The following is a 144179-nucleotide window of genomic DNA, read 5'->3' on the forward strand; positions in this document are numbered from 1 at the left end:
CACCCCCTCGCCAGGCCTGAAGCTGGAGCCAGGTAATGGTAAGAGATGCCCGGAGAACCCAGTAAGGTGACCAGATGTCCCATTTTATAGGGACAATCCCGATGTTTGAGTCTTTTTCTTATATAGGCTCCTATTACCCCTACCCCAGTCCCAATTTTTCACATTTGCTGACTGGTCACCTTAGAACCCGGTGAAATTCACTCCTATGCAAAGGACCTGCACAAGGCCTATGTGCCTCTTAAGTCCAAATTTCAGGGGTAAGAGGAAGTATGGGCCTGTGGCTTGAGCACTGGCCTGGGTTCAAGTCCCTGCTCTACTACAGATTCCCTTGAAGACGTCACCCCGTCTTTCTGTGCCTTGGTTCCCCATTTGCAAGATGGAGATGAGAGCACTGTCCTACTACCTCACAAGGGTGTTGTGAGAATAAATCCATTAGAGATTGAGAGATGCTATGGTAATGGGATAAGAACATCTGTACAGGAGTGACTTTCATATGGAATAGCAATGGGTCTATTTCAGTGCGTTCAGGTAACACTGGCTTCTAGATAAGGTTGAGTTTGAACTTCCGGGGTGCCACCACTGTTCCAGTTGTTCATAGCTCTTCCAATCAAATCCCTTTTGGGGTGAAATTCTCCATGCTTTGTCTCAGCCCCAAGGTGAATTGCTCTGGGAAGTTTGAGCAAACTCAGTTCAGTTATTGTTGAGTTATTCCAGTGTGTGGGTGATGGAAAATCCTCTAGAGTATGTTCTGATTAGGGATTTTAACCCAAGAATGGCCGAACCTAATAAGTTTGGGTAAAATAGTGACTTGGACTGCACACCCATCCATAGGTGCCGACTTCCCCGCTTTCTTGTGGATGCTCGACACCCGCCTCTGCCCCCGGCCCTGCTCCCACTCCACACCTTCCATGACACCCCGCCCCCTCCCTGCCCCCATTCCAACCCCTTTCCCAAATCCCTACTCCGGCCCTGTCTCTTCCCCGCCTCCTTCCCTGAGTGTGCCACATTCCGCTCCTCCCCCTCCCTACTGGAGCCTGCTAACGCCACCAAACAGCTGTTTGGCGGCGGCCGGGCAGGACACTCTGGGAGGTAGGCAGAGAAGCAGGGATGCGGCGCACTCAGGGGCGGAGGAGGAGGTGGGGCAGGAGGTATGGGGAGCTTGGCTGCCAGAAAAACACTAATTTTTCCCTGTGGGTGCTCCATGCACCCATCCAGGGGCATGAGACGAAGTAAGACTCCCTCATACTTTGCTGAGTGAGCTCCCTGGATCTTGGATCTGGCAAGTGGCATGTGGGTGACTCATACCCATGACTCCTCCCCCAGAGCAAGTGGACAGGCCGTAGGTGGAGCCAAGGCTCCCCTTCTCTGGTGTACCGCCTAGTGTGGCTTCTTAGCAGCACTGCGCACTCCGAGCAAGCAGAAAGCAGGGAAGGAGAGGTGCCTGTGTCACCTCAATCTTCCCAGGTATTGGAGTGCAATGGCCACATACTGTGGACCCCACAAGGAGTTGCAGGATCAAAGCATGGGAAGTGCTTTGAGATCCTGGCATGTGAAGTGTGAAACAGTGTTGCAAGTCACCCAGAAAATACGGCAGAGCCCCAGTAGGGGAAGCAAATCTGTAGCTAATGCAGAGAGTAGCTGTCACACAGCTAGCGAAGGGAATTTATATATATATTATCTGCCTGTGTCACCTCCCAATAGCTGAGTGCCTGTCCGATACAGCCGAGGCGTCTGTGGAACGGGAATCACTGACAGAGGCCGTAAGGGCTCTGCCATCCCCGGAGAGGCTGGATGGTGGGAGGTTCTAGCAGGAGTCCTACAAAGCAAAGACACTCGCTGGTAACTATAATTCCCTGGGAACAAATCAGGTGAGGGAGATGTGCGATTTCATTCATTCTAAATACAGAGCATCCAGTGGAGAGCTGTAAAGGCATATGAAGCTGGTGTGTCACCTCTCAAATACTCGGAAACCTCAGGGCCTGCCCACGTCTCCACTGGAGTCTGGGGGACTTTTGCTGTTGGGAGCAGGATGAAGCCCTTAGAGAGCTTTGTGAGTTGGATTCAGGATTGCTACAAAGGCCCCCAGCAGAGCCAATTTAGAGATGAACCTAGAGAGGTTCCCTCCCAATGCCAGCAGAGGCAGACTAGGCACAGTTCTCCACTGACCCCTGCACCAAACGAATGCAAAGTGAGTGGCTGGGTTGCTTTCCATACCCACTTGGCACTGCAGTGACTGCAGGAGGGGAAGGCAGCGGAGAACCAGGATTCACTGCGTGAGTCTCGGGAGCAATGTACTTAGTTCCCAGGGACAGCGTGGCCTATGTGGCAATAGTGAGTAAGAGGGGGTGGTGTGAACTGTACTCATTTCTTTACCTTACAGGCTGGCTAGCTGCCTGGTGCTTGAAAAGGCTGAATCTGGGGATCTGTGAATGTTCTGGTTGGGAGTAAAAACTGGTGGTAGCCAAGTATTTCTTGGATGCAACCTTGTGTAGTTACAAAGAATGTACAAAGTCCTGTGTCTCTGACCACAGAAGGAACCAACTTACCAGCTCCATAAACCCATTTAGTCAACACCAGACTTGAAAGCTCTCTCTAGTTTTTTCCAGAGTCACGCAGGGTGTGTCTACACTGCACTAAAACTCCCCTGGCTGGTCTGTGTCAACTGACACAGGCTCCCAGGGATCAGACTGTGGGGCTATAAAACTGCAGTGTAGATATCCGGGCTCCCTCGCGGGGTCCTAGAGCCTGGGCTCCAGCCTGAGCCCGGATGTCCACACTGCAGTTGGATAGCCCTTCAGCCTAAGCCCCGAAAGCCCTCATCAGCTGACGTGGGCCAGCCACTGCAGCGTAGACACAGGGCAGGTCAACACTGCAAATGCTGCATCCGCACAGCTGCACCAATGCAACTGCACCAATATAGTGCTCTGATGAAGTAGCTATATCGGCAGGAGAAGCTCTCCCTCTCTCTACACAAGGAGTTAAGGTCGGTATAACTGCGTTGCTCAGGGGTGTGGATTTTTCCCACCTCTGAGCGACGTAGTTATACTAAAGTAAGTGTGTAGTGTAGACCCGACCAAGCTCTTTATGGTAACAGGCTCCTGCGTGGCTTTTTCTTACCTCTTTTCCACTGCCTCTGTCTGTTCTCGTCTGTCACCTCAGTATGTGGGTTTGCTCACGCTCCCACACCCAAAACATGGCAGTACTCAGCCCAGAACCTCCTGGGCCAGTTCACACACACACCTTTTGTTTTAGGTGGGGCTTATGTTTGCAGGAATGTTAACTGAAGGGCGAGTTCTCACCTCTGAATCTAATGGGGTTTTAACCCAGCCCATAAAACCACTCCCTCACCTCAGACCATCCAGAGGAGGCCTGAAAATGGGGACACTCAGTAACCCATCCCCCATAGAAATAACTTTACAACTGCCCAGATGTCTTCACATCACCAACGCAAGATGGTGGCGCCCAGGTGGTGTGCAGCATCACTGTGGCCCCACTGTGGGCAGCATGATGCGGGCAGCAGGGGTCCGGGGAGGCCGTGGTGGGAGCAGGCAGCTGCAGAAGCTGTGGCTGGTGGGGCAGGAGTTCGTGCAGGCGGCTGGGAGCCACCCTCCTCCTCCCCTGGGGGGCCGGGAGCCCAGCCCACAGGGGCCGGGGCAGGAAGAGTCACCGTCAGCTGAGGAAGGAAAAGTGCAGGCTCAAGTGGAGCTGCTACTGCTGCCTCCACCACTAGGAGCTGGGCAAGGCAGGCCTAGCTGGAGTGAGTAGCCAGAGGGCCCGGATAGGGGCCCAGGGAGATGCCCCTGCTCTGCTGCGGTTCTGGCCTCATCGCCCCCTGGAGACCAGCACTGGCAGCTCCCCCAGGAGACAGCTAAGCGACTCCTCCAGCAGGGACCCGGCGCCTCTGCCGCGGCCTCTGTACAGAAACAGGCCTTGCTGGTGGCCAACGTGGAGAAGGGGATCCGGCAGCTGGAGCGGCGTCTGGCGCTCAGCAAGCGCAGGAAGAGGAGGGCATCTCCTCCGTGCTGCAGAGCTTCACCCAGAATGGGCTGGGCTATATGCTGGAAGCCCTGGGGCCTGAGACCACCCTCTCCAGCTTCTATGAGGAGAGCAGCAAGGAGGATCTGGATCCAAAGAGGAAAGGATGCAGATGAGGGGAACCTTGAGCTGAATGAGGGGAAGAAGAGGATAAGGAGGATATTGATATGGAGTCACTAGATGAGGAGGAGGAGGGAGAGCTGGATGTGGAGGAGGAAGATGAGGAGGGGGACTTAGACAGGGATGAGGAGGTGAGGCTAGAAGACACTTTAGAAACCTCAGAGGAGGCAGATGTGGAAAGGAACTGGGAGCATGAGAGGAAAGGAAGCAGAAATCTTTCCATGTCTCCAGAGGTTGGTGGCACATATAAACCCAACAAAGCCAAGACCTCCAAGGAGGAAACAAGCTTTTGCCATAGGGCTCCGGAGTATGTTCCCCCACCAGTGAGAACAGCTGATGAGACAGTGGATGAAAAGAAGAAGGAAGAACTGGGAAGACTGAAGAAAACAGTGAAAGGTCTAATTAGCAGGTTGAGTGAACCAAATTTGGCCTCTATAAGTGGACCGTTGGAAGAGATATACATGACTAACAGTAGCAAGGACAGGAATAAATGCTAACAGATGTTTTTACGAAGGCTTGTGTTACTGCAGTCAAGATGCCTGCTAGCTAGATGGATGATGGCGCGTGTCATTTGGGACAACATTCTTCATCATCCCGTGGGAACTGGGGCTGGTGCTCACTTTTTGGAAGCGGTGGTAAGGAAATCTGATGAATTCTATCAAAGTGATGCTGAAAGGAAAGAGCAGGATAACCCGTTTGCCTTGATTGGCCGTCTGTATAAGTTTCACGTAGTGCGTTTGCTGCTGATCTCTAATATTCTGAAGACGCTCGTTAGCAGTTTTACAGAACAGGGCTTTGAACTGATTCTGCTCCTCCTGGAAACGTGAGTTTTTCCTTGAGAAAAGATAATGCGTTGGCCCTGAAGGAGCTGGCCCAGAACAAAGCACATGCTGTGGGGAAGAAATTTCAGGACCAGTCCAGGGTTCACTTTATACTACTATGCTGGCACTAAAAAACAATGATATGCAGAAAATCCCAGGTTACGACTCTGAGCCAGTTGAGAAGCCGGGCAAGCTGCAGAGAACACGGGTCCACCATAGTGTCATTGGAATCTCCCCTCAATGCTGACTGGGTTGGCCGTTAGTGGATCGTAGGGTCATCCTAGGAGTACCGATGGCTGGTAGTACCAACAGCAAGACTCAGCACACACTGCTTGTAGGAAAGATGAGTTCAAAGATACTGGAGCTTGCTCGTAAGCAGAGAATGAACACGGACATCAGGAGAAATATTTTTTGTGTCTTCATGAGTAGTGAGGACTTCTTGGATGCATTTGAAAAACTTTTGAAGCTTGGACTTAAAGATCAGCCAGAGAGAGAGAGAGAGATGGTTCATGTTCTCATAGACTGCTGCCTACAGGAGAAGACATATAACCCCTTTTATGCATATTAGGCTAACAAGTCTTGTGAATATGATAGAAGATTTCAGATGACATTCCAGTTCAATATGTGGGACAAAATCCAAAATTTGGGAAACCTGTTGGCTACCAATTTCTTTAACCTGGTTTCTCTCTTGGCCCACTTGCTAAAGACAAAATTATTCTCCCGATCGGTCTTCAAGGTCCTGGGTGCTAATGCACCGAACCCAATTGTAGTTGAATTCAGTGAACTAGATAAATCCAAAGTCCGCTTCTTGCAGCAAGTGTTGTATATGCTATTAATAAAAACAGACTTGGAAGAGCTTACTATCATTTTTGGAAGGTTAACTGGCAACCCAAAATTAGGAATGTAGTGTGAAGGTTTGAAGCTTTTCCTTTCCCACTTTTTCCTGAAGAATGTAAAGCATACAAAAGCACTGAACAAGCCAGCTTACTAAAAGAAGAATTGAACTAGTGAGCAGGACTTTGCAAGACAAAGAATACAGATTAAAACTAGCGTTTTAGTCTTCAAATAAACTTGCATGGAAAATAAGGACTTTACGAACGCACAAAAGCTGATCTTGACAATATTTTTCACAGACCAAAGACTTGAGATGCTGAGCAGGACTGTAATGCTGCAAAGGATCCCATGTTTTGAGATTATGTAGCATTGTATACACCCAAAACACGGTTACAAGTTTGGGAGAAAATAGAAACACAGAAAAATAGAACACGGAAGAAGGAAAAAAGTACAGATCTTTATACATTAGTGTTCATTGTTTTAAAAAGTATTGTCTTCCCCATCGACCTTCACTCTGTATACCTCATGTTGCCATTTATCATCAGGGGAGATAGTTGAGTTTCCTTTAAAGTTTAGTTAATTCTACTTATCAGTGAGCAAGCGGTAGATTTCAGCAACCCCAAGCTTCTAGCTGTCCTAATTCCCGCAAGCTCCTGGGTTAAGACTACAAAAAGAACAGGAGTACTTGTGGCACCTTAGAGACTAACAAATTTATTAGAGCATAAGCTTTCGTGGACTACAGCCCACTTCTTCGGATGCATAAGTGGGCTGTAGTCCACGAAAGCTTATGCTCTAATAAATTTGTTAGTCTCTAAGGTGCCACAAGTACTCCTGTTCTTTTTGCGGATACAGACTAACACGGCTGCTACTCTGAAACCTGGGTTAAGACTGAGGTTGATACTCAGAGCTGTTCACTTTTTTACAGGTATTATTTTAAACAAAACACAATTGTGTTTCTCTGCTGTACTCTGACCTATAATAGTCTATGATTTTAACTGGAAAGCTTTTTAATAGCATGAGCGTATTGTTAGCTGTAAAACAGACCACTAGATGGTGCAGTCACTGATAAGGTTTGTAACTATTCCCCAGTTTTAAATAAAATTCAACTGATTGGCTTAGAAAAAAAGCCCAACCCAAAATCATTTTATTCCCTCCCAATTTTCTTTGAGGCTTGTCTCTGCCGTTTCCTTTTATCTGCAAGAGAAGGGCCCCTTTCAGACAGCCCCTGAGGAATGCCTATTGTTTCTGTGGCATTAGCTGGCTGAGCCAGACACTGCCCATTCTGTTCAAATGGGGGCGGGGGAAGAAGGGCTCATTGCTGTCACAACTTTCTCAGCCTCAGCTAGGGTGACCAGATGTCCTGATTTTGTAAGGACAGTCCCAATTTTGGGTCTTTTTCTTATATAGGCTTCTATTACCCCCCATCCCCATCCTGATTTTTCACATTTGCTGTCTGATCAACCTAGCTGCAACATCCACACTTACAGTCTCAGCTTTGGGGGGCAGCCAGGCTGCAATCCCATCCCCTTGATATTGTCTTAGAAGGTCTGTCAAATAACTCAGGGTTTAGTCCTGTACACCACTTCGTTTAGTCGAGTCACTGCTGAGTAGCGTCCCTCCCAAGGTATATACAACTTAGGGCTCCTTCCCTCCTAGGACTGTGGAACCAGACCAGGTCCCCTCTTTTAAACATTTCCTCTCCTGACTGTAGGTCATAGAGCAGGGGTGGCCAAACTGCAGCTTGTGAGCGGCAGGTAGCTCTTTTACAGAGAAAGTGCGGCTTGCAGAGCTCCCCCACCTTGACCACTTACCAGACTTGTGGGGGGAGCTCTGGGTTTCTGCCCTGCCACAGGAGGGTGGGACTGGGGGTATCTGCCAGAGACAACTGGTGCCTGCTGAGAGTGGGGGGGGCACAATTTAAAGGTCCCTCCCCCCCAACAGCTTGAGTCCTGCCCCCTCAGGCACACCTCCTTTACCCTCAGCAGCCCTTTCCTGCAGCTCCCAGGAATTAATGTAACACTGGCAGACAGTGGGTGGGATCGAACCTGGGACCTCTGGAGCTTAGTGCATGAGCCGTTAGCTAAGGCTATAGAGCAGACTCATTTAACTCTCTCTAAGTGGTCTCAGTGCCACTAGCTGGGACAGAACACCACACCCAGGGCCGGCTCCAGGCACCAGCCCACCAAGCATGTGCTTGGGGCGGCGCCTGGAGGGGGGCGGCGCGGCGGGGCGCTCCGGCCCGAGAACGGGGCCGCGACTGGGCTCGCCGCCCTCCCCGCCGCACTCCTGCCGCCGGGGGCTCTCCGCCTTCCCCCCAGCGCTCTGGCCGCCGGGGAGAGCGGAGAGCCCCGGCCGGGCTCCCCGCCCTCCTCCCGGCGCTCTGGCCGCCGGGGAGAGCAGAGCCGTGGCGGGCTCGCCGCCCTCCCCACAGCGCTCTGGCCGGTGGGGGATTGCTCGGCACCCTCCCCTGCCGCGCTGGCGGGGGGGGGAGGGGGGGCAGCAGGTGGCTTTTTTGCCTAGGGTGGTAAAAAAGCCAGAGCCGGCCCTGACCGCACCCAGGAGGTGTGTGGGTTACATTAGCTCTGCATAGAGATGCAGCTGCAAACAGCTGGGAGCTGCAGGGAGGGGCTGCTGCGTTAGCCCCTCCATTATTCGTGGTAATGGACAATAATCATTGAGGTGCCTTCATTCAATGTTCTATAGTTCCCACAGAACCTGAAGCTGCCGTCCCTTCTCTTGGCCAGAGCTCTGGGTGAGAATCAAGGGCTGGTTGAAGGCTGAGTTACGCCTTCCTGATACATTTCCTCAATGGCCGATAGTGCCTCTTCCCGGTTTGCTACTGGCAATTGGTGAGGCGGCTGTTAAATGGGTTGGCTTGCCCCAGGATCAGCCGACTGCTGGACCAGTGCAGTACAGCCTAGGACTCTGTTAGATCAGGAAAACAACCTCTGATTGCTAACCAGAAAGTGTGTCAGGCTGGTCTGCTGTTCCCCATTTAAGAGTACAGCATTGCACCAGAAGACCAATAGAAACTCTGGGAGCTCATCTTCCTCCCGCTCAATCTTTCCTCTTGTAGTTTTCTTCTAGACTGATATTTAACTGATCCGCTAATTCACATCTTGCAACAGCAGCCCTCCCCACACACACCCTGTTTTTGGTCAGAAAGGTTCTGCAAATGAACAGCGATCAGTTCTCCTTTCATATCCACAAGAGTGCTAGCAACTAAGATTCCCCTGAGTGCCTGAGTCTCGGCCTAGTTTCAACCACTCCCTAGCTGTCCCTTGCTGGAAAGCTACCACAGCATAATGGTTATAATGGTTTCTACCCGCAGGGGCAGGACAATTTCCTCACTGCAAACCAAGTGCCTACAAACCATTCATCTTGCTTGGGCCATGTCTTTAAAGGGAATTTCCACAGACTGATTTTGTCAGACATTTTTCCTGACATCGATTGCACAGTTATTGGCCCTCATGAAATCCAAGGCAATTATTCGTTCAGCCACTGTTTCAGCCACCCAGATGTCTTGCTCACATTTCAGAGGTGCAATCTTGAAACTCAGTTGTCCCAGTCTTTGGACAGACGCCCTTCCCCTAGTCACTATTTTCATTTGAGTCAATGAGGTGGCTCAGTTTTGGATTCACTATTCCTTAGCTTTTTAGCATGTCCAGTCTAATAACTGTCACGTTTGAGCCCATGTCACATAACACAGATCCTGATACACACTCAATAGCCAGACTCCTAGTATGGTTGTGTAATCACCCAGATCTAAACAAAACTGTGGGACTGACACTTGTACATCCAATTTTTTTCCTGCTCAGCTTGGGGTTCCCCCGCCCCATTTTCTGAACTGGGAGAGAAGCTTTTGCTAGGTGCTTGCAACAGTATCTCTTGGCCTGCCTTAAATTTATAACAATCATCCAATTTTTTCATAGTACCAGCAGAAAAGGAACTGGGGGTTCTAGTGGATCACACATCAACAGTATAACACCGTTGCAAAAAGACCCCAAACATCCTTTTAAGATGTATTAGCAGGAGTGTTGTAAGCAAAACACAAAACATAATTCTTCCACTCTACTCATCGCTGATAAGGCCTCAACTTGAGTATGGTGTCCAGTTCTGGGCGCTACACTTCTGGAAAGATGTGGACAAATTGAAGACAGTCCAGAGAAGAGCGACGGACATGATTAAAGATCTAGAAAACATGACCTATGAGGGAGGATTGAAAAAATTGGGTTTGTTTAGTGTGGAGAACAGAAGGCTGAGGGGTAACTTGACAACAGTCTTCAAGTATGTAAAAGGTTGTTATAAAAAGGAGGGTGATAAATTGTTCTCCTTATTCACTGAGAACATTACAAGAAGCAATGGGCTTAAATTGCAATAAGGGAGATTTAGATTAGACATTAGGAAAAACTTGCTAACTGTAAAGGCCGTTAAGCACTGGAACAAATGCCGTAGGGAGGTTGTGGAATTTCCATCACTGGAGGTTTTAGGAATAGGTTAGACAAACACCTGTCAAGGATGGTCTAGATAATACTTCGTCCTGCCTCAGTGCAGGGGACTGGACTAGATGACCTCTCGAGGTCCCTTCCAGTCCTATATCGCTATGATTTAATTGAACTTTTTCCTTTAATTTTTGCGTTATTGCCAATTTCCCTTGCTGTACAAACCACATTTATCACTGGTGCCAATCGTTCAGTACAGTCACGGACCAGATTAGAATCCATTCTTTCATCACACATATTGGACATGGAGCTGTACTTACAAGACTCGTAGTGATCAGCTTCCACCTTCCTCACTCGCAGCTGCTTCCTCTTCTGGTGCACTGCTGCAAGAAAGGATTCAAGTTCTACACCTACAGCAGTGGGAGGAGTTCTCCTGTCAGTGTAGGTAACCTGCCCCGTTGCTGTTGGGTGTGTCTTCATTTAAGTGCTACAGCAGGGCAGCTGTGCCACTGTAGTGTTTTAAGTGTAGACATACCCTTAGCGGGTTACAATTTTGAACTGAGACAAAGGGAGTTTTTCTCTCAATGCTTTTATATTATTTGAGTTGGGACAGCCCGACCTCTTCCCTCTGGGCCCCTAGAAAACTGTTGTAAGTGTCCCGTCTTACCCAAGTATCAGAGGGGTAGCCGTGTTAGTCTGAATCTGTAAAAAGCAACAGAGGGTCCTGTGGCACCTTTGAGACTAACAGAAGTATTGGGAGCATAAGCTTTCGTGGGTAAGAACCTCACTTCTTCAGATGCAAGTCGTCTTACCCAAGTCCTCTGTCTCTCTCTCAATTCCTTATCCACATGGCTGCTTTCCACCGTGGGCAGTGACCCTTTGATTTCCTTCTGTAGCTGAGGTTTTAGCTCAGGGGTCGGCAACCTTTCAGAAGTGGTGTGCCGAGTCTTCATTTATTCACTCTAATTTAAGGTTTCACGTGCCAGTAATACATTTTAACGTTTTTAGAAGGTCTCTTTCTATAGGTCTATAATATACACCTCTACCTCGATATAATGCTACCCAGTATAACACGAATTCGGATATAACGCGGTAAAGCAGTGCTCCGGGAGGGGGGGCTGCGCACTCCGGTGGATCAAAGCAAGTTCAATATAATGTGGTTTCACCTATAACGCGGTAAGATTTTTTGGCTCCCGAGGACAGCGTTATATTGAGGTAGAGGTGTATAACTAAACTATTGTTGTATGCAAAGTAAATAAGGTTTTTAAAATGTTTAAGAAGTTTCATTTAAAATTAAATTAAAATGCAGAGCCCCCAGACCGGTGGCCAGGACCCGGGCAGTGTGAGTGCCACTAAAAATCAGCACGCATGCCGAAGACATGCCATAGGTTGCCTACCCCTGTTTTAGCTTCATAAGTCCTTGCTGCATCTCGTTGCAGTTGGCAAGTTCCAGATTGGCTAAAATTTGTTTGAACTGCATTATTTGGTGAAAAAATCTCTGGTGTATGGCAGTCTGATTGCTGGTCACCTCATCAGTCCATTTTACCCTTCCAGTCTAGCTGTGCTGCAGTGGGGTTTCCCAGTCTTTCCAGGCACTTTGTAGTTGCTGCTCCAACGGGGATCACATCTCACCCTGGAAGTCCCTGAGGCCTTTCTGGGAAACCTCCAGCTCTTGTTCTAGGTTTGGCTTAAATCCTTTTGCAAAGTCGCCGGCTCCTGCTTTAAAGCCTGCTGGCTACTTTGGGTTTCTTTAGGCACCTCCACTGTTTGTTCCATTTTGGTCCACCAGGAATCCTCACTCACATGCCCTCTCCTTGGAAACTAAATCCCACAGCAAGCGCCAATGATACCCCTATTTGACCTAAGTGGCTAGTCAGCGTTTGGGGCTGTGTGGGTGTCCGAGTTGGGGGTAGAAATTGGTCAGAGCCAGGTATTTCTTTCATACAGTTTTGTTTCCTTTGCAAAGTCCTGTGTTTCTGAAGCAGAAGGAACCAAGAACAAAAAGGAGCAGCCACTCAATTCCTTTTAGCCAACAACAGATCTAAAAGCTCTCTAGGTTTTTCTTCCAGGGTCAGTCACACTGTGGTTACCGGCTCCTGTTTGGCTTTGCTTGCCTTTTTTCGGGCAGGTCTACACTTAAAACCAGGGGCGCCGGAACACTTTTTATAGCGGGGGAGCTACAGCCCCCCTTATTCCTGTCCGCTTCCCTGTTGTCCCCTAGAGCGGGGGCAGGAGCAGGGCCGTGGGTCCGTGGTGGGAGGGGATGTGGACAGGGGTAAGGAGGCTGAGGCTGGGGCCACAGCTGGGGCAGAGCCCCGGGTGCAAGGCCAGAAGTGAAGCGTGGGCGTGGGGCAGGCAGCCAGGACCCCAGGTGCGGGGCCAGGAGCAGGGCCCCATGTAAAACCTGGGGGCGCTGCAGCCCCCCCCCCCCGCACCTCTGGCTCCCACGCCTATGCTTAAAACCCTGCACCGATGCAGCTGCGCTGCTGTAGCGCTCCAGTGAAGACGCTACTATGCCAGTGGGAGAGCTTCTCCCGTTGGTGTAGGTAATCCACCTCCACGAGAGGCAGTCGCTAAGTTGATGGGAGAAGCTGTCCCGTTGACCTAGCACTGTCTACACTGGAGGTTAGATCGGTGTAACTGTGTGGCTCAGGAAGGAGGATTTTTCCCACCCCTGAATGACGTAGTTAGATCAATGTAAGTTTATAGTGTAGACCTGGCCTTCCTCTTTCTCTCTCTCTGTTCTTTCAATGACCTTGGTATCTGTGTGTTCTCTCACAGTCCCACCCAAAACAATACTCAGCTTGAACCCAACCCATTACAGGTTTCATTCAGCTCATATCAATATTTAATAGCTTGTCTAGTTAATGACTCCAGCAAGGGGGCTTCCATCAGATACCTTGTGAAAATGAGACGAAAGCGGTATGGGAAAATAATTTCAGCCCGTCTATGTTATAGGATAGAGAGGGATGGGGGGCAGGGCGAGATGCTGTGATTTAGGCTTTGGAAATTTTAAAAAAAAGAGTGGCCAGTCTGATTCCAGACCAAGAAGGATCGTAAGGGCGGGAGCAGTAAAAGGTTAGAACACAGAGCAGGGAGTTAGGAGTTCTGTGTCCCATGACTGCCACTGACTAGCTGTATGGCCTTGGGCAAGTCACTTATCCCCTCCATGCCACAGTTTCCCCATCGACAGAGGGATAATAAATTGTCATCACAATCCAAAATACAAGGTTGCCGAATGTTCCACGACTGTACTATGCAGGGTCATGTCCTTGGTATAATATCACTGAGCTCAATGGGGTTAGTTACCAGCTGGATTTCATCCATTTAGTTTAGGGCAGGACCATAGTGTCTCTTGCTGAGTTCTTTTATCTCAATCCTCTTCAGCTTCCGTCTGATACTTTATCAGTGGTGTGCGGGTTGCTGAACAGCCTCTCAGACTGGATTGCCTTGTGCTTAAATGTCAATATGCTCCTCCTCTCACAAACCACGTCTAATACAGCAATAAATCTGGGGAGCTGGGGGCCCTCCACCAGGAATGGCCCTTGCCCCCAAAGAGCGGGGAGACCTTCTTGCTTTTAAAGGAACAGATCAAAGAAAACAGAACATCTCCACCACATTTTCATGGCTGCATTCCCCACAATAGCCAGGTTTCAGGGCATATATGGCTTTCTGAATTAACGCCAATCCTCTGAATTACAATCATCAGAGCAGTCTGGAGCACAAGCGTAGCAGGTTCACTCAGGGCTGCCTTGTCCTGGGTGGGAGGGGTCTCCATGGGGAGCCCTAACTAGAGGACAATACAATGATCCTGCATTGAGGTGACCAAAGGAGAGTGTAGTAAGGAGGTCATGTGACACGCACAAGTGCTTCTAAGAGACTGACCTCGGTGTCCTGGCCCCAGTCTCCTGATATGGGTCAGGGTTGTGCCCTGGTGACTTGGTAGGCGTCAGCATTCCAGAGAGGCCACGTCTGTTAGTCTATAAGGTGCCACAGGACTCTGTCACTTCTCCCTTCTGTGTTTAGCCAGGAGAAGGCGTGTTCTTAGCCAGCGTTGCTACCTGGGTTTGCAGGGCCAGAAAGAGGCCCAAACCATGCTCCTAGACAGCAAACTCCTTTGACGAAAGGTTGGCACATGCTCCTCTGAAGGGAGCTGAAAGAATTCGTCATGGCCTCCACCGGCATCATCTCTGTCTCGGCTGATGAAGCTCCAGCCAGCTTGCCTTCATCCATGCCCCATTTAAAAGCCATTAAAGTCAGTGGAAAGATTCCCTGGGTTTTGCCTCATGCCCTGGGCGAGAGGGGGGAAAGGTACCATCTGGATCCGATGAAAACTGGGGTCAGCTGTAGAGCTGAGTGAAATTTTTCAACTGCAAATTTTTCCTGTTAGAAATTCAGATTTGGGACGATTGAACTGTTTCACAAATTCATGTCACTTCTGGCCAAGTGTTTAGGTCCGTAAAAACCAAAACCAAATTCAATGTTTGAAACGATTTCAATGTTTCGTTTTGACATTTTCTAAATAAAACATTTCAAGTTTTCCATTCAAAATGACTCTTGAGTTCGATACTGATTTTATTTAAAAAAACTTGGATAACTTAAATGACTCAAAATCAGATGTTTCGTTTGACCAGAAATGAATCCCCCCTTCCTCCTCCTGCCCCCCCGCCCCAATTTTTCAGCATTGCCAGTGAACTGAAAAAATCAATTCTTTGCCCAGCTCTTGTCAATAGAGGTGGGTTTCTGGGTTTGAAGCCTCAATGAAGCTGGTTGGGTTGAAGTGTCCAGAAAAATACGGAACTACACAGCCCTAGATATACAATAGTCTCGGCATTCAGCCCCATTCATAGCAATAACACCCACAGAAGTACCACAAACTAAGGGCCCCAGTGCTGCTATGATCTCTGTGTGGACACACTCTTGTACCAGCACAACACTGTTGACTTCCATAGAGTTCCAGGAGGGGACACAGACTCTGCCCATACAAAGCTGATTGCAATATCAGGGCCTAATTGTACAATTAGGAAAGCTCACGTGACGAATGCAAATCCTCACATGCCCCATCGATAGGGAGAGACCGGGCAGCAGGAATTACCACCTTCTGCACCTTCCATCCCCAACTGCTTTCCTGTCTCTCAGTCTAATCCTTCCCTCATCTCTGAAATGCAGCCAGCTCTGGCATGGAACATAACTGTTATTTAAGCACGCACGTCAGCTGCACCACAGTCTCAAACAGAAAGTGAACTGGAAAACAGTGCAATAACCGAGATGAATACACAGGGGGAATTTTAGTTAGGCAGGATGTATAATCATTTGCACTGGAATCTGGCCAGAGGTAAATCCTCTCTCATGTTCAGTTTACCCAGTACATAGCTCATTCCCCCTCTGGCTGGCCAGAGGGCACTTACTTGTGAGCCATTATGTAGAATCCTGAAGGCACCAAGCCGAAAAATTTCAAGACTTGATTCTTCTCTCATTGATACACCTATCTGACACCCTTGAGCGGAGTTACGTTCGAATTGCATCAGTGTGCATTAGAGGGGGAGCAGGCACTATCTGCACCCGGGCACTGCTTTTCATATAGCCTGGTGAGTCTTTGCACGAGGGGGGGGGGAAGAGCACTAATGAGCTGGTCACTGTTCTAACATTAGCTCGGGGCGTGCGGTGCAGTGGTGCTACCAGCCCCTGATTACTATAAGTGTAACAAACCAGCTAGATTTGTCATTCAGCTGCTCTCGGCAGGAAACCACTAACAGCAGTCAACTGACAGAGCCAAGAAGAATTGGGGTTTCTCTCGGTGTGTGTTTTAAGAATTAAACCTTCTCAAGACGGGCTTATGTTCCTCAACGCACACCCTGCAAAGGACTTTTTCACGCTGGAGGATGACTAGAAGTTAAAGAGCGATGCTGTAGTCCAGTCAAGAGACACACCAAGGTAAGTGCCTGCTTTTCCATTGACCCACTTTTCCATTAGCCCCACTCATTGAATGAGTGCTGTTTATCATGAGGATGATTCTTTCATTGGTTGCATAGTACCCTGACTACCTGCCTTATTGAAAAAATATTATATGGATTAAACAACCTCTTGAGACCTCTTCCAGCTCTATGTTTCTGTGATTCTGTGCTTTTTTTGGGGGGGGGGGGGGGGGTCAGATCCTCCACCTATGTAAACTGGCATATCTCCATTGACTTCAATGGAAGGATGCTAATTCACACCACTTGAGGATCTGGCCCGTTAATATTCATTGCCGAGGGGCCAGGTGGTTAAGGTATTTAGGTGCCTGAAGATGCAGATAGGCCCCTAGTGACACTTTCCAAAGTGCCCAAGGGAGTTAGACACTGAACTCCCATTGATTTGAGCAAGGTTGCTCCTTAATTAATGTTGAGTTGGAAATTTGCTGGGTAGCTAACGGCAATCCGATTTATTTATTGTGGTACTATTGCAATTAACTGTCAAAATCCGTTCTGGCAACTTCCTTCTTGGGCATTGGTCACCTTCTTTTTCTTGAAAGAATTACATACATTGAAACATCAACGTACCATTAGCTGCTTCTCCAGGTGTTTTTTGTGAAAGCAGGGCCCAATCCTGAAGTTAATGGGAGTTGCAGGACCGGGTGCTTAATAGATAAATGATGCTTGTTGTATTGACCTCCTGAAGGGACTGTGTGTGGTTTAAACCAAAGCCTTAACCCTCCATCATGGCATGATGGGCAGAGAAGACACTGTAAGAAGAGGGCACCTTCCTCCGCTTTGCCCCACAGTGGGTTATGTGATTCAGTGATGTTTCTCTCCTCTTGGGAAATATTTTCCACTCTCTCTTTTTTTTTTTAATTTTCCACTTTTTTCCCCCCACTTTCTCTTTTTTTATTTATTTAAACCCTGACCTTTGTAGCTCGTTACTTAACCTGGGTAAGGCAAACAAAGGGTTCCATTTAATTGTGGTTGGAGCTTCTGGGATGCTGATGATCTCAAACAGAGTGAGCTGGGGTGTAATGGCTTCACTCCCAGAAGACTTCATCACCCACACACTTGGAATCTTCTGCCTAAACCTCTCTAGCTTTCAGTTGTCTGTACCCCAAATCTTCAAATTCTCTAAAGAAGAGCTCTAACTTGCAGCCCTGTCACCTTACTGGTGTGTTTGATTTCAGTCGGTGTTCTGTGCATTGAGTGCATTGCGTGGTTGCAGTACTGAGCCCTTGTTTGTATCTCAACCATTCATGTCATGGGCGTTGGCCCAGATCCTCAAAGATATTGAGGTTCCTAACTCCCACTGAAATCAACATACCCCTGTCCAAAATACAGAGCAGCTCGGAGAGTTTGGCACTTCAATATCTTTGAGGAGCTGGCTTTGTGCCGTAACACTTACAAACAAAGGGCAAATTTTTCCTATCCAATCTGCACGGGGAGTCAGGACTCCTGGATTCTTTTACATCCATCTCTGCCACTGACTCTCTGTGCCACCTTGAGCAAGCTGCTTAATCTCTGTGCCTCACCTGTGAAGTGGGACTGTTTATAGCTACCTCCCAGGGTTGCTGTGAGGGTTAATAAATTAAAAATCATAAAGAGCTTTGAGTTCTTCAGCTCAGAGATGCCGTATACGTGAAAAGTGTTATCCTTATCTGCATGGATTCCTAGCACATACTCAACACTCATTGTGTGCACTGACCTCTCATAGCCACTGTGTACGTTGGACAGGAGTACATTGCAATAAATCAGCAAGAAAAATGGACAGTTGCACAGAAGTAAAGGCACCCTGGTTAATACTGGATCCACATTTGCAAATGCTGTGATACCAGCTGAAATAGTTGCGTCAGAGTATTAAATGACTTTATCAGAAGGTTTTGCAGGGCTGCAGACCCCAGCTGGAGGGTTTGTGATTGTAGCAATCCCATATTTTTAGCAGGATCCTGATGTGATTATTTCATTGCCATGACACAGTTTTCAAAAGGGCTTGTTAATGGTGTCAGTTCTAGTTTTATTCTGCAAAAACAAGACTTTGCTGTGCATGGGTTAAGGAAGCTCAAAATCTGACCTCTGAATAGCCTCGAGACTCTAGGGGGCCAAAAAATTGAAAATATTTGGACCAAAATTCTCAACTTGAGACATCCGTAGTCCTTTTCTTTTTATTTGCAGCTCCCATTGTGTTCTGCTGGTGTCGGGGGCTGCTCGCCATCTCTGAAAATCAAGCCCACGATGTCGCCAACTGAGCACCCAAAATTACCGGCAGCTTTTTGAAAACTTGAGACATACTGTCCATTTCAGACAGGGATCTGGGCTCCCTTTTTTATTACCGTGGAGCTCTTTCTTAACCCATGAGGTTTTTTTTAAGTCCCCCACGGTGCCCACAAAAATCTTCCTGTTCGTAGGTTCACGGAATTCCTGGGTTTGTGTTTAATAAAGGCTAGTGTAAGAAAGGAGGTTGCCTCCCCAAGCCCGGTACCTCATGACGGCTTTTGAAAGGTGTAGAACTACTGTTAAAAATCACCATGGAGTTAAAAGAAGCCCCGATAGTGTAGTGATGAGCAAAGTAGGAATGCATGGACCCTATACTGCCGCACCATTCTTTGCAACTTGTTTAACAAAACTTCCTCGTCTTTTTCTCGTTCCATTTCTCTCTCAAAATTAAAGGACGCTTCAGAAGAACACTTTCCCTTTCCTTTTTTACATCTCATGAGACAGAAGAAAGGCACATTTATTGCTCAAGGATCACTTAGGTCATGATCCTGCAGTTTACTCGGGAGTGAATCCTATTCCCCACTGACACCAATAAGGCTCCGGGCAGCTATCGGTGTCTACTTGCTGGTATAAATGTGCCAGATCCGGGTCCTAGAGCTAAATCCTGCTCCAGTTGATGTCAGTGTCTAAACTCCCATTCATTGACATCAGTGCTGGGTGATCAGCTCTTTACTGAATGCTCCCAGCATTTCTCGTCAATGTCTCAAATCTGTGTAGGAGCAGTAAAAATTAGAGCTAGTTAGAGTGAGATGAAATTAGCATCTAAAGCAGTGGTGGGCAACCTGCAGGCCACATGCAACCCTTCAGGGTAATCCGCTGGCGGGCCGCGAGACAGTTTGTTTGCATTGACTGTCCGCCAGCACAGCCGCCCGCAGCTCCCAGGGGCCAAGGTTCACCATTCCCGGCCAATGGAAGCTGTGGGAAGTGGCATGGGCCTCAGGTTGCCCACCACTAATCTAAAGAGATATATAGGTAACTCCCGCTGCCCTTGACAAAAGATTACAGTCTCTGATTATCATTATTAAGTGTGGTGGAGATAGCGACCATCCCTCGACGTGCAGCTCTGAGCCATGGATTAATGAATGTTTGATGGGATATTAGTGGGCCACACAATCATTTTTTTTTTTTAAATGAGCAGTAACATCTAACCCCCATAAACAGGAATACCCGCCCAATCCTGTACATTTCATTCTCTGCACACAGAGGTGCTGTGCTGGAAACATAGCGCTCAACCTTCCAGCTGGCCCACTGCATTGAACGTAAGATGCAGGAGAGCTGACCAAAGAACAAAAAGCAATGGTTTGGGAATGATTTCTGTGCCGACTGATGTGGGGGAAAAGAACAGTGAATAATAGATTTGTCCAACATGACCACATCATCTATATGGCTGGTCGACGAATTAAAAGCTTTATTAATGAATAATGTATTTGCTAATTGATTAGGAAGGTTCATGGACTAATCTGTTTGTATCCTTCATCCCGCTGCACTATTCCAGTTAATAGTCCCTGCGGCTCTCCCACTACCATGTTATTGCAGTTTTCTGAGCACATGGTTACGGGCCACTCAGCACACGAAAGGTAGCCCTGCAACTTGAGAAAATACCTCTCCAACTGTTGAGACCCAAACTGGGGTAATGGGCAAAATGAGGGACAACAAAATTGTTCTTGCAGGAAAGTTCAAATGCAGTGGGATTCCTTCCACCAGCGCATACAGCGCTCTCTCCAACAATGATTATGGGTGTCTGGTGCAAATAATTTTCAACACTAAAAGTAAGGGACACCTGATTTGTGTGGAAATTTGGAGGTAATCTTGGGAATGATATCCCTCAAAATGGGGTACTCAGGAGGGGGAATGCTTAAGAAATGGGCCATAGTAAAAGCTAGATGGGAAAATCAAAGACATATGAGATATGTATGAATAGAAGGATTGAGAATAAAGCCATGCTAGATTAACAAAGAAACTCGAGTAAAAGATACATCTTGGTTTCTGTCTCGTCTCTTCTCTTTTTTCTATCATATATTTCACTCTCAGTGAATGAGAAGTATTGAAAGAGAAATGTCCGTCTTCCAATGGGACAACATAATGCAAATAAAACTCATTGGGAAATTGTTTTTTCTTGTGAAACATTTTGAAAAAAAAACAACACTATTTTTGACAAATACTGTTTTCCATTTTTGAGGATATTTTTAGTTTACATTTTTTGGAGTTATCATTGAAAAATAATTTTAGTTTTTGGTAAACACTGAAAAAAAATTTTTTTTTTTAAATTGCAAACCAGGGGGAAAAAATCTGTGGAAATGGACATTTTTCACAAAAAGTTTACTTGTAAAAAAAAATTTTTTTATAGATTTTTTTTTTTTAGTAGCTCTAAATAGTAGATGAGAACTGTACTAGCCAGAGTGTCTTGCATTTACAAGATGGGTTTAAGTGAGGCAGAGCTAGAGGCTGGAAATTCTGGGCCTGATCTGAACTGTGCGTTACTCCAGTTTTATGCCCATGTAAATCCATTGATACTGCACCACTGAAGTTAATGGAAGGTTTAACATTGACCTCAAAGGGAGAAGGATCCAGACCTAAGAGATGTTTCCATGGTAAATAAGATAAATTTACACTACCATAAAACTGGAATAGCCCCGTGGTGAATCAGGCTTATAGTCTGCATTACTATGCTGTAAATAAGTGAATTTCTATAACACACAACCTTGGCCCTGGTCTCATCCCTTGTACACCCAGACTCCACACTGATTTCAGTAGGGTGTTGCTGGTGTCAAGATTGCAGGGTCTGCCCTTAATTTGGTTCAGTGTCTTTCATGTAAACGGGATCCTGACTAGAGAAATAATGAAATGACATGTAGATGAGGAATAATAGCAGAGGGAGAGAGAAACAAAGAGCTGTGGGCAAGGGAGATACATATGTAGTGGGGAAGGACAGCTCAGTGGTTTGAGCATTGGCCTGTCAAACTCAGGCTTGTGAGATCAATTCTTGAGGGGGCCACTTAGGTGTCTGGGCAAAAATCAGTACTTGGTCCTGCTAGTGAAGGCAGGGGGCTGGACTCAGGGTCCCTTCCAGTTTTATGAGATATAGGTATATCTCCTTATATTTATTTTATGTTCAGGTGAGAATTAGAAAGGTAGTGACTTGCGGGAACAGACAGAGAAAAGCATTCCAAGGACCTTAGAAATTCCCTTACTCAGATCCTTCCAACTCACTGATCCTAGTTGGGAGGGAAATGTTAATATAATCGAGACTGTGATATATTTCTTGACCCCATTAAAACCGTTCAGGAACCAATTTATTTTTTGGAAGTGGGATCCGATTCCATTTAAATGATCATCTCTTGTGTGGGACTAATAGTGAAATGGAGACTTGAAGAGGAAAAACAAATTCTTGATTGGTCTTTTCATATGTGCATAATTGCCTGACTCAGTCAGCCCTGTCTCAGCTGCCTTTCCCACAGGTATAGCAAAAATACTACCGCTGTAAGGCCACATCCTTGGCTGGCCTAAATCAGCATAGCTCCATTAGCTTCAGTGGAACTGAGTTGATCTATACCAGCTCAGCATCTGGCCTCCTCTGTATTCACGCTTACCTTCAGCTGATGGGAACTACAGATGAGCCTAGCCCCAAACCCCGGAACTGAACACAACAAAACTTTGGGGAAGTTTGGATTCAGTTCTGAGTTTCACAAGTCAGGCTCTTCCCTAGATACAGCCCAGCATGACCTGATAAACTTGCATGGTCCTCCTAGAGCGGTGGGAGGGAAAACCGCAATGCTTGTGAGGGAAAAATCATTAGTCAACTCCTCAGCTGGGTCTAAATGGCCCAGCTCACGTAAGGTGGCATCGTTTGGCTGATTACGCCAATTTACATCAGCTGAAAATCTAGCTGCAGTTTTTGTGCAGCCAGAAAAAAGGTGATTTGGGAGGTGGGGGTAAAAAACCCCTCTCACGTCATTTTCACAGAAAAAAATGAAATGTGATCGTCTCCACAGAAAGCATCCCCTCTCCCCTCCCCCGCCCCGTATTTGAGCAAAATTTCCATATACGGTTTCCAAAATGCGCTATACCTCCCATATACCCAAAACTCCCTCCCAGTTCCCATTGGCCAGCCACTGTCCTCTCTTCAGTCAACCCCCTCCTCAGAGCTCCTTTCTTCTGCGACGTCCACGAGAAGTGAGTCGATAATAAGTCATCATCATAAGTCATTAAAAAAAATACTTTGCTGGGCCATCTAGACGTGCGCCTGCCCGAACGGAACAACCCTGTAACCGTGTTTCTATAGACCTGCAGATGATGACATGAAGAGGTGGATGGGTAAATAATGACGAGAACAGGACACTCAGTATTGCAATATGGATAGTTTGGTAATCACAGAATCATAGAATGTCAGGGTTGGAAGGGACCTCAGGAGGTCATCTAGTCCAACCCCCTGCTCAAAGCAGGACCAATCCCCAATTAAATCATCCCAGCCAGGGCTTTGTCAAGCTTGACCTTAAAAACCTCTAAGGAAGGAGATTCCACCACCTCCCTAGGTAACCCATTCCAGTGCTTCACCACCCTCCTAGTGAAATAGTTTTTCCTAATATCCAACCTAGACCTCCCCCACTGCAACTTGAGACCATTAGTCCTTGTTCTGTCATCTGCTACCATTGAGAACAGTCTAGATCCATCCTCTTGGGAACCCCCCTTCAGGTAGTTGAAGGCTGCTATCAAAACCCCCCTCACTCTTCTCTTCTGCAGACTAAGTTGGCAAGCTGGGTCCATTCAAACAAAATGAGTTTTAGTACACTCAGTAAGACATGTAGGAACAAAGAACACTGGGCTAAGCCTCCAGAATGGAGGACAGTATCCTGGAAAGCGCTGACTGTGAAAAGGAGTTAGGGGTCATAGTGGGCAAACAGTTGAGCATGAGCTGTCAGTGCAGTGCCGTGACAAAGAGGGATCCTGGGATGTATAAGCAGAGGAGTAGCGAGTAGAGCTGATTTTTTTGGTTTGCTGGCAATACCAGGAAGAAAAAAAAATTTGGTTTGGCACGACGTGAACCTGAAATTTTTCTGAATTTTCAGCACATCAGAAAAGTCAACAAACATTTCCTTTTGGATCAACAGAAACGTGGCAGCGCCTTGAAATGAAACGTTTCATTGAATTTTCTGTGCAGCTTTTTTTTAAATAAAAGCAAAGGAAATGGCGGGCTAGATTCAAGCAGCTGGAAGGGGAGGTGGTGCCATGGTTGTCCCCTTTTTCAGGCAAGGGCCCTGTGGTTAGGGCAGTCATCTGGCATGAACCCAGGGTTCCCTCTCGAGTGCCCTCACAACAGGCTATAGCTAGATTTGGCAGAATTCCATTTTTATTCTTTCCTAATTTCGATGGATGTTGATGTTTATTTTTAAGCATTTTTTCTGCTTTGATCTATTTAAATGTTCACAGTCGTAAGAAATTATGGGAGGTAGACAATGGTGGGGTGTCAGACCGTCATTATTCACTGATAACAGATACTGAGGTTCAAAAAGTTGCAACTTTATAGCCATGAAAACACAAATTGTCAACATCACACGTCAACATCTACAAAATCAACGTCCTTTGAGCGATCTCTAACAAAAGTCCTCAAGCAGCGTTTTCCTTATTTTGCCTATCTGCACATTTTGGTGATCGACTGGAAATACTTCTGCATCCGTTGGGGTGTGTGTGATGAGATCAACATTTACCGACATCGACTGATAAAAATCTCATCCTTCCAAGCCTCGCTATCCGGTATTGGGTGTGGGACTCTTTCAATTTCTCCTATTGACGCTGTTTCACTTTGTATAAAATACACGAATAGTCACCGGGCCAGAGATGTGAGAGTCCCAAGTCCATGCTCCAACGGTTATTTAATTATTTATGGGACCAGGTAACTAGGTGAAACTTAATGGCTTGTGATACACAAGAGGTCACATTGGATGATCTAATTGGCTCTTCTGACCTTAAATTCTGCTCATCATCTTCCTACACCCCTACCCTCTCCCTCCACATTGCATGGAGTCTGCAGTTGAATTGTCGACCCATCACAGCAGGCCAGGAGGTTGCAACCTTTTCTTTCCAACACAGTCTTCATTGCTATGATTCATGCCTGTGTCACTACCAAAGATGATTGCTACGTGCTCTGCTTCGGGCTACGTCCCTACAGCCATTCGGAAGCTGAAGTTGGGGCAGAATGAGACAGCCTGCTTTTAAATGGGATCTCTTGCCGTGAGCTGGGTGCTTCATGACTGCGCTGCCTGCCTGCAGGACTCCAGGTGGCGTTTAAGGGGTTGGTACCAAGTACCAATCCTTAAACCCCTAAATAACGTGGGCCATAACAAGAGAGACTGCCTCTCTCTTTTAGAGTTCTCCCCATACATGAGACCAGTGGAGGCACCCAAGCTGGAGTTCTCCTGGTTATAAGAGAGGGAGCTGCAGGTGGTCATTCTCTGTGAGGGCACTGGAATTCCCTCCTGCCTGTCCTGAAATAGCCTCAGTCTAGCTTGCTGGGTTTCTTGGGAGGAGGTGTTCCCTGAGGAGCAAGATTTACTATTATTAATATGACAGCAGCCCCAGAGGCCACAACCGAGATCAGGGCCCCATTATGCTCTGCCATGTACAGACATCAGAAGCGGCACTCCCTACTCTAAACAGACCAAGCGTGGGCGGCAAGACAGAGGCATTGAAACTATGTGACTTGTCCAAGATCACCCGGGGACAGTTAGGCAGAGGACCCAGCTCTTCTGACTCTGACGTGAGTGGTCTTGCCACTAGACCACGCTGCATTCCTGCCTGCTGTTCTCTAGCCCCCCATGTTCTCACAGCCTTCTAGCAGTGGGAGCGCTTAAAATATTTCTGCTCGCTTGAGAGGTTTTTGCCGCTTCCACTGGGCTTTCTCATTTTAAGTATAGAGAGCTTGTCTCAAAACGGAAGAAAGCTTTTGAGTGGACTCTTGACTCATTTCCCAGACCTACTGAGAGGACTTGGGTTGATACTAGACTATTTATACCTCTCATCTGTATCTAGTCACAGCGACTCCGTCCTACCTAAGCAGTGGAGAATAAGTTCTGAACAAGCAACTTCCCTTTTCATAGGAGTAGGAAGTGAAGCTGTGGTGAGAGCAAAGAACTCAGGTGCTTTCTCTGGCTGTGGAGGAGACCCCCCACCCCGGGTGAATCTTGTCTGTGTTCAAGTGAGGCACCTTTTGTTGGTTTATCCTGAAACTGCATCCCCGGCTTCAGCTAAGTGGAACCGATAAAATGAAAGTTCAGGAGGGAGAAGTTCAGCAAATGCCTACCCGCAGGGCTTCCTCATTTAGCTGTTTCCTGGGCATGCAAACATAATGGTGTAAATGTTTAACCATGAGGGTAATTAACCACTGGGACAATTTACCAAGGGTCGTGGTGGCAGGGCCGGCTCTAGCATTTTTGCCGCCCCAAGCAGCAAAGCAACAAAAAAAAAAGAAGCCGCGATTGCCGGCAGCTCTACCGCCGCTTCATTCTACGGCGGCATTTCGGCGGCAGGTCCTTCCCTCCGAGAGGGAGTCATGGCCCTGCCGTTGAATTGCCACCAAACGGACGGACGTGCCGCCCCCCCTCTTCATTGGCTGCCCCAGGCACCTGCTTGCTATGCTGGTGCCTGGAGCCGGCCCTGCGTGGTGGTCTCCTCTGTTGGAATCCTGTGGCCTGTGCTATACAGGAGGTCAGACTAGATTACTACAATGGTCCCTTCTGGCCATGGGATCTATGACACACAGGGCTTGAGACTGCAAGTGGCTTTGCTTAGGGAGACCCGCCCTACGCCGGGGTCAATGAGGCTCCGCGCAGCCCCCAGGCATCTGCCCACACGTGGTCAGTTGCAGAAACAGGGCCATACCTTCCCTGAATGTTAGTAAAAGTAGCACATGCGTGGGGGGATTAGCCCACCTAAGCCCCATCCTGCAACTGCATCCGGAGAGCAGACCTTTGTGCCCATGCAGAGCCACATTGACTTCAGCGGGTTTTCCCACAGGAAGGGGTCCACCCACGCAGGGCTCGTTGCAGAATCAGTGCCTCAGTGACTTGCATAGATTGAATCTTCATGAAGGGCCTGATGAAAACTGACACCTCCTTCCTTTTATACTGTCTCATAATCCCGGGACCAGGGTCGCTCAGTTAAAAGGAAACAGTTCTTTATGCAGCCTATAGGCAAAGCCCCAGCAGGTTTTATTGAATAATCCTCACAGCTGCCTCTTCCAGAGTGCTTTTCATCACTGCACCTCAAAGTGGTAAATTTCATTGTCAAATTTAACAGAAGGGTAAACCGAGGCACAGAGAGGGGAAAATGACTTAGCCGAGGTCACCCAGCTAGCCAATGGCAGAGCCAGGAATAGAACCGAAGTCTTTATCAGCACCACCCCCGTGTGTTATCCCCTAGGATATACTGCCTCCCTGAATACTGTAGCTGAATTAATGTATGGCCAATTAGAGCTGGTTGACATTTTTGGAACCAATTTTCATTGAAAATGGCCTTGTGGCAGGGCTGGGGTATAAACCCCTTAGATGCCCTGGTAGCTTCTCCCCGGCTTCCCGGTAGAACGGCCAAGTGCAGGGGCCCAGACACTCAGCAAAGAGCTCAGTTGCAGGCTCTAAGGATGGCAGGCTCAGAGGAATCACCTGAGTTGAGTGGAGCCAGCTGTGCTGGGGGTTGGGAGGAGATATAAATCCAGGCTCACTGGGGGGGAAAGGCGAGCCTGGGGGAAGACAGAGGGACTGCAGCTCTGCCTCTACCGGCTGCAGAAAGCCTCAGGGGCCGGTTGACCCAGAGAAGGGTCAGAGTGGGGATTGGTGTTGTGTGAATCGGGACTCTGTATTAAGCACTGTAAATAAAAAGACACTGGTGAATCACCTGAAGGAGACGCTGGGACCCTTTCTTTGACCAGCCCGTGCACAGGGACGAGAGGGCAGTGACCTGTGCAGACCCTGTGACCGGCCTTTTGATTAAAAAGTGAGAATTATTGCAAAACAATGGGGTAAAAATCTGTCTGGGGATTGGTCCTGCTTTGAGCAGGGGGTTGGACTAGATGACTTCCTGAGGTCCCTTCCAACCCTGATATTCTATGATCTAATTTTTTGTTCCCCAAATGGTTTGTTTTTCAACTTTTTTCTATGGAAAGTTTTGACGAAAAATATTAGCCCGTTTATTTTACTTCCAAATATATTTTCATTGAGTTGTTTGTGGGTTTTCATGTAATGGAAACGCAGTCACTCAACTCTCCACGACAAAGAGGAAGAGTATCTAAAATAGGTATGGTAAGCGTCTGATGCTCTAAAAAAAGGTGCAACAACCAATCTGAAGTCTCCGTTGACTTCACTGAATCTTTGAGCTTAGTAAGGCCTTCAAGGGTTGGATCAATGGGTGGAGCAGCAGGAAGGGAGCCAGGGTTGTCTGCTCTGCAAATCCACCCTCCATGGCTGCCCTCGGGGGACAAGGTGGGAGGATAGAGGTCGGAGCACAGCAGTCTTTAACCCCCATCGATTCACCCCTTCCCCCAACCTGCAAAATCCCTCTGCACCAAGCCCGGCCACTAGGGCTTGGTGCATGATTTTGCCAAGGTCTTTAATCCCTGGATAACTGGGCACTTGGTTTTTATTAACCCAGCAGACAGCAAAATCTGAGAAGGGGCAACAGTTTGCGAAGCTGCCTCTCAAACCCTCTTCTCTCCCCTCCTGCTGGATGTACACAGAAGAGGGGGCTGCCGGAAGGGCGTTCTTGGCATTCACGTCCTTCCCCAGGTTTGAGATAACGCAGGCCTTCAGGGCAGGCATCAGGCCCAGCTATTTGATTTGTTTGAGGGAAGATGGAGAATATATAGCACCTGTCAGGGAATGGTGGCTGGGTGGGTCTGGTTGTGTTGTCAGAGTCGCTGTTTGGGACTGATGCTGTTGCACAGGATTTGTCAACGCACTTAGGGCCCAGGATGGGGGATTTCTGCTCACACGACAGGACCAGAAACTTCACTGATGTAAACTGGTGTAGCTCCATGGATGGTGATTTACGCCAGCTGAGAGTCTGGCCCCAAGTGGCCTGGCAGGACATGGCTCTTTGCCAGCTTTGAATTTCTAGGTTCTTTCAAGCCAGTCCTTTTATTGCCACTCTGGGGAGGTGGCGAACGGCGTCTGCAGTCCCTTATCTCCTTATGCCCGGTAGGCACTTTCCACTCCTAAAGAGAACTCCTCCTTGGGACTGGGGAGGCGGGTATCACACAGTCTGGGGTAAATTGTGGCTGTCCCGTGAGTGGACGTGCCAGGGTGGACGGGTACTCTTCCCCATCCCAACACCGCCGTAAAAGAGGCAGCCAGAGACTCACTGCACCCCTGAGCCAGCCGCTACACCTGGGAGTCATCCTCGTCCAAAAGGGGTGTGGCCAGACAATAGGGGGCGTGGCCAAGGCACGTGACCACATAGCCCACCTGCTGGCTTGCAAAGACAGGCATGGACAAGAGCACACACTGTTGATTACCTGAAGCAATGCAAATACTGCCCCCTGGGGCATTCTGCTTGTATCTCCCTCTTTGCTGGGGCACTTCACACCCCCCCCCACCTCCCAGCCGCGTAGAGCAGGGCAAAGGCGCAATCTAGCCCTTTGTTTGGAACGCACAGAGTAAATTCCCAGTAAGGAATGAATTGATTATGTTAATTAGTAATAAATAGATGATAAAAAATAAACCCAACATCCCTGGAGGCTCAATCTAGAGTAAATAACGCTCCAAGGACCAGCTGAGCGTGCCTGTGAAAAGCCTTTTACTGCTCAGCAAAGCAGGATTCAGCCGGTTGCCGTTCTCGGTGAAATCTGCATTTTTTTCTGCAGACAGGGATTTTGATCAGCAAACCACCATGCCGACATCATATGGAGATTTTCTGCTTCTGGAGAGAGAGAGAGTTTATTTTTTCCCTCCCTTCTCATAAAGCTTTTGCATCTGCTCAGACTGGAGCCCTTAACCCCCCCCCCCCAAACACCATGCGGTCTATTATCCCAGCCGGCTTCCTGCTAGAAGGCACCATCTTTTGGAATAGGCTTGAATGAACCAGTGAATCTGTTTTTTTTCCGGCTGGATTCACCTGCTGGAGCAAGAAAGCTGGAAGACTGTGAGAGACAGGTGATTCCGAACCAGCCGTTGTTTGGATGGAAGTAACGAGCCAGCCTGATGTGATTCGAGAGATCCCAAATTAACCCATATCGTAGTTACTCCGTTCATGCACTTGGAGCACAGGTTAAGGTGGCTTTGAAGCATTATTTTTCTCCCTGGGTTATGGATCCATGCAGGAGCCTGTCCAGCCCCACGTGTAAATCAGAGAAGCCTCTGGGCTGCTCTGACTGACCCACTACTTCTAGCCCTAGTGTGGTACATTCAGCCACACCTCTGATCTGCCCCAGAGTTGGGAACAAGGGCACCATAGAGCTCTCCTTATGCCAGCTCTACCTTCTGCTCAGTAGGGATTCTCAGGAGGGGGTCAGTTCTACCCTCTGGGGGTATATCTACAGAGTCAAGCCAAAGGTCCCCCCATTCAATGGCTCACTGACGCAGTTAAGGCACATCAGCTTTATATGGTGCACAAGGGAGCAAAGGTGCACAACGGTGTGATGTGGTCAGATCACGTCTGCCCGTCCTTGACTGCCTGAACCCAGTACCCATTCTGCAGCTGGGGGAACCAGAGCCAGCCTTTCAGTGTGAGATCGTGCCAGACTCAAACCCACGCCCTTTAGGATTGTGATCAAGCATCTCAACGACTCAGCCACCAAGAGGCAGTATAGCTACACTGTAATGTAAACCCAGGTGTGGGAGACCTGGGCTTGTGGACTCGGTGTTTCCAAGCCTACACACTGCACTGCAAAGCTGGGTTTACAACTGCTGGTTCTGCATCTCACAGCCGTGCTAGCGCGTCTGTACCGCACCACACAGACCTTCTGACTCAGGTCTGCAGTTCGACCTGCAGGATCCACACTGCAAAATGACAGGGCTTGAATCAGAGTCACAGCAGGAGTCAGGGTCTGACCCACCCACCTCACCGTCAGAGGATCCGGATCCTCATAGACTCATAGACTTTAAGGTCAGAAGGGACCATTATGATCATCTAGTCTGACCTCCTGCATGATGCAGGCCACAAAGCCGTCCCAACCCTTTCCCTTGACTCTGCTGTTGAAGTCCCCAAATCCTTTTGTTTAGAGACTTCAAGTAGCAGAGAATCCTCCAGCTAGCGACCCCCGCCCCATGCTGCGGAGGAAGGCGAAAAACCTCCAGGGCCTCTGCCAATCTATCCTGGAGGAAAATTCCTTCCCGACCCCAAATATGGCGATCAGTAAAACCCTGAGCATGTAGGCAAGATTCTCCAGCCAGACCCTCATTGGCCATTGATACTATTGACCAGCGATGGCACGCTGTTTATTTGACTAAAATCACGTTATCCCATTAAACCATTCCCTCCATAAACTTATCTAGCTTAATCTTAAAGCCAGACAGGTCCTTCGCCCCCACCGTTTCCCTCGGAAGGCTGTTCCAATATTTCACCCCTCTGACGGTTAGAAACCTTCGTCTAATTTCAAGCCTAAACTTCCCCACGGCCAGTTTATATCCATTCGTTCTCGTGTCCACATTAGTACTGAGCTGAAATAATTCCTCTCCCTCCCTGGTATTATTCCTCTGATATATTTAAAGAGAGCAATCATATCCCCCCTCAGCCTTCTTTTGGTTAGACTAAACAAACCGAGCTCCTCGAGTCTCCTTTCATACGACAGGTTTTCCATTCCTCGGATCATCCTAGTGGCCCTTCTCTGTACCCGTTCCAGTTCTTGAGAGCTCACTGACCCGCGTCAGACTGATTTGTGTGTGGATGAAAAGGGGGCTTGGGCCCAAAGCTGGTCAGAGCCCGGGCTTAATATGAAATATAGCCACACACTTTACGAGCCCTTGCACTGCCAGAATGACGTAAAGGGGCCTACATGAAACTGCAAATCAGGCCCAATATCTTTGTGTGGCAAAGGGGAGACTGGCTAAGATCAGAGCATCGCTAATAGGATAAGGGCCAGTTCCCAAGCTGGCTAACATGTATGCTCGCATCTGCAGCACATGCTAACTGGGGCCCCACCCTGCTCCTTTGGACCAGGACCAAGCAGTCCTGCTTGTAGGAGGCAGGTATCTGCTCTGGGCTATCCTGCACCAGCAGGACAGCGCCACTCCATTTGCCCCACACCCAGACTGGCTCCTACCAGTCGGGGCAGCGATTGGCTTGAGGAGCCGCCATTAATGGTGAAGAACCGGCGGCTTTTTTGGAGACAACCAACAGAGCCGGAGCCCTGTTTAGAACTAATTCCCCATTCCCAAACACCCTAAGGGCTCTTGTAAAACCAGGGATGGATTTCCCCAGGCTACCCTCTCCCCCCCCCCCCCCCCCCCCGAGCATTTGCTGGCCAATATCGCAGCATTAGGAAAGAAATGCCAGATGCCAATGCCTGTGAGGTGGGAAAGTTTAAATTAGGCCCTGACCACATGAGCCACTGCATCCTGCTACAGGAAGATAGTCACACACTCCACCTTCTGTGCCTGAGCTAGACCTTGTATCTGATGGGGACTGTTTATAGTACAGTACGGTTGTGTTATCTTACATCTCTTTCTTGCCTTAACCTAGGTAACTATTCATTTAGCGACTCAAAAACCAGCAAGGGGATGGAAGCCAGTTACGTTGTATGCGAATATCTGTAAATAAATAGGGTTTTCTTTTTCAGAGGCAGAAGATAAAAAATATAGGGCAGGATTCTCCGGTATGCTGCAGCTACTTTGCAGTGCTCTAGTGATGCAATGCATCCCTGGTTTAATGGGCTGGTTTTTCAGCCAGGTTTTTCAGCTGCTTTGTGTTGTCCTACTCGTGCAAAAGAACTGGAGAGGACCAGTGCATCTGGCCCATAAAATGGAACCACGCCGACAACTCTGCAAACAACCAAAGAGACTCTGGAGTGTTTAATGCGGCGGGGGTCTGATTTGCCACAGCACAATTTCACGAGAGTGAGGTAGACAGGTGAGCTGAGACGTCTGCTTTTTGGCTAAATCCCAGGCAACTTCCCTTTGTCTCTTTCATCCACATGTTTTGTCCTGGCTGGCACCTGGACTGTAAGCTCCGAGGGGCGAGGATTGTCTCCTTTGTCATTGGCCTGTACAGTGTCTAGTGCAAGGGGGCCCGATCCTTGACCGGGGTTCCAAAGCACAATGGGGACAGGAATAATATAATTGAATCCTAGGGTCAGATTCACCACTACGCTCTGGTTGCACAATGCACTGGTGAGTGTGTGTTACAGGTCCCCTCTGGGCCAACCCACGAGGATATACGTTGGTGCAGCCCCCCAGATACAGAGTTTGGCTCTTTAGCTCAAACTGCTTCTGCTTTTAGCCCCCTTTCGGTCCCCAGGGTGTCGGTCCAGAGGGAGGCTGTCCCAGTTGCTTTGTGCTGCTCTGGAAGCTCCAAGCAGCTGGAGCGGATTCGTGAATCTAGCACGCAGAAATCAGAGATGGAGAAGACCTATTTGGTTATCCTTCCTGTCCACCCTCATGGTTCTGTTGGAAGCTGAACTTGCTCACATTGAAGTCAATGTCAAAAACTTCAGTGCCCTTCACGGGGAGCAGTAGAGTGTTTGTTCCTCTACAGCAGCGGTTTTCAACCTTTTTTCATTTGTAGCCCCTAAAAAATTTTGAACGGAGGTGCACATCCCTTGGGAAATCTTAGACAATCTGCAGACCTCCATGGGTCCACAGATCACGGGTTGAAAACCACTGTTCTATGGTAATGACGACCTTACACGGACCTCAGACACATAGTATGTGTCTCCAGTCTCCATAGAATCATAGAAGATTAGGGTTGGAAAAGACCTCAGGAGGTCATCTAGTCCAATCCCCTGCTCAAAGCAGGACCAACCCCAGCTAAATCATCCCAGCCAGGGTTTTGTCAAGCCGGGCCTTAAAAACCTCTAAGTAGGGAGATTTTACCACCTCCCTAGGTAACACATTCCAGTGCTTCACCACCCTCCTAGTGAAATAGTGTTTCCTAATATCCAACCTAAACCTCCCCCACTGCAACTTGAGGCCATTGCTTCTTGTTCTGTCATCTGCCACCACTGAGAACAGCCGAGCTCCATCCTCTTTGGAACCCCCCTTCAGGTAGTTGAAGGCTGCTATCAAATCCCCCTTCTCTTCTGCAGACTAAATAACCCCAGTTCCCTCAGCCTCTCCTCATAAGTCATGTGCCTCAGCCCCCTAATCATTTTTGTTGCCCTCGGCTGGACTCTCTCCAATTTGTCCACATCCCTTCTGTAGTGGGGGGACCAAAACTGGACATAATACTCCAGGTGTGGCCTCACCAGTGCCGAATAGAAGGGAATAATCACTTCCCTCGATCTGCTGGCTATGCTCCTACTAATACAGCCCAATATGCCATTGGCCTTCTTGGCAACAAGGGCACACTGCTGACTCAGTTTCCAGTCTCATTTTAAAGGCATCATATGATTCACGTGATTTAGCCACTTCCTTTCAACTTTCCACTTGAAGATCTTGTACCAAAACACCAGCCTTACCGAAAATCACGTACTGACAAACAAGAAGGTGCAAAAGTCAATGCAGACGTCCCACGAGCAACGGTCACTGGGGTGAATGGGGGTTACAGGAACATGCCACAGAGGGCGGGCAGATCAGCCTGTTCCTGGTTGAGTGGTGGAATAGCCCAAGACTGACCCATTATAAATATTTCTGGTTTTTGCACAAAACTTTTTTGGGGCAAAAAATGCAGCTTTGTCGACACCAAAACATATTGTGAATTCGTGTCAGTTTTGCCAAATCGTTTCAGTTAAAAAAAAAAAAAAAACTAACAAAATTTTCAGAAAAAGTCAAAACATTTTGATTTTTCTGTTTGAAACAAGATTTATTTTTAAAAAAATCCTTTCATTTTATTTGTAAAAGGTCAAAAATGTTTTAAATGCTCAAAACTGATAAAAAAATTGAACTGTTTTGTTTGACCCGATTTTTTTTTTTATTATTTTCGATTTACCAAAAAATTTGTTTTTATTTTTTGAAATTGCCAGTGAGCTCGCCTTGTAAGAAGGAGATTAGGTTTCTTTAGTGTGGAAGTCATTGCCTGGCTTTGAAGTCCAAGGCCAGCTCCATTTAACAATGATGGACATCCAGAAACGCAACGGGATGAACCCCACAGTCCTGATTCAGTTGAATCAATGGGAGCTTTGCCTGAATAAAAACTGAGTAAGGACAAGAGTGGGGTATCAAAAGGGTCTAGCAGAGTTAGGTTTCAGTTCTCATTGACGGCTAGTGAAAGTTGGGTACCTAAGTCCCTTGCACTTTGGAAACTCTCACCCGTAAGGATATGATCCCCAAATGGTTTGGGGGCTTTAACTAGTTTTAAAAGTGCTTTGTTCAAGCTTGCTGTGCGATACATGCGTCTACAATGAGGGTTGGATCTTCAGCTGGTATAAATCGGTGCGGCTTCATTGACCTTTAAAAAGCAACAGAGGGTCCTGTGGCACCTTTAAGACTAACAGAAGTATTGGGAGCATAAGCTTTCGTGGGTAAGAACCTCACTTCTTCAGATGCAAAGGTTCATTGACCTTTATTTACCCTGTTCCCCCCTCCCCCCCGATGTTTTTTCTAAAAGAACGGCTCTAGGAATTATTTTAGGGAAGTTCTGCAGCGTGTCTTATACTGGAAGCCAGACCAGCTGATCAGAATGGTCCCTTTTAGCCATGGAATGTAGAATCGATGTCATCTGGCCCTGAATATTTAGCCCACACATTAGCCATATCAGTGTAGACACCATTTTACATCAGCGCAGCACGATCAGTGCATGCAGCTCACCCCAGGGTAAGGTAAACTGGTGGCAATCATGTCTACACCTATGGGGCTTTGTGCTGGTGCCTGAATGTCCAGCAGCGATGAGGCTTAAATGTCTGTCGGCTGGAAGAGGTATTTGAGGGCTAACTTAAATAGTCTTTTGTGTCTCTAAAAGTAAACACAGGCTTCCTTGCTGTGCGCAGAATTACACTGCGTTGAGCTTCACAAGATGTGCCTCTCCTTCTAACCTCACTCTACCGACATGTGCTGTAAAATGGGCCTCAAAAGCTGCGGAGCAGATGATACTTTTTGCAGCAAGAATGGCGCAGATATTTCACTTCATTTGAGCTGGGAATGAGGTGGGATTCAAGGGCGAAAATCTGCACTGGTCAATGCACCAAGAGGTATATGTTCTTGCAGTGGACCTCATCCTTTTGGGTGCGGCTACACTGCGATTAAAAAACCCGCGGAAGCAAGTCTCAGAGCTCGGCTTGCGGGGTGCAGGGTGCAGAGCTATAAAATAACAGTGTAGATGTTAGCGCTAGGGCTGGAGCCTGGGCTCTGAGCCCCATGAACCTGAGTCAGCTACCCCAGCCAGCTGCCATGGGTCTTTCATTGCAGTTGTCACTCTGTGAAGCACATGGTATATTTTGGGGGTGCTGTACAAATAATCAGTGTGTCTGTAGCCTTTGTGTTTTTTCTGACATACAGTGTGAGCCTGATCCTTGGGGTGTATTAAAATCTGTGTTAAAATTGTAGACTGTCACTTTAAATTTCAGGGATTTTTGGCTGAGGGCGGGGGTCTAAAGGGAAGTGTGTTATCTGGGTCCCACCTAGTAGCACCAGTCAGTCAGCAGAGAGCCAGCGTAGTGTGAGGCCGGGTGAGTTGCGCCTCTCTGTTTTGCGGAGTAGCCTGCTTTTTCTCTCTCTGTTTTGGGGGTTTTGTGTGTTCTGAATTCTAAAAAAAATAAAGTCACACTACATTGCAATCTTCCAGGAAGAGTATTTATGTTTCTATCTAACAGCAATGTGTGTATGCCATGAACATAACAATCCCATGCAGTGCTGATTGCCCTCAACTCCCATGGACCCGAGTGGGTAGAGCAGGTCGAAAAATCTGTTATTTTCCCTGTGAGCAATTTCAAACGAAATGTTTTGGCTCAAAACTGTCTGATGCCAAATTTTGATTCTTTTGTAAAAAGCTTCCAAACTAAATGAAACTTCATTTCAGATTGCAATTTGTGTTTCATTTTTGGTTCCAAACACTGAAAGCAGTTCGATTTCCAAAAATTGTTTTTTACTGTTTTTTCACTTATTTACTTTCTGGAATGGGGTGGGGTATGGGGGAAATAAGCCAAAAAGGGAAAGAAAGTAGGGAAAGACATTTATTTGATATTATAGAGGTGGCAGAATAACATTTGCAGTTAATTAATTAACTAATAACGCAAGCGGTTAACGCAAAACAAATTAGCTAGATTAAAAAACTTGTTGCAATCAATTAATTAGTTGTTTGTTAATCAATTAACCAATTGATTATTTTACTGTCAACTAATTAATTAACAGTTTAATTAATTACTTAATTAATCATGACTATTTTTAATCTAGTTAATTTGTTTTACGTTAACCGCTTGAGTTATCAGTTAATTAATTAACTGCACTGTTAAATAATAATGGAATACCAATTTAAATTTATTATAAATATTTTTGGATGTTTTTCTACATTTTCAAATATATTGATTTCAATTACAACACAGAATACAAAGTGCACAGTGCTCTCTTTACATTACAACAGTGCCATGTGAACACCTGTTCTCACTTTCAGGTGACATTTTAAATAAGAAGAGGGCAACATTATCTCCTGCAAATGTAAACAAACTTGTTTGTCTTAGCGATTGGCCAAAGAAGTAGGACTGAGTGGACTTGTGGGCTCCATGTTTTACATTCTTTTGTTTTTTGAGTGCAGTTATGTAAAAAATCTACATTTGAAAGTTGCACTTTCATGATAAACAGATTGCACTACAGTACTTGAATGAGGTGAATTGAAAAATACTATTTCTTCTGTTTATCTTTTTTACAGTGTAAATATTTGTAATAAAAAATAATTATATAAAGTGAGCACTGTACACTTTGTATTCTGTATTGTAATTGAAATCAATATATTTGAAAATGTAGAAAAACATCCAAAAATATTTATAATAAATTTCAGTTGGTATTCTCTTATTAACAGTGTGATTAAAACTGCAATTAATCATATTTTTTTAATCTCATGATTAATTGTGATTATTTTTTAATCACTTGACAGCCCCAAATATTACTTTTGTCACACTTTTCCAGTGGAAGAGAAAAATAAAACTATGGGGAAGTGGGTCTCCCCTGCCATTTCTCTCATTTTTTTAAAAAAAATTCCAACTTTTTCAAGTGGGAAAAGGTAAATAAGAGGGCTATCAATTAATCACAGTTAATTCATGCCATTAACTCAAAACAAATTAATTCGATTCAAAATATTAATTGCAATTAATCACAGTTTTAATCGCACTGTTAATAATAGAATATCAATTTAAATGTATTATAAATATTTTGGCTGTTTTTCTACAGCCCTAATAAATAAATCAGAATATTCCCACCACACACACTTTATCTCACTTTTTACCTCCTTCCCCTCTTTTTCAGAGGAAAATAAAGGGGGAGTAAGGGGATAAAAAAATTGAGAGGGGAGCATTTTCCAGCTGTTTTGATACAAAACTTCTCAAACCTCTCGCCAATTTTTTTTTTTTTCAAAATTAAAAAACTCAATTTTGTCAAAAACAATTTTTTGTGAAAACAAATTTCAACTCAACTCTATTGGTTAACCAAAACACTTATTTTTGTCGGAAAAAAAAAAGCAAAGACATTTTGACCATCTTCGGAGGCTTAGCACCTCACAAGAGGCCTGTCAGACTCTCTCTTATCTATCTATCTGAGGCTTTTGCACAACAGTCATCTGCATGTAGGACTGGCATATCCGCAAATGAAGGGTATAAATAGAGTGTTTCCATAATGTATGAATCAGGTCAGAAAGGGGCTAAAGTATATTGTAAATGCCTGCAGTTCTGGACTTCTTACGTCTCTTAAAAAAGTAGGGCGGGATGATGAGCAGGGGATATTATTTGCAAATATTTCACAAATTCCAATTCCTATCTAGGTGGAGCCACATTTGTTCATTTTTTCTGTGTAGTTTCACGAGAACCATTTCTAAATGTGAAACCTTCCTACGCCATCAGACGAACCAGGCGCCGCCATCTCTGTTTATCCTGGGGCGCTCTTTGCAGGTCCTCCATGTTGTTAACACCCATAAACTTTCTGTCTCCGAGTACTGTAGTGTTCAGTGTAGCCATTTCTGTTTGGGGAGGAATTTATATTTGTGCAAATGCACCTGGTTGCCTGCAAGTCCACTTACTCTTATCTGGATATCCTCCATGTTGAGTGGAAGGATGGTCTAGCGGTTAGGGCACTAAGCAAGGACATGGCAGACCTGGGTTTGATTCTGTACTTTGCCACAGCCTTTGTGTGTGATGTTGGGAGAGTCACTTAGTCTTTCTGTGTCTCAATTCCCCGTCTGTAAAATGGGAATAATAACACTTGCTGTACCTCACAAAGGTGTGTTGAGGAGAAATACATTAAAAGATAGTGAGGTGCTCAGATGCCAGGGGGGTGGAGACCAGAGCTAGATACACACTTAGAATGAGGCTGACGGTAGCTAGACAGTGCGGAAGGAAAGTGAATGGTTTTAAGTAGGGTGACCAGATAGCAACTGTGAAAAAACAGGACAGGGGGTGGAGAGTAATAGGCACCTATATAAGAAAAAAATCCCCCCAAATGGGACTGTCTCTTTAAAAACAGGACATCTGGTCACCCTAGTTTTAAGCCAAGCAACTTGTCTATGATCCAATCAAGGATCAGCAGCAATGTCTCGATGGCTTACTGGACCAGTAACGTGACTTGAAGAGCAAATTGTGAATATCAAATACTCAAATGACCACACGTGGCAAGTAGGTCAACACACAGGCTGAAATATATCGGCACAAAGTATTCGACAACTTCAGATAATGAGCAAATTCATTACAGTCCTGATCTGTGGAAAGAATGGTGGACACGTTCAATAAATAGATCACATTTGCTCCTAATAATCATCTAGCTCTGCTACGCAGGGCCAGGCCCTGTCAATACTGGGATGAGAGACTGCCAAGGAAAGCCCAAGCTGCCGAAGGAAGTGGAGGAGGTGTCTGAGTAAGTGAGGCTTTCTCTTCTGAGTCAGTGGTGTTAGGGGGCTTTGTACTGTCATATAGATCATCCAAAAACTCAGGTCCTGACTACCTGAGTGCATTGAAAGATTCACTTTTTGCAAGAGCAGGGTATCTTGCCAAAGGGGGGAAGCTGGAAGCAAATTCTGTCTTTTACATTTGGTGTGCCTGAAACTCCCCTTCTTGCTGGAAGTCAGTATGCTGAGGCTTCCCCTTCCTGCCCTCAGTTGCCACCGGATTCCACCCCAGAGACGGCTGCATATCAGTGGTGTAGTGATTTCTATATATACACAGCTAGACTGTGCCACTCTCGCACAAGTTGGTGAGCCATTCCTCACAGCAGGCCCTGTGAAGTCAATGGGAATTCGGTGCCGCCAGCTCTCACGAGTTCATTGCAAGTAACGCCAATGGTGCCATTCTCTGGGAGTGATGGGAGAAGCTCTCACCCTCTCGGGCATTTCACCTCTGATTGGCTGCCTTCGGCTTCCCCGCCTCCTGGGGGAAAGCAGCCAATCACGGATGCAGCAGGAGGTGGGCAGAACTCTCCCCACTCCCCGTGGGAGTCTAATGGGCTTTTAGGTGGGGGAGGGGAATTAGCCGGCACCATTCCCATGGGACAGAGCTGGAGGGGAAGCCAAATGAGCCCAGCAGCTCAGGGTGGCTCCGCTCCCCCCTTTCCTCCTATGATGAATGGGTCAGTCTGCTCTCTGCTCCTCTCCCCCCATCCCTTCCACACCAGACCTGAGAACGGGGGAAAGGGGGATTTGGTGCAGCAGCTCCCCCAGGCCTGGGAGACTGGGATGAAGAACCCCTGAAGCAGGGATGTGCTGAGGAGCAAGGGGCAGCGGTGGGCAGTATTGATGTGGGGCTGGGGGTGCATAATTACTGCTGGAATGGGCAGATGTGGGGTTGGGTGGGCACAGAGGTCATTAGACTTTTGGAAGTGAGGGGAAACTGGTAGTGCGGCAGTCAGCATGTTGGGTAAATCTGTGTGATTTGCTCTCAGCTGGGTCCTGCCACCAGAGCTCCTGGACCAGGGCCCAAATCATCGTCCTCTCTGCATTTCAGGAGAGTGGGCAGCATGGTATGTCCTGCAGATGCTGGGTGGTGAGGGGAGCTCAAAGAGAGACCAAAACCACAGGAGATGGCTTTTTGATACACATGATGTTTGAGTCGGTCTAGTGATTTTTCAGGGTCTGGCACATGCCATTTGAACTTTTGAAGTTGGCAATACTGGGGTGATTCATGGATAATGTGCTACTCAGTTGGAGTCAGGGTATCAGAATCTGTCCTAAACTGGTGGAGCCCTTTGGGAACCATGTGTATAAAAAGGACTGCATAGGTCAGCTTCTGATATCCTTACTCAGGGAGAGCATAACTTACTCCTCAAGTGTCTCAGCATCTGACCCCAGAAGTACAAGTTAATGACTATCATGTAACTAGAAACACTGCACGCTGTCTGTGCACCCTGGAGTACTGTGTCCAGTTTTGGACCCCATATTACAAGAAGGATGTGGAAAAATTGGAAAGAGTCCAGCGGAGGGCAACAAAAATGATTAGGGGGCTGGAGCACATGACTTATGAGGAGAGGCTGAGGGAACTGGAATTATTTAGTCTGCAGAAGACAAGAATGAGGGGATTTGATAGCTGCTTTCAACTACTTGAAAGGGGGTTCCAAAGAGGATGGATCTAGACTGTTCTCAGTGGTACCAGATGACAGAACAAGGAGTAATGGTCTCAAGTTGCAGTGGGGGAGGTTTAGGTTGGATATTTTTCACTAGGAGGGTGGTGAAGCACTGGAATGTGTTACCTAGGGAGGTGGTGGAATCTCCTTCCTTAGAGGTTTTTAAGGTCAGGCTTGACAAAGCCCTGGCTGGGATGATTTAGTTGGGAATTGGTCCTGCTTTGAGCAGAGGTTGGACTAGATGACCTCCTGAGGTCCCTTCCAACCCTGAGATTCTATGATTCTCTGATTTCCATAGGTTATTGAGCTCCTTTTCCAATTTCACACAGAGAAGCTTTCATCTTTTTGTTAATCAGATGACTTGTCTTTTTTACCCTCTTCCTGTTATTTCCATTGAAGAGCTGAATAACTGCTGCCAATGGGGAAATCAAAATCGGCTTATAATTTACAGATGTTTAACCTGCACAGTGTAACCCACTGGGGAGTGTGCGTTCCAGGTCCCCCTCTGTGCCAATCCACAGAGGCTATGAGTAGTTATAGCTTCCAGCTAGGGAGCTTTATCTCAATGGGCATCTCACACTATTAGCTGGTCAGTCCCCGGTGTGTCAGCCAAGAGGTCGGTCATCACATCAGCGCCATACGTGGGTATAATGCTCCGCAATGGAAATAGAGATGGATTCCCTGAGCGAAAGCTCTTACAACCTAGGAGCCTGATGCTGTCACGCTGAGTAGTCCTGTTGAGCGCGTGGGACTTGACAAGCTGCCCTGAGTTACAGGCAGCAGTAGCTGCCCTACCACTGAAGCAGACTCTCAGAGTCAGAGTTCATTTCCTGGCTTGTCCCCCTGGATCCAGGGTAAGGATTCAGTCTGCTACTGATTTATACAAAGAGCAGAATACTTCCTCTTCCATGCAGGCTCAGCAAGAGGGGAACAAGCAAAGTCAGGCCAGCCCCCGTTTCCCACTCCTGCCCGCCCACCCCTATGGGAGGGGGAGCAGCAGTCCTATGAAAGCTATTCTCCCACCCCTGTCAGGGTGCATAGCCTATGCTGGGTTGTAAAGGCATCTACGCTCCCTTATTCTCCTGCCTAAGCATGTAGGGTGAGAGATGATTTTGCATTAAACTAAAAAATTAGAGCCAGTCGAAAAATGCCAATTTTTGCTGTCTTTCCCTCCCCTGCCCCCCCAATATATATCTAGGGTAGGGGAGGTGTTTAAAAACCTGTCACTGACAAATCTTTGTGGTATCTGAAAAGTGAAACAATTTACTTCTCAGTAGAAACATTTGGGTTTCCTAAACCCGATTTCTTTTCCCGCGGCATCGACAAAGCAGAACATTTCGACCAAAGCAAAGAAGTAGGTTGTGGTCAGAAAGCCATATTTTGACAAAGGTGTTTTGACACAAACATTTCAACCATCTCTATTCAAAACCTCTGTTACCTTCCAAACACTCAGACACAGAGTGCCGGTATAGGCTTGGGGCATTGGAAAGCCAGGATGTTCCAGGGGTTAGGGTGTTAGCCTCAGAGATGCACACCCAGTTCCCTGCTCTGCCACAGACTTCCTGTGTGACCTTAGACAAGTCACTCGTCTGTCAGATGCAGAGAACAGTGCTTCTGAATCCTGCAGCCCTGTTGTGAGGCACTCAGGTATTACAATAATGCGGGGCTTTTACGTACCTCTCACTCCTCTCTGTGTTCCCATCTCCTACCATTTGTCCTTACCTTAGTTTGGGACCTTACACCACCCTTACTTGTACTGAATAGCACCTGACTCCGTGCGTCGCCCCATCACATATTCATTTGTGTTCTTTCTCACAGGATGGGACTGTATGGGAGCAAACGCCACCAGTCCACACCACAAAAGCAGTGTGAGGCTGCAAATAGGCAAAAACCTCAGATATTCTCCAGGAAGAAACCTCCTCCACCCCCGCCCCCGGTAAGTAAGCAGCTGGTGACTTCCTTCTGTGTCCTGTGGTAGCGTAGTCGCGGTGGCACAGGTAGTTATGAAATCAGTAGGGCAGCACTTGTGTATGCCAGCGGTAACTCAAGCCCTTTAGTTCCCTTCGGGCTGGTCTACACTACGGGGGGTGGGTGGGTGGGGGAATCGATCTAAGATATGCAGCATCAGCTACGCTATTCGTGTAGCTGAAGTCGAAGTATCTTAGTTCGACTTACCTGGCCGTCCTCACGGCGGCAAGTTGACCGCCGCGGCTTCCCCGTCGACTCCACTTACTCCTCCTGTCGAGGTGGAGCGTGGGAGTCTAGACGAGACGGGATAAATCGATCCCCGATAGATCAATTACTACCCACCGATCCGGCAGGTAGTGTCGACATGCCCTTCAACTCGGGCCACCTTTTCTGTAAAGGTGAGGGAGGATGGTCCAGTGGCTAGAGGGCTGCACTGGGCCTCAGGGGACTTTGGTGCTATTTCTGGTTGAGCCTCAGACTTCCTTAGGTTTGATAAGTCGCTGCCTCTACTCTGTGTCTCAGATCCCTATCTGTAAAATGGGGTTAATGCTCCCCTCCCTCACAGGGGTGGTGTGAGGATAAAACGTCTTCAGGACTCTGAGTGCTCAGAGGCCCTGGAAGCATCTACCTGGATAGATTCTGTAGACCAGTGGCCATTACTCGGTCAGTCGAGATTGACTGGTGGATCCTAGAGAATCTCCCAGTCGATCGCGATCTCCGGCGGTGCAGCGGGTCTGCCTCCGAAGCTCCCATTGGCTGGGAACAGGGATCTGTGGCCGATGGGAGCTGCGGGGGCGCTGCCTGCAGAGAGGAGCAGCATGCGGAGCCATGTGTCCCCTGCTCCTCCCTCAGGGGCTGCAGGGCCATGCTGCCCCCTTCTGGGAGCAGTGTGGGTTTGGGGCAGGCAGGGAGCCTGCCTTAGTCTCGCTGCGCTGCCCTGACCCCTCTCCCAGAGCCAGCACCCTGCACCCCCTCCTGCACCCCAATCCCCTGCCCCAGGCTCAGTCCGGAGCCCCCTCCCACACTGCGAACCCCTCGGCCCCAGCCCAGAGCCCTCACTCACTCCCTCCCGAACCCCAACCCCCTACCCCAGCCAGGTGAAAGTGAGTGAGGGTGTGGGAGAGCGAGCGACGGAGAGAGGAGGGGATGGAGTGAGCAGGGCGGGGCCTCGGGGATGGGGCGGAGTAGATCCTGGTTCCCCTTAAATTCAAGACGCGATCTGGGGCGTAAAAAGGTTGGAGACCACTGCTGTAGACAGGAGAGGGGTTGAGACCAGATGGATGTCTGGCACAGTCATTTGCTGACACTGTGCATGGTATCGAGGTGGAGAATGGACTGGATCTGGGAAGAATACAGCTAGCTAGGTGAATAACCACCCAGGCTTTGCTGTTTTCTGTTGTCTGGCTGAGAAAACCTGGAGAGATTCTAAATGACATAATTTTACCACATGGAAAATGGAGGTGCCAAAGGATTAAACCCCTAAATCTTGGGGATTAAATTTAGGCATCTAAAGTTAAATCTGAGCCTCGAGACAATTATGGCAGTTTCCTGGTTTTCTGCCTGAAGTAATACTGCTTTGTAAATTTGTTCAGGGGGTTCATTGATTGCATCATACATCATTTAACAGAGATCTTGCAACAAAGAACTGCATTACATAGTATGGCAGCGTTTGAAATCTAGTTAACTCCACTATGATCATCCAAATCAATTGAGAGGAGACTAGTGAGTATTTAAGGACATGCGCAAGCAAGCTCTGAATGCATCATAGTAAAATATGCTAACACCATGAAAATACATAAAGAGCCTGTTCCTAAGCACATTTAAAGCAATAGGGAAAACTCCCATTGAATTCAATGAGTTTAGGATCAGGCCTTGAGTGACTTTTGTGCCACAAAGCAGGTCCTTCCCCTAATCCAGCAAAGTAACAAATGGACATTTTTTGTTTCTCCCAAGTTCAGACAACATGTTAGTACCTCGCCTCTAAACCAATCATCAGAGCAAGGTAAGATTTTTACATTTAATCACTTTACTGTTTCCTTCTCCTCCTCTGGGGTTCCTGCAAGACAATGTGCTGTGACTGGGTGAACCAGTTCTAATATCATCAATTCATCTGTGTGGGATTTTTTTTACAGTTTTCATGCAGATGCACTGTTAGCTCCTTATTAGTACATCTAGGCCTGGCCTACATCTAAAACTTAGGCCGGCTTAGCTGCGTGGCTCAGGGGTGTGAACGTAGACAAGTTGTTAGAAGGATTTGATGTAAATATTGGTAGTCATCAATTTCTCTCTCTGATCAACAACCATAAGGGAAAAAATGTTCTCTGTTAATTGGCTAAGTGGAGCAAGGTGTACACACAGGGGATTGAACCAGGAACCTCCAAAACTAAAATTAGGGGCTGGCACAACTTGAGCTAAAGAGCTAATCTGCATTAACGTTGGCTACAATAGACTCATATCCTCTGTGGACAGAGCAGTGAGTAGGAGATGTAACATACATTCAGTAGTGAGTTACACACACACACACTAATTTCACTAAATCGGCTGAGTTAAATTGATGCCGGCCCTTCTGAAATTGAATCATAGAATCATAGAATCATAGAATCATAGAATATCAGAGTTGGAAGGGACCTCAAGAGGTCATCTAGTCCAACCCCCTGCTCAAAGCAGGACCAATTCCCAGCTAAATCATCCCAGCCAGGGCTTTGTCAAGCCGGGCCTTAAAAACCTCCAAGGAAGGAGACTCCACCACCTCCCTAGGTAACGCATTCCAGTGTTTCACCACCCTCCTAGTGAAATAGTTTTTCCTGATATCCAACCTGGACCTCCCCCACCGCAACTTGAGACCATTGCTCCTTGTTCTGTCATCTGCCACCACTGAGAACAGCCGAGCTCCATCCTCTTTGGAACCCCCCTTCAGGTAGTTGAAGGCTGCTATCAAATCCCCCCTCATTCTTCTCTTCTGGAGACTAAACAATCCTAGTTCTCTCAGCCTCTCCTCGTAAGTCATGTGCTCCAGACCCCTAATCATTTTTGTTGCCCTCCGCTGGACTCTTTCCAAATTGGTTGAAGAGTGCTGTATATTGAGTGCTTACATTTAATAAGGAACAAACTAAATCACCATTAGGCGTTCTTCAGCCAGTGTTAGAGGGTCCACACAAAAGTGTTTCATTGATAGAATTAAACTGGCACATGTTTTGTGGGTGAGCAAAGCCTGAGACTCAGAAAGAGCTGTGTTCATTTCCTGGCTCTACTCCAGACTTTCTGGGTAACCCCAAGCAGCCATTTCATGTCTCTGTGCCTCAGTTCCTCATCTGAAAAATGGGCTAATAATTGTTCTTTTATGCCATCCTTCGCCTGTCCTGTCTATGTAGATTGTAAACTCTTCATGCAGAGGACTGTGTCTTATTCTCATTATTTAATATTCATAGTGTGGTAGCGCCTAGCAGCCCTGTACAAACATAGCAAGAAAAAGTTCCTGGCCTGGAAAGCTCACAACGTACAGTGCCTAGCACATTGGGGCCCCAATTTAGGTTGGGGAGGGTCTCATCAGTGTTAATAGTTTACTGTCCCAGGATGATTTTTGTCAATTTAAAGGGAAAATGTTACAATTAATATTAAGGATTATGGAGCTATTATATCAGAAACTGTTCTATGACAAGGTTGCCTGCAAAAGCAGAGGACTGGAGTGGATGGCCCAGGAGTTCTATGTCCTATGAGCTCTGGACCTACCACCATTACATATTGATTAAGTAACAATTATTCAGAAACTGGGGGTTATGTTATTTTTATTTCCCGTTTGTGCAAAAATTTTAGCCAATAAAAACAGTGTAAAAATGCAGGACTATCCATAGAAACCCCTAAAAATAAGCATCAAATTCTTCCTACCCTAATTGCTATTAACAAAAGAACCTCAAGGTATGGAACTAAGGGTCTGCCCAGACAAGGAGCCAGTATTTAAATGCTTAAGCTAAAGTTTATTAAAATCTCTTAAGCTGGGCTGGTTGAAAATCGGAATTTCCATCCCCATGGGAAATTCCGATATTTTGCTATATGTTTTTGGATGAAAAGTCGAAATGTCAAAACTTTTCCCAGACCAGAACATGGCTAAAAATATCCATTCAGAAATGTTGAAATGTTTTGTTTCAGGCTGGTTCATCTTTAATTGGTGTCCCCAAGAGCTCCTAGGGAGCCTCATGGGAGCTGTAATTTGACTGCCTTGGGAGTCTGAGCGTTTTCCCGTGGAAAGATTTTGCAGAAATTGCATTTTCCCGAAGGGAAAAAGCACCATTTTGACAGAAAATTCCCAACCAGCTTTATTCTCAAGACTGCAAAATCAGTCTGGAAATCTCAAATGCGGGCTTTTGAGGGGATTTGTCATCTCCTGTTTCCAGTCTAGCCAGAAACACGAGAACAGCTTCCCTCATAATTGGAGCTTTCACTTCTGCTTCCGGCCAGAAGGCAGAAGTACATAGGTGCTCAGTGAAAATGAAAAATACTTCAACGATATATTACAGGGACTTTTTCCATTCCATCTCAAAACACACACACATGCGCACACAGACACTCACACACACACACGACCAAGAAGGCTCGGTTTGGGGTTGGGATCAGTTCTAGTTTTGGGGGAAGGTTCAAAGAAACAGGGTGGTGAGGTTCTTATTTTTTCCAAACTGAGGAAGGATTTTCAAAAGTGCTGTTTTGCTACAACATAGTTTTATGAACAGTTTTGGAATAATTAATTTATTCCATTAAGACAAGACGATTAATGTGAATTGACTGAGGAAACTCAAAATCTAGGCAGTTCAACCATCAAAAAAGCCTAAGAAATAAAAGACCTGAGATGTGTTTTCTTCAGTATTGCCAACCCCACACATTCAAAACCCATGATTGAAGGCACAAAAAAATCATGAGAATTGCTTTAAAAATCACACGGTGTTTTTGTTGTTGTTGAAAGAGTAAATGTTGGGTTCTTTTTCTTTACCTTCTGGCTTGTGAAACTTTAGGGTGAACTTGTTTCACACTTTCAATCTCTTTTCTGCAACTATGGTTGCTACAAACTGACTTTTTTTTTAATGAAAGCTGAGATTCTTAGGTAGTCACTTGACTCCAGAGGCTGGAGCTTTAAGAAAAATACCAAAAGTCAATAGGATCCATATAAAATCACAAGAATTGGCAGCACTGTATGGTGTCTATTTCAATTAGGCCTATAGGCCCTGTAGTTAGGGGGTTTTAAAAATACAAACCTGTCTTCTTGGTGGGTCTTTGCTCATTTCATACCACATGGGTTAAGTCCCCAGTGGTTACCATGAGGATTTGAAAGTTGGCATTCCCGAAAAGGCCTACATCTTCTCTGCACTCTTAGGGGGGGGGGGGGGTTGTCTTTTTGTTCTGTTTGTACAGAACCTGGCACAATGGAGTCCTGGTCCTGCATTTGGTAGGGAGAAGATATGGTGGTTTTGTAAAGGTGTTTGGTAAAGGGAATTCCCTCTTCCTCTCTCTTGCTATCCACATCACAGCCTGGATTTTCAGAGAACACCAGTGGTTTTTGAGTGCCTCCATTTTGGGGTCGCCAACCCGGGGCCTGGTTTTTCACAGAGCAGGTGCTGAGTGCTTTCTGAAAATCAGGGACTCCCACATCATTAGTCACTGTTCAAAATATTTGTCCTAATGCTTGTCCCACCAGACACATGAACTAAAGCATGGAGTGGAGAGGAGTTATGTCCATTGGAAATTTTGGAAATATTGAAAAAGTGAAAAGTGAAAATTTTTGGCCAATGTCTGAAAAACTTTCATCCTAAAACTAAAACATTGGTGACCAAAAATGTTCAGTTTTCTGGGGGGAAAAACCCTGCAATACAAACAAAAAACCCACCCACAAATTTTGACACTTCCCATGAAAATTTCCACCCAAATTTCCACAGAAAATTTTTTTGATGGAAAATGTTTGAGCAGCCTGAGAGGCCCCCGGCATTACGTTACACCCAGTGGTAGCAGCAATGGATGTTGTTGCATAAACAGGCCTCTGGTGTTTTATGAAAGTGTTGTCTAACCCTGCTCTGAGCCGCTTACGGCCATGTCTTAAGGCCATCAGCTCTAGAGAACTGGGCATTTCTAGCAGACCTGGGAGCACAGTACCGGAGAAAGAACAGACGGTTTGGTGTGCCTACAGTAGCACGGCCAACTCACGTTCTGACCTGTGGTCTTTTTGCCCCACCTCCGCCTACCACTGTCGTAAACCATTTTGGGCACAACGCCCTCTGAGGAACTATCCCACAGGACCCAGCCCAGCTCTCTGAAGCAATGGGTTCTGGGACATCTGTAACCTCCACCAGTGCATGATGGGACAGCAGTGGGAGAACTGTTTGAATTAGTAGGCCCTAAACCTGTGCAGATTAAACTGGTGTTGATCCCTTCTGAAAGCAAGGCTGACCCAAGCAGTCATTGGGCTGTAATTAAAGTATGCAGGTTGTTGTTTTTATACTACAGCACCACCTAGTGGTCCCTTCCAAGATCAGGGCTTCACTGTGCTAGGTGCTGTACAGAAGAGTTCATAAAGTGGTATTATCCATATTTTACAGTGGGGAAATCCACTAGTTAGTAAGCAAAGTCTGTTCTGTTGCCTGGTCCGAAACAGCCAGTGTGGGGTAAATCCCACTGTCATCAGTACTCTTGTGACTAAAGCCAGAACTGGGAGTAGGGAGGTGTGGGTTCTGTTTGTACCATAGGGTACTTATGTGGCCTTGGGGTAAGTCACTTAGGGTGCACCTGTGGTGCTGAGTCAGGGTTCAGGCTGTGGAACAGAGCTCAGGCTGTGGAGTGAAAATAGCAGTGCAGATATTCTGGGCTCTGAAACCTGGCAAAGGGGGAGGGTCTCAGAGCCCGTCTCCAGCCCGAGCTGGGACGTCTACACTGCTGTTTTTAGCATCACAGCCCAAACCCCATGAGCCCGAGTCAATTGACCAAGCTCTGAGACGCGGCGCCATGGATCTTTTATTACAGTGAAGATTTACCCATAGGGCCTAATCCAAAGGCCATTGCGGTCAGTGGAGAAACTGCCATTGACCAGGGTGGATAAAAATCGATGATTTAAAAAAAAAATCCAAATGTTTGGATTTTTTTTTTATTTAAATTGGATTTTATTGATTTTGTTATTTAAATTACAAGAAGTTTTTCTTCTTAAATGTTTCTTTTCTGTTTATAATGAAATCTGAATTTAATACAAAATATGTTAAGGCCTAAACTTATCATAATCTCTTAAAACACAAGGCGGGTGAGGTAATATCTTTTATTGAACGACTTCTGTGGTGAAAGAGATAAGATTTTGAGTTTATATAGAAGAAGAGTTCTGTGTAAGCTCAAAAGCTTGTCTTTCTCACCAACAGAAAATGGTCCTATAAAAGATATTACCTCACCCACCTTGTCTCTCTAATATCCTGGGACTGACACGGCTACAACAACACTGCAAACATAATCTCTTAAAACATTTAAATAAAAAATAATATGCTGGTTTGTGTGTTGAATTAAATTCTACCATCCTAATTCAGCTTGACATAAATCATGAGCAAAAAGTTAATTATCTAGTAAATAAGCAATATGTCATAAACCATTTTCTGACATAAAAATGTACAATTAATATGAGTGATAATATAATATAATATAATATAATATAATATAATATAATATAAATTGCTTAAATAAATATATATTGTTATAGTGTACTCTCCTAGATAGCAAAAAGATGTAGCAAATCTAGAGTAAAGGCACTATTTAGTTGTAAATCAACATGTTTTAATGATGATATCAGTCAATGAGAATTCACCTTTCTTTAGAAAATATTGGGCATTTGACCTCTCTTCTCCTCCCAATCTCATTATCACTAAAACAGGGATAAATATTAACTGCCTCAACGGGATGATGTGGGGGGTTAGCACATTAACCTGTGTGACGTGCTCTGAGATCCTCAGATGGAAAGCGCCACAGTAATGAAAAACATTATTATGTTTCCAAGTTTTCTCTCTCACTGGAGCTGCTCCTACCTCATCTCAGGAAGCCTCAGACTGACACACTTGAATCTGCCCAGTTGACCTTCAAGTTCCTCCCTACAAGCTGGAGGAGGCTTTGGTTTCCAGAGCCTCACGATTTCCCCCTTTGATCATGCGACATTGCCAATAAATCCCAAACCAACAGCTAGGCCCGGCACACACAAAACTCGTGTTGTTCTGGAGACGTATTATCGTTCAGTGAAAAGAGGTAGTCTGGGCTGCTTGCTGGTGGCATTATTTGAAAAGGTCAAAGAGAGAATGTGACTTGACTGTCTGTCTTGAGACGTTCTATATATAGACTGTTTATCACCCCTGCTGCATTAATTCGGCTGCGCGCACACAAAATCTTTCCACATCATTTGGGGTTTTTACTTAAGCTCCTAGAAGGGTTTGATTTGCCCCAGAATGTCAGGAGAGCAGAGGTCTTTTCTGCTTCAGTGGCTGTAACCACACAGAGCACGTGAATAGTTACATACTTGTTGAGAGAGATGCAGCCGTGCTGTAGGCATGAGGCATGGAAATGTAGCAATGAAACAACATCACCAAGTAGTTCAGTGACAAAGGGTCCACACTGGAGTGGATTATTATGTTAGTCATACTCTGATAGTGTCCACAATGTGCTGGGTGTGGCCAGCATTTTAGAGTAAGGTGCAGGGCCCGAGGCTACGTTTCATGGCACCTCTTTTACACTGATGCAATGCCGCTGGTGTAAAGGTGGGGTGTGGGGACAGAGAATCGGGCCCATAGCCTCGGCCCTGAAGTCTTTACAATCTAAGGACCTGGTCCAAAGCCGATGGAAATCGAGAGGAGCCAAGAAGAGGACTGCAGCAGTACCAGTACTTTGAATGGTCTTGAGTGGGGAAAGGCCGGCAAGGAGGAAGCAGTAGTTGAGATATGAGAGGATGGGGGCCTGAAGGAGCTGAGTGGACTGAGAGGACAGGCTGGGTCTTAGGCTATGTCTACACATGACAGTGATATGTAGAGTACATACACTGCATGCCCCCCTAGCATGGGTATAAATAGCAGTGTAGACAGTGAGCAGGGCCGGCTTCCGGCACCAGCAAAACAAGCAGGTGCTTGGGGCGGCACATTTCTAGGGGCGGCATTCTGGGGCCGGCCATCCTAGGCGCCGACTCCGGGGCATGGGGAAAAAGTGCCCCCGCCGCCCCAGCTTGCCTCCGCCTGCTCCCCTGAGCACGCCGCCGCCGCTCCGCTTCTTCCCCCTCCCTCCCAGGCTTGCCGCGCGGGAAACAGCTGTTTTGCGCAGCAAGGCTGGGAGGGAGGAGAAGCCGAGCGGCAGGCGCTCAGGGGAGGCGGCAGTGGTGGAGCGGAGGTGAGCTGGAGCGGGGAGCGGTTCCTCTACCCCCCGTTACTTCCTGCGCCCCCCGACCCTAGCTCCCCTCCACTCCGCTTGCTCCCCTGAACGCGCTGCCGCTCCGCTTCCCCACCCCCCCAGGCTTGCCGCACATGAAACAGCTGTTTCACGCAGCAAGGCTGGGAAGGAGGGAGGGAGAAGCCGAGTGGGGGAGGCGCTCGGGGGAGGCAGCGGTGGTGGAGCGGAGGTGAGTGGTTCCTCTACCCCCCTTACTTCCTGCGCCCCCCCACCCTAGCTCACCTCCACTCCGCCTGCTCCCCTGAATGCGCCGCTGCTCCACTTCTTCCCCCTCCCTCAACCGAGAGGGGGGGGGAGAAGCGGAGCAGCGGCGCGCCCGGGGGAGCAGGCGGAGCGGAGGTGAGCTAGAGCGGGAGGTCGTGGGGGGCTCGCAGGAAGCAATGGGGGGGGGGAAATGCGGCACGCCCAGGGGAGGAGGCAGGGCCGGGGATTTGGGGAAGGGGTTCGGAAGGGGTGGAGTTGGGGTGGGGCTGGGGGCAGGGGGGCAGGAAAAAAAAGGGGGAACAGCCCAAAATGTTTTTGTTTGGGGTGGCAAAAATCCTAGAGCCGGCCCTGACAGTGAGGCACTGCTTAGGTGAGTAAAGACACACTAGAACCTTAGGGTATTTACCCTACATAGCTCTCTACCTGCCCGAACAATGCCTCCCCCATCTCCACTGCTATTTTTAAGGGTAGTGTCCCGTGTCCTCCCTGTGCAGGAGCCTTTCCCCGACGCAGGGAAAGACTCAGTAGCGGGGAAAGGCTCTGGCAGCGGGAAGCTGCAGGAACCTTTCCTTTCTGCTTCCCCGCTGCCAGAGCCTTTCACTGCTGCATGTAGCGACACGTCACACTGTGGACGCAGCCTGCTTTTCACGGTGGCTACTCGTACCCTACACACTGCTGCCAATGTAGACAAGGCCTCAGAGATGTTGTGTAGAAAGTAGCAACAAGATTTAAATGTGGCCTAGATGTGCGGGTCTAGAGAGATATTGAATTAAAAGAGAAGGCCCAGAATACGCACTAGAGAGGATGGTGATGTCGTCCACTATGACCAAGGGAAGAGGGAGGAGGTGGGGTTTGGAGTTCACTAAAATCCATGCACCACATATTTAATTCCCCAATCAATGGCAGACCAGCTAAACCCAATGGTGTCACTTTCTCTTGCTGCAGAAGAGGACTTTGTGATTGTACTGTATGATTTCGCTTCCACGAGTGACCGCGACTTGGAGCTGACCAAGGGAGAGAAGCTTCAAATCCTATCTAGGTAAGTGATCCCCCTCCACCGCACTTGCCAGCCCCTACTGGAGAAGTCTTTACAAAATACCGTGGAGCTCTGGAGATCTGGGTTCAGTGCTTGGCTCTTCCAGGCCTAGTCTGTGGTCTTGGGAAGTCACTTGGTTCCCTATCTGTAGAACAGGGATGATAACACATCTTTAGTCAATTGAGTTTGTATGGACAGCACCCAGCAATGTGGCTTTGCTGTGAGTTGATGCTCATAGGTGCTGAAGTAGTATAAATAATGACGTGTCAGCACGTAGGCTGATCTTTGCCTTAAAAAGGATGTGGGTTTAGTTTGTTTTAAAAACTTTTGTGTGGCCATAGTCCTGGTGAAAGAGAGCCAGCCCTGAAACAGACACCAGGTGTTAATCCAGATGAGAATAACATTGCAGGCTTGCCTCACCTTCATAGAATATCAGGGTTGGAAGGGACCTCAGGAGATCATCTAGTGCAACCCCCTGCTCAAAGCAGGACTGATCCCCAGACAGATTTTTGCCCCAGATCCTTAAATGGCCCCCTTGAGGATTGAACTCACAACCCTGGGTTTAGCAGGCCAATGCTCAAACCACTGAGCTAGCCCTCCCCCTACCATGTGACTTTCCACTCTCCCAGTTAGGGATTTGCAGTGAGAGAGCTGTTCATTAAGTGTTAGTCCATAACCTCTCTGTGAGGCTCTCACAAATGGGGTTAGTGATGCTGGTGGATATTTCTGATTCAGACACCTGCCCCCCCCGAGCTGAGACCACTCAGCTGGTTACATGTTGGCTCCTGAACATCCAGGAGATGAGAACAGCTTTCAGTTACTACCCCAGTAATGCTGTGGTTTCTGAAGGCACTCGGAGTGACCAAAGCAGAGAGCTACCTCATGTGATAAAGGAAGCAGCAGTGAGGAGCAGATGGGGAATTGAAGACAGTGCTCGGGTCTCTGTCTGGGAGCTTGGGGCTGAAGGTGGGAAGTGAAAAACACCCACTTGTTCAGGGTTGAATAAACCAGTGTCTTTAAAGGTTGCCTTTCTAGACTGCCTTCAAACTGGGGGTGGCCTATAGGAATGGGCGTCTGTGGGTCTGTCTACACTGCATCTGGGAGGTGTAATTCCCAGCTCGGGCAGACATACCTGCGCCAGTTCTGATCAAGCTAGTGTGCTAAAAATAGCAGGGTGGCCCCACGGCAGCATGTACCTATGATCTCAGACCGGGTTGTACTTGGGCAGCTAGCCCAAGTCACCGCCAGTGCGGCTGCAGGCACACTGCTATATTTAGCATGCTAGCTTGATCACCTCCCAGCTGCAGTGTAGACACACCCTGTGGTGCTACCTGTAGAGTACAGGGCTACCTGCATGAGAGAGGGCTTCAAAACGTGCTTCCTACTTTGCAAGGTTCATGAAGCCTCCAAATCCATGAGTCGTCTTAGGCGGGATCCATGTCGAAGCTCCTTTTGGTGTTCATGCTTCTTGTCCTGTTTGGTTTGTAGAGATGGGGACTGGTGGCTGGCAAAGTCTCTCACCACTGGAAAGAAGGGTTACGTCCCCAGTAACTTCGTCGCACAAATGGATACCTTGGAAGTGGAAAAGTAGGTGCACAAGCTTATATGAAACATTAACGCTAATATCAATGCTTTGTATTTATAATAGCCCCTCCGAGGGTTATTATAAATATAGGAGCAGGAAGGGCTGACAATAGGAATTGTTTCAACCGTCACCGAAATGCAGCCACAGCTGTGCTGGAAGGTGACAGCTGTTTCACAGCCCACAGTAACACTACACACCAATTTAGGAGAGGATGTGGAGTTTAAAATGCAGAGTGTTTTAGGGGATTGGAACTGCCAAGAGGAATTTGGCCAGAAGACTAATAAAAACACTGATACTGTTCCCTATCTTTCTAATGGGAAGATTGAATTCCTAATATCTTCATATCCTTTAAATACCAGTGAATTAAAGGGCTCAGAGAAGGTGCAAATGGAGTTTCTAGTGTGGGAGAAAGGTAAAAGGCAGCATTCAATTTCAATTTGGGAGGAATTCAGTCCCTTAACATGCCAACAGTAACAGCTTAAAAGGGATACACTCTGTAATATAATGCTATATGATTATGTAGCAGCTTTGGTCCCAAAGAATTCCAAAGGAGACTACAGTGGGTGCAGTTTAAACAAAGGTCATTCCAGTTTAGGGTGACTGGATAGCAAGTGTGAAAAATCGGGATGGAGGTGTGGGGGGTAATAGGCACCTCTACACCTCTACCCCGATATAACGCGACCCGATATAACACGAATTCAGATATAACACGGTAAAGCAGTGCTCGGGGGGGGGGGGCTGCGCACTCTGGCGGATCAAAGCAAGTTCGATATAATGCAGTTTCACCTATAACGCGGTAAGATTTTTTTGGCTCCCAAGGACAGCGTTATATCGGGGTAGAGGTATATAAGACAGAGCCCCAAATATCGAGATTGTCCCTATGAAATCGGGACATCTGGTCACCCTACTCCAGTTTCAGAGATATTCCTGATTCCAGTGATATGCTGTCTATTTGCATATACTTGCATATACAGCCATCACTCTGCTCACCACTGAAAAACCTTTTCCTGGGGCAGAACATGACAGCTCTTTAACAGCCCAGCGCCATGTGACTTACTAAGCTAGAGAAGTGAAGATGCATCCAACTGAACCTGCAAAAGAATATATACAGGCTTATCCCTGGGATATACATTCACACTGATATTTGGACACAAAGTGAACAGAAGTCTGATCCTAATCTCTTGAAAATGTTATGTTAGGAGACCTAAAACCATCCTGAAATGTAGTCAGTCTTAGACAGAGGAACAGCCAACCTAGGACTGAAAGCGACTGTTTGGGTTGAGTCCAGTCCCCTGCTATCAAAGACAACCACCTCAACTAATCCTGTTCATCAACCTATCAGCTCCCTCTTAAAACTAATGAGGTTGTTTGCCCTCACTACTCCTATAGGAAGGCTGTTCCCGAACCTCACTCCTCTGATGGTCAGAGAGCTTCTTCTAATTTCCAGCCTGAATTTAATCATGGCCAGTTTATCCCCATTGTCCTTTCACTTAAATAGCTCTTCTCACTCCCCCAATGTATTTCTAAAGAGCAATCATGTCCCCTCATAGCCTTCATTTTGCTAGGCTAAACACAACACTCAGCATTTTAATGGCACAAAAGTGAACAGCTGGGTAGAATTTGCCTCTTCTTGGAGCTCTTTATAACTATTTCATGACTTTTCTCCCTCAGATGGTTTTTTAAAGCTCTCAGTAGAAAAGATGCCGAACGGTTGTTGATGGCTCCTGGCAACAAAGTCGGGTCTTTCCTTGTAAGAGAGAGTGAAACAAATAAAGGTAAGATTCGGGAGGTGGGTGGCCTCTGATTATTGCTGGACAAACCTCCAAAGATTTCAAATTAGAACCCCCGCAAATGTAGCTACTTCTCTTATGGTTCTACAGTCTTGAAACCTACTGGAGCTGTACCAACCTAGACAGATTAGATTAGATACAAAACGTCTGCAAAACTGGGCCCTAATTTCATGAGATCAGATTTTCTCACAAGATTTCTTGCATTTCCAGTTCCAGTGCCTGGGTGTGGGTGTGGAAATGATGGCTACCCACAGAACAGCCCCTGGCATATTTTGTGCCAAAGATGTGGGTAGTGCAAGAGGGAGTGGTGGTCACATTTTTTTCCATAGAATCATTGTTTTTCTCTGATGGAAATGGTTTTTTTGGCAAAATGGACACTTTTGTCAACATTTTTCATAGAGCGTTTGGGTTTTCAACCAAAACTCAACACATTTTGAAGAACATTTTGATGAAAAGAATTTCATTTTTGTGGAAATTTTTCACAGGAGGAAAAAATCTTTTCCCCACTACCTTTAATGGGGGGAATTGATCCAAATGTTTGAGAGCCTCTGACAGGCTTGATTCTGTGCATGGACATACATTTGGGTCGGGGGAGAAAGGGTAATTCACGAGCTTTCTGAACTGATTCACCCATCCCTAGTTATTAATTTTCACATACACACCAACGCGCACAGGTGTTGAGGACTCAATCAGATGTAGATGGAAGGGAGGAATCGCTGAAGTAAACAATTGTAACCCACACACCTCCTGGATGTGGTGTTCTGTCCCTTTTAGTAGCACCGAGACCACTTAGAGATTAATGAGTTTGCTACAGCCTTAGCTAAGGGCCACATACCTTTTAGCTCGTGCAGTAGAGGCTCATGCATTTAGCTCCAGAGGTCCCAGGTTCGATCCCGACCGTGGTCTGTCAGTGTTACATAATCTTTTGCGTGTGTGTAACTGTTAAGATCTTGTTTCTTTGTGCTGCACTGTTAAAGGTTGTCTCAAGGTTGCCCCTTTGGGATGAAGGCAGGCGTTTATACAACATTCCCTGGGTGACAGCATTCCTGTGGGCCAGTCCTGGGGTACGGCCCTCCAGCTGTACCTCTTAGCAAGTCCACCCCCTTCCAGGAGAATATAAAACAGTCCAAATAAAAAGGCAACTCGTCCCAAGGCCCACAAGGAGCCAGGCCCCTCCCTCACACAAAGGAGGGGAAGCTCTCTCTCTGGCTACACAGGAAATCCCAGCTCCCGTTCTCCTCCATGGCTACAGGCCAAGAGATAGTCTTGGGGATGTCAGTAAAAGAAACAAACCAGCCTGTCTTCTTTTCTCAGAGGGCGCAGGCAGGAGGTGCTGCCAAGCTGTTCCTCAGCAAAGAACCCCACGCCCTAACCCTTGTCTACACTACAGAGTAATTCAGTATAATTTACGTCACTCAGGGATGTGAATAACCCACACCCTAAGCGGCATAAATTACACTGACCTAAGCGCTAGGTTGGCAGGCGAGCTTCTGCCGCCGACATAGTGACCACCTCTTGCAAAGGCAGGAATTATTAAGCTGATGGGAGAGCTCTCTCCCGTCGATTTAAGAGCATCTTCATCACAAGCGCTACAGAAGCACAGCTGCATTGGTGCAGCTGCACCGTTGGAAAAGATGTAGTGTAGACGTAGCCCTAGTCTGGGAGCTCTAGCTCTGCTTGTTTCAGAGTGTAATCGCAACTGGGCTGTGCACCTCCCCTTTAAGGGCCCACCCCTGGGCCTGACAAGCCATGCAGCTGCGGCAGGTTGGGCTGATTGTGACCACAGAGTTCCTGAAGCCCTTCTTGACTGGTGTGTGTGTGTGTGGGTGGGGGGAGGTTCTCTGCCCCATCACATACGCCTTTACAAATTTAAGAAGTGTGCTGTCTGCAAAGTCCAGCAGCCATTTTGTGTTCACTTCAGGACAGAGGATTACCAGGAAGTCACAGACTGGGTTCTCCAAAGGGGACTTTGTTTTTGTTCTTTCTTGTTTTATGGTTCTTGCCTCATCAGCGTAGAAGATGGAAGTCTACTTGGTTCAGTGGTTTAGGCTCTAGCCTAGGACTTGGGAGAGGTGGTTCATGTCTAGGGTGACCAGACAGCAAGTGTAAAAAATCAGAACGGGGGTGGGGGGTAATAGGTATCTATATAAGAAAAAGCCCCAAATATCGGGACTGTCCCTATAAAATCGGGACATCTGGTCACCCTACTCATGTCCTTGATCCACACAGACTGCCGGTGTTACTTTAAACACATCATTTAGTTTCTCTGTGCTCCTCGGTTCCCCATCTGTAAAATGGGGACAGTAGCATTTCCTTACCTCCCAGTATCTTAGATAGACAGATAGAGATTTGGAGTGTCCCCTGCAGTGATATGAAAAACTACTATCCTCTCCTCATTGAAATCCCTCTTGAATGCCCACTTCTACAATGTATTATCCATAAGAACAGCCACACTGGCTCAGACCAATGGTCCATCAAACTCAGTATCCTGTCTCTGACAGTGGCCAATGCCAGAGGCTTCAAAGGGAATGAACAGCACAAGGTAATTATTGGGTGATCCATCCCCTGTTGTCCAGTCCCAGCCTCTGGCAGTCAGAGGCTTAGGGGCACCTGGAGTATGGGTTTCCATCCCTGACCATCTTGGCTCAGAGCAGTTGATGGACCTCTGCTCTACGAACTTATCTAATTCTTTTTCTGAGACAGCTAATAAAAGCTTGGGGGAGGGGCAGCTGGCCTAGATGCTTAATTTTTTTTTAAAGTGCTTGGATGTGATCGCAGCTTTCACCAACTTTCATGTGTTTCTCTTGTACCTTTAGCAAGGAAGCTCTTCAAACAGGGACTGTCCCTTTCTCTGTGTGGCCAGTCCCTAGACATATTGTGGGCCCCACCATTACATAACAATAGTTTGGGTGACAAGCTCTCTTTCCAGCTCACAAAACACTGAGAGGAGTCGATTAGATGTGCCATTCTCAGGCAAAGATCTTACCTTGCTAAGCAGGGAGAGCAAGTGACTTGAGAAAAGAAGACTGGGTGGGGACTTAATAACAGTTTTCAAATACGTTAAGGGCTGTTATAAAGAGGAATGTGATTAATTGTTCTCCATGTCCACTGAATGTTGGTCAAGAAATAGGCTTAATTTGCAGCAAGAGAGATTTAGGTTAGATATTAAAAAAAAAACTTCCTAACCACAAGGGCAGTTAAGCTCTGGAACAGGCTTCCAAGGGAGGGCTGTGGAATCCCCATCAATGGAGGTTTTTAAGAACAGGTTGGACAAACACCTTTCAGGGGTGGTCTAGGTCAGTGGTTTTCAACCTTTTTTCATATGCGGACCCTTAACAAATTTTGAATGGAAGTACGGACCCCTTTGGAAATCTTAGACATAGTCTGTGGACCCCTAGGGGTCTGCGGACCACAGGTTGAACACCACTGCCTTTGCGCGGGGGAGTGGACTAGATGACCTTTTGAGGTCCCTTCCATTTGTATGATTCTATGTATCTATGCCAAAGCCCCTGTGTTTGAAGCAGAGTGACAAACTTTTTCTAAACATAAAACGACGCCTTTCCCCACCCAGTGGGGACTTACTAAGTTGGCTCTAGCTAGGTGGTTTCTTTGTACATAGATCTGTGACATCCAGAACTTCAGGCTTATCTAGGGCAAGTTCTGAGACAGGCAAATCTGAAAAAAAGTGCTTAAGAGTTTCACCTCAGAGAGCCACTCGGTAACATTACTATTGATTCTGCGGCTAGCAGGATGTGGTACCTTTAAGCAGGCCAGGAATAGACTAGCGATGTAGCCACATGCCTTGATCACTGTTACTTCCGTCCTCTCTTGCCCACTCTTTCCTTTTGTTTTTTATACCCATTATTATAGAATCATAGGACTGGAAGGGACCTTGAAAGGTCACCTAGTCTAGTCCCCTGCCCCCATGGCAGGACTAAGGATTATCTAGACCATCCCTGACAGCTGTTTGTCTAACCTGCTCTTAAAAATCCCCAATGATGGAGATTCCACACAGGGCCGTCCCTAGCTATTCTGGGGCCCTACGCAGCCCCCCAACGTGGGGTGGGGGGCAGGCCTCCACGGGGGGGCTGGCTTGGGGGATGGGGGAACCACACCCCAGCACTCACTGGTGGTGCAGCTGGGGCCAGGTTGCTGCACTTCCCGCTGCCGGTGAGTGCAGGCCTGGCCCTGCTACAGTCCTCAGGGGTGGGACGGGGCGGGGTGGGGGCAGAGCAGGGTGGGGACTTTCAGGAAGGGGTGGAGTAGGGGCATGGCTGGGGCGGAGCAGTGGCAGGAAGGGGTGGGACTGGAGCGGAGCAGGGGCAGGGTCTATGGGGAAGAGGCGGAGCAGGGGCTGGAGCAGCACGCAGCTGCACAGGGGCTCCAGGAAATGTGGTGCCCCAAATTTCCTGGTGTCCTACGCACCTGCATACTTTAGTATGGGTAAGGATGGCCCTGATTCCACAATCTCTGTAGGCAATTTATGCCAGTGCTTAATCACCCTGACAGTTAGGAAGTTTTTCCTAATGTCCAACCTAAACCTCCCTTGCTGTAATTTAAGCCCATTGCTTCTTGTCCTATCCACAGAGGTTAAGGAGAACAATTTTTCTTCCTCCTTCTTGTAGCAACCTTTTATGTACTTGAAAACTGTTATCATGTTCCCTCTATCTACTCTTCTCTGGATTAAACAAACCCAATTTTTTCAGTCTTCCCTCATAGGTCGTGTTTTCTAGAACTTTAAACGTTTTTGTTGCTCTTCTCTGGACTTTCTTCAATTTGTCCACATCTTTCCTGAAATGTGGTGCCCAGAACTGGACACAATACTCCAGTTGAGGCCTAATTAGTGCAGAGTAGAGTGGAAGAATTACTTCTCATGTGTTGCTTACAACTCCTGTTAATACATCCCAGAATGATGTTTGTTTTTTTTGCAGCAGTGTTACACTGTTGACACATTTTTAGCTTGTGACCCACAATGACCCCCAGATCCCTTTCCACAGTACTCCTTCCTAGGCAGTCATTTCCCATTTTGTAGGTGTGCAACTGATTGTTCCTTCCTAAGTGGAGTACTTTGCATTTGTCCTTAGAGAATTTCATCCTATTTACCTCAGACCATTTCTCCGGTTTGTCCAGATCATTTTGAATTTTAATCCTATCTTCCAAAACACTTGCAACCCTTCATGGGTTGGTATCATCCGCAAACTTTATAAGTGTACGCTCTGTGCCATTATCTAAATCATTAAACAGAACCAGACCCAGAACTGATCCCTGCGGGACCCCACTTGTTATGCCCTTCCAGCTTGACTGTGAACCACTGATAACTACTCTCTGGGAACAGTTGTCCAACCTTATGCCTTGATTTAAGCTAGGCCTTGCCTGGGTAACTAACTTCAGTGGGGCTCTGGAGTGGCTGGGACAGTCACATTCAGTGGGACTCCATGCAGGCCCAGCAGTCCACCCTATGCTGTCAAATGAAGGGCTGGAAAGGGAGTGAGGTAGGGTTGCCAACCCTCCAGGATTGTCCTGGAGTCTCCAGGAATTAAAAATTAATCTTTAATTAAAGATTATGTCATGTGATGAAAGCTCCAGGAATTCATCCAACCAAACTCAGTGAGGCAACTCAGTAATGCAACTCAGTGAGGCCCTTTGCCCACACATATTCCTAGTCTCTATGGTATCTATGGCCTAGATTGTAAATACTTGGTGGCAGGGACTATTTCTGTCCATACACATGTACCGTCTCTGGAACAGTGAGGGTCTGATCCTGATTGGGACCTGTGGCAAATAAATAATAATCATGAATAAACTCTATATTTGTCAGTGCTGTGGAGAATGGGTGAATCTACCCCACATAGTATGTTCTATCCCTGATTAGACTGATACAAGGGGTGGAAGTAGGATCTTGTGAATAAAATATATGACTTGGACTCAGGAGACATATGAATATAAGCATGGCAAGGCTGGATCAGAGCCATCATGTTCAGTATTGTGGTCAGAAGAAGTTGCAGAGGAGCAGAGAAAAGTGTGAGACATCTTGAAGGAGGTAGATGTGGCAGCATAATCTGTGAGGTTAAAAGTTTGTGTGTGTGTGTGTGTGTGTTCATTCTCCCTGTGTGCTGGCCCAGTTCTGCTCAGACAGCCGGCACAGCAGATCTTGAGTGAACCGCCCAATGACCACAAGAACCGTTATGGTACGAAGGCACCAGGCCAGGTTTATTGTCGACAAAGCACAGTAATAGCCCCTGGCAGACCCTACGAGGATTCTAAGACATGTATGTCCGTGACAATGGTCTGTGTATGGCGGCACTTTCCATTCTCCCCTCGGCTGGACCAAAACACTCTCTCAGAAATACCCTTTATACCCTGATACGAACAAGTTTCGTACTGCCCCTCTGACATAGTTACTGCCCCCCGGATGTGGCTAGTTATCACCCATCACCTTGTACATGGTGGTTCAATCCAAACATCTCTATTCATCACACTGTCATCCTGACCTTATCTTTTAGGAGGGGTCAGTGTGTTCCTGTTATCTTTGGGGAATGTTTTTGTACCATCCTTGATATCGGGATGTTCGGGTACCACTCTTCGGGAATGTGTTTGCATGAGTGCTCTGTGCCTAGCGCTTCTTAGGAATGTGTGTTTCTGCAATATCAGCCCTGTTCTTGCCAGATTCGGTGAACTTGCAAGCAGACAGAGCCTGATGTTTGCTCACAGCCTGACTTTTGCTAACTTTGCTTTATATCAGCAAACCTTGCCCACTATTTTAGCTCAAGCCTCATACCAGACCTCTAATACAACGGCTTATATCTCAGGCTCTCTTCCTACTACAATCTACTCCATGACAAATTCCTCCTAACTCGTAGTAGTCAGTGATTATCTTATGCCTGAAAGTGTGAGCTTTTATTTTCAATCTGACACACTCTGTTTTTTGGTATTTGTTATTCTACCTCTGGCTGTTTTTATCCAGATAAGAGGTCAATCCCTCTTTTAATCTTACTAAGTTCTTGACTTCTGTTTGACTGCTGTCTCTGCCACCGACTTCCCGAATCACCTTGGTCAAGCCACTTAATCTCTCTCAACCTTGGTTTCCCTGTCTGTAAAAGGAGAAAAGCTGTCCTTCAAAGGGTATTGTGAGGCTGAATTCACCAATGTACAGCACCTTGGCATCCACAGACAGAAGTGCGAAGTATTATTGTTAAAGCTATAAATTAATACACACTGTGCAGTGTGGTTGAATTCATGTTGCTCTTTGAACCTTAAAGGTTTTTTGTTCTTTAGTTACATATTTATTTACATCCACCTTCCATTGCGTGGGTCATCAGCAAAGTTTATACTCCCGACCTTCAGCACTGGCCTCTACCTTTTGAGCTAAAGGAGAAACTCCATTAACTGGTACCAATAGTAGGCTGTTATCCGCGACTGTTGCAGCCACTAAATGGGGACACAGCACACTTTGCTAGTGTATTGCATGTTCAGAATTCATACTTACCATTGTAGTGATGCAGGTGATTACAGTTCCAGTAATCTAATCTTGTCTACGATTAATTTTCTAAAGTATTGTAATGCTCGCAATTTCCCTTTAAATTTAATAGAGCAGTGTTTCCTAAACTTGGGATGCCACTTGTGTATGGAAAGCCCCTGGCGGGCCGGGCCAGTTTGTTTACCCGCCACGTCCACAGGTTTGGCCAATTGCGGCCCCCACTGGCCGTGGTTCGCTGCTCCAGGCCAATGGGAGCTGCGGAAAGTGGTGGCCAGTACGTCCCTGGGCCCGCGCCGCTTCCAGCAGCTCCCATTGGCCTGGAGCAGCAAACCGCGGCCAGTGGGGAATGTGATTGGCTGGACCTGTGGACGTGGCAGGAACACAAACTGGCCCGGCCCGCCAGGGGATTTCCCTACACAAGCGCCAGCCCAAGTTTGGGAAACACTGTTATAGAGGACACTAGGGGTACATTCAAGAGCACGTTAAGATGGGGCATTTGTCAAGACAACCTGATAAGCAGGTCACCAATAAAACAGATACCAGAGAGCAAATCCGCCTAAGCTGGAGGAAATAAACAAAACCTTCCAAAAAATAATAATTGTTCTGAAACTTGTGGAAACAGCTGTGCCTCACTAACCTCAGACTAACAGAAAATGAGCATCTCTGGGGTGTGGGGGGAAGGAAGAGTTTACCCACAATATCCAGCCTTTTTCTCAAGATCACTGAAGTTTGAATGTTGGAAGGGCTAAGAAAATATTACCCGTGCGGTTACTGATCCCACTGAAGCTGATTGGGTCTTTGGGTCTTTCTGAAGGCACCACTTGTAACTTTTGCTAAGGATGAACAGACCAGTGCTGTGGGGCTACATTACTGTGAGGAGGGCTGTTTTCTTGGCACATTCCAGGCACAATGGAGTAAAAATCCCATAAGAGAATCAGAAGTTTCTAGTCTAATGTTGCAGACTCAGTGGGCCAATTCTGATCTCAGTTACCCTGGTGTAACTCCACAGAGAGGAAGGCTAGACTTGTGGGCAAGGCAGTGGTGTAGGACTTGTGAAATCTGGGTTCAGTTCTAGGTTCTGCCACAGACTCACTGTGTGCTCTTGGGCATGTCATTTAATCTCCCTCTGCTTGGTTCCCCATCTGTAAAATGGGGATGATGCCTCATAGGGGTGTGTGAGAATAAATTCAATAATGCCTCATAGGGGTGTGTGAGGTTCTCAGATACTACAGGAATGGGGGAGTATGAGGGTGGAGAGCCTGAGGCTAAGACAGCCCTGATTACAGAATGAGCCAAAACTAGGCTGAATCAGGTGAACCCAGTATAAAAAAGAGTAGGAAAGTGCAGAGAATGGGGGAAAGCCCAGGCGATTACAGCAACGTCTGTAGGTACTGCAAGGAGCAAGGAAGTTCCTGCAGGGCCCTGAGTTAACAGGGTAAAAGTTGAAGAAGCAGGAGAGTGGGGGAGCAGGGCTGGATTTCAGGGCAGATGACCTAGAGGCCTGCCTGGGGTGCCAGGCTTGGGGCGATGCCAGGCTTCAGTTCAGTTCATGGTAAGGGCGAAAAAAACGACCTTTTGAACTAAAGAACTTGAGTTAACATTCTAAGGCTGCCACCTACTGATACACGATTTAATAGTGGTCCACCCAATGTTGGTGCACAGTTCAATTGCTTGATGTCAGTACATTTTAGTTATTCTTAAAATTTAAAAGCTTCTGTAAGCTTAGCAGAAACTCATTTTTTTTAATTTGCTTGTATATGGCATGAATAAATATGGATTTACAGATCCCAGCGTGCAAATGTACCATCTTATATAACAGGGATAAATCATGCATGCAAATTGTGCATCATAGTCGTGAAATGGGCTACAAATGCAATGACAAATAAAGTATTCAAACATTTAACAAATAGCAGGGGGGGCGGGGTGGAGCTGAAGATGCTCCTGGCCTGGGGTACCATTTGGTCTAGGGCCAGCACCGAGTGGTAGAAAGCGTCTGTAGGCAGAGAGGCCGGGGAGAGACCCTGTCTAAGCAGGGGAGAGACTGTAAAGGCCAGTTGGGATGAAGTCTGTGTGAGTTTGTGTTCTGTTTTGTGTTATTTTGGATTGATCAGGGGAGGGGCACTGAACTGGGCTCGAGGGTCACTGTGTCCTCGGGGATGCAGTAAAATGGACCCCAAGAGGGGATTTATTTTAACTACCTTTTGAACTGAGATCTTAAAGGGCCCTGAACAGGGGGCGAGCAGAGTAGGGGCGCTCTAGGGGCAGCTGCCTGATATTACATAGAAGTACCTAGATCAGGGTGGGCAAACTATGGCCCCTCGGGCCGCGTCCAGTCCGTCAGACCTTTTATTCCAGCTCTCGAGCTCCCACCAGGGAGCAGGGTCAGGGGCTTGTCCTGCTCCGGCGCTCCAGATGGGGAGTGGGGTCGGGAGCTTGCCCTGCTCCAGCTGGGGAGAGCTTGCTCTGCTCTGGTGCTCAAGCCAGGAAGCGGGGTCGGGGGCTTGCCCTGCTCCAGCGCTCCAGCCGGGGAGCGGGGTCGGGGGCTTGTCCTGCTCCGGGCATGCCGTGGCTCCGCGCATAGGGGAAACCTGGGAGCTCCACACGCTGCCCCTGCCCCAAGCGCTGGCTTCGCAGCTCCCATTGGCTGGGATTGCGGCCAATGGGAGCTGCAGGGACAGTGCCTGCGGACAGGATAGAGCCTCCTGGCCACGCCTCTGCGTAGGAGCCAGAGGAGAGACATGCCCACTATGCCACTGCTTCTGGGAGCTACAGGGGCGGTGCCTGTGGACAGGACAGTGAGCAGAGCTGCCTGGCCATGCCTCAACGTAGGAGCTGGAGGGGGGACATGCCGTGGCTTCCGGGAACTGCTTGAGGTAAATGCCGCACCCCAGAGCCTCTCCCCACGCCCCAACCCCCTGCCCCAGCCCTCATTCCCCTCCCACACCCCAACCCCCAATTTCATGAGCAATCATGGCCTGCCATACAATTTCCATACACAGATGTGGCCTCAGGCCAAAAAGTTTGCCCACCCCGACCTAGATAGATGGTTAATACACTGACTTCAGTAGTGTTCGGCTGGATTGGGGTCTGTGTGCATGAGATCTGAATTTTGTACAACACATCTGAATAGTTCAGAGAAGCATCTGCTTATCCTAACAGAATTGCCAGTCCACTCAGACAGGTCCATTGTTTCAAGGTAGTCTTCATGATTTCGTGCCATTTTCTTGCTCACGTTTGCTTGCTCATTATGATGATGTGTATTTGTCTTGGGGTAGCGCTCAGGAGACTTGAATCAGGGCCTCACCGCGCTGCATGCTGTACATCCACATAACATAAAGATGGTCCCGGAGTTCAAAGTCTTCTCTTATGGTGAACGGCAAGAGGTGGATACAACAAACCAATGGCAGGAGGGGTGAGGGAAACAAATAACAGTGAGATGATCATGGATCAGAGGAGGGATAGCTCAGTGGTTTAAGCATCGGTCTGCTAAACCCAGGGTTATGAGTTCAATTCTTGAGGGGGCCACTTAGGGGTCTGGAGCAAAATCAGTACTTGGTCCTGCTAGTGAAGGCAGGGGGTTGGACTCAATGACCTTTCAAGGTTCCTTCCAGTTCTATGAGATAGGTACATCCCATATATTATTACTTCCAACACAGAAATAATAATTAGCCCTTGGAAGAGTAAAATTCACCCCTTCCTTTTGGCCACAGATCTCATGCACATAGTGACTGGAGGGTTGGTCCCTCTCTTCTCCCAAATTCTTACTGCAGGGATGCATCTGCATGCTGGGATGTGTACATTGAATTATTATTGTAGGGTTGATTGAGCTGGCTGGCTTATTATTACAGTGTTCCTTATTAGTACTAAGCTCTGCATGCGGCTTTATTATTGCGGAGGTGACTGGGAGTCACTGAGGCTACTAGTGTTGGGGATTTGGTTTCAATCTTTCGTTATTATTGTTGTTAAGAGAAGAGAGAATTGAAGCCTTCCAGCCTTGACACTTTCCCTTTCCACTAGTAGCAGGCATCCGGCTCTGTTCTGTAATCAACCCTAAATGGGTAAATGACTTTGAAAGGAACCAGACCCTGGCGGTCTCGCATTTCAGATGAACAGCGATGGAAACCACCATGAAAAATCTTTTCTTCCGCTCCCCTGAAATAAACTGGAGCTGCTTAGGAAAAAAGAAGTGTCATGACGAAGTCCAAGAAACAGACTAAACTCCCGTGCCAGTTGAAATCCATTCTACACTGCCCAGAACGATACAGCCATTCATTAACATAAATGGCAGGGTAAATATTAAGGCTAGCTTTAGACAGCTGATTGATTTGCCTGTAGAACCGCTGGATTCTAATCATCAGGCAGAGCTCTTATTCGAGTGGGTCACTTCATTGAGAAAAGCAAGTTAATCTCAAGCAGACAGAAGTGCTGGAGAAGAGGATACTTGGATAATCCGGATCTGGATTTCCACCAAGTGTCTCCTAGTTTTGCCTGACTCCATTTTTGGTTGGCCAACTTGAGGCCCCTTGGGGCTGATTTGCAGAGGTGCCGAGCACCATCGCTCCATTCACAGCACTGAGTCACTGATGTTAAGGCTACAAGGGCCCATCAGATTACCTAGTCTGATCTCCTGCATCACAAACATCTCTTCTAGAAAGGCATCCAGGCTTGATCTGAAGATCGCAAGAGATGGAGAATCCACCACTGCCCTTCAGCGTTTGGTCCAGTCGCTAAGGCTCCAGAGGTTTTCAGTTAAAAGATGGATTGCTCGGCACACTCTGAAAATCAGACCCAAACAGTCTCAGACTGGTACCCAAAAGCAGAGGCATCCCAAAATTACTGGCCACTTTTGAAAGCATTGGCCCAAAGACCTCCCGAATCCTGATTCCCCAGAAGCTGAATCTGCGTCAGGGTGAATATATCCAGAAGAATTTTATGTAAAAGACAAGCACAATTGGGCCTGATTGCCAGTCACCGGTTAAGAGAGACTCAGGGCTGCAGCAGGAATGGGTATTGATGCAGAATGGGAACAAGGTGAGTTGGCAGAACAGTCAGGACTGGACTAACAGGGAATGCTGTCGGTCAGGGCTCAGGGTTGCATTGCAATACAAGACTAAACTAGTAGGGGGTATTGCAGGCCAGGACTGAAGTGCATTGACAGAGTTATGGGGGCTCAAGACTGGAATAGCAAGGAATATTGCATGGCCACGGGGTGGGGGGGAGGAGGGAGGAACGGGTGGACCAGGAATACTTATACAGACAAGACAACTAGCACTTAACCATATTCATAATGACCCTCCACATTTTTTACTGACACAATACGAAATACAAAAAAGGCCAGTAGGTCGGTATTACCCATTTTTAAAAGTCCTTCCGTGTCTGGAATACTACGATTTCAAAGCAATTTTGGATGCACATAACTTCTGTTTATGGTCCTATATGACAGATTTTCTTCTATAGACTCCAGTACTTCAAACATAAAAAAAAATCACATAAATCCAAATTAATCTGGCGTAGTCCTAGTCCGGAAACATACTGCAGACAAAAGAAATACTGTCTCTACACTGTCTTGCGATTTTTACTGATGTACATTTTAAACGATCACTCCATAAATGTACTGGCTGCTGGCAACCCATATTGGACTGGACTAGCAGAGAGTTGAGAAGAGCAGAATAGAGGTGTATTTTCAGACCTGCATGAAACCCCAGGATTTAAATAATAAGGATGTTGCATTAGTTGGGGATTGGTCCTGCTCTGAGCAGGGGGTTGGACTAGATGACCTCCTGAGGTCCCTTCCAACCCTGTTATTCTATGATTCTATGATTCTATGTCAGGACTGAGGTGCTTTGCCAGATACTGAGATGATCATCACCAGTGTGTCAAGTATCAGAGGGGTAGCCGTGTTAGTCTGGATCTGTAAAAAGCAACAAAGAGTCCTGTGGCACCTTATAGACTAACAAATGTATTGGAGCATAAGCTTTCATGGGTGAATACCCACTTTGTCAGACGCATCTGTTGAAGTGGGTATTCACCCACGAAAGCATATGCTCCAATACATTTGTTAGTCTATAAGGTGCCACAGGACTCTTTGTTGCTTATCACCACGGTGATAACACTTCCTTGGCAATGTTTAATCATGTGATATCTTGGTGGGATCATGTTGTATCCTCATTATTATATGTCAACTCTATCGTCCCAGCTCCAAAGGGTATGTCAACACTGCAGCCAGGGGTGTGACGGCAGCACGGGCTAGCCACTCGCGTACATACTCAGGGTGCCAGGCAGGCTGCTGCAGTTTCATTGCTATTGTTATTCGAGCGAGCTAGACCAAAGCTAGGTTGAGTGTCTACCCATGTTGCAGTCACACCTCGGCTTGCAGTGAAGACATACTCAAGAAGCATACGGTCTACACAGACAGACAAGGGGTAGGCGAAAGGAAGCATAAGATATACCTGCCTCTGGAGATTTCCATTACTTGCATCTGAAGAAGTGAGGTTCTTACCCACGAAAGCTTATGCTCCCAATACTTCTGTTAGTCTTAAAGGTGCCACAGGACCCTCTGTTGCCTTTTACAGATGGGGAACTGAGGCATAGAGAGAGACTAAGTGACTTTTCCAAGATTGCGAAGGGTGCATGTGATAGAGCCGGGAGCTGAAACCCATTCTCCTGAGCATCACTCCAGTGCCTTCACGACAAAACAAATCTTCATGGTGGGATTTCAAAGAGAGCTGGGCCATTAGCATTCAGAGCAATGCAGGCCAAGGTTCCTAATGGCCATGAAATATCAGACTCCTTAGTCTACGCTGATTGCTCGTCAGGGACAGAATAGAGTTCCATGACATTCGTTGCACCCGCAGACACACATGCTTGGAAGCATCTAGTGTTCTCCATGGGGTTGCTGGACCTCATGGACCAAAAGCTAGATCCAAACTGGTAAATGCTATGTCCCTATGAAATGTGGTATGGCTAAAAGGACAAGTGCCCGGATCTCACCAAGATGGAAGATGGATGGGGGGGCAGCAGTGTAGCGTGCCCTGCACCTGAATATTCCCAGCATAGACTCACCTGTCTGTGAGAGGGGCTGTATCCCATTGCAGACACGGGGCTACTGAAGGAAGACGAAAGCCATCAGGTCTGTCTCAGACAGTGCCAGCCAGGCCAGTAAGTGTGGTTTCTTCTGCTTGTTCCTCAGACGCCTTTTCACTGTCCGTGAGAGACAGCACCTCTGCTCAAGGCGACATCATCAAACACTACAGGATCCGCTCCTTAGACGGCGGGGGATACTACATCTCCCCCAGGATCACCTTTTCCTCGCTGCACCACCTAGTCCAGCATTACAGCAGTAAGCCGCCCATGTCCCTGTACAGGGCTGTCTGTCATAGCATTTGAGATTGCTGGCATGAGGAGGCCACATGGTCTGGTGCCTCATGGCCAGATGGGGGTTATCCATCAGTCGCACGCCCATTGAGCAGCGACTGCATGTGGAGCAATACCTGTAATAGGTGGCAGTATAGGGAATGGGGAAGTGGATGCAGGGTGGGCATGAAACGCCTGCTCTAGGCTAGCACTGGGTTGGGGTGCAGCGGAAATGCAGATATTCGAAGTGAGTCGGGCAGCCCCTGCCGGTAACTCCCCCCACAGCCGTAAGCAAAGTGACCATCCCAAATTGGACATGTGCATGAGCAAAACCACCCCTTCTAGGGGCACAGCGAGCTCCACAAGGCACGGCAGGGACCATGGAGGCTCCGCGGGGGAAGGGGTGTGTGGAGAGACTGGATTCTGGAGAGAGGCGTTCGGGGGGAGGGTGCAACCACTGTGATGCACTGGGGCACGAGCCGGCTGGGGAAAGGGCGGCACTAGGGGATCTGCCATTGCATGGGTCCTCCAGACCCCGCTCCTGGGGTGCTCAGAGCTCTGGGGCTGAAGCAGCCTGTGTGGAGTGGCCATTTCACATGCTGAGGAGGAGGAGAATTACCCTCTGCACGTCTCCAGCCCGGCAACTCAGGCTGGAGGCTGGGCGGAGGGTTTGGCCCTTTACCGACAAGCTGACAGGTTTTCTCTGAATACGCAGACAAAGGGGATGGTCTGTGCCAGAGGCTGACCACTCCGTGCACATCCCTGGCTCCCCAGAGGCCCTGGGCACGGGACGAATGGGAAATCCCACGGGAGTCTCTGAAGCTTGTGAAGAAACTTGGTGCGGGACAATTTGGAGAAGTATGGATGGGTAAGTACAGCGCTCTCCAGGCCCAGCAGGGTCAGCCCTGGTCACTACACATGGCCCACAGGAAAAGGGAAAACCTTGTTTTCTCAGAATTGTCACGAGTGCGGGACCTTGCTAGGACCCAGCCCGCTGCTCGTGGTGGGGGAGGGGTGGGAATTATGCAGCCCCTTCAACTGTGCTTCTTTAGGGCTGTATTGGGGCTTTAAAGCACAGCCTTTGCCACAGGGGTAAGACAACTGCACCTGTGTCTTCCCTTAGTGTTTCAGCAAGGGCACCCACTCCCAAGTTTCTGGCCCCCTAGCCGTTGCCTTTCCCGGGGGGGAGATATCTCTGTCCCTCCTGACTGGGAAATGTCCACCCTGAAGAGTTCCCTGCCTTCCCCGTGTTATTCCCAGCAAAAGACAGGCTGCCGAAACGGGCCTGCATGCTTTCTTTTCAGAGACTAATAACAGAGTGATTGTCAACAGTTGTAAGTTGCCACCCACCACTTCCTATCCAAGCCTATTTTATTCTTAAGGTAAAACCATTACAGAGAAAAAACAATAAAAGCACCTACATGTATGCTAATAAGCTTACCAGAGATCCCTCTGCCCTGCCCCAGTGGTCTCCAACATGGGTTCTGGCAGGAGAATCCTTCAAACCACCCAGAAAACGGGTTCCTAATAGCCTCAGCCTAGAACTAGCCCCCTCCTGAAAGTGTAGTCTGCCCTTGATACAATTCAGGGGTCTTTGATTGGGAATTTCCAGGAACAGGTCATTTTTCTCCCCAAGGTGTAGCTTCAAAAGGCCTCCCAAGTACCTCCTAGGAATCCCACGTAACACGTACTATCCCAAACAGTTCTTTGAAGTTCCTAACATTTACATTACAGTCCTACAATAACACACAAACAATTGCATGTTTAATACAATGGACTCCAAAGGTAGGAAACCTAATTCAATAAGGTTAAACCTAATTCAGGAAAGTTCATTCCGGATATTGCAGGAAATTGCCATCTGTTACAGCCCGGCTTGGGGGGTGGGGGGTGAGTAGCGGGAGGCTGTGTGCCTTGAGGGACACTATACCTACCTAAGACACAGGGACCATGCATCTCCCTTCAAAGGATGCAACTTGTGCTCCTACACATGGCTGGTCAGGGTGGAAAGGAGCTGGAGCTTAACTCCTCCTCCTCTTCCGCCCCTTTGTGGTTGATTGCTCCCTGGAGAGTGCAGGAATTGCAGTTGTGGCCAGCACAATGCAGAAGACTTGACTGCGTTTGCAAAGTCCCAGCTCCTTTCATTACAGATTCAGATACCACGGTGAGGGGCATAGCTAGATAGCTGAGAAATGGGATGACACGGCAAAGGACATGAAGCCGTATATGAGGAGAACATTTCCTAGCAGTGGGGGTCTGATAAGCTGGGGAGCCGTCTCAAGGGAAGTGGTGGAAGCCACATTGTTCAAGTGACTTAAAACCAGACCGCAGAAAGGTCCTGAGAATATGCCATAGGGCAGAGGTTCTCAACCTTTTTCTTTCTGAGGCCCATCCCAACAGGCTATAAAAACTCCTGAGCCCACCTGTGCCACAACAACTGGTTTTCTGCATATAAAAGCCAGGGCTGGTGTTAGCAAGCAAGGCAATCGCCCGGGGCTCCACGCCACAGGGGCCCCCATGAAGCTACATTGCTCAGGCTTCGGCTTCTTCCCCAGGGGGCGGGGCTCGGGGCCCGAGGCTTCAGCCTCATGCAGTGGGCTTCAGCTTTCTACCCTGGGCCCTAGCGAGTCTAATGCTGGCCTGGCTTGCCGGCCTCCCTGAAACCTGACACCTGGTTGAGAACCGCTGCCACGGGGGTGATCCCGCATTGCTGGGGAAAGGGGAGTAGACTGGAGGCTCTGGTCTGTCTCCTTCCCATGGAACATTCCTGATTCCTCTCACCAGGAACTCAATAACCTCACGCCACCCAGTGCTTTACGGCTCAGCTCCTCCAGAGCAGAACCCTCAAGGGCTCCTTCCCTCCCCATCCCCAGCATGGAAAAGGGAGCCACAGAAACGCGGCCTGGATCCCCTGCCTCTTCCATTCTGAGGACACCACCCTCTGGAATAGCCTCCAAACCTCTTCCAAGGTTACCTACTCCCCGGAGGCATGAATTCCCCAAGCTTTCTTACAGACTGGCTGAAAACAGTGCTAATATGGGCCATCCTCTCCACCACTCCAGCACCCCCCACCAGTGCGCTGCAGTCTGTTTCCCCAGTTCGTAGTGCGTACCCAGCTGCCTCCACTCTCCACCACATCTTCCTGGAACCTCTACACAGTAGGGTTGCCAACGCCTTCAGGATTGTCCTGGAGACAGTCTCCAGGAATTAAAGACTAATCCTGAATTAAAGATACTGACATGTGATGAAACCTCCCGGAACTCATCCAACCAAAGTTGGCAACCCTACTACACAGAGACCCTCTCAGAGGAGATGGGTCCTCTCCACTTCCTTCTGAGGCTTCCGCCATCTTGGAAGGAGCCCATCCACTGGTCCCATTGAGTTCAGTGTTCCCTCAGGCAGGGTTGTTCCCTGTGGTAGATACCGTAATGCTTAGCACATGGATTGGTATGTTTAGTTATTTCACACGGTAACAGGAAGACCAGACCATCACATCAAAGGGTTCTTGCTGTTAGTTTTCTGTCTAAGGTAGATGACCCCCCCCCACCCCCCGCACCTTACTGAAGATGGGACACTAGATGCGGAGGGCTCCAAGTAACTAAAGAGAATTATTTCCCAGGTATCTGCCTGGTGGGTCTTGCCCACATGTTCAGGGTCTTACTGATCGGGAAGGAATTTTCTTCCAGGTCAGATTGGCTGAGACCCTGGGGTTTTTTGCCTTCCTCTGCCATGTCAGCAGCATGGGTCATGGGTCACTTGCAAGTTTAAACTAGTGTAAATGGTGGATTCTCTGTAACTTGAAGTCTTTAAACCATGATTTGAGGACTTCAGTAACTGAGCCAGAGATTACAGGGTGTATTACAGGAGTGGGTGGGTGAGGTTCTGTAGCCTGCAATGTGCAGGAAGTCAGACCAGATGATCATGATGGTCTGTTCTGACCTTAAAAGTAACTGAGCATCTCGTAATCTTTAATGTATTTACTCTCTTAACACTCCTGTGAGCTAGGGAAGGCCTATTATCCCATTGTACAGATGGGGAAACTGAGCCACGGAGCTTCAGAGGTAGTGAGGCTCCAAACTTCCATTGACTTGCTCCTCACACAGGAAAGCTGTGGCAGAGAAAGGAATTGAACCTGTTTCTCCTAAATCCCAGGCTAGCACCTTAACCGTTGGACCCTCCTTTCTCTTTTGCTGCAGGCTATTATAAGAACAGTGTGAAGGTGGCTGTGAAGACCCTAAAGGAGGGCTCCATGCCTCCCGATGCCTTCCTGGCTGAGGCAAACTTGATGAAGATGCTCCAGCACGACAAGCTGGTCCGGCTGCATGCAGTCGTCACCAAACAGCCAATCTACATTGTGACAGAGTACATGTCCAACGGTAAAGAGCCTCCCCGGGCTTTATTCTTTAGACATTTTTGGCTGAGTTTCAAAGGTTAGGCCAGTGCTTAGGATCTGTGAAAATCCCATGCCTGCAGCAGGTAACTGGGGGACGATGCCCCAGGTGCTGACTTTCATTTTTCTGGGTGGGTGCTCCAGCCCTCCTCTACCCTGAGGCTCCGTCCCCTCCCCAAGGCCCTGCCCTCGCTCTACCTCTTCCTGCCCCGCTCCTCCCCTGAGCCTACCCCGCTCTCGCTCCACCCCCAGTGCTTCCTGCCTGCCACCAAACAGCTGATCAGTAGGTGGCGTAAAGAATCCTATGGGCTTTGTAAAGAGCTCTGTACAAAATATGAAGGGAAGCGGGTGTTTTCACTCTGACTCTGGTGCACTTGATAGAGGCAGTGAAGTTCCTGAGATCTTCCCAGAAGTAAAAAAGCTGTAGACAGGTTGGATAACAATAGCTAGAGACGGACGTGGACCTAATATGTAACTTTCACTCAAATCACATCATCCAGAGAACACTGTGCATCTCCTCTTTTACAGGGTGCTTGCTGGATTTCTTGAAGACGGATGATGGAAGCCAACTAAATCTCCCAAAACTCATTGACATGTCAGCCCAGGTCTGTAGTCAAAGACACCAGGATGAGTGTTGGGAAGATGGTGCAATGTTATCCAAGATGACATGTTTGCAGACGCAAAGGGGATACATATTATTGGAGAGGGTTCAGAGAAGAGCCATGAACATGATTAAAAGATTGGAAAATGTTCCTTATAGTGATGGAATCAAAGAGCTCAATCTATTTCGCTTATCCAAGAGAAGGTTGAAGGGTGACTTGATCACAGTCTATACATATTTATACTGGGAATTGAAATGTGATAATAGAGAGCTCTTCAGTCTATCAGATAAAGGTATAACAACAACCAATGGCTGGAAGTTGAGGTTAGACAAATTCAGACTAGAAATAAAGTGCATTTTTTAACATTGAGGGTAATTGCCCACTGGAGCAACTTACCAAGGACCGGGGTGGGTGGATTTTCCATGACTGGTCATTTTAAAATCAAGATTGAATATTTTCTGAAAGCCTTGTAACAGTTATTGGACTTGAAGCAGGAATTAATTCAGGAAAGTTCTGTGGTCTGGGCTATGCAGGACATCAGACTAGACGATCGAAATGGTCCCGTCTGGCCTTAGAATCTAGGACTCTGTGAACTTCCAGATGTGATAGCCAGGGGTTCCTCCCTTCACCTGCAGTACTGATGGGAATGCCAGCCCATCATCAGCATCATCACACCTCACATGGGGACCCTTTTCTTAGCACTCTGCGTAATACGGAAGGCAGAGTCTTTCCTGGCTTAGTGAGCAGAAAAGTTTTTTCTCTTTTCTCCAGACAGCCTTAGTGTGAGAAAGTCCTGCTCTGGAGCGACAGTGATCTACCATGTGTAGGGACACAGGCAAGAAGAGAATCTGGTTTTCAGGGGTGCTGAGCACCTCCAGTTCTGGTGGACTTGATGGGAGTAATGGGTGCTTAGCCCCTCTGAAGATGAGGCAGCATAGTTAGGGGGATTAACATTAGGCCGCGCTTATTGTTGTAATATGACCACTGTGTCCTCCATCTGAGGATCTCCAAATGTTTTTTTGCAAACATTAACCAATGTAGCTTCACAACCTCTTTGGAGGTACATAAGCATATTAACCACCTTATGTGGGTGGGGGAACTGAGCTGCAGGGTCTTGCCCACAGAGCTGGGGATTTTCAGAAGCACTTAACACTGGCCTAACACTGCTCCTGGTGGAATCAATATGATGTCAACAGGAGAAGATCTAGGCTGGCATTGAGTATTTTAGAAAGCCTGACTGAGGAGCCATCCAAGCTCAGAGCTGAGATTAGAACCCAGTGCTCCTGGCATCCAATGCAAGTCCTTAGCCACATGGCCACCATTCCTCTCTTTAGTGGTGATGGGCTAACTTCACAGTCATTTTCAGTTACTCTTTTCCAAGGTACTAGGGAATCCAGCTACAATTCATATTTGTTTTTAAATGAATGAAATACCTGGAATTGTGTATTTCTGGGGAGGTGCTTTCTGACACGGCAGAAGCATCTTCTTTTCATTTTACCCAAAAGCAAAAATACTGAAATATCTTAAAGAAGCCGCCCTATTCGCTATTTTTATCCCTCCCGTGAATGGTGTAACAGTTCTTTTCCTCTTCACTAGTGATAAAATCTGGTCTGCTGCCCTAACTTTGATATCCGTAATAGATCAAGGGGAGCAGCTGCAGACTCCGTGGTTAGAAGTTATTTCTATTTTTTATAACTTGAAGGAAATAATCAGTGGTTAGTTTTAAATTCCTGAAGAGAAACACAACCGACTAAATTTATCCCTCAGGTAACTCCACTCACTTCAGTTGGGGGTTACACCAGGGAATTTGGCCCAATGAGTTTGTAGGGAAGAGAGAGAAAAATGCCATATCAGGAGAAGAGCTGAGCAAATAATTTATTTTGTTTTCAGTTTAGCTACCGAATCAAAATATCGGGGCGGGAGGAAGGGGGGAATTGTTGCTGATAGACCCAAACCCAAAAAAATTTGGTTTTTCTTACTGAAACAAACAAACAAATGACAAAATTTTATTTCAGGTTGAACAAAATGTTTTGTTTGACCAGAAATTTTTTTTTTTCATTCTATTTTGTTTATTTTCCGATGTTTTTTACCCTTTCGTTTGTTTGTTTTCTTTGTTTTTTACAACTAAAGCTAGCTAAATTTCTAAAGGAAATGTTGTTTCAAAACAAAAAGTTGAAATGTTTCATTTAGAAAATGTCTAAACATTCCAACTTTTTCAGAAAAAAACCCCCCCACCAAAGCTATCCACCAAATTTGACCCAAATTTACAAATAGTTTTGGTCGACCCAAAACTGCATTTTTCTGCTAATAAACTATTAATCCAAAAAATTTCAGCCAGCTCTAATCTGGAGAGACCAAAGTGCAAACCCAGGTCAAATGTGGGCTAGAGAATTCCACGGTGAAGCCATCAACCACGGTTATCTTCAGTGTGGTGGTGTGGACTGCAGTGACCTCAGGTCCCAGCGTGCATTGTTCCATCCACGCTTGACCTCAGCAGAACACTTGCAAAGCACTGGGATTAAAAGGGCTGTCATGACCTCCAGATAGGCCTACCTTCTGCTAGAGCCCTCCCTAAGCAAGATCCTTCCCTTTTAAGACTCTCGCCAACCTTGACTTGGAATTCGAAGAAGGAATCTTGAGTCCCTCCCCTTGCAAGCAGCAAGAGGTCCAGCCATCTAAAACTGCCCCCTAGTGAAAGGATTCTTAGTTTAACAAGAGACCATTGGGGCTTTCAGTAGCCCAGCCCAAAGGAATATGACAGTGGCTTGTTCTAGTCAGTCCCCTCCAAAGAAACAAACAAATTGCCTGCAAATCAGCATATTTATGCTGATCATCCTCTTACTCCTGGCCCAGCCACTTACCATGGGAGTCAGGGGCCCTTTCCTGCAGGTAGAGCATCTGTCCAGCTGCCCTCAGAACTCCAGTGCTCTGGGCTCCAAACCAATTTGCAGCTGAGGTGGCATTCAACCCAGCTGGGCCTGCGTTAACCCTTTCCTTGCTGCCCAAAGGCATGACACTGATACATGCCATTACACAAGCGTGTGTCTCTAAAGCACTGAGGGATGCTTCTGAAGGAATGCTTGGGGATGCTTCTGTGAAAATCCCACCCAAGTGGGCAACTCTGTCTGTTTCTATTCACAGGCCCTGTTCTTTGTTAAGCAGAGGAATCTCAAACTACTGAATCTTTGGTTTAATCTTCAAATAGAGGGAAGTAGGGGGCATGCGCTGTTAGCCTCATAAATCCCCATTAAAGTTCCTACAGTCTGCTCCCTCCTATGGCCCATGTATAAAGCGGAGAATGTCCCTTGCCAGGCACAAGGGCTGACAAAACGCATTCCAGTGGCTGGGCTTGCTGTGTGTGTGCCCAGCATAGCAGAGACTGGTAGATTTTAAACCTAGAAGGGACCATTATGATCATCTAGTCTGGCCTCCTGCATAGCACAGGGCAGAGGATTTCAGCACAGGCCACAGAATGCTAGGATCTTGTGGCCTGAAGACAGTGAATCTATCACGTGCCCCTAAAGGAGGCTTCAGCTAGCCAAGCCAGTGCAGGAGCTGCACGGGGATTTTTTGCATCCCTTCACGTGGCGCACGCCTGTGCCATTGCAGACCTGATGCAGATCCTGAGATGCCCAAACCCCAAGTGCTGGGCTTCAGTTAATCACTAGCTGTTTCTGGATGGGGCTGATGTAAAGCCAGTCATGCTTTTTCACAACATGTTTACTCGTGGTGTTTTGAATACGTCACGTCCCAAGGTAACTTGACCCTTCAGACGCAATTTGCAGCCAATAGCATCAGCCGTAGTTAAAATTAGAAAGTTTTGGGTGCACCGAATTCATCCTGTGGTCAGTCTCACACACACACACTCGGATGCACACACATGCTGAAAGGAAACCATCGAGTCTAGTGCTATCTCATTAACATCAGGACAGGAAGTGACATCAATTTTTCCATTTTCCACTGAGGCAAGCGGCACTCAAGCTTGAAGGGTGTTGATAGAGGGTGAAATACATATTTGGAAAGTACATGTTAGTATCCTGTTTAAAACCACATGTAAGCAAGAAGCTGATGAGAATCTTAGTGGGTGGAAAATTGTAATGCCCTAACCTCAGGGCGTGTGAAAACCCAAATTGGTGCTAGGCCTTCTTGCCATTCTTGCCTTCTCATCCATTCATTGTCCTGATTAGTGTCTGGGCTAAAGCTGAACCTGTCGCTTTTCAAATCCCCCTTCAAAGATCCCTGCTTCTGCAAAGCCTAATTTTGGCAATTAATTGATCTTTGACTATTAGCGGTAAATATACCCAATGGCCTGTGATGGGATGTTAGATGGGGTTAGATCTGAGTTACTACGGAGAATTCTTTTCTGGGTGTCTGGCTGGTGAGTCTTGCCCACATGCTCAGGGTTTAACTGATCCCCATATTTGGGGTCGGGAAGGAATTTTCCTCCAGGGCAGATAGGCAGACGCCCTGGGGGTTTTTTGCCTTCCTCTGCAGCGTGGGGCATGAGTCACTTGCTGGAGGATTCTCTACACCTTGAAGTTTTAAACCACGATTTGAGGACTTCAATAGCTCAGACATAGGTTAGGGGGTCGATACAGGAGTGGGTGGGTGAGATTCTGTGGCCTGCGTTGTGCAGGAGGTCAGACCAGACGATCATAATGGTCCCTTCTGACCTTAAAGTCCATGATTCTATGATTCTATGAAAGCCCCCAAACACAAAAACTTGCTATTATTCTTATTTACAGGAGAGCTTATCATGTGTTAGACGCTTCCCAAACACTGGTCCCTTGCTCTAAGGAGCTTGGTATCTACAGAGACCAGCTGTCAGAAGCAAGGGAACAAAAAGAGTAATAAGTAAATTATATACAAGTTAGCTCAATTCAGGGAGTGTTTCTAAGACGGACTTGAGCAGGTCGGGGGCTTGGCTCAGAATGCTAACACATTCCCAGCATATTAACGCTCTAGGATACAGCTTCCATTGGTCTCTCAGTGAGTTATGGGTTTTATGCTTACCTTGGCTGTCCATGCAGGAGCTTCATTGCCTCCTGAGGCATATACAGTGTCAGGCACAAGCAAACAAAACACAAGTCCACACTGTACAGAAGAGGTGAATGGATGAGATTATTAATGATCATTTACTGTTGATCGTCTTAGATTTAAACTACTCTGGCTGTGCCTGAAAAACGGGACGAGTTTTTTTATTTAATCTGCAATATTTTCATCTAAACTCCAAGATGTAGGGGATCAAAGATGGTCTGGTGGCTGAGCCTTGGAATCAGAAGATCTAGGCTTAGTCTCTGCTTCTCCCACAGATGTCCCGTGGCCAAGTCTCGTCATCTGTCTGTGCCTCGTTTCCCCATCTGTAAAATGGCAAGAACAACCCTTCCTTTCTGCCACACATTGTATGTCTTGTCTAAACTGTTTGAGGCAGGGATTGTCTCTTACTACGTACGCTGAGCGCAGTCTGACCCTAATCTCAGCTGGAGCCGGTAGGTGCTACCATAATACATGGAATAACAGCACAATCTTGTTGTATCAGGGAGGCGACGGACAAGGTCTTTTCCATCTTTCATATCTAGGGATCAGGAGGCTTATCTGAATATTCTTGTGGTAAACGCTGTGGCCGTTTCTGCTCTCCTAGGTTGCAGAAGGAATGGCATACATCGAGAGAATGAATTCTATCCACCGAGACCTGAGAGCAGCCAACATCCTTGTCTCAGAGACGCTCTGCTGTAAAATTGCTGATTTTGGCCTGGCCAGGATAATAGAAAATGAGTACCTAGCCCAAGAAGGTAGGTTCCACTCATGGTGCTGTACGGAAGAACCTAGCTGAAGAAGTCCAGTTACATTTGCAGCTTGCATTTCTCCTTCACACAATTCCACATCCACACAGTGTGAATTTAACGTTGGAGACTATAACAGGGTTCAAAAAAGAACTAGATAAATTCATGGAGGATAGGTCCATCAATGGCTATTAGCCAGGATGGGCAGGGATGGTGTCCCTAGCCTGTTTGCCAGAAGCTGGGAATGGGTGACAGGGGATAGATCACTTGATGATTACCTGTTCTGTTCATTCCCTATGGAGCACCTGGCATTGGCCACTGTTGGAAAAAGGATTCTGGGCTAGATGGACCTTTGGTTTGACCCAGTATGGCTGTTCTTATGGAGTAGAATATCATAGATACAGGGGCATCCTACGGATTCATGCTAAGATCTCTGGCCCTGCTACTGGATAAACTCAACCTCCCTGATGCTAGGGGAAATACTGACCCCTGAACTGAGGTCTTTGCAGGGAAATGAACACTTTGCTTATATCTGCATACTGTAGTTATGCAATATACAATGAAACAGTAAGAAATGGACTTGAACTGCAAAATTTGGGTGTGGATCCAGATTTCAAACACAGCCTCCATTCTGATCCAGGGTTTTGGTGTGGCCAGGGACCACACCAAAAGCCAAGGACAATTGACACAATTTGGATTTTTAACTCCCATCCCCCCAAGTTTGGAGACATAGCTGGCTAGCGCTGTGGTTCTGTTAGTGGTTCTTGTGAGTGGGGGAGCATCTCTATAAAAAGATACACAAAGAGCAACTTCTAGCTGGCTCAGCTCATATGAAGCTGCTTTTTGAATCAGCTGATAGAGCCAGTGCCCTGAACAAAGCTCCCAGTTTGGGGCTCTGCTATGGTAATATGTGGGACTAAGAGAATGTGGGCACCAAAGGGGCATAGAGCTTGTTGGTTCAATTCACTCATCTGTCTAGTCACACCTGACTGGCACACAGCAAAATACAGTTTACTCAGCTATAGTATTCTTCAGCTACCGAGATGTTGGTTACGAGAGAGATTCCTTCGGCTTGCTACGAGGCTTTATAAAGTATATGGGAAACAAAACAGACCTTGTTTTTAAGTTTCATTAGGTCTCCCGTAGAGATGGCTGGAGGATGACGATTCTGTTGGGCAAAGGATTTTGAGATTTTGAGATGTCTTTTGATTCGCAACGAAACAGGAACATTTCAAAAGCCCCCCTCCGCAAAATGTTTCACTTCAACTGAAATGTTTTGTGTTGGGTTTGATGTTTGATACTGTGCCCGTTGTGTTTGGGTTGGTAGGATTTCAGGGAGGTGTTTAAATAAAAATGCTGTCTTCCTCAAAATCATTATAATATTTAGTTTATATTAGGGTTGTTTGTCCTTAATAAAACCTGAATTGTGGGTTTATGCTGATCTGATGCTAGGGGAGACACAGAACCCTGAACTTAGGTTTTTCCAGGTAAATAAAGGTGGGACAGATTTTCAAATATATTTTTTAAATTTACATATATTTATATTTCTCCACACCCTCTGTAGCACACTGGCTAAATACTGTGTCCCTCTCTAGTGGCTGATCTGCATAAAAGATAAAATCCTACTACCGCTGGCCTCTAATGGAGTTACTCCTTTACCTTAGGTGGCAGAGGCTTGTGTTTTTGTGATAAAGGTCTTGGATTCTAGCATGGGTGGCGAGTGAAGCTTCCCCTTGGAGAGGCTAGCCCCCTGCCCTGCCTCTTCTGGGAGAGGCCATGCCCCCACTCACTGCTCTCAGCCCCCCCATGGCTTAGCCTCCCCTAGCCTCCATTATGGATTCTTGCTTCACTGACTACTCAGGATAGGGAGATCATCACAAAGATATTAATCACTGTCTGAATGCACCATGCCCTCCATTAATGGTTAGGCCATAGAGAAGGTAAAAACCTACAAATGCTGTCAGTTTATAACATTATTCCTTTAGCACAAGTGGTTGCAGCCTGTGCTTTGGTCCTGAAAATCCTGGGTTCTATCGCTAAAATATTATTATAGGAAGTGATACTTATGGCAAGTATTTTGAAAGCCAATATCTATTAAATCCATGGATGATACAAAAAATGGTCTTCTAAGCCTTTTGATCCTTTTAACTTTTCACTTTATTAGTGTAATTACAAGCTGTTCTTTTCTTCTGTTGGCCATTACTCATTTTCTGTAATGTTCATATCATGTATGTGTGGTTTGCATGCTCCATGTGATTTATGATGTAGTTGATGACCTTTTTATCTTAATTTGCACCTGCTTTTTAAGGTTATACGTCATTCATTGTTTTCTAAAGTAGAACCAGAGAGAGCAAAATAAAACTACCCAGGCAAGGATGCCTTATAATGAAGGGAAAAGACAGGAACTGGTCCATCCTATGATGAATCATTTTGTACTTTAAACAAAGACTGTATCAGCCCCAGCATACAATTGGCAGTACCCAGCATCCAGATAAGACCTTCTGAAGACCAACACGCTTGAGCAGCCGGTGCATGGTATGAATCCAGGAAGACACTCCACATTAATGTTCTTTCTTCAATTTATTTCTTCCTGACAGGTGCCAAATTCCCTATTAAATGGACAGCGCCAGAGGCAATTAACTTTGGGGTTTTCACAATCAAATCTGACGTCTGGTCATTTGGGATTCTTCTAACGGAAATTATAACCTACGGCAGGACCCCTTATCCAGGTACGGTCTCTTGAGAATACAGCCTTCGCTCCCATTTACTGTGGAGTGCATCATGATTCCCGCTGAAACTGCTGCTCCAAAAGTTAGGAGGACTGTTGCTCAGGGGATCAGCCATGAGATATGGGGCCTTTTACCTCTCTAGTAGGTTACTTGCTTGACTCCTGCCGAGGCCCCGAGTCAGCAAAGCACTTCAGTAGGTGCTTAAATTTAAGTCCCCATGGATGGAACGACTCAGGTACTTGAGTGCTTTGCTGAATCAGAGCCACAAAGTCATCGCAAAGCGTAGGCTGTTTGGTGGCCTATGTGGAATGTGTTTGGTGGTTGCCATCCAGTTCCCACTGGGCAGCAGTCTATGGCACAAAACCAGCCAGCTTAGCCTAGGTGCGTCCTTGTTGGCAAACTCTGTAGGGAAGCTAAGGGCTGGGACTGGTCCAGGACCACAGATGGCTGTCTGGCTCCAAGGGATGGTGCTGGAAGCTAAGTGCTGGGAATGGAGGGGGAAAGCTGTCTGGCATTGCTCCAAGGGCAGGAACCAGGGTGGGGTTCTCTGTGACCATTCATTGCTCTTTTATGCCTCCAGGCAGAGTTCCTCTGGGTAGCTTCCTCTGCCTCCTTGGAGCAGTGGGCGCTGTCCAGGCTTCTCTACTCTGCGTCCTCCTCTGGGGCCCTTGTTTTGACCCTTTAACCACCCTCCCCTTCCTGGTTTGATTATTTTGTTGATCCCGGGGTTCTTTTGACTCCGCCCCTCTGTTAAGGGGGAGGTCCTTATTGGTTTTATAGGCAGACCTCCCTCTGGGGCCTCGACCTGGCACACAGGGCTTAAACAGACTCGGGTAAGTCCAGGAGGAGGACGCTGGACAGAGATGCTAGACTCGAGCGAGAGTGAATCCAGCTAGCTCAGATACGGGAGCAGTGAAGTTGCAGCAGCATGGGCGGTACACGCCCGGCTGGAACCCTGGATAATTACTCCGGTGGCCAGCCCACCATTAAGCCCGTGGCAACACTGCTCCAAGACCCGAGCTAATGAGACTGAAGGTAGCTTGGGTGTGTCTAGAGGAGCGACAGTCACACCCGGTGATTGCAGTGTAGATGTACCCTGACTGTGAGTTTACTGGGGCAGCTCCTGTGCCTAATGCCATGTAGTCCTGGTCTTGGCTGGGGCTTCTAGGAGCTACCACCATGTCAATAATAACAAGTAGCCGCTGAGCTCTAGCCTGGGGCGTGGGGCGTGGCCTCCGCAGCTGCCATGATGCTCTGCAGCTTTAAACCTGTGCTCTCCTCTCCTGGCACATAGACGCCCATCCATGGTGAACTCACGCTCAGGGTGGGGGGGTGTTTTGTTCTAGGCATGACCAACCCCGAGGTCATTCGGAACCTGGAGCGGGGCTATCGCATGCCGTGCCCGGACGGTTGCCCTGGAGAACTCTACACCATCATACTGAGGTGCTGGAGGGGCAAGCCAGAGGACAGGCCCACCTTTGAGTACCTGCAGTCCGTCCTCGAGGATTTTTACACGGCGACAGAAAAGCAGTACGAGCCAGAACCTCTGCCGTAGCCAGGAGCCTCGCCACCCCCCATGGGACAGCGTTGCAGGAGACAGATGACGGCATGGAGTGCTGGCTGGGGGAGATCCTCCACTGAGCCCTCTTCTGCCACTTTGCTTGGGTATCCCGTGGACATCTAATACAGGACTTCCCCTCCCCCTTGTTTGGCGTATGCGGATCAGCTCCGGATTGTGCTAGGAAATGATGCATTTTGGAGGCTTCTGGGAGGGTGGGGGTGGGACTCTGCAAGCCTATGGAGATGCAAAGAGAAGCGTAATCAGAAGTTAGCAGAGCTCATTCACCCCTGGCATGGGAGTCCCAGCCCAGGGAGCCTGTATCCGCATCACAATCATTGGCGTCACAGTAGGGGCCAGTGGACTCCCTTGTGGGATAAGAGAAGCCAAGGGCTGACCAGTTCCTGGAGACTGACGTACTCCCTGCCCCTGGAGTTGGGTCCTTCCTGTCACGGGGTTGGCAGGGCATCAAGGGAGAAGCTGGCCCCGTCTCTGTCAGTGCTGCATTGGTTTTGCTGGGGCCGTTAATGTCCAGGACTGCCACCATGCAGCACCTATTGCCGGCCAGCAAATAAAGAACTTTGTTATCCAAGCACTCTTCTGCCTTCATTATTAAACTCTCATTTGGCATCATGATAATCATGTGACACAAGAATGTAAGAACGGCCATATTGGCTCAGACCAGTGGTTCAGCTAGCCCAGGATCCTGTCGTCGACAGTGGCCAGTGCCAGGTGCTGCAGAGGGAATGAACAGAACAGGGAATTATCATGTGATCCATCCCCTGTCATCCAGTCCAAGCTTCTGGCAGTCAGAGGTTCATGGACACCCAAAGTATGGAGTTGCGTCCCTGATCATCTTGGCTAATAGCCACTGGTGGACCTATCCTCCAGGAACTTATCTAATTTTTTTTAAAACCCACTTACACTTTTGGCCTTCGCAACATCCCCTGGCAATGAGTTCTACAGGTTGACTGTGTGTTGTGTGAAGAAGTACTGCGTTCTGTTTGTTTTAAACCCGCTGCCTATTAATTTCATTGGGCGAGCCCTGGATTTTGTGTTATGTGAAGGGGTAAAAACACTTCCTTATTCACTTTCTCCACACCAGTCATGATTTTATAGATGTCTATCATATCTCCCCTTAGTTGTTTCTTTCCTAAACTGAACGGTCCCAGTCTTTTTAATCTCTCCTCATACGGAAGCTGTTCCATATCCCTAATAATTTTTGTTTTCCTTCTCTGTACTTTTTCCAATTCTAATATATCTTTTTTTAAGACGGGGCAATCAGAACTGCACACAGTATTCAAGATGCGGGCATACCATGGATTTATATAGAGGTATTATGATATTTTCTGTCCTATTTTCTATCCCTTCCCTAATGGTTTCCAACATTCTGTTTGCTTTTTTGACTACCGCTGCACATTGAGTGGATGTTTTCCGAGAACTATCCATGATGACTCCAAGATCTTTCTTGTGTGGTAACAGCTAATTTAGATCCCATCCTTTTGTATATGTTGTTGGGATTATGTTTTCCGATGTGCATTACTTTGCACTTATCAACATTGAATTTCATCTGCCATTTTGTTGTCTGGTCACCCAGTTTTGTTAGATCTCTTTGTAACTCTTCACAGTCAGCTTTGGACTCACCTATCTTGAGTAATATTTTATCATCAAGAAATTTGCCACCTCACTGGTCATCCCCTTTTCCAGATCATTTATGAATATCTTGAATAGCACAGGTTCCAGCACAGATCCTTGGGGGACCCCAATATTTATCTCTCTCCATTGAGAAAACTGACTGTGTATTCCTACCCTTTGTTTCCTGTCTTTTAACCAGTTACTGATCCATGAGAGGACCTTCCCTCTTATCCCATGACTGCCTACTTTGCTTAAGAGTCTTTGGTGAGGGACCTTGTTAAAGGCTTTCTGAAAGTTCAAGAACACTATATTGACTGGATCTTCCTTGTTCACGTGCTTGTTGACCCCCTCAAAGAATTGTAATAGATTTGTAAGGCATTATTTCCCTTTACAAAAGTCATGTTGACTCTTCTTCAACAAATCGTGTTCATCTCTGTGTCTGATTAATTTGTTCTTTCTTAGTTTCAACCAGTTTGCTTGGTCCTGAAGTTAAGTTTGCCTGCCTGTAGTTGCTAGGATTACCTCTAGGACCTTTTAAAAAATATATGTGTTACATTAGCTACCCTCCAACCATCTGGTACAGAGGCTGATTTAAGCGATGGGTTACATACCACAGTTAGTAGTGCTGCAATTCCATATTTGACTATCACACTTATCCTTAGTTTCGCCACCTGTCAGAATAATGGGACTTACGTTCCTCCCACCCAGGGGTGCTGTGAGGAGTCTTTGCAGGATGGCTACTGGGGATAAGGACTGTGCAAATCACTGATTTTTGGTTTCGAAGCCAAACCAAAAAAATCAAAGCTCATGTGTGTAAGTGTCCACCAGCCCAGGTCCTACAATCACACCCTGTTGTCAAACGGGTTGACATTTTTCAAAAAATTCAAAACTTTGACTTTTTTTCATGAAAAACTTTAAAAAGTTGTAAATTATTTGCAGCATTTTTTGACCAGCTCTGCCATCTTTGAAAGGAAAGGGCCCATTTTCATATGAGGTGCATGGGACTTCTGCTGGTGCCTAGGGCCAAATCTGACCCCTCACGAAATGTGCCCTGCCCTGAAGAGCTCACAGTCTCACAGGCAGGCCCAGGGAAGCCATGCCGTGGGTAGGAAGGAGGGTTTAGTGCATAAGGCATTAGACTGGGACTCAGCAGACATGGGGTCAGCTCCTGGCTCAGACACAAGCTTCCTGTGTGACCCTGGGCAAGTCACTTTATCTACACTGTGCCTCAGTTCCCCATCTACAAAATGGGATGATACTAATTCATGAATGACTGTGATGTACTGAGATAATAGGAACTTAAGAATGGCCACACTGGGTCAAACCAAAGGCCCATCTAGCCCAGTATCCTGTCCTCCAACAGTGGCCAGTGCCAGGTACTTCAAAAGGAATGAACAGAACAGGTAATCATCAAGTGATTCATCCCCTGTTGCCCAGTCTATGGTGATCAGGGTCATATAAGATCATAGGTAGGGCCCTCAACAATACTGAGAAAGGAATAATAAAGCTAAGAATTAACATTTTATTCTTTCTCTTCAAGAGTGGGCTGACCCTCTGTGATCCTTTGGGCTCTGTCTGCTTTGCATATTATCTGCTTGATGGTTTCCAGATCATAGACTTTAAGGCCAGAAAGGATCGCCAGATCACCTCGTATGACCACCTAGGCTTAGCACGAACGTATTCACCCTGGATTCCCAATTAGGCAGATGATTCCACATGGCGAGGTGACTCTGCAAACAGAAAGGCCCTGCAAATAAATAAATAAAGCAGCCCCAAGCACCACTGCTGGGAGTGCAGTGATGAGCTCATCTCATCAGGAATTCAGAATATGCTAAGGAGATTCCAACAGCTCTGTAAATAAAGACACAAACCTCCATCTAAGATCTGGAAGGTTGAGGGCAAATCACTGTTTTAATTCTCCTGGTTTGGGTTTATGCCCTTGTTCAATGCAAACTACTGTATCGCTGTCATTATTATTACTAGTTTTGGTTTGATGCGAAACCAAAAAGTTTTGAATTTTTTGGAGACCAAAAAAGTCGGGGGGAAATTGTTGGGGTGTCGAATGAAATATTTTGTTTAGTGTTCAAGTGTTGTTGCCTTTTAAAAAAATTGAAGTAAATTTTGAAACAAAAAGTCATTTCCAGTCGAACAGCCCAAATGTTTTGTTTTGAAAACGTCAAAACAAAACCTTTGTACTTGTTTGGAATTTTCTGTTTGTTTGGGAATTTGACACAAGTTCTCAAAATGTTTCGGTCGACATGAACCTGGAGGTTTGGAGAAAAAAGTTTCATCCAAAGACACTCACCCAGGCCCACGCTAGGGGTGATGCAGTCACTTGCTGGAGGATTCTCTGCACCTTGATGTCTTTAAACCACGATTTGAGGACTTCAATAGCTCAGACATAGGTTAGGGGGTTGTTACAGGAGTGGGTGGGTGAGATTCTGTGGCCTGCGTTGTGCAGAAGGTCAGACTAGATGATTATAATGGTCCCTTCTGACCTTAAAGTCTATGATTCTATGATGTGTGCTGATAATCCAGTAGAGGGCGCCCTTCCCTTTGTCTGATTCAAATGTCTAATAAACCAAGATCTTGACCACTTATTTTAACTGAACGTCCCATGATAGTTTGGTATTTTGTGTCCAGGCCAAATTTTCAGATGGGTCAGCATATTCTGCCTTCTTAAATATTCCCCTGAAGTTTCAATCTTCTTTACTTTGTCTCTACCACTTAATTCAAGCTAGCATCCCTAGTCAGCAAAGCATATATGTGCATGCTTAACTTTAAGCAAATGCTTAAGTGCTTTTCTAAACTGTGGCCCTACATTGTTGAATGGGAGTGTTGCATGCTGTTAAATGGCTGTCACGTTCCGCCCCAGAGGTAGCTGCATTGTAGCAGTAGCTGGTGAGCGGAGCAATTCTTGTGAGCAGACACCGTGGTTTGTAAAGAGCTGTGGCATGAAAGAAGCACACGGACTGTGGAGATGATGTAAATGATCGTTATTAAGTTGACCAAGGAGTATTCTAAAGCAGACAGATATTCAAACACAGGCTGTGCCAAAGATGCTATTCCTCCGTGTTCCCACCAGGTGTCTCTCCCTCCTCACAAATCCCAGGCTGAGTAGCTACCCCTGGAAACAAAGCCAGTCCTAGAGGCAGCGTGTGGAGTGCAGTGTACCCTGGCAAAGGGCGTTCCATCCTTACTTTCTCTGAACGGCTTGCAGCTCCAGTTTGCTGAGTTTACACCGCAAGAGATTCCCCAGCTGCGATTGCTGTGCCCCACCTGGCATCTGCAAATCAAGCCGTTTTCTTTCTGCCTTCAGTGTACACCATCGGCCCTGAGAACAGTCCTGCAGTGTTGTGGGGGATGCATAAGGTTGATCTCCCAAAGCTGCGCTAGCCCTGCAGCGCAGAGAGGGTTAAAAACATACTTTTGCTGTTAACCTAAGCAGTGACTCACAGACACAGAGGAAGCACCGGGCAAGAAAACAGCCACCGTAAGGGGTTCACATTTAAGGAGAATCATAGCGTTAAAAAACATTGCAGATGTTCTATTCAGGGGGGCGCTCTGGGGCCCAGCACTGGGAGCCATGTGGACGGTGATCACTGCTGTGCTGGGTGTGTGCCGCATGGAAGGGGTGAAGTGGGGGCGAGGCCGGGGGCAGACCGGGTTTGAGCACCCAGGGGAAAGCGGGGAAGACGGCGCCTATGGTCTCAGCTCCATCATATACTGGTCTGGAGGGATGTTGTACCCAAGGCAGGCCCTTTCAACATTTTCTAAGAAGGTCTCTGTATCATCGCCTACCATGTATGTGGGGAATTTCTTGGAATGGGGAGCAGTACCTGGAGAAGGATTGTTAGGGTTACCTGGTGGACCCAGCTTAGCCCTTTCCAGCTCTAAGTGCTTCAGCTCTAACTCCACTTCCAAATGCTTCACCTGCATTTCTGCTTCCGCCGCCCAGCACTTCGCCTCCGCTTCTGAGAACTTCGTCTCTGCTTCCAAGCGCTTCGTCTCCGCTTCCACCTCCAAGTGCTTTGCCTCTAGGAAGAAATTCCTTTCTCCCTCAGTTAGAACTCGGCCTGAGTTAAGGCTATCCCTCCATTCTGGCACCGGGATCTCGGTTGCAGGAGGGCTGACCCTTCTCTCCTGGAAGTCCCTACTCCCCCATCCCCTGCATCTCCATCATGGAGCAGGATGTCTGGCCTTGATCTGAGTCTGTCTTCTCCATGGTGTGCTGCTTTGGGATTTTGGTGCTCAACCTCAACCTCATGCACAGGTTGCCCTACTCTAGCCTAACTATTTCATTGCCATGAAGATAGAAAAGAAAAAAATAAATAAACAGCTTGTTGGACTCCCTGGCTTGGCAAGGCTGAACGCTTTGTGTGACCGGTCGTCCCGTCCCCCCCCCCCCCCCCCAGCCCAGGCAGCAAAAAAAAGAAAAGAACGAGGGGAAAAAAAACCTCCCTGGGTTTCAAGGAGCCAAAAGGAAAAATGTGTCCTTAAAAAATCCTGATGTCTGTGCTTCTGGTTCAAAATGATCCCACCTCTCTGCCACCATGTCAAGGCCGATTCCCTACGCTGGCACTTCGAGTGCAGAAGCTGGGGGCCCGCAAGGATTCTAAAAATGAATACTGGCCACTCCAGGCTGGTATTAAACACCCAAGGTTACAGCTGACCTTGGCTTGGTAAACGCTGCCTCCACCCAAGTGAAAAACTGCCTCTTGCAAATCCTGGAAAAACTTGCTTGGGAAGTTTTCCCTGAGGTCCCTCGCCTTTTCCACCCCTCCCTCAGGGAAGCCGAGAATCAAAAGGGAAACCCAGCTGTTGCCACCAACTAATTGAAAAACCTATGCACAGACCTTTAAAGACACAAAAAGGTAACTTTTATTAAAGAAAAGGAAACACATCTGGAAAATCAGGCTATTGCTAGATGTTACAAAGCAACTGAAAAGCGATTAAACACCAGGAATGGCTCCCTGGAGCCCAGCTTAACGTTACAAAAGAAAATAAAAATGCCTGAGCTTAGCACAGAGGAAATCCACAAGCCAAAATAAAGACATAAACCTGATCGCATCTATCTAAACATTCCCTGTCCCAATGAATCCTTCTAGAGACGGAAGATGATTTTTCATACCTGGTCCAAACTTTACACAGCATTCCTGTTGCCCCTGTCTTTTCAGCCAAGAGAGAACAACAGAGAGACAAAGGGAAAGCTTTTTTCCCATTTTAAAAAGTTCTAGCCTTCCCATTGGCTCTTTTGTCAGGTGCCCTCTCCCTTTCCTTTACCTGGGGGAGACTTTTTTTTAACCCTTTACAAGTAAAGCAAGCAGAGAACAGACACCAACAGGGACTTTATCGCTAACTGGCTGGGTGGGTGTCCATAAAAGGGAGTTACTTGTGCCTAGCACAACGGGGTTCTGGTCCGTGACTGGGGCTCCTAAGGTATTTCAGCAATACACATAATAAATCATGAAAAAAAGCTAGCACGTGAAGCCTTGATTCAGAAGTTCAATGTGAGGACGGTCAGGAGACGTGAGATCCTGGAGCTGATTCTCTGTTTTAATTTGGACAAGGTAATCATTGTGCAAGGAAAACAGCTGCAAAGAATGACCAGTGTCCAACATAACAATTGCGGTCCATCAGTACCGTCCCTGCTATTCGTTTAGTCCCCTAGGTGGCGCTGGTTTGCCTTCCATGAGCTACTGCCATGGCAGTGGCCCAAATGACCTATGCAATACAGGACGTCTCTGAGCTTGATCTACTGTTTCTGAAGCTACTGAACACAGACTAAAAATAAATTCTTGCCCCTCTAAGGGGTTAAGCCCTTCTCTCCCCCCCTCTCCCCCCGCAGTTCTCACAGGCCAAACTGAGGCAGGGACGTGGTAAAAATAAAAGCCAGAATCTAATATTCAGAGTCGTCCTATTTTGTTTTATAGTCTCAGAGTTCAGACCCAAACAAAGGAAGCTGCAGTAGAAAGGAAGGATGATCCAGTGGTTAGGACACTAGCCTAGGACTTGGGGCATGTGCCCTGGCTTTGCCACAGGCTTCCTGTGTGACCTTGGGCAAGTCATTTAGGACCAGATCCTCAAAGGTAGTTAGGTACCTAACTCCCACTGGTTTCAGTGGGATCTGGGTCTTAGTCTCCCTGTGCCTCAGTCATTGTGAACACAAGCTAAATAGGAGTCAACAGTGTAACGCTGTTGCGAAAAAAGCAAACATCATTCTGGGATGTATTAGCAGGAGTGTTGTAAACAAGACACGAGAAGTCATTCTTCCGCTTTACTCCGCGCTGATTAGGCCTCAACTGGAGTATTGTGTCCAGTTCTGCATGCCACATTTCAGGAAAGAGGTGAACAAATTGGAGAAAGTCGAGAGAAGAGCAACAAAAACGATTAAAGATCTAGAAAACGTGACCTATGAGGGAAGATTGAAAAAATTGGGTTTGTTTAGTCTGGAGAAGAGGAGACTGGGGGGAGGGGGACATGTGAACAGTTTTCAAGTACATAAAAGGTTCTTACAAGGAGGAGCAAGGAAAATTGTTCTTCTTACCCTCTGAGGACAGGACAAGAAGCAATGGGCTTAAATTGCAGTAAGTGAGGTGTAGGTTGGACATTAGGAAAAACTTCCTAACTGTCAGGGTGGTTAAGCCCTGGAATAAATTGCCTAGGGAGGCTGTGGAATCTCCATCATAGGAGATTTTTAAGAGCAGGTTGGACAAACACCTGTCAGGGATGGTCTAGATAATACTTAGTCCTGCCATGAGTGCAGGGGACTGGACTAGATGACCTCTCGAAGTCCCTTCCAGCCCTATGCTTCTATACAGCACACAGAGACATCTAGTGGCTGGATATTGTACTACACATAAATATACCTGGCAGAGCTGCTCATCATGACGCGTTCATTGCACACATTTTGCGTATTATTGAACAGAAACATGTGACTCGTTTGTGCTGAAACAAACAGGAGTCAAATGTTGTAGCTAGACATAGGAAGGTGCTGGATAATGTTATGATCAATAAGAACATTTCTAGAGCTGGATGAATGCAATAAAAAGGAGTTGTGAGTGTCCTTCGGACTATACTACACCATCAATTTCCTGCATTGGTATTTGCCGCCTTTTTATTTCCTTTACATAAACGCTTGTGTGAACTGATTGTTTGCTCCCTGAGGGGTTCGTGGAAAATGAGCATGTCACAAGCACTCATCTGACTGCATAGCACCCCAGTTTCCACACTGGGCAACCCAAACTAGGTGAAGGCGGAGAAGCTCCCATTGGCTAATGGTGTGCGATTGGACTTTGGAAATGACAGTCGGATCAGCTTGAAATCTCTAGGTGGGTTTGAGCGTTGGGGGTCACCCACCCAGGGAACATAAACAATGTCATGTGCCATAGGCCAGGCCTAGCCTAGAAGCGCTCTACCGATGTCACTCTACTGATATGCTGTACTCGCAACATACTGCTTGTATGGATGCAGCTACAACAGCAATTTGTCTATTGGTGTAAACACCAAGCACCTGGTCCTGCTCATACTAAGACTGGCGATAGCCAGGGCCGGCTCCAGGGTTTTGGCCGCCCCAAGCAGCCAAAAAAAAAAAAAAAAAAGTCGCGATCGCGATCTGCGGCGGCAATTCGGCGGGAGGTCCTTTGCTCCCAGCGGGAGTGAGGGACCGTCCGCCGAATTGCCGCCGAATACCTGGACGTGCCGCCCCTCTCCGGAGCGGCCGCCCCAAGCACCTGCTTGCCAGGCTGGTGCCTGGAGCCGGCCCGGGCGATAGCAGAGCATGCGGGCGATAGTCCAGTGTTTGGCTCTATTTCATACAATTCACACTCAAGTCCTTCCACCCCACCCCATCCCTGGTCCCAGTGCTTAAAGAAATTCCCTCTGCTCAATGCTGGGCCATCAACAGATTCGATGGAATTTCAGACTTTCACCTTGGGAAAAGGTGCCCACTAAATGCCCCCGGTGGCAGGGCTCGGGCTGTCAGCTTAAATATATCAATAAAACATTGATACCTATCTATACTGTGGCTAGGGAAACTATAGTTCAGCATTTCACTTTCATCGCAGAAAAATGGGATTGTTCTGGTTTTTTTATTGGAGAATTTTGGAGTTTTTATCACGGAAAATTAGGATCCCTGGTCATGACGCTCCCTGTTGGCCTGGAAACCCAGGAGTCTATGACTTCCAACCTGCAGCAAGAGTTTTCTCTGGCAGAGAGCCCGTTCCCCATCCTCCTGCAACTAGACTCACCCCTGCCTAGTGACCTTTGACTTGGAGGATCTCAGCGGCATTAATGCTTCCTGAGGCGCCCTGGTGAATCTGAAAGACGACCTGAAACTGCAGAAGGTTTTGTAACTGAATCTTTGGGGGCACATTAGACCAAATTCTGCCCTGGTTGACTTGGACACAAAGTCCCCTAAAGTCAACAGCATCTGTGCTTTCTTACACCAGAGCAGAATTTGGCCCACAAGGGTTCATAGGCTAGCATCAGAGGCTCAGCACAGCTCCATGGATGGCCATGTACATATCGACAAAACTCTGTTGTAGTCTATGACACTATGTTGATTGACACCAGCACAGGGTCTATAGATACGTCCCTATGCCGGTCTATATCTTCTTCACCAAGTTGCATTCAATCATTGTGCCCTTCACGTTGCACGCTAGGTGGTCCTCAGCCCCACCGCATGGCCGCTTCCCCCTGATAACTCAGGGGTCTTAAAGGTCAGCTTCAGGTCAGCAGCTGAGCATGTATCAACCAGCCTAGACACGCTCCACTCCAGGAGTAGCTATGTTTAAGGGTAGTTACTCTCTGATCTTCAATAACCTGGCAGTGGCATGTAAACACTGGGCTTGAAGTGATAGTGTCGTCAGTGCATAGTTCATGACCCCCCTTTAGCATGCCCACGATATCAGATCCTAAGAAGAACCCGCAAGGTGGAGCCGCGGACAAAGCTTTCCAGAGTTACCTATTGATCTGTGGCACTGATCTGTCGCCTTGGAGGTTAAAACCGGGTAGTCAGGACAGTCTGAAATAATTTAAAATACCCTGGGTGCGTTCATCCGTGCACCCGCACGTGCCTGGGACAAGAGATTCCAATTGCACATTTTATACACACAGATGAAAAATAACTCCCTTAAAAAGAACAGGACAGCGGCAAAGCCGAGTGCTTCAAGACAGTCTTCAATTGCATGATCACACCTGATCCCAGATGTTCCCTCGGCTGACCCCTGTCCTGGTGGGTGCTCAGTGAATGAGGCAGTTGTTCAAAATTTGTTTTCCTGGTGGCTCAGGGAGTAGAACGCTGCTTCCTTCGCTGCCCGGCGCCTCGGGGCCCTGGTCCCAAGCCCATTTGAGTCAATGGGAAGCTGCCCAGGACTACATTGAGCTTTGGAATAAGCTCTGAAGAAGGCAGGGCTCTGTTCACCTTTGTCCTCCCGCCCTCTCTCTGCGGGCTGCCTGTCACTGGTCCCTCAGTCTGTCCTGTCAGCCCTTGATCTAAGACTGCAAGCTCCTCACAGAACGATGTCCCACATTACGCTCACCTGCAGAGTGAGGTGCACACCAGCGGCACCACACCATCTAAGAAAATAACAAGCTGTCTCCTAGTCCCAATCCCGGTTCCCCGGACGTGAGTGAAGGAAACAAAAACCACGCTGGGTGCTATTTGAATGCTCAGGACACCGAACCGTTATTGTGTGCTGCCCGCCGCACAGTCTCTCTTTGATGCAATAACTCCAGGCCTGATTCTCAGCACTGCTGACCATCCATTGGCGCAGTGAGGAGCAACAGGTGACAAATGCTACAGTCTTAGCTGCACCTGGTGGTGATTAGGCACGAGAGAGGCCGTGTGGTTAGTGGATAAAGCGTTTGAGTGGGACTCAGGTAACCTGGGCCCTCTTCCAAACTCTGCTTTATGCCCTAGGACAAGTCACTTTGCCTCCTGTTACACAGCAGGTACTATATCTGACCAGTGTCTAGCTCACTAGGGCGCTAATTTTGCTTAGGACATTTAAGTGCTACTGCAATACTGTCGAGAACACAAGGCTCCTGGGTGGAGGCTAATGGCCTGAGGATTCTCCTGTCCCGTCCGCTGGTGTGATCCCATCTCTGGAATCCCTCCTAGTTTACACAACGTGAGTGCAGAATCAGGCCCTAGACGGGGCGTTCGACTCTCCTGGTGCTTTGGTTCGAAAGCTGGTTAGCTTTCACCTGGGAAGAGACTGGAAAATGAATGTAGAAGAAATCCGAGGGATCTTCCCCTAGCCAATGTGCAAGGTGAAGGTCATGGGATGGAGCCATCTGTGCATGGCGTTACCGAAGAATTCTCCCATCCGATCCCTCCCTCCTCCCCCTCCTGCTCTTGGAACACTCCTGTGCGTCTCTGACACAAAACAAGCTGACTCCATCCAAAATATTTTTTTTAAAGTTCCCCAGAGCTCAAGGTAACAGCGGAGAGCAGCTGTGCTGGGTTCCCGTCTCCGCCCTCCCCTCCCCTCTGGCGAGAATGTTCTGTACCCGGCCAGCAGTAATGCCAGGAGGGATACAACCTGCGTCAGACAGCCCCAGCTGAGGGGCCTTGACTTCTGCAGGGGAGTGAGAAGGACAGGCAGGGGCTGTGCGTTAAAATTAATATACGAGTCTCAAACAACAACACTCAGTCACAAAACGCTCTGACCTGATTCTCCACTTGCTAACTACAGTGCTGCTGTAACTCATAGGAACCTAGCAATTGCTGTTCTGGTTTGGGTCTGGCATGTTGTCTCCAGAAGTAACTTGCACCAGCTGCTTCAGAGAAAGGTTCCAGACTCCCTCTAATGGGAAGTTCTGGAATAAATGCTCCTGGGAATGTTTCTTCCTGACCACCATTAGTTAGAGGTTGGAGCACGCCTTGGAGTATGAGGGTTTATATCCCTTCCAAAGCTCTGGCCTATTATTTTTAATCCTTACTATTATCACTCTGGATATTCTTATTCATGGGTGCTGACTCTGTGGGTGCTCCAGGGCTGGAGTACCCACGGGGAAAAATTGGTAATTGGTGGGTGCTCTGCACCCACCAGCAGCTCCCCACCCCGTCCCCCTGTCCCAGCTCAGCTCCAGTCTGCCTCTGCCTCTGCCTCCTCCCCTGAGTGGGCCACATCCCCGCTTTCCCCCCTACCGCCCAGCGCTTGCCGCTGCGAAACAGCTGTTTTGCGGTGGCAAGCACTGGGAGGGAGAGGAGAGGAGAGGAGGGGGAACGTGGCGCGCTCCAGGAAGAGGCAGGGTCGGGGCGGGGATTTGGGGAAGGAGTTCAATAGGGGCAGGGAGGGGGCGGAGTTGGGGTGGGGACTTTGGGGAAAGGGTTAGAATGGGGGCGGGGCAGGGGCGGAGTTGGGGCCCGGTTGGGGGCGAGCACCCACCGGCGCCAGGAAAAGTTGGCACCTATGTTCTTATTATCCATATAAAGGTCCAGTCTTTTTTTTAAACCCTCTAAGATCCCGATTCCCATGATATCCTGTGGCGATGAGTTCCATTGGCTAATAGTGCAGGGTGTGAAAAAGTATTTCCTTTTACTTACTCCCACAGGAATTTCATTGACCTGAACTGGTTCTGATTTACAATGGAGTACAGGAGAGTAGGACCAGGCCTGTCCTTTCCATTGTCAGTCCATGAATGTAACACAGAGTTGTTCTCTCCTGCATTGTAAGATAATGAAAAGAAAACACAAATATTTCTGCCTGAAGGCCCATTCCTCTGAACTGCTGAGAGCTCTCTGAGATGCAGAGCCCTCCACTGCTATTAAAGTAATCTGGGGCCTTGCCTTAAAGGGTCACAACCGCACAGAAATCCCAGGGAGGTACTCCTAAAATGGCTGCCATTCGAGGAGGCTGCCTGCCTGGACCATATGCTCCCCACTGCAGTCTCTGGGAGCTGTAGGTGCTCAACACTTCTGAAAACTCATGCCCAAGATGTCCCAGGTTGGGAACTCCAAAACAGGGGCCCCTTTCTGAAAATTTGGCTGCAGTGTGACTTGGCTTAGGTGACATGGGGAACTAGTGTTAGAAGCAGCCAAGGGTCTCAAAGGGTTGTTTCTCAAAGGAGCAGAACTCCACTTTAACCGGTGTACACCATCCACGGGATGGTCACCGTTCACGCCTTTCACTGTCTGCAGCCCAAATGCCTGGAGCGCGTCTACACTGGTACTTCCACCAGCAGAGCTGCACAGAACCATGCTGGGAGAACGTGTGTCTTTGGCTCCCTCTACTGGCTGGTCCCAGCAGATTAACTCTGCTGCAACGGCCAAGTCGGGGATTTAGGTCTTTGGCTCAAGTGCCGTAAAGATTCATGCTTTCGCCGCAGAGAGTTCCAGGTTCAACCCCTATTGTTGGTCAAGTGGAGTAGGCGATATTAGCAGTGGTGGGAAATTCATCAGAAAAAAGGCTAGTGTAGCTGCAGCCAAGTGGCTGTAATCTGAAGATGAGGAGCGGTGTCCACATCACAAATTAGATGCCACCGCCCTTTAGCACTGAATCCATCCATTCTCCTCTTCTTGACCACACATATTGGAGTGCATCTATTCCCATCACATCCTTGGGAGGCAAGGAAGTTCTTCCTACCCCATTGTAGGGATAGGAAACGGAGGCACAGAGAGATGAAGAGACTTGCCCCGGGTCACAAAGAGAGTCTGTGGCAAAAGCAAAGGACCAAATCTATATTTCCAGACTCCCAAGCCAGGATAGCCACAATACCCATCTTTTCCTTCCACGGCACCCCCTACTTTGCACAGCTCCCACGGTCCTCACACTTCTTGTCCACGACACAGACTATCACGGCCAGACAGCTTGTGTCTGCCAGCATGTGACCGAACACTGGGTTTGGCCAGTTATCAGCTGCCCCACCTGCACGTGACTGTTACATGCCACTCGTTCCATCTTTTGTGGGTTCTCCCATTTGCATAGGGATGATCCCATGTCCTGAAAGCCATTAAAGGAGTCCCAAATAAATCTCCTGCATTGACAGGCCCTGGAGGCAGCCTCGTCTAGTGAACAGGGTTTAATTTGTTATTTATACTGATCTTGGGCAAGTCGCTTCATCACTTTGTGTCTCGTAGGGACAACAGTAATGTTGGCTCAGAGGGATATTGGAAGAAGTCAAGGGAAAGGCAAGGGGAGGATGTAACTACTGTTCTTTCAGTGAAAAATGAAGCAAGGCAAAGGAGCGGAGATGGAAATCTTGATTTGGGGGATTTCTTTTTCATTTGTTTTCCAACAGCAAAATGGAAAGAAAATACTTTGGTTTGTTGGACGGATCCCAGACATTTCATTTTGAGTCATCCAGCTGCATTGTCCTCTTGGAGTGCTTTGCCTCATGGAGCCATGGGAAGACAAAGTGACTTGCCCATTGCCACATAGCAAAGTCAGTAGCAAAGCAGAGACTTGAAACCAGGTCTTCCACATCTTCCAGGGCTAGTGCCCAAACCACTGGCCCATCCTTCTGCTCTTCCACTTTGTCTTCAAAGCAAAGGAAAAAATATGACTCCTGACTCCCTGGCCATCTCCCCACCCCATCTATTGGACCATGGTGTCCCACACTTAACTTATGTCTTTGAAAAATAAACGGAGCATGATATAACAAGAAAAGATATTAACATATAGAGCAGCAATTCCTAGATTGTGCTCTCCAGAGGAGCTTGGGACTTGTCTGTGGAGAGCTGGCTGGTCAGATGATACTGGCTCGTCCCTTTTCTTTCCAGCTGTAAAGCTAAAAATACATCCGTTCTTTCCCAAAGTTCCGGCTCCGCATACATAAGGATGATCGCATTTTCAAAATAAAAACCTGGGACTTTTGTGGCAACATTTTTTAGGGATTCAAAATAGTCCGCAAATGGAAAAAGGACCCTTTTACTTGTGCTTGCTGGTCTCAGTACTGCCAGCTCTTGATTTTACAGCCCTGCTGGCCGATTGCTCGGGGCAGAGGATTTTTTCCAGTAACATAACATCTGAATGAGTTTTCTCGTCGATCAAATGTCATTAACGTTCACTTTGAGCAAAAGAACAGCTTTGCTCCTGTCTGCTGTGAGCTGTGTCTGAACAGTTCCTAGCACAGCTGACTCCTGGCCCAGGAGTGGGGCTTCTAGGGTCTATGCTAATACAAATAATACACTCACATGATTTTTTCTTTTCGCTCTGAATGCAGTTCTGCAGGACACATGCAACGTCTGCTTGATGAGGCAATATGTCCCGAACAGACAGATTGCTTTCGCTTTGTTTTGTTTTTTGATTGATGCAATGAAAAAAACAGGACGTTTCAGATGTCCTGAGAAGTTCCTGGGACATCACAGGAAAAAACAACACACTGTCCAGGTGAAGATAGGCCATATGATCACTTATATGTGCCACATAGCCAATCCCAAGCTTTCAAAAGGCTCCCTCCTCTCCCCCCACCCAAAATTATGATTGTCTCTAAAAATTAGGATATTTTAAAAGGAAATATTTGGGGGTTCTGTTTATTTTCCTTCTGTGATTTATGCATTGAGAATTCATGTCTCCTCCACAACCATGGAGGAGTAAAAACTTTTATTTCGTGATGAAATCTGAGACTTTTGAGCAATCACATCAGTCCAGGAGTTGGGGCTTCAATGACAGCACCCCTAAACTGTGAGATGAAATCATGAGAGTCGGCAGCCAAGCACCTGCTGAGGTTGCCACTGGCATGTTAGTTAATTGTAAATGGGAGAGGGTACCGTCCATTTGTGAATGCAAACAGAGGTGGGGTCACAAGACCATGTCTCCACAAAGATTCTGATTCATAGAATCATAGAAGATGAGGGTTGGAAGAGACCTCAGGAGGTCATCTAGTCCAATCCCCTGCTCAAAGCAGGACCAACACCAACTAAATCATCCCAGCCAGGGATTTGTCAAGTCGGGCCTTAAAAATCTCTAAGGATGGAGATTCCACCACCTCCCTAGGTAACCCATTCCAGTGCTTCACCACCTCCTAGTGAAATAGTGTTTCCTAATATCCAACCTAGACCTCCCCCACTGCAACTTGAGACCATTACTCCTTGTTCTGTCATACCCCTGTTCATCTCAAAGAGCAGACTATTTGACCTCTTAAAGCCTCTTAAATTCCTATGATGGGTAGCACCTTACTCTACAAGTGGGCCCAATGGAACCATTTCCGTAGTAAGGTACCATTTAACTCACCCGTTCCCTGTCCTTTCCCAACTGTACCTTGCAGTGACCAGTAGCTCTGGCCCTACTGACCTCGGGTGCCTCTGATGGGGACCCTGTTTGGACCTCGTTTTCAACTGAGTTTGGCTCCAGAGGGTTAAAGAAGCTCTTGGCTCCCATTATATCCTTGCAGACTAATTTACATTACAGTCCACAGTCAGTCACAGGAAGAGCACTGAACGCTGGAGTAACTGAACAAAATTATACTGGCAAAAATTCAGAGGGGCTGCCAAGGAACAGGCTGGGGGTATCTGAGTCAGAGAAGGGGAAGTCAGATGAAAGCAGGCTCTATGCTAAGGATGGGTTATCTAGTTTGGATCCATTATCCTTACCCTTGCGTTCCCTGTGATCCTCTGTCCATTTTTAGATCTGGGACCTTTTATTAGATTCTCACGTATTTAAGGTTGTTTTATATTTACCCCAAACACCACGAGGAAAACGATGGCAGGGAATGTACAGCCCTGCCAGAACCCGGAGGCGCATGAAATGATAACGACGACGTTTAGCCCTGACGTAGCACTTCAGATCAATGAGCCTCACGAAACCCCTGTGCAGTAGCTGAGTAGCTTTCCCATCATTTTACAGATGAATCCACCGGGACTTGCCAAAGGCTACAGAGAGCCGGGGCTACCGCTGGGCTTAACAGCCCGGCCCCTGGCTCCCAGTACTGTGCTTAGACCGCTAGGTATCATTGCCTCCTCGTCCAACTCGTTCCCCTGGCATTTCAAGCCTGGTTGCTCAGGTGAGGATGCCATTGAAATCATCGCACCCAGCCGGTTTGTCAAAGGGGCTTAAAGATGCAGCTAGGGGCTTGGAAAAATGGCTGAGCGGGTTAGGCACCCAACTTCCAGTGAAATCAGTGGGATTTAGGTGCTTTTGAAAATCCTACTAGGCATTTCCCCCTGGAAATCTGGCACAGAGTAGGAAGGGGAGGAATACTGGCAGGGTTAGAATCATAGAATATCAGGGTTGGAAGGGACCTCAGGAGGTTCTAGTCCAACCCCCTGCTCAAAGCAGAACCAATCCCCAGACAGGTTTTTGTCCCGGATCCCTAAATGGCCCCTTTAAGGAATGAACTCACAACCCTGGGTTTAGCAGGCCAATGCTCAAACCACTGAGCTATCCCTCCCCCCTAGGCTGGTGGAGGTCATTAAAAAGTGCCCTTTTCCTTTGGTAAATCCTCACCTGCTGTGACCATGGCACTAATAGAGTATGGCTCATTGCCTACCTAATGGCTCTGCAGCTCATTTAGTGCAATATAATTACACTTGCCGGTGGCCTCCACTATCTGCAACCTAACGGGGGGGATCTGTATTCCCAGCAGCACCACGAGGCTAGAAATACTGGATATCGATGGCAAAGGGAGTAACAGTAGCCTAGAGTTAAGGTTGCCTGATGCTTCCCATTCTAAGACCTTGGCTTCAGTTGCTTTGCCGGCCGTGACCATTTTGGGCTCTTCCATGTCGGGTGTGTGCCTCGGGCTGAAATTTTCTGGGAAATTTTCCATTAAAATGGTTCAGCCATTTCCAGCCTGCGGGTGAAGGAAAAACACATTGTTCTTCACAGGTTAAAAAAAAAAAAAAAAAAACCTGCCATTGTTTCATTGAGGAGCTCTAGTCCCGCCGTGTTTTGGAGCCGGGCCTTGAAATTTTGGCTGTGGGGTCGCTTGGGTGCCAGGGATGTGCCTTTTGTTGTTCACCGATCGGGTGTTCCTCATTTTCTGGGAACCCAAGCTGAGCCCCTGAGGTCGGATTTGCAGAAGGACTGAGCGCTCTCAGCTGTAGCTGACGTCAATGGGAGTGTGATTAAGTGCAGTATAATTAGGCTTGGCAGAATTTGATTTTTTTATATAATTTCAATGGCTAATCTGTGTTTATTTTTAAGCATTTTGTTTCTATTTTTATTTAAATGTTCACAGTTGCGGGACATTAGGGCCCAGACCATAATAATTTAATGCTAGTAAATGTTGCGATTCAAAACGTTAAAGCTTTATAAACCATTAAAATCCAAAATGTCGACCGCCCACGTCAAAACGTACAAATTAAATATCCTTCAATCAAACGCGAATAAGTTCTCAACCAGCATTTTTCTTACTTTATCTCTCTGCAATTTTCAATGATTGCCGACAGAAATATGTTTTTGTCGGTCTGTGTGTGAACTGTGAAATTGACATTCAGCAACATTTACCGATAAAAAACTAGACTTCCAAGTGTATGTATAATGCTAGGCAGTTTGAAAAATCAGCTCCTTCGCTGACCAGACGGGGCCCCAAACTTGGGAGACACTTGACAATTTTGGCTTTAAACTCGGTGCCTCAGTTCCCTGTCCGTAAAATGGAGATAATAAAACCAACTCACCTCACCTCACAGTGCTGTTGTGAAGATAAAGTCACTAATATCTGTAAAGAATTGAAATACTGCCATAAAAGCACCATCAAAAAGCTGATGAGGAAATGAATAATTAGTCAGCGCAGGGTTTGAATGGTGTGCAGTGTATAATGTATGGGCCACATCTAGAATATCAGGGTTGAAAGGGACCTCAGGAGGTCATCTAGTCCAACCCCCTGCTTAAAGCAGGACCAATCTGCAGACAGATTTTTGCCCCAGATCCCTAAATAGTGCCCTCAAGGATTGAATTCACAACCCTGGGTTTAAGCAGGCCAATGTGCAAACCACTGAGCTATCCCTCCCCCAAATGCTGGTGATAAAGAGGAATATTGAACAGATGCTCATTCATGGAATGAGGCAAGGGCCCTGTGGAAAAAATAGGATTTGCTCATGTAATTAAAGACTGTATCGTAATGCATACACACAAGGGGGTTGGGTTAAGGTGGCATAGACCATCTTAATGCTGCTCTTTCTTAACTTTGGGGGTGCTTGATTTTGCAACCTTTGTTTTCTTTTAACATAATTCTTCTCGCAAAATAGTATTTATCCTGAGAGGCACCATGGCTCTATGATTGCTAAGGTCCCAGTCAGGAATCAGGCCCTTTGTGCTAGACAGTGACCAAACAAAGAACCACAACGCAGTCCCTGCCCCTGAGAGCTCACAATCTATTTTGACACTATGATACCGGTGAATAAACAGACTAAGGGGGAGGGTGGGTATCAGGAAAAGGAAGCAGCAGTCCTGCCAGCCCCAAAGTTTTCAACAGTCCTAAATGAGGCTCCAAAAAACCATGAGCCTTGTAAAAATCATGAGATTTATTTTTAAAATAATACATTTTGGGATCTTTATACTTGCCGTCTAGTGTTTGAGCCTTCAGGGTCCATATTTTCAGGGTCTTCTCTGCAAGATCTGGAAACTTATTTCTTCTTGAGGTTTTTGTGTGATGATCACATGACTCCAGAAGCCATGCAGAAAAACACCAAATAGTGCGAGAGTCAATAAAATGGTGAGAGTTGGCACTACTGTACCAGTGGCAATAGCAGGTGTGTTTGCATATGTTCGTGATCAAAATGTGCTCAGTCGTCACCATTGTTCATGTACCCTGAGGCATTTCTACAGCTGGATGGAAACTGGATTTTTTTGGTCTGGTGGGAAATGCCGGAAGTTTGGGGGGGGGGGGGGGGGACAGACTTCCAGAACAGACCGATTGGACAAAAAAAACCAGAAAACAAAAACCAACCCCAGCTTTCCCTCAAAATGAAATTAAACACAAACAAACCCCAAACCCAACACTTTTGTTTCCAGTCATTTGAAACATTTCATTGCAATAAAATGGGAATGTTTCATGCAGTTTTTGACTTTTACAAATGGTGTATTGTAAAAGGTAAAAGTTGTAATAGGGAGTTGTTTCAAAATGGAAAATCAAAATGATTTTTTCCATTTCCCTCCCCCCCTCCCCATGGACTTTCATCAAAATCAACATGCTTATGAAGTGTTTTTGTTTCAATGAGTTGGAATTTTCCATTGGAAAAACGTTCTGTGTGAAAATGTCTGTAATTTGTACATATACAGTAGTAATCTATCCCCTATTTATACTGCAGGCTGGTATTTGTGCAATGAGTGATCTGATGTATCCATGCACCCACAGAAGTTAAATCACAATCATAACACAAGAACTAGGAGTCAACAAATGAAATTAATAGGCAGCAGGTTTAAAACACACAACGCACAGTCAACCTGTGGAACTCCTTGCCAGAGGATGTTGTGAAGGCCAAGACTATAACAGGGTTCAAAAAAGAACTAGATAAATTCATCGAGGATAGGTCCATCAATGGCTATTAGCCAGGATGGGCGGGAATGGTTTCCCTAGCCTCTGTTTGCCAGAAGCTAAGAAAGGGCGACAGGGGATGGATCACTTGATGATTACGTGTTCTGTTCATTTCCTCTGGGGCACCTGGCATTGGCCACTGTCAGAAGACAGGATACCGGGCTAGATGGACCTTTGGACTGACCCTGTATGGCTGCTCTTATGTTCTATGTGTGTCTCACTTGTAGGAGAAACTTAACTTACTGAGTCCAATTTTTTGGGGATAAGGGAATTTAATTTCTGTGCGTGATTAAACCCCACTCCCATTGTCACAGACTGATATCACTGGGGTGCCATTTTCTGCCAAACCTGTTCATTTCTCAATCCTATCAAAGTCACTTTCCAGATGTCATAATAGCATGACAGCAAGTAAAACAAACTGTGAACTGATGTATGAACCTCCTTCTAGTATCAGGAAGCAGTGGGGGTTTTTCTTTAATTTGATGCAGCTGCCATATGTCATACCACATGCCTAGTGCATATAAACATATGATATAGTTGCATCCATGGAGATCCCTTCTGGCATCAGTTGTTTCATCCATTAGGTGTTCGCTAATTCCAGCATCCAGTCAAAGCAGCTCTGTTCTAAGACAGAATTCAAACAGTGATTCTGAGCGCGAAAATCTTACGACGCCATTATTTAAATGCTAATATTATAGTGGTATCTTTACTTGCAGTATATTATTCAGCCATTAGATGTCCCTGGATGTTGTACAGACAGTTCTAGATAGCATATATCCCATGGTAAACAGCAGAGACAATGCTGTAACTCAAGCTGTGTAGAAGCCTGTTGATTTGTGTCTGTATTATGTAGTTAGTTTCTTTAACAAAGACATCCCATTAAAGACTCTGATTCCATGTATGATGACAAGGTGTCAGAAGTAGAGCGGGGAAAAACATTTTCAGCAAATTAACTGTTAGCCGAAAAATGAAGTTTCAGCCAACTATTCACAAATTCATTTCATGTTCGCTGAACAGTTTCAATCAAACTGAAACTTTTTCACTTTTTCAGAGTTGCCAGCGAACTGAAAAATCTATTATTTTCCCAGCTCTCATCAGAAGACAACCTGAAAGAAACTGATTGGCCCTGACTGCACATGAAATGCCTCCATGCTGCTCCCTAGTGTTTCAACTCGAACTGGTTAGAAAACATTTTACCCTTGTGGAAATTTTTGACAAAATGGTTTTCTCAAAATTTCCATGGAAACGTTTGACTTTTTGGAAACAGCAAAAACAAAACTAAAAACCCCACAAAATATTTCAGACAAGAACTGAAGTAGTTTGATTTGGAAATCCCACTGCAGTGCCTTATGCTCCCATTCTCCCCTATAGGCCTGACTACATGTCCCATGATGCACCATAGTCTCCTTATTGATGAGAGGAGGTGGTACATGACAGGAGTCATAGGCCATGGTGCATAATGGGAGATGCAGGCCCGCTGAGGAGCTCTGTCCATAGACACTAACACTATTCCCATGAGGCACTATTTCAGAATCAAAGCATTGCTGTTTTTAGCCTAAATTTGGGGTTTTCAGTCAAAAAAACTGAAAATTCTCCAGTCCTTCAGTTTTTAATGAAAAATCAGAATGTGTGGTAGAAAGCAGACCCTTCCAGTGAAAAAAATTGTTTAGTGGAAACCCCCATTTTCTGCCCAAAACAGTGTTGACAGAAAAAAAATTCAGCCAGTCCTAATTTCAGCTTTGACAGACATACGAAGTGGCCTGAGTGGAAGCAGCCATCCAGGGAGAGTATAGACGAGCCCGCCAAACTCAGCACATGCCGTGCCGCGACTTGGACTGAAACAGAAGGACAATCAGACCCCTGATCCCTTTCCTGCTCTCTGGCCCCCATCTCTGCCCCCCTCCCCCAACATGCCTTGAAATGTAATTCATTTGAAAGACTCTCATTATTTTTTTGGAGGGGGGGTGTTGGGGGTGGAGGATATCAGTATGCTCATAAATCTGGATGACGTGCATATCACTTTAATTGATGTCAAACTTTCAGCCTGACGTGCTTTATAAACCCCAGGGGGCTTTGATCTCCTTGTCTTTGCCTATAAATGCGAGGATTTACAAAAACATTCCAAAACCAGCACCAAAATGTGTCTTTCACTGAGGTCCTTTGCTGCCACAGATAAGGGTAATAAGTGTGGAAACCCCGGGTATTGAGAAAGTAGGCTTTGCAGTAACTTAGTCTGGGGTGAAGTGGCTGCAGGATATTAGATGCTAATGCTCCGCCTGTCAGTATTTCCCAATATTGTTTACATCCCAGAGATGTGGATAAAGGTAGCTGTCACTTCTGGCACCGCCGTACCCCCGTGGAGATTACAGCGAACTGTGGCTGACATTGGCCAAGTTTGCTTTGACTGACAGCCTGTCATGGCATGGTTACTGTCAGGGGCTCATGAGAGGGGGAGGGCCGGGAGGTATTTTTAGCTGAGGTGTCCACACGGCCCTCTGGCCTTCACAAAAGGCAGCTCGCTCGGGACTTGATCCTACAAACACACGCACTTAGGCCATGGGCGAAGAATGTCTAGTAGTTAGAGCTCTGGCTATGGACTCAGGAGTCAGGGGATGTGTCGTTCCTTGCGCTGTATGACCTCAGGCAAGTCACTTAGGCCCGAATCCTCAAAGGTATGTCAAATCAGTGAAAGTTAGGAGCCAAAATACCTTTGAGGATCTCTCTGTGCCTCAATTTTCCATCTGTACAATGGGAATAACAACACTTCCCGACCTTCCAGGGGTGTTGTGAGGGTAAATACATCGAGGGCTGTGAGATGCTCGGCAGCTCTGGTAATGGGAGCTGTATAAGCACTGAGACAGAGCTATCCTGCAGTACAGAATGAGCCCTATGCCCTCAATGGCACTACTCATGCGAGTAAAGTGAAGCACATGAGTCGGATTTGCAGGCTCAGGGCCTCAGGCTTGTGCCCGTCGGGAAGCGGAAAGGCTACATTTCAAAAGAGCGCCAGCGAGGGGGAACCTGTGGAGCTGCCTAGGAGATTTGGACACCACCGTCCCATTAATTTCTAGGGGGAACTGGGCATCCAAATCCCTATAGGGAACTTGGAAAATTTCAGCCGTAGGGAGTGCTTTGAAGCCATCTCTGGGTGGCTAGGATTCCGGCAGCTTTGGTAGCAAGCCTTGTACCTAGCAGCTTCCATCTGAGGATCAAACCCCTTTCTTACAAACCCCCCATGGGGCAGGTACATCACATTGCCCCTATTTTGCACAGGGGGAAACTGAGGCCCGGTGAGATTAAAGGACTTGCCCACGGTTTCTCAGGAACTCTAAAGCACAGCTAGGAATCGGACCCAGGCCTCCCAACCTCCAGGCTGGTGCTTAGCCATCAGACGTCACTTGTGCATCTTTACAAGAAAAATGTAAAACAGTCCAATTACACAGTCTGAGCAGGGGGACAGGGCCTCCTCCAAAGCCCGGTCAATGGGAGTTTCTTGGAAGTTGGACTGGGCCCATAGCGGGGGAGCTGGGCTGTGACATCCCCGTCTTCACTGCGTTTGTCCGAGATCTTTTCCCTTTCTAGCTCTGTAGGTGTCACTCGCAGTGCCTCAGGACTTTGGGAAAGGTCCCAAACTTCTAGGGCCCTCTGCACCAAGCCCCAAGCTGTTTGAGGCCAGCCCTTTTCTGCAAGAGAAACAACAGCTAGATGCTGTGCTCAGGGAGATCCAACAGAAAAATGGGATTAAAAAAAGGAATGGGACATTTATATGGCTAATGAGGCTGTCCAGAGTTACCATCATCAATGATAAACAATTTGGAAGGGCTCCTGAATTGCATGCTTCAGGGCATAAGCCAGTCTCTAACCATCAGAGATCAGGAGGAGACCTAACACGTGGGGGCAGATTATCCCACATCTGCTAGCTGTGGGGTTCTTATAATTTCCTCTGACGTATCTGGTGCTGCCCACTGTCAGAGGTGGGCCGTTGTCTAGAGGGCCCTTGGGACTGGCCCAGCTTGGCAATGCCTATGTCATAAGAACATAAGAATGGCCATTCTGGGTTAGACCAAAGGTCCATCTAGCCCAGTATCCTGTCTGTCGACAGTGGCCAATGCCAGGTGCCCCAGAGGGAGTGAACCTAATGATCAAGTGATCTCTCTCCTGCCATCCATCTCCACCCTCTGACAAACAGAGGCTAGGGACACCATTCCTTACCCATCCTGGCTAATAGCCATTAATTGTCTTAACCTCCATGAATATATCCAGTTCTCTTTTAAACACTGTTATAGTCCCTAGCCTTCACAACCTCCTCAGGCAAGGAGTTCCACAGGTTGACTGTGCACTATGTGAAGAAGAACTTCCTTTTATTTGTTTTAAACCTGCAGCCCATTAATTTCATTTGGTGGCCCCTAGTTCTGATATTATGGGAACAAGTAAAGAACTTTTCCTTATTCACTTTCTCCACACCACTCATGATTTTATAGACCTCTATCATATCCCCCCTTAGTCTCCTCTTTTCCAGGCTGAAAAGTCCTAGCCTCTTTAATTTCTCCTCATATGTCCTAAGGTTGGCATTCCGGAACGCTGGAAGGTTTCACGATTTTCAGTTTTGCTTCGACTGGCAGAGTTCTGTACATCCCCAAACTGAGCATTGAACAAGCTCGAAGATCCCTACCCAGAAACTCAGCACAAGCACTCTTGAGTGGTGCACTGGGGAAGGGACGGGCGAGCATATGGTCCTTTATGAGCCGTGATAATACTCTCACGATGGCGGGCTTCAAATCGTTTTGTAATTTGCTCGGGTAAACCAGGCGCCCATCAGAGGCGTGAGGCTGGTAACCCTGGAGAATGAAGGCTTCCGCTTATCTCCGACAGCCTGGACAGCGGCCGTGCAAGCTCCCAGCGCCACCCTGCCAGGGTTCGGGCTCCTTGCTTGACCTCTGCTGAGACTGCCATCAAAGATGCCAACTGGACAGGGAATGGGTCGCGTTTGTGAGGTCGGCAGTTCTCCAGTAAGACCACTCAACTCATTCCATTGATTTTAAAGCAGAAGGGACCAGGATGGGTATCTAGTCTGATCTCCAATCGTTTCACATATGGTCCTTGCATAGTTCCTGGAACGCAGTGGCTCTAGTTTATCCCACTACCCAGCAAGACTATATCTCATTTTCTGTACACGCTGCCCCAGCTTCCTTGATTATTAATTTCATGGGAAGTTTTTTCTTCCCAGATCCTCCAGAAAGGAAAACAGGGTTTTTTTCCCGAGTTGAAATAGCAGGTGAGACTAAATAATCGGATAGATATTTATGCTCCTTTACCCTTTGGGTTTTAGATTTTCCCTTGGCTGGCCAATAGATCCAAGGGATGAGCACTCAGATAGTCACTGCCTCAAACTAGGGTTACCATATCTCATAAATAAAAAAAGAGGACCCTCCACGGGCCCTGGCCCCGCCCATTTCCCCACCTCTAGCCCCGCCCCAACTCTGCCCCTTCCCCACCCTAACTCCGCCCCCTCTTCCCTCCCACTCCCAGCCAGGGGGAAAGGGCTGCCCCAGTGCTACCGGCTTCAGGGTTTGCCGGGCAGCCCCCAGACCCTGCGCCCCCAGCCGGCACTTCCCCAGCGCAGCTGGAGCCCAGGAGGGGAAGCGCCCAGCCGGGGGTGCAGGGTCTGGAGGCTGCCCGGCAAACCGTGAAGCCGGTAGCGCTCGGGCTTTGGGCAGCCCCTATGCCTCCGGACCCTGCGCCCCCAGCCGGGCACTTCCCCTCCCGGGCTCCGGCGGTGCAGGGTCTGGAGGCACGGGGCTGCCCGAAGCCGGTAGCACTCGGGCAGCCCGGCTCTTAAACAGAGCCGAAGAGTCGGGGAGGAGCAGAGCCGCCATTTTCCTGGACATGTTCGGCTTTTTGGCAATTCCCCCCGGATGGGGGTTTGACTGCCGAAAAGCCGGACATGTCCGGGAAAAAGAGGACGTATGGTAACCCTACTCAAACAGCCTCACGGGTAGAGGCAAAGATGGAAGAAACCTCTGGATGCAACCATGGACAGATCCGCTAGTAATCGGCACAGTCCAGGATATTTATCTGGCTTTACCCTATTTACCCTCTACCCCATTACCCTAGTATCTGAGCATCTCACAACCCCTCTTTGATGTAGGGAAGTGTTACTAACTCCAGTTTACAGATGGGGGACAGAGGCCCAGGACACTAAGTGACTTGCCAAAGACCCCATAGGAGGTTTGTAGCAGAGCAGGGAACTGAATCTAGGTCTCTGGAGTCCCAGGCTAGTGTCTTGCCATTGGATTGCCCTTTGCATCCAACGTACATGCTCTGATTACAAGGACAGGTTACAGGAGCTAGTCACCCCTGCTGTTATTAGTGTCAAAAGCGGGCTTGGTGCTTTTTAGACATGTCTGAAGAGAGGGTCCCTGCCTAAAGGAGCTTACAGTCTTCCAGCCAAGGCCCCGCCCACCTGTACAGGGGTGGAGTTCGAGACGTACCCCCATGGCCATATCCTACCGTGCCTGCAGCAGAGATTCTGGGAAGCTGCCCAGGAGCGTACGATGGGGGTGGGGGTTGTCTTACTTCCCCTCCTCACCCTGTGTGGTTGCATAGGTCTGCGATCTGGCCCATTAAAACAACTGCCCGTGGAGTAGGATATTACCAACCAGGAGTAAGGCTGGCAGAAAGGGCCCTTGGCCACAGAGGGAAACTGAGGAATCAGTGAAATACCAGTGCACGGTTCAGTATTTAAGAAACTCAGCCAGCCCTGGGGCAGACGCTAAGCAAATGAAAGCCTGGCCCTTGGTGACCTTTTCACCCAGCTGTGCCCTTAAGCCCAGCTTTAAAAAAAAGTCCCTCACTTCTGTTCCCACTTCCATCTTCCTTTCAAGAACTGGAGTGAATCTTAATAGGATATTCACAAGAGGTTTACTCTTCAGAAGCCTCCGTTGCTGCCCTGGATCTTGGCCACCTGCCAGAGCAGAGCCAAGGATAACAAACCAGCTTTCGTTCAAGTATTCTGAGCCAATTAAAAAAGACAAATTAGGGCGGCCTTATCTTTTCCTCCTTTCTCCCCCCTGCCTCCCACCCCACCCGAGAGACAGTTCTCGGAGGAATGTTTCTCCTCTTGGAAAGCTGTGCCTCGCTGAACTCTTCAAGGTCTGTGATGGATGGAGGCTCTCTCACGCCCGTTACGCTTCCGATGGCCCCAGAGAGTCGAAATCGAGGGGAGAGGGGAAGAAGACCTTTTATATAAAAAAATCAAGGCAATACGGTTTTACAACTAAACAACTCCCCCTACCCAGCCAGACCCAACCCTGAGATCTGTGTAGCCTCTGACACTACAGCGTGAAACAATCACAGCAAAAGTCACTCAAGTATTTTCCAGTCTGTGTTTTACATCTGTCATTCACTACGTTTCCTGTGTGTTACGAACAGGAGCTCCATCACTGCCCGGATTGGCTGAAAGGAGTTTGAACACATGGCAGGGCATAGAGAGAAAAAGGGTCTATGGTAACCAGTCTATTTTCGGTACGTTCTGGCTTATTAAAGATACCGCACCGTCCTGAGCTAAATAAGATGAAGCGTTCCCAGGCATTTCTCTAGGCACGAGGAACGGTGAGCATAATAGTGAGGAAATCAAGCAGCAAAATTTCGAGGCAGATTATGACCCTCAAGACACCAGAATATTTGGGGCTCTGGGGTTTTGGTTCAGGTTTTAATACCTGGAATTTATACATCACCTTTCGACCACAGAGGAGTGAAGTGACTTGCCTACGTTTATAAAGCAAACAGTGCCAAAGCTAGAAACACATCCCCAATGCCTAGCTCTGGACACGAACAACACTGCCTCTGTGTAGACAGGTGCTGTTCTGCCAGGCCTCATTTTCCCTGAGATTCAAAAACTAACCCAGCCCCAGAGTCTTTAATATATATTCCCCTCTCCTGGGGTCTAACTTACTAAACACCATCAGCTCCCTAAGAGCCCCTTTTGCACATACCACCTTCAGTTCAGGGTTTCACAACCCCCTGGCTTGCAAACTGTTCTCCCTTTAAATTCAATTCCTCCCTTGTGGGGCCTGTGCACTCCTAGGCTGGGGTGGCCGGTAGATTCAGCCCACCGCAGGTTCAGGGGTTTCACAGCCTTCTTTCTTGGGGCTGCATTTTCTGCTTCCAGTCCTGGCCTGCCCAGCCTGTAGCTCACCCCTCAACTTTACTATCTCACAGTCCTCCCTCCTGGGACTGGGGCTTCCTAGTGCACAACTCACCCCTCAAGTCTGGGGGTTGCACAGCTAGTACACTGGGGGGGGGGCTTCTTTTCCCAACAGGCCTTTTGAGTCATCCGCCCAGTCTCCCTCGATCCTTCTCAGGTGGGTCTAATAACCCCAAACTCCTGTCTACACTGTCTGGGAAAGAGCGGGGAGCCTGGGCCCACACACTCTACAAGGCTCCTGGTCTCCGGCTCTTAGAGGAGCAATAACCTGGGTTTCCCCTCATATCATTGCTCTCCCTCACACTAACTACTCCCTGGAACCATCTTCCTCTCACCCAGTGATGGCTTTGCTTATTCTAGACCCTTGGAATGGGGTAACTGGCCTCTGACGCTACCTCAAAGGGCCAGCAGCCCCGTACACACTCCTATATACACAGAACAAGGAGCAATGGTCTCAAGTCGCAGCGGGGGAGGTCTAGGTTGGATATTAGGAAACACTATTTCACTAGGAGGTGAAGCACTGGAATGGGTTACCTAGGGAAGTGGTGGAATCTCCATCCTTAGAGGTTTTTCATAGATTCATAGATTATAGGACTGGAAGGGACCTCGAGAGGTCATCGAGTCCAGTCCCCTGCCCGCATGGCAGGACCAAATACTGTCTAGACCATCCCGGATAGACATTTATCTAACCTACTCTTAAATATCTCCAGAGATGGAGATTCCACAACCTCCCTAGGCAATTTATTCCAGTGTTTAACCACCCTGACAGTTAGGAACTTTTTCCTAATGTCCAACCTAGACCTCCCTTGCTGCAGTTTAAACCCATTGTTTCTGGTTCTATCCTTAGAGGCTAAGGTGAACAAGTTCTCTCCCTCCTCCTTATGACACCCTTTTAGATACCTGAAAACTGCTATCATGTCCCCTCTCAGTCTTCTCTTCTCCAAACTAAACAAACCCAGTTCTTTCAGCCTTCCTTCATAGGTCATGTTCTCAAGCCCTTTAATCATTCTTGTTGCTCTTCTTTGGACCCTTTCCAATTTCTCCACATCTTTTTTAAAATGCGGCGCCCAGAACTGGACACAATACTCCAGCTGAGGCCTAACCAGAGCAGAGTAGAGCGGAAGTCAGGCTTGACAAAGTCCTGGCTGGGATGATTTAGTTGGTGTTGGTCCTGCTTTGAGCAGGGGGTTGGATTAGATGACCTCCTGAGGTCCCTTCCAACCCTGATATTCTATTCTATTCTATATTGATACTGTAGCTTTTCTATCTGGGTATACGATACACACACACTCTCCTCTGCAGGTCTGTGGGAACTCAGAATATCCTACCTCCCCCGCAACTTGCCCATCATTTCACTACTGTTCTAATAAGGAGTCGTTTGTCGTTTGTTCGGTTCTGCCTGTAAAAAAATTAAAAGCTTCCCTGTACCGAGTGCCCCCTGGAGGACAGAAGAATGTAGCCGGCAGGTAGCCAGTGGCTAGTTTCTCTGCCATTCTGCTTACGATCAGCACTGCGTTGCGAGAGCTGACTCTGCGCGGTGCTGAATGGGCTGGTATTCCCACTTGCCTGTGCTCTGGGGCTTCGGGAGAGGAAATCAGAGAAGAGGGCTGCAGCCCACCAGGCCCATTTGAAGTTGGAAGGACGGTCTGGAGCTACGCGGATTTACTCTAGCAGAGACTCTGGCCCTCCGGCTTCACCCACCCACCCTGGCAGCCAGTGGCTAGCCCTCAGTGCAGCTGCTCCACTGCAGACCATTAGCTGTAGATTAAACCAAGCCGGGGTTTGCATCAGTTGCGCTAATGGGGGTTTGCCCCTCTTTGGCCCGGTGCACAGTATAGAGGCCGATATACTGTAGCCGGATGTATCAGGCCAGACTCATCGCTGCTCTGGCCCCAGGTCTACCCATTTGTACCTACTCAGAGTGTGTGTCAAGTGCCATGAAGTCAGACGAGGGGGGTCTTCACCAGACCCGCTTTGCACAAGCATCCATAACTCCCCAGTTGAGAGTCAGCCTGATTAGCACCTGGCTCAGGCCCCTGCCTGCCAAAGGGGAGCCCTCCAGCATCAATGGTGAAGCAAGTGGCAGACTGATTTTCCATAAGGGTGGTGCCGGTGAGCCCAGGCACAATGGGCCACCTCAAGCACCCCCCAGGATGAGACAGCCTCTTGCTCGCTAGCTGTTGTCATCTACTGATCTCTAAGCACGTCACAATCCATTACCTAGTCCCCCTGGGGATACTGAGGCACAGAGTGGCCCAGCCATGTGCCCAAGGTCACCCAGCAGGCCAGTGGCAGAGCTGGGGTAGAAGGCAGGTTTCGTGGGTCCCAAACCAGAGCTCTATCCACTAGGCACACTGCCTCTCTTATTTCTATGTCTCCCATTAGCGCACTAGGCACTATACAGACGTATGCCTCACATGTGTGCCATCCCAAAGAGCTTGGGATGGGATTTTCAAAAGCACCTCGGCCGACAGACTTTCAGTGCAACTTACGCTCCGCAGCTGCTTAAGCATTTTTGAGAAATCCAACAGTGACCTTCCGGGGTGCACTCCAGACCTGCGAGGGGCCACGTTCCCCCTGCCCTGCATCTGGAGTGCCTGGCAATGCAATGCCTCGGCGTCTACAGATCAAGGGGGTCCTTGAACAGTTTCATAGTTAACAGAGAGTCTCATGGACGTCTCCCCTCCCATTCACGCTCGCAGGGCAAGCCTGTGGAAAAGACCCCCAGGAACGCAGGGCATGTGTTTGAATTGTCTCTAATGCCATTTAATAATGGGGAGCAGTCAGGCCCCATCACCAGCCAGCTGTCTGGTGACCCACAACAAGTGCTTTGGGAACCAGAGCCTCTGACAGAGACAAAGGAAGGGGGTGGACAGAATGCAACATCTGGCCCGTGACTACGCCGCGAAGTCAGTCTGTGTCTTATTATCATGATTGTTGCTATTTCCTATTTGTATTATCGTAGTGCCTGGGCGCTCCATGCACGGTCCTGGGTTTGGCTTTGCTTTTTTTCTGGTCCCTATTTATTTGCGAGGACTGTAGCTGATTTGCCCTCCTGGAGAAAGGAAGAGTGACAAGATTTTGAATTTAGTCCTGGGGAAGGACACTAGATTAACAGCACTTGGGACCTAGTGCCCCTATCCATCCAGAGAGCGAGTAAGTCTGTCTTGGGCAGGTGTCTGTCTTGGGCAGCAACAGTGCAAGCTTCGACCTCCTCTGCACCTCATCCCTGAGCAGGAGGGGACCATCTCCTAATCCACACCCCTAGAGTGGGGCCCATAGGCGTCAACTGCAGTGATGTTTTTTTATGGTGTAGACACTTGTCCACTAAGACCCGGACTAAAAGCATCATGCAGTCCAGTGGCTAGAACACTGAACTAGGATTCAGGAGTCCTTGGTTCTGCTGGGTGTCCACTGGCCTGCTGGGCGACCTTGAGCAAGTCGCCTCACTGCTCCGTGCCTCAGTTTCCCCATCTGTAATATAGGGATACTGTTCTTTGAAAAGAGCTATGCATTAGTGTTACTATTTCACGGGAGCCACTGAATACCTGTAGTACGGTAACAACTGTCAGCTCCTACTGTTTTCAGCTGGAATCATAGTAGTGACCTAGAGGTGAAAGGCTCCATACTCCAGTCTCCTGAGCTAGCACATCCTCCGTGGTAGCGTCTCTGTGTCGATTCTGAGATTGAGGTTACCTGGTGAAGAATGCAGACCAGAGCAGGGTATATCCACCTAAAGCAGAGCTGTGAATATACCTTTATGGGAAAGCCCTATAGAGCCCAATAAGGTTCTCTAGCAATTGCTCGATAGGGCCTGATTCTCCCCTCAGGCCAGTATAAACCAGGAGCAGCTCCATCGCAATGTAACACCTATAGAATTCTACAGAGTATCATGCCTGCTGTAGCGTTCTATAGGTTGGCCCACTAATGCTGTCAAAGCAGCCCGTTCTTTATTAAATTCCATGGGGGCAGGCGGGGAGACAGTCCTGTATTAGCACCGGTTCTGCGTGAATCAACAGTGGCCCAAACCAGAACCTTCCAGTTCTACTGTGCAGCATAACAACAGCCGAGAAAGTCTCATGCCCTTGAAACTATAGTGTTCAAAAGGAAAGTTTAGTCTGAAATTCCACTCCTGTGACTCCTCTGCACGTTGAGGCCCGGCCTTGGAGACAGGGAGTATATGTGGGCTGGCCCAGGCGAAAGAAACAGTGGGAGAGAAAGCAGGAAAGAAGAAAGAAAAAAGAAAAGGGGGGGGAGGAAAGATGAGGGATAAACATATCCCAGCCGATAAGCAATTGGGGTCAAGGCAGGAGGGGCTGGAAAATGCATTTGGGAGGATTTAATGATGAGCCTTTCTTTTTTAAATCATTTAGCATTTGAAGCAGTTATTATAGGGACTATTAATATTACTTACTTTACAGTAGTGGCTGGAAGTCCCAGCTGGGATCGGGGCCTCCGTGTGCTAGGTGCTGTACAGATACATAGTAAGAGACACTTTCTACGCAAAGAGCTACAGTCTAAACAGACATGACAGACAAAGGAAGGGATAGGAATAGGGAAGTGAGGGGCAAAGGAGGTAATGACCCGATGTGCAAAGTTTCTAGGATGCACAGCTTCCCTGGATGTCAATAGGAGCTCTCTGATCATTGGACCAGACACAACTTGCCCACGCTCATAAAGGAAGCCTGTGGCAGTGCCTTAGCCACCAGACCACCCTTCCACTGATAACCTGTCATCCAAGGATCTCAAATTGTAACCAAGCCTCAGCAGGTCCCTGTGAGGGAGGAAAGAATTATATCCATTTTACAGCCTGGAAACAGAGGTCCATTTACAGAAGTGTCGTGTACAGGAATCGAGTTGTATCCCTTTAAATAATTCGTGAGGCCTTGAGTGGCACTCACCATGTTCTGTGTTTTCGAAGTCACCAGACCCCAACCAGAGTAGCAGGCTGAGTATGGAGCTAGGCCTGTCACCAGACCCCAACCAGAGTAGCAGGCTGAGTATGGAGCTAGGCCTGTCACCAGACCCCAACCAGAGTAGCAGTCTGAGTATGGAGCTAGGCCTGTCACCAGACCCCAACCAGAGTAGCAGTCTGAGTATGGAGCTAGGCCCTGCATGTTGTGTAGATTCAGTAAACGCTGCTATTTGGATCCTACTATAAAGAGCAAAAGACACAAGAAGGGCAAAATGACTTACTCGCCGCTACATTGCAAGTGCACAGATGAGCTGGGAAAAGGACCCACTCATTTTGACTCTCTGATTTAAGCACGAGGGACTTGACCCTACACTCATTGAAGTTAGCTTCCGTAGACGTCAATGGTGCAGGCTCGGGGCCTGGAACACAGCACCTCCTTCTGGAGCACAGGAAGCGTGTTCTAAATGAATCACACCTGGCTGTGTAAATCCAAGACTCGATTCACACCCTGGCGGCTAGGAGAGACCCCCATTGGGAGCTCCTTTGTGCCCTGCTGCAGGAGAGCAGAGCACTCCCTGCTTCTTTTGGTAGCTGTCTTGGGACACTATTTCGTTTTTTGCCGCAGGACTCTTTGAGTGATTGAAGGGAGCATGTCAAAGTGTAGTATGATAAGTGGAACTAAAGAAAGAGGGTCAGGTTTCAGGAAAGATTTATTTTAGTGTTGCACCAGGGGGTTTAGGGGTGTAAGCTGATGGCCAGGCTGCCACTAGACAAACACAGCCTCCCGGCATATAACACTGCCCTCTATGCATAAAGACCAGTACACATCTCGTTCCCACAACTCGGCTTGCCAAAATCACTTATTGCTCATGAAGCACAGAGGACAGAAACCTGACTTCCCGTGGTTTTTCAATGGTTATCCTTTCCAGGTTCCAGCACGAAAACAAAGGCAGAATCAGCACTGATGAGCTGCCCATACTGAATCGCAATCCCCTTCAGTGATATTGTAACTCTGGCTTCAGTAATAAAATTGCAAGAATACATTTCCTGCCTCAGAATGTGTTTCTTCGCTTCTGGCAAAAATTCCCACCCATGTGTCTTCATCTCCCTGATTTTCCAAGTTGTTAAAGGTTTCTCTAAGTATAAAACAATCCTATGCACCTTCTTCCAGCGCAACAAATAGGGAATCACCTCTTCAAATCAGGTGGGCATATCTCACATGATCAATGTTCTGAAAATGCAGGAGGCTAGAATTCTGCTCTAAATACTATCTCCAATGTTTCTGTTAGTTCTGCTATTAAGGGATATCTTCCACTCATCCTTTCTTGCTGAGGGGAAGCCATCTAGAAACCCCATGAGAAAAAAAATTCTTGCCCCCGCCCATAACCACTCCTGTAAGCCACGCCACACCCACTTTTCATAGACCCATATATTTTAAGGGGGATCATTAGATCATTTAGGCTGATCTCCTATATATCCCAGGAAATTAAAGATCACCCATTTACCCCTGTAGCGAGCCCAATAACTTGTGTTTGATTAAAGCAAATCTTCTGGAAAGAAACCCAGTCTTGATTTCATAGATTGCAAGGCCAGAAGGAACCACTGTGATCATCTAGTCTGACCTCCTGTGTAACGCAGGCCAGAGAATTTCCCCACTATAATTCCTAGAGCAGATCTTTCAGAAAAACATCCAATCTTGATTTAAAAATTGTCAGTTATGGAGAATCCACCATGGTCCTTGGTAAATTGTTCCAATGGTTAATTACTCTCGCTGTTAAAAATGTACGCCTTCATTCCAGTCTGAATTTGTTCAACTGCAACTTCCAGCCATTGGATCATGCTAGACTGAAGAGCTCATTAATAAATATTTGTTCCCCGGGTAGATACTTATAGACTGTAATCAAGTCTCTCAACCTTTCCTCTGTTAAACTAAATAGATTGAACTCTCTGAATCTCTCTCTCTAAGGCATGTTTTCTAATCCCTTAGTCATTATCGCAGCTCTTCTCTGAACCCTCTCCAATTTATCAACATCCTTCTTGAATTGTCGGCACCAGGACATATTGTAGCAGGAGTCAAACCAGTGCCCTAGACAGAGGTAAAATAACCTCTCTACTTCTAGTCGAGATCCCCCTGTTTATGCATCCCAGGATCATTAGCAATTTTGGCCACAGCATCACATTGAGAGTTCACATTCATCTGAAGCTATCAAGAGTTGGAGAATCCAGCACTTCCCTTAGTAGTTTGTTCCAATGGCTAATCACCCGTCCTGTTAAAAATTTGTGCCTTATTTGTAATTCAGATTTGATCAACTTCCACTTCCAACCGTTGATTCTTGTTCTGCCTTTCTCCACTATATAAAAGAGCCCTTTAGTACCTGGTATTCTCCCTATGACGATACTTAGCCTCTGTAATCAAGTCACCTCTCAATCTTTCTGATAAACTAAATAGACTGAGCTCTTTAAGTCTCCCACCATAAGGCATTTTCTCAAGCCTACAATCATGTTTGTGGCTCTTTTCTGCACCTTCTCCAATTTTTCAACATCCTTTTTAAAATGCGGACACCAGAACCGTACTCAGTATTCCAGTGTTGGGCTCCCCAGTGCCACATACAGAGGTAACATCATCTCCCTATTCAAGCTATGCCTTTCCTACTCATCACTAAAGATTAAGAAAACTTTTCTAGTTAACGTGTTTTACAGACCCATTGTGCACTGGCTGAGGAACTAGTGGATCTGAAAGTCCCAAGTTCCTATTCTGCATAGTTAGAGTTGGTGGGAAAATAGTATTTTTCCATGAAAAATGTCTAAAAATTGAAATTTTGTCTGTTTTTTCCCTAAATTTTTCACTGACTTTTTTCCTCAAAAAAAAAAAAAACAAAATTTAGGAAAAAATGTTGTTTTTAAGAAAAATCACCCTCCCCCACATTTTTCCAGTTTTGGTTGTTTTTGAAAATGGAACTTTTTTTAGTTCTCAGTTTTCATTTCATTGTGGAAAAATTCAAAAGAAATGAACATTTTCCACACAAAAATTCCATTTAGAGAAAAAGCCATTTTCCATCACAGATATTTTCAAATGCAAAACGCTGACCTGATCCATACACAGCCCTCCAGCAAGAGCAGTACCTAGGCTGCTGTCTTGGGGCCCAAAATTTCAAAACTCTCTCTGTTCTGGACTGAGCTACAGACCTGATCTAACTCCCACAGGGAGTTAACAGTCCCCGGAGTGGGCTCTGAAACCCTGGATCCAACAGACCTGGTGTCTGGAAAATGTGTATCACAATCCAGATCTGGCCCCTGCGGGTTTAACCCAGCAACTATCACACAGCAGTGTGCTCTTCAGCGTTTCTCGTCACACCGACCCCCATGCAAGTGGTTATGTTTTGTTTTGTTTATTGCTGAAACAGTTTCTCTCCGTCCTGTTCATCCCATCAAGATAAACCTTTTGTCCTTTAGTGAGTCAGATAACTGGATTTCACAAGATCACAACCATGTCGTTCTCTGGTGGAATCTAGCACTTCAGCAAAACAGAGGGCAAATTAACTGAGTTTCCTTGCTTTAAAAAAATTCTCAGATGGAATTTTATATTCAGTGGTGAGCTTTAAAAGTTTTACCAGCAAATAAGATTTAACTGGTGATATGATCAGGTATTCCCTATCCACTGCAGCAGCTTCTTCCCCTTATCACAGCAACGTATCACAACAGAACGTCATGCAAGCATCCGCCATCTTCGTCTGTCCACCTGCTTCCCCAAGCAGAGTAATCAAGAATCAGAAAAGACCTCTAACCCTTCCACTGCTGTGGCTGGCTTTAGCTTCCATGCTCCAGTGGAAAGGCGGAACTTCTGAGCAATGTTCAGACCAAGGTGTAGGACAGCATCGGAGAGGCATTTTGCTCAAATTACACGGCACATTAGGCAGCATCCCACTGGGTGAAAGCAATGCAGAGCCCCCAGGTTCATTCTAAACTGGGTTCAACATCCCGACATCAATCAGCAAACTTTCACAGATTCCAAGGCCGAAAAGGAATATTGTGATTATCTAGTCTGTCCTCCTGTATAACGCGGGCCAGAGACCTGCCCCAAAGTAATTCCTAGAGAAAAACATCCAATCTTGATTTTAAAATTGCCAGTGCTAGAGAATCCACCGTGACCCTTGACAAATTGTTCTGACGGTTAATTACTTGCACTGTTTTGGACAAGTCTTGTAATGCAGCCGCAAAACAGGTGAGTTTTCTTAAGTGATCGGTTTCCCAGAGAGCATTTAGCACAGCTCTGCTCGACATACAAGAACTAAGACCTCAGAGCTTGATTCTCCTCACCACTGATGTTGTGGGGGGCCAGATCCTCAGCTGGTGAAAATGGTGAGGCTCCATTGAAGCCAGTGGCGCTATGCTGATTTCTACCAGCTGAGGGTCTAGTACAAGGTAACAAAACTCCCACTGATTCCAACAGAGCAGGATGGGGCCCACTGAATGCTGAGTTAAGAAGAACCGTTCAGGCTTCTGTGGGCATATTCTCAATAAACAAGAAGGAAAAAAAGAAAATTGGTCCAAATAAAAAATGAGAGGGGGAAATGAGAGGCAAAGGGGAAAGGGAAATGTCCGATTTGTTAAGGGTTTGGTTTGCTTTTGTCTTCCTGACGGAGGAAGAGGATGGAAAGCCGTCGAAGACAGAGACAGAAGCACGTTTCCTGGTCTGGCTGGGGAGAGGATCAGATAGAGTGCAGATAGCAATGGGAATGATGACTGGGACAAAAGCCCAACTACTCGCAATGCAGACAGAATGGCCAGTCCAGCCAACAGCTGGCTAGAAGTTTAAAAGGAAGCTCCGAGTTCATTGAAGTCCTTACTGAGGGAGTTGTTATGTGCTCAGATATTTGGTCCAGGTAAATATTTATGCTTACCTCAAGCACTGGCCACTAGACCGCTGGGTTCTCACCCTCTCTCTGCACTGCTTTGTGCCCTTGGGCAACTCACTTCACATTTGGATTATAAATTCTTGGAGGATTTTCTCCTGCTCTGTGTTTGTACAACTCCTAGCACAATGGGGCCCTTGGCTGGGTTGGGGCTTCTAGGCACTACTCTGACGTAAATAATGAATAATAAATTCTGGCTCACGATTGGGTAAAAACCAGTTACTTTGTCTCTCCCCAATGTCTGTTTATCTCCACTTGTTTGTCTCTCGTCATAGGTTCAGATGTTAAGTTCTTTGGGGCAGGGACTGTCTTTTTCAATATATGTGTGTACAACGCCTGGCATAATAGAGCCTTGATCCCTGACACAGCACTCTGGGCATTTCCATACAAATAAATCATACTAAACAACACAGGCTTCCCAGGCCTGGGGAAAGTTTTGGCTTCCCAGCTGTAAGACAGATGCACTCATAGCTGTGAATTGCTCAGAGATCACCAACCGACGCTGGTGAGAGGTGGTTTGGGGTTTTTTGTGAGTCTTCTCATGCTTCCTAAGACCGGGTGAAGGTGCTGAAGTATCTTTGGTATTCAGTGAGCTAAGTCCACTCCCTAGGGGTTAAATTCACCCCTGTGCAGAGGGCCAGTGCCAGGGTTAGTACTTGTCTACCAGTATGAACTCGGCTAGTCCTGGGTTCAAATTCTGAAATGAAACCAGCGAGTCTGGGTTGCAGCTTTCTGGAGCCCCATGAACTTCTCATCCACTCTCAGCATGAAGTGTTTGTTCTGGCTGGGGGTTAAACCCGTTCTTCTGGGGGCGGAATTTTAGGTGTTCATTTGTAACAAAATTGGAGACAGCTGGTCACATGGTGAGGTCCTCTGAATCAAACAAACTGCAAGCTGACATGGTAGCTGCTAAGCTACCGTAGTGATGGGCAGACAGCAGACAGACAGCTATCTTGCTATATGTAACGCTGGGCCCCTGGATAGGTCATCAACAGCGGGGATTCAACCTGGGTCTGCTGGATTGAAAACTTTGAGGCTCTACTGCTTGAACTAAAAAACAGATTTTTCTTAGCCCATCCCGCATCAATGGCCAGATGTGGCCCAGACACCATTAGTGGGGGGACTGAGCACTACACATAGAGGCTGTGATTGTTATTTTTTTCATTGTTTCATATCACCCACAAGTGTCCCCTAGACAGACAGACAGTATAAAGACATGGTTGCAGTTTCATCTTCAACATACTGGGCTTGAGTGAACCTGAATGTGAAGTGAAACCCAGTCACAGTAGAACAGTGCAAATTGACTCGTGAAAATGTTCATTGTGACGTGTGAAAGCCCAGATGGGTACAGTTTGTGCACTGGCATGAATATGTATCTGCACGCAATATTCTAATGATCATGTGTCTACATGAGAAGTCAGATTGGAAGCATCCGCATGGGCAACTTGAAACCAGTTTGTGGGCATAGCCATCAACCAATCATGGAGCAGAAACTATCTCCTGTGACTCAGATGAGCAACTACACTTTGCAAATTATCAACAGAGAATACTCAAAGCAATATTTGTGGCAAACAGTCCATGAGCCTCACACAGGCTGAAATACATTCACGTAAACCATTCATTGGATAATTCTGACACGTCCAATACTGGCTAGGTGTGTCTTTGTCCCCCTCTAGTGGCTGAACCACATAAAGTGATCTATAAGTCTGCTACTGCTCTTATGGTAATGGAACTGGTCCCTTATCTGAAGTGCTAGGGACTTATGCTTTTTGATCCAGAGATCCCAGGTACAATTCCCTAGATGATCCAACCAAAGGTATATTGAACAACAAACAAGCTGGTTAAAAATAGCTAGGACCCTTCAAAGATAATTTGCAAACAGAAATTTGTCCAATAACTTACTAGCTGCAAATAGTTCACTCCGCTTTGCTATTATCCCTTCAGCATTAACAGTACCCAAGAAGGGTTCCTATCTCATGAGAATCCTGATAAAACCTCCTCTTGCTCCTTCCCCTCCCCCACCAAATAAAAGCGAGCTGTCCTAATGCTAGGATGCAGAAACCACTTCCAAGCCAGGCATTACATCAACATTTCAGCTGATAAGGGGATGCACAATGGAGTGTTAGACTAATAGAAAAACACAACTCGGATAAGGCAGGCTCCTGATAGCCTGGGCTGATGTAAAATGCCATTGTCTCTCGTTCTGTCAGCTGAGTCACCAAGTGATAGGGAATTCCAGCACCAACAGGCAATTTGGGGGTCAAAACGCAGGCTGCGGGTAGAGCAATCTAAGCAAAGACTCATCGACTTTAAGGCCAGAAGGGACCATCATGATCATCTAGTCTGACCTCCTGCACATTGCAGGCCACAGAACCTCACCCACCCACTCCTGTAATAGACCCCTAACCTCTGGTTGAGTTACTGAAGTTCTCAGATCTTGATTTAAAGACTTCCAGTTACAGAGAATCCACCATTTACACTAGTTCAAACCAGCAAGTGACCCATGACCCACACTGCAAAGGAAGGCAAAACCACCCACCATGGTCCCTGCCAACCTGAGCTATGGAAAAATTCCTTCCCGACCCCAAATACGGCGATCAGTTAGACTCGAGCATGTGAGTCAGACCCATCAGTCAGACATCTGGGAAAGAATTCTCTGGAGTAACTCAGAGTCCTCCCCATCTAGTGTCCCATCTCTAGTCATTGGAGATATTTGGTAATAGCAGTCACAGATGGGCCACATGCCATCATAGGCAATCTCGTCATACCATCCCCTCCATAAACTGATCCAGCCCAGTCTTAGAGCAAGTTGGTTTTTTTGCCCACACTGCTCCCCCTGGAGAGATCCCCATAGAGAGGGGGAACAACTGGGCATGCAGGTAGCAAATGAGGCACGCAGGCTGCTGGGTGGTGTGGGAGGCCAGGCTTCTCCATTGCTATAGGTGGTGTAAGTAAGGCTGAAATTCTGTGCATTCAAATTCTGGAAGGCCAGAAAGGACCTTTATGGTCATCTTGCCATAGGATTTCACTCACCCATCCTGACTCCACCCTGTTGTATGTTTGGGTGTTCCACCGTGTACCATGCCATACTCTTGTGAGATTCCCCTGCAGCCCCGCACATACTGAGTTTAGGGACTCTTCTTACGTTTGCAGAGAAGTGCTCCCACGCCACTCCCCTTCTCCATTCATTTTGAGATCCAGTTCAAAATTGATCTCCTTGCTTTGCAAGCCTTCTGTGGGCCTATCACTCCATTCATGCTCATGGACATTGTCTCCTTCTTTCTCTTTCCTCGTGGCCTCTAATCATCTAGTAACATCACCAGTCTCCTCTTTGCCCATTCCCACAATGAACATTGGTGCATAAAAATGTAGAAACATAAGAACGGCCATACTGGGTCGGACCAAAGGTCCATCTAGCTCAGTATCCTGTCTTCCAACAGTGGCCAATGCCAGATGCTTCAAAGGGAATGAACAGACCAGGGCAATCATCAAGTGATCCATCCTTTGCCATCCAGTCCCAGCATCTGGCAGTCAGAGGTCTAGGGAAACCCAGAGCATGGGGTTGCATCCCTGGCCATCTTGGCTAATAGCCATTGATGGACCTCTCCTCCATGAACTTATCTAATTATTTTTTGAATCCAGTTATACTTTTCACCTTCACAACATCCCCTGACAATGAGTTTCACAGGTTGACTGTGCATTGTGTGAAGAAGCACTTCTATTTGTTTGTTTTAATCCTGCTGCCTATTCATTTCATTGGATGACCCCTGGCTCTTGTGTTACATGCAAGTACCTTCTCCTCCACAGTGGTGCCATCTTGGGTTGCCACATCTCTTTTCAAATCCCATCTGGAAACTTCTCTTTCCTCCCTTGCTTGTACCTTTAAATCCCTCTATCCTGCCACTGTTGCTTAACTCTGTGAAGGGTTTGGGGATACAGTTTGCATGAATGGTGCTGTACAAATTAACAACCCCATCCTGGGTCCATTGGGCTGCATTCCTATGGAATGCAAAGGATGCATGATCAGACCCTAACATTTTAGCCTCCAATTCCAAATGCCCTTAGTTTAGTGGGCAAGGGGGGCACCAGCTTAAAGCTTTACATCTAATTTTTTCCTAGATGTGGCCTCTGTACCATTCCCACCTGTGATCCTGCCAGCAAGGGCTGAATATCCATTACATCAGAGTTATCATGACGCAAACAAACTCCAAGTGACGCATCTAAATGCTTTGGAGAAGCTCACATATTTTCTGAATCACACTGTCCCCAAACCTATTCCTCTCGGTACTCTCCCACTATTTATTAATTATTATTATTAGAATTTGACAAATTCACCAAAGTATAGGGCTTTATGTGGAGGGGAAGGATGGTTGTGTGGTTTAAGCACTACCTTGGGATACAGATGATCTGCATTCAATCCCTTTTTTTGCTGTGCGTTACACATGTGGTCTTGGGTATCAAAGTTATCTGTGCCTCAGTTCCCCAGCTGATAAAATGAGGTTGATGATGATAATTCTGCCTTGCTTAGTGAGACGGTAAGTTCTTCGAGGTAAAGACCATCTCTTACTATGTGTTTGTACAATGCCTAGCACATCAAGAGGTTGGTCTTTGTTGAGCCCTCTAGATGCTACTTTAACACAGACGACAACACAGGGATCCATTCCAAGTAAAACTCCCTGGGCATTTACCTACGTGGATGGGAACTGAAGAGGATGTTAGCGCAGTCTCCTGTAAATGGAAACCACTAAGCTCCACATCTAGCTCTGATTATTTCCCCATGAGTAGAAAGCATTTCTAGTCGCCAACAGTTTGCTGTTTAATTTTTCCCAGGTCCATATAGACAAGGGCTCTGTTGCCTGCGCTGCCTTTGATCTGCTGTCACACAGCCCTGCTGACAAGGCTAATGCAAATAAGGAGAACTAGAGATTACGTGAAATGATGATGTCATTTTTCCATAGGAGTCAGAGGCGCTGGCTTGGCTTGAAATCGTTTTTTTAATGTCATTTTTACTTCCATTGGGCTGGGCGTGGTGAGGGATATTAGTGCCTGCCCAAATCCCAAGGAAAGGGCATGTTTACACTGGTCTGGTTCACAACCACAGCTGCTTTCCTGGCAGATTTCTTTCCATGAGTAATATTTACATACATGATTCCTGTGCTTCCCACCAGAGACCTTGTCTGTGCCAGCCAGAGACCTCCCTGCTCTCCTTCCCCAACCTAGCTCAGGGATGAACTCAACTACCCATAGGCCCCAACGTTACTTCCTCTAGTTCGCCATCCATTTGTCCTTGCATTACCTCTGGTGGAACTTGGGCTGCTTCAAATCCTGTGGCACCCCAGCTTCTACACGGCTGAGGTTTGGAGTAGACCATACAACATGGTTACAGTATCCACCAGTGAATGGGATGAGACATTACACATGGACCAGGCCACTTCCATTAAGATAGGAAGGAGGTTGCGGTGGGGACCACTGAGTAAAAGGAAAGCAGCTAGTCTAATAAAGGGAGAAAAAAATGAATTTCCAGTACTTGAGAACTAGGCCTGCCTGAAATGTTTCACATTTTTGTTCATTGTTTAAAGTTGGAGTTGGACAAAAATGAAAAATTTCACAGAAATACTTTGTTTTTCACAATTTTTTCAATTAAAATGAATTTTGGAACTGTTTTCCGACTGTCTAAAGTTGGAAAATGGTCTGAAGGTGGGAGAAAAATAGGTTTCTCTCCATTTTCTGTTTTCCAACTTCTGCCAGTCAGAATGCAGCAACAAAGTGTGTGAAAGGGGGGAAACTTTTTCACATGTTTTAACTGTTTTTATTAAACAATAAAAAGCTGTTTTCCCCCCACACTCTCCAACCATTTTCCAACTCTTGCCAGTAGGAAGATTGTAAAAAGATGTGAAAGTGGATTTCCCCCCATTTTTTCCCACACATTTTCTCTCCCTTTCTCCAGTGGCAAGGCGGCAGGGGGAGGAGAAAAGGAAATGGAGAAGAAGGTGGCTGGTAGGCCCAAAACATTTAAAAAAATTAACTTTCTATTTTAAACACTGGCCTGAAATCACACCTGGAAAGCTAAAATTTTTCCTCACTTTCCATAAGGGTATTTTGAAATGACACATTTTTCATTTAAAAATTTCCTGTGGGAAAGTCACATTTTTCCACCCCAAAGTTGCAACAGAGATATTTTTCCTACAAAAAATTCCCAGGAGGAAAAAAATCCCTTTTTTGAAATTTCAGCTGAGCGCCCGCGATTTCAGTGCCCTGCCGTGTAAACACTGGGGGCTGTTGCACTCCTAGCTAGTCACCCGACGGCAGAAATGTGTGAAATATTCAACTGAAGCCTCAAATGCCGTTGGAATTGGCGCTGGAGCGAGTCTGACCTGTGTCCGTGAGCTCCTGTGACTCCACGGACATTTTGTTTGGCGCCTGGTGGACTGTGTTTGTGGCAATAGGCCACTACAGAGCAAGCCATGGGGTCTCATCCAGGATGACGACCACTCCGAGCCCTGGTCCCCAGTGACTCCATACCGCCCCATGTGAGTGTACAGGAGCCCTCTGAACCCAGATCTGGCTTACAAATATCAAAAGGCTGGATAGATGGATGGTGGCCTGAGTTTGTTGTACAGCTTGTCTGTCCGCGATTGGCTAACGCATGGAGAGGCTATTGAAATCTATTACCAGTGGTAGCTCCTTTCACCCAAGAGGTAAAGGCCTGAATTCTTGGAGGTGAAGGGGCTAGGGGTCACTCCTTAAGTGGGGATGTTGTGTATGATTCATGCAGCAGTCGTATCAGCCTGCAGATGTGGACTTGTTCTGGGCTGATTTCAGTGGGGCCAAGGCTTGACCTACACCCCTTTAGGGTATAGTCCCCGTTTTTGGGGTGGGATATGGCACAGACTTTACCAGCACGAGCAACACGAAGAACAGCGTCTAAGTGAACTACAGGGAGAAGGCCAAGCGTGTAATTACATGTGCTAGAATGCCAATAACACCCCTGCTCTGGCAGAAAAGTGTGACAGGCCCTTTAATGACCGCAGGTGTTGGTGGGTTTGTACAGGAAATTTTCCATGAGAAAGGATTGTTCCGCACGATTAAGACTTCAGCCCTCCTGGCATCCCGTGCTCTCTGAAACAGCCTCGCTTTCCCAGATGACTCTGCACGACCTTTGATTCAAGGCTGTTCGTTGCTGAGTCCTGGCCCAAAGCATGAGGACGCTGTCTGCCTGCGAGCCATTTCTCCACTGAAATGACCAAGTCCGCTTGAACACTCAAAAAGCATTTCGATTTTTCTCTTTTTTTCCCCCCCGCCCACAGGTGGGTTCTTCGATCGGCCTTTTAAAAGCCAAACCCAGAGCCCAGCACCCACATGGAATCACTGGGGCTGCTTGCAGAGCTGTGGGCCTGGTTCCACCAATCAAAGGCCAGCTTCCATTTTGGAGGGTGGCGTCTGGGCTGTTGTGGGGCCGGACAGCCTGGCTGCAGCTCACGGCAGGCTCTCAGTGCTGCCTGATGGAAATGTTTAAATAAAAATAATTTAGCTGTAAAATACAACGGCGCTTTAATGAGAAAGTCAAACCAGCATCTGGTCTGAGTAGCCAGGCACAGGGGAGAAGGAGTGCGTCTGTTTAGCTGCAGATCATTCAGCCCCAAGCACCCCAACTCTACCCCTTGTGCCACAAAACGTGCCAGTTCCTCTGCTAAGGGTCCTCCCATGAGAAAGGGGCAGGATTTTGTTCCTAAACAGTGCCAATGTCCGTGTGGAGAGCATGCTCCAGACAGCTCCCCTCCCTACTAGGGTGGCCAGGTGTCCGGTATTCGACAGGAAGGTGTGGTCGAATAGGCCACCTGACCGTGTCTGGTCAGATCTACTGACTGGACACCCAAAGTCCAGTTTCTGTGGGCGGCGGAGGCGGGGAGGTGCTCAGTCATCACCCGCACCAGCTCCTACGCAGCCAGGGCCACCTCCTACTGCATAGCGTGACTGCAGCTCCCAGCCCTGGCTCTGCAGGCGAGTCCCGACCGACCGACTCAGGGACCGGGAGAGAGGGGGAAAGCAGTGAGTGACAGAGGGAGGGGAAAGAGGAAGGGGCAGGGCAGGGGCGGGTTCTCCAGGGGAATGAGAGGGCTCCGGGGTGGGGGATGGGACGAGGGTTTCAGAGTGTGGGAGGGGTCTTGAGGCTGGGGCAGGGGATTGGGGCATGGGAGGGGGTGAGGGCTCTGGATGGGGGTGTGGGCTTTGGTGTGGAGGAGAGTTAGTTTTGTCATGGCATGGAATATCGCTCGTGTGAAACGTCCATATTGGGATGAAGAATTTGTTTAAAAGAATATTGCAGAAGTGGTGGCAATTTTAGATCCAAGTAACACAAAACTTCAATGACTAATACAGCAAATTTCGATTTCGTGCCACACTACGGAGAGGCGGATTTCCCCGATCAGTGCTGATGTGGCAAGCAAGATGCAAAACGACCTAAAGAATTCTCTAGTATTCAGCCTGGCTGTCGACGAATCCGCAGATATTCAAGATGAACCACAACTAGCGATATTTGTTCGCTATGTTTCCATGGATGTAATCGTGAAAGAAGAAATGTTGGACTTTGTGGCGCTAAAAGAAACAACCCGCGGTATTGACATAAAGAACCCACTTGACAAAGCATTGACAAATGCCGATGGACCACTGGATAAACTGCTCAGTGTTGCAACGGATGGAGCACCTGCAATGGTGGGGGGGGGAAGTAGGCCTTATCGGACTTTTGACAAGCGAGTCCAAATTTCCGGAGTTTCCCCCTGTTCACTGCATCGTCCCTTGTGAGCATCTCACAGGCAGATCCTTCAATTATGAAAATGGTTTGAAAACAGTCCTGGAAATTGTCAACTTCATCCACCAGAATGGGAAGACTCATCGACAGTTCAAAATGTCGTTGAAGAGCTGGATCTTGAAGACAAGCCTAATGACGTCTCTTTCTACTGTATTGTGAGGTGGTTATCAACCAGCAATGTCTTAGAAAGAGGTTTGTGGAACTGTTGGAGCCTATCAATGCTTTCCTTGAAGAAAAGGAAAAGTCTCATCCACAACTGAAAGATGAACAATGGATCTGATGTTTTTCACTGATGTTATGGCGCATCTGCAAACTCTCAGCTTGGAACTCAAAGGGAAGGATAAGATTATTTCTGACCTTACTCAGACAGTCTTCAGCTTCCACAAGTTAAAGCTTCTGCAAAAAGACGTCGTGTCAAGAGACTTCAACCACTTTCCCCATCTCAAGAGCAGGGTAAACACATTCCCTGAAATCAAAGTAGAAGATCACAAACTCGGGGAATACAGAGGTAAATTACAAGGACTGCTTGATGACTTTCAGGCCAGGTTTGAAGACTTTCAGAAGCTGAGATCCTGCTTCACCTTTCTTGTAAACCCATTCGTGGTTGATATGATCAATGACGGCTGTCCGATTCTCAAAACCATGGTTACAAAAACATCTACTGTAGAAATGGAACTATTGGAACTCCAGGAAGACCAGGCTCTAAAGACGATGCATAAATCACAGTTTACAATTGAGTTCTGGAAGCAAGTGCCAGGAATGAAGTATCCTCAGCTCAAAAGGACTAGTGTGCGACTCATTTCAATTTTTGGCACAGCATACTGCTGTGAATCGCTGTATGCCATGATGACGTTCATAAAACCGAAACATCATGCAGTGTTAAAACAAATCAACATGTGACCCAGCTCCTTCATACTGCCTTGACAACATATCAACCAGATTTACAAAAGACTTATGACCAGGATGGAAACCCACAAGGCCGCTAGCTCTAGCAGTAATTAACTGTGATACAGTAAGTAGGATGTTAATATTTTTTTTAAATGCATGTGTAAAGGTTGTTCGTGTCTTGCGGCTCTTGAATTTCTGAAGATTATCGTATGGGTCAGTAAGTTTGGCCACCCCTGGTCTAGATAACACTTAGTCCTGCCTGGAGTGCAGGGGCCTGGACTAGATGATCTCTCGAGGTCCCTTCCAGTTCTATGACTCTATGATTCTATGTGTCCCGGGAAGAAAGTTGGTTTTCAGACCAGTTCTACTCATGACCACTGGAAAATGGCAGACTGGACAGACTGTGTATATGTAACCAACTGGGGAGGGCTTGTTACAAGTCCCCTTCTGTGCTGATCCACAGAGGAGATGAGTTGTTCCTGACCCCACCTAAAAAGCAGTGTCTATTTAGTACATGCTGCACAACCTTGAGTTATTAATGCTGGAGGCCACTGGTTCAATCCCTGGTGTGTCGGCCGAAAGGGGAGCTGTTCTATATAGGCGTATTCCTGCTTCGCTCCAGCTCAATTTACTCCCCCTTCCCTACTGTCTCACAAGCCAGGGGTCTGCACCCTGTGGCCTGTGACCCTCCAAGGAGATTATGAACAGCAGTCTGGGGCCTCAGTGGCAGCTGGACTGGCTCCCTAGTTATGACCATCCTCCCCGTCTCATGGTGCTAAGTGGGAGGAGGTCCCAACTCGATCCTGGCTATACAAGGGGAGGGGAAAAGGGGGCCCCGGGATGGGAACGTTTGAGAACCACAATCATAAGCAAAAGAAGGGAGTGAGCATGGAGCCATCCTCTCCACCCCAGCGCTAGCCTGGCAGCTCTCAGCGGTATTGATCCGCGTGTGAAAGGCCGCTCGGCAAGCCTGTTGCTGAGAGACACAGGGCTGGAATTAATAACTGCTCCATCGGGGCCCTGTTTGTTCTCCTTGCCCAGAGCAAGAGGACTTTGGTCCCAGCTTATCAAGGAGCCAACGCTGAAAGCCCCAGGAATGCAGTCACAGGCAAATGTGCAGGTTCACACGACATCTACTAACCAAACAGCTGCCCCACCCCTTAACCCTTTGCGAGTTAAAAAAGGGGAAATGAGTGAACGCGGCCTAGCTTTGCCTGGATTCCAGCTCGCCATGTCCTGGCTCTTCGGGCGAGACACAGTTGTCAAGGGAGCTCCCTGCAGATGTCAGTTAAGATATTCGGCCTCCCTGCTCTGCTTGCAATCGAGCTCTACATGGAGATTTTCAAAAGAGTCTAAGGGATTTAGGCACCCAAATCCCAGTGAGAGCTGGGCGCCTAACCCCTTGGAAATCCCAGCTGTGGGCAATAGGGATCTGTATGGGCAGGGGCTATGCGTTCTTTCTACTTTCTACTTTATTGATGCAAATATTGCTGCCTAGATACTGTTTGTATTTGTTTGATTATTATTTGCTGTACAGTAACACCTAGAGGATCTACTCAAAATTATGTGCATTGTGCTAGGCACTGTACATACACATAGTAAGATTTCAGAGTAGCAGCCGTGTTAGTCTGTATCCGCAAAAAGAACAGGAGTACTTGTGACACCTTAGAGACTAACAAATTTATTTGAGCATAAGCTAACGTGGGCTACAGCATCTGATGCATCTGATGAAGTGGGTTTTTGCCCACGAAAGCTTATGCTCAAATACATTTGTTGGTCTCTAAGGTGCCACAAGTACTCCTGTTCTTTTTACACATAGTAAGACCGTCTCTGCTCTGAAGAAGTTATAAACTAAATAGATGAGACAAAGGAAATATATTATTACCACCCCCATTGTATATCTGCAGACCTGAATACAAGAAGTCTATAGCAGGAATTGAACTTACAGAACCTGAAGACCAGTCCAGTGTCTCTACTTCAAGACCAACCTCCTTCTCTTGTTCACAATACCGAAGCAATCCATGCTGCTAAGCAGAGTGGATGTACCAGTGATTGTTTTAAGCTTGCTGGGTTCTTCTGGCTCAGCTATACATCGGTGCCTAGAGATGTGAGAGTGTCTTCCACAGACACCCAACTCATGCTTCCGGACACCCTGCAATTCAGAAACATTGTTCTCAGGCTGGAACAATTTGTTGAACAAAGTCGGAGGGGCACCAATAGGTTGCTTTTAGATTTTCCCATTTTAGGAGACAACCTGGGATATTCTGTAACTGTTCTGTCTGATGTATATTGCACCCTCATTGTGCTAGATGCTTTACAGACCAGCACCACGATATGGTCCCTGCCCCACAGAGCTTACCGATCAAGTAGGCGGTGGACAGAAGGGGGTGGAGAAGGGGATATAGCAAAAAGTAAAGAGAATGAGCAGTGGAGTTTAGCACATGACTTGAAGGGAGAATTAGGTCTTCATGGAATAAATGTCGGACACGGTGGGTAGCATCGAAGAGCGGAATCCAGAAGCTTCATGGAAGAAGGCCGGCAGAAGAAGGGTACAAGACAGAAGGTTATTCATGCAACGAGGGTGGAGTAAAGGGGGTAAGAAGTGGCGCAGTATTATGAGCTACCACTTAATATGTGTGATTCCAATGGGAGCATCTACCTGGGGGAAGATGTCTGATAGTAGAGGACACTTAAAAATCTTGTAGGAAAAAGCATAACAAGGACCAACCGATGGAAGCTGAAACTAGATGAATACAGACTTGAAATAAGGTGTGCATTTTTAACAGCGAGGGTAATTAACCATTGGAACAAGATCTCGAGGAGGGCGCAGTGGGTTCTCCATCGCAGTATTTAAATCGAGCCTAGAACTAGATGTCTTTCTAATAGCTATGGACTAGTTCAACGAGATGTCATGGGCTTCATGCAGGAATCACTGAGTGAGGGTCTCCAGCCTGCGTTATGCAGGAGGTCAGACAAGATGATCGTAATGATGCCTTCAGGCCTTAAATAGCATGAAGGCAGCTGAAGGGGAAATTTAGCCTTTGGTATTTTATGTGCCTTGAGAAGGAACTGGTTGCTGTAACTTTGTTCTGTTCCTTAGTCACCGTAGGATAGTTTTTCACCTTGTACAATGGTCCAAAGAATCCCCCCAAATACCCTTACTCCACTGCAACCTTCCCAGGAACAGTGAGGTCCAGAAAAGTCAGCTGTCCACCCCTGTCCACATAGCCAGCTCTGCCAGAAATGAAATAAATAAATAAAATTAATGGAGATATCCTATCCCCTAGAGCTGGAAGGGACCTTGAAAGGTCATTGAGTCCAGCCCCCTGCCTTCACTAGCAGGACCAAGTACTGATTTTGCCCCAGATCCCTAAGTGGCACCCTCAAAGATTGAACTCACAACTCTGGGTTTAGCAGACCAATGCTCAAACCACTGAGGTATCCCGCCCCTTGTTGCCTCATTCCATTTCCACTTATCCCTCACAAGGAGTAAACCCAGCCACAGCCCTTTGTGATGAGACTTTGCTGAACCGTATCGTATTAGGTACGCAACGCCGTGCGCTGTAATCCTGTGCGAGCACACATGAAGCTTGAGTCTCTGCTAGAGGTCAGATGGGAGAGCTCCGTTAAAAACCCAGCGGCTGTCAGGATCTGTACTGGTAACTCAACAGAAAGTCCTCTTCACCCTGAGTTAGTTCAGAGCTGATGCCAGTGCTGGATGTGCCAGCTTTCAGATGGGAACCGGAGCCATGTATGGTCCTTGAAGATCGCATTTCAGTCTTATCAAAAGTGATGTCCTGTCCAAACTCCACCTGACATAATTACAGTTTGCCGATGTAAATTCCCTCTAGAATTTCAGAAAGACAAGGTGGGGGAGGTAATATCTTTGATTGGACCAACCTCTGTTGGTGAAAGAGACACGCTTCTGTGCTGAAGAAGAGCCCTGCATGAGCTCGAGAGCTCGTCTCTTTCACCAACAGAAATTCGTGCAATAAAAGATATCACCTTGTCCCTCTGATGTCCTGGGACCAACCCGGTTACAACAACGCTCTATAATTTCAGTTTGACAAGACATTCTCCACCTCCGGACATAAAATATTGTGCTGTTTTACTGTGCATTAAGCAGCTGTCACATTCCAGCCCAGTGGTGGGTGAAGTGATGCTTTGTGCAGTTTAGGTAGCAGATTATGAAACATCGTTGGATCCTATGGGGACTAGAGAAATGTAAGTTTCTGTTTAAATACAACATTGTGTATTGCCGCTGACATCTTATTTACATTTGGGTCACATAGTTTTCAGCTGAAATTACAGCCAGAGACTATTTTAATCATAGAAATGTCAGGCTACGATTCTGTGTCTCAGCTGACATTAGAGATCATAGAATCATAGAATCATAGATTATAGGACTGGAAGGGACCTCGAGAGGTCATCGAGTCCAGTCCCCTGCCCGCATGGCAGGACCAAATACTGTCTAGACCATCCCTGATAGACATTTATCTAACCTACTCTTAAATATCTCCAGAGACGGAGATTCCACAACCTCCCTAGGCAATTTATTCCAGTGTTTAACCACCCTGACAGTTAGGAACTTTTTCCTAATGTCCAACCTAGACCTCCCTTGCTGCAGTTTAAACCCATTGTTTCTGGTTCTATCCTTAGAGGCTAAGGTGAACAAGTTCTCTCCCTCCTCCTCATGACACCCTTTTAGATACCTGTAAACTGCTATCATGTCCCCTCTCAGTCTTCTCTTCTCCAAACTAAACAAACCCAGTTCTTTCAGCCTTCCTTCATAGGTCATGTTCTCAAGATCTTTAATTATTCTTGTTGCTCTTCTTTAGACCCTTTCCAATTTCTCCACATCTTTTTTAAAATGCGGCGCCCAGAACTGGACACAATACTCCAGCTGAGGCCTAACCAGAGCAGAGTAGAGCGGAAGAATGACTTCTCGTGTCTTGCTCACAACACACCTGTTAATGCATCCCAGAATCATGTTTGCTTTTTTTGCAACAGCATCACACTGTTGACTCATATTTAGCTTGTGGTCCACTATAACCCCTAGATCCCTTTCTGCCGTACTCCTTCCTAGACAGTCTTTTCCCATTCTGTATGTGTGAAATTGATTTTTCCTTCCTAAGTGGAGCACTTTGCATTTGTCTTTGTTAAACTTCATCCTGTTTAACTCAGACCATTTCTCCAATTTGTCCAGATCATTTTGAATTATGACCCTGTCCTCCAAAGTAGTTGCAATCCCTCCCAGTTTGGTATCATCCACAAACTTAATAAGCGTACTTTCTATGCCAATATCTAAGTCGTTGATGAAGATATTGAACAGAGCCGGTCCCAAAACAGACCCCTGCGGAACCCCACTCGTTACGCCTTTCGTGTGCGCTAAGAAAGCATTTGAATGAAGAGGGAAGGCCAGGTCAGAGAAGTGGCTTTTGCATGTTTGGCTCTGATGTTCATACGTATCCTGATTCCTAGGACCTCCATCCCCTGCACGCTGTTGAGGTTAGTGGCTCCGTGGTTCCAGCAGAGGATCAGGGGTCAGCAACCTTTCAGAAGTGGTGTGCCGAGTCTTCATTTATTCACTCTAATTTAAGGTTTCGCGTGCCAGTCATACATTTTAACGTTTTTAGAAGGTCTCTTTCTATAAGTCTATAATATAGAACTAAACTATTGTTGTATGTAAAGTAAATAAGGTTTTTAAAATGTTTAAGAAGCTTCATTTAAAATTAAATTAAAATGCAGAGCCCCCCCGGACCGGTGGCCAGGACCCGGGCAGTGTGAGTGCCACTGAAAATCAGCTCACGTGTTGCCTTTGGCACGCATGCCATAGGTTGCCTACCCCTGGCCTAGATCAACATTTCTCAAATGCGGCCACTGTGGCCACATTCGGCCACCAGGGGGTTTTCTTGTGGCCAGAGCCTCCTGGGCAGTGACTGGGGTGAGGGGCACCAGCAGGGGGTGAGCCCCCCCCCCCATGGATCCACAAACACCAGAGGAGCAGGCAGCCAGGGAGTTCCCCATTTTCCTGGGGACGATGAGGCTCGGACTTTGGTTCTCAGCCCTGAAGTGGTGGGCGGCAGATTCCGGTCATGGGGCTTCAGGTTCTGGCCCTGGACCCCGGCCGCAGCGGGAGGCCCTCAGCTTACCCTCTGCCTCCACATTGCCCCTGGCCCCCACTCTCTCCCTATCCAACTCCCCATCCAGGGCTTAATTTGTCCCCTGGCTGCCAGGGCTGAGTAAGTCTTCTGTGAAAATTGATACATTTGCTAATATCACTTTTCACAGCCTCCCAGCTAGCTAGTAAGTCTGCTGCTGTGAAAAGTGATATTAACAAACATACTACTGTTACTTTTCGCAGCAGCAGATTTACTAGTGAGCAAGTCTTAAGAAAAAAAAAAGTAAAAGAAACAAGAAGAAAAACAAGACTGTGCAAAGCGCCTTCCTTGTGTTTCTAGTCTGTTGAGGCCCAGTAACGAACAGAGACAACTGTACATTATTTTTGTTGTTGAGTCTTCAAAAAAAAAAAGCATAGATAAATTACAATGATTTGGGCACGTATCTGTGCATATTTATTTGTTTTTCATTAAGTATTTTAGGAAAAATTGTCGGAGCGGCCACCAGGAAGAGTTGGTGGCCGCACTCTGAGGCCACCAAAAAAATTGTTGTGAGAACCCCTGGCCTAGATGTCATGGCAGATCATGTTCAGCGTGCCCTTTGTGCCCTTTTTTGTTGTTTCAGTGGTTTTTCACTGAAGTCTGAAACACTGAAGAGAAAGGAAATTTCTTCAGATGTCATTATTACTCTTCAGGCTTGCTAAGAGGGCAGTGGATCGATAAGGCACATTGTCCAGGACCCTCCAGGTCTACGTTTTTGTTTCTAGGTTGGGAAGACTCCCAAAGTATCTGATTGCTTATGCAAGTGGAAGGGTGCTCTTGTGAGTAAGACACAGGAACCTGGCTTCAATTTCCGGCCTTGACACAGGCTTTTTGTGTGACCCTGGGCAAGTCACTTAGGCTACATCTACACATTTTGGAGTGAGCAGGAGTCTCCCAGCTTGGGTCAATAGACTCGGCCTAGCACTCCATGACCAGCTGTCTAGACAGGCCTTTGACGTTATGGCTCGGGCTCTGAAGCCTAGAGAATGAGTGGGCTTGAGACCCCGAGCTGCAGCTTCAAAGCCCTGTCTAGACAGCCATTTCTAGAGCCCTGGCGCAAGCCCTGCTAGCCCAAGTCTGTGGGCCCAGGCTGGAGACTTGCTTCCGCTCACTCCAAAATGCTGCGTAGAAATACTCTCAGTCTCTCTGCCTCTGCTTCAGGAAATTGCTTTCCCGAGTCAGGACCAATGGCCTCAGTTTGCCCTCTGTAAAATGGCAATAATAACAAAACTCATCTTCTCACAGCTTCGGTCTGCCTTATCTGACTAGATTGTAAATGTGATGGCCACCATCTTAGCTGATACATGGGGATCAAACTAGGGACCTTGAGAGCTAAAAGCCAGAGCTAAAGATCTCCCTAGCTCAGCTTCTCATAGACTTGTGTGGATGAGCACAGAGAGGTACCTGTAATACACACTCATAGAAATGTAGAGCTGGAAAGGACCTTGAAAGGTCACTGAGTCTAGTCCCCTGCCTTCTTAGAATACCAGGGGTGGAAGGGACCTCAGAGGTCATCTAGTCCAACCCCCTTGCTCAAAGCAGGACCAAGTAGTGTCCCTGACAGATTTTTGCCCCGGATCCCTAAATGGCCCCCTCAATGATTAAACTCACAACCCTGAGTTTAGCAGGCCAATATTCAAACCACTGAGCTATCCCTCCCCCAACTGAGCTAGCCCTCCGACCAGCGGGTTACCTAAGTTTTGTAAACATGGATTATCACTTACTATGTGTCCACGCAGGGTCGAGGACAATGGACTCCAGAGGCCTGTGAGGGTTATTGTAAAAGAAATAATACAAGTGGACCCACAGCTAAAGATACTATCACATCCAGTGGGTCCTGTCCCTCACTCCGCACAAGTCAATGCACAAAGAGAGAGAGGAATCATGCAAATACATTACTAACTAATTCATTCAACTGACACCCAGCACACCAATATTAAAAAGAAGAAACGCCAAACAAGTTTGGACTGTGGAAAACTGTGAATCCCCACTCCAAAGAGAACAGCAG

At 47.2% G+C, this 144179-nt stretch overlaps 1 protein-coding gene and 1 pseudogene across 1 annotated transcript; both read left to right on the forward strand.

Annotated features, from left to right (window-relative positions):
* Positions 1-3504: 3504 nt before the first annotated feature.
* On the forward strand, positions 3505-6034 carry LOC101945364 (nucleolar MIF4G domain-containing protein 1-like; annotated as a pseudogene).
* Positions 6035-15921: 9887 nt separating this feature from the next.
* BLK (BLK proto-oncogene, Src family tyrosine kinase) lies at positions 15922-87811 on the forward strand. Its single transcript, XM_008171869.4, has 13 exons — positions 15922-16186; positions 43131-43248; positions 45234-45282; positions 53865-53958; positions 55444-55542; positions 57212-57315; positions 71997-72146; positions 72876-73028; positions 76354-76533; positions 77076-77152; positions 82791-82941; positions 85530-85661; positions 87008-87811. Exons 2-13 carry the CDS (start codon positions 43132-43134, stop codon positions 87214-87216), a joined length of 1515 nt encoding a protein of 504 aa, XP_008170091.1. The 5' UTR covers positions 15922-16186; position 43131; the 3' UTR covers positions 87217-87811.
* Positions 87812-144179: the final 56368 nt, after the last annotated feature.

The sequence above is a fragment of the Chrysemys picta genome, chromosome 3 (assembly GCF_011386835.1).
Source record: "Chrysemys picta bellii isolate R12L10 chromosome 3, ASM1138683v2, whole genome shotgun sequence".
In the NCBI taxonomy this organism is placed as follows: Eukaryota; Metazoa; Chordata; order Testudines; family Emydidae; genus Chrysemys; species Chrysemys picta.

What these genes read in the sequence shown, in the direction of transcription:
- BLK (XM_008171869.4), top strand. Translation starts at nt 43,132, where the DNA reads ATGGGACTGTATGGGAGCAAACGCCACCAGTCCACACCACAAAAGCAG. An exon ending in CTCCTCCACCCCCGCCCCCG is followed by an intron (nt 43,249 to 45,233) that starts GTAAGTAAGCAG and finishes GTTTCTCCCAAG; the next exon opens with TTCAGACAACATGTTAGTAC. An exon ending in GACAGAGTACATGTCCAACG is followed by an intron (nt 76,534 to 77,075) that starts GTAAAGAGCCTC and finishes CCTCTTTTACAG; the next exon opens with GGTGCTTGCTGGATTTCTTG.